Consider the following 144,179-nt stretch of genomic DNA (forward strand, 5'->3'; position numbering starts at 1 on the left):
CAAAGGGGGAGAAGATGTGAAGAGGAGAAGATATCTACAGTATTGGGGAGAAGATGTGAAGCAGAGAGATATCTTTGTATATTGCCATCAATTCCAAAGGGGGAGATTGTTGGCATATGTGCAGAGCTTGATGACATGATGATATTGTATGTTGTCATCGATGTCGATATGCTGAAGTATGAACCGGTATATTGAAGTAAGCAAACTGGCAAGAGAACCGGTATGATATTATGAACCGGTATATGTGAAATAGTGAAGCAGTATGTTGGAATGAGAATCGGTATATGGGAAGTTTTGTATCGGGGTTTCATTTGGCATGACTACCGGTTGGTAGTCTCAGCTTCAGGGTTTCTGGTTGATGCATTCCAAGCATATGTGATTCAACTGATGACATCTTGTGATGAAGTTAGCATTGTAATGAATATCAAATCGTGTTGCCATGTCAGCCTTGTGCGCGTGAAGTATTTCCTTGAGGATCTTGCATGGAGCTTGATCCTATCTACCTCAGGAATGTGCAAAGTCTCTGTAAATGGTGGAGAGTGTGTGATGGGTTATCAACTCCCTGAAGTGGAAAAGAATGAACGTTGGAGAATGTCTTGAGATCTGTTCAAGACTATTGTGTTCAATGTAGTATGATTAACGGTCAGGATTGAATCGACTGAATTGTTAAACCTAAATGTTTAGGGTTTAGGGTTGATACCTGCATAGTGTGATTGCAGAAGCAAAGGAGCTAAAGTGGATCTGCCTTGTCATAGTGTGTTGTTATCATATCAGTGTATTACCTATTGACTTCTAACCATTTCAGCAGTTGGAGAATCCCTTAATCGGGTAGCTTTAACAAGCTTCTGTGTAAATCCTTTAACAGGGTGACTCAATTCAATGAGTTCTTCAAATCCTCTTGTGAGGTAACCTTTAACAGGGTTCTAACCTTTAATCGGGTATTTAGCCATCCCTTAACTGGGTGATCCCTAGCAAGATCGGTTCCTAGCAGAACCTATTGTAAAAGTCTTTAACTAGACTAGGCTCCTAACAGAGCGGAATTCAAAAGAGTTCAAAGAACAGCTTGTGGGTATTCATCCCCATCGTGGTTTTTCTCAGTTGGGTTTACACGTGAAAAATCAATGTGTCATGTGTGATGCTTTTCATGTGATGCTTTAATATTTTATGTCAAGTGGTAAAGCATGTTGAACCGATAGTCATTATATTTCTAATGATATATTACTTGTTTAAGCATACGGGTGAAGTGGAAATGAGATATTAGATTGTGTGGAGATCTAAGTGTTTACCGGTTTATGTCTTTCATACTCTCATTGTGTTTTACCGGTAGTGCCCTGATTCAGACTGGTGTTACTATTTACCAGCTAAGTGCAGTCTTTGCAGTCAAACTGGTTCAGGGAAAGTTTTTGTCTGTACTGATTCACCCCCCCCCTCTCAGTACCGGTTTGGTACTAACTGTTCATCATTATTCATCATAGTATTGGTGTACACTTATACTCCTACTAAAGTGGGGGATAAATGTAGAATAATAAAAATGTGAGCCTTGCAATTTTTGATCGCATTTGGGTCTTTGCATTGGCAGACGAATCCCTAAGCCTGATCGGAGACCCAAAACATGCTCATGCCACCAGCAACTTGCATTTTCCATCATTTTGCATTGTTTATTAGTTGCTTCCTATCCTAAATTAGGGTAGGATAGGGGCGTGGTGCCCTTGTCCTAGCCCTATTTTGGGCCCCCTTTGGTCCTATCTTGCATTGGGCTTGTTAATTGATGAGTGGGAAAAGTTTCCCTATGTCGGCCTAAGGTGGGAAATTATCTAAACACCCCTACTTGGCAAGTATATAAGGAGCACTTCCTCTCCTATTTGCATAAGTTTGACAAGTGGATCATAATTTGATAAGCGAAGTCGATCATAAGCATTCAAGCGTTCAAGTATTCATTAAAACATTGAGCATTTCAAGTCTCCTTTCAAGGCTAGGTGTTGCATTCAAGTCAAGGATTCAACCATTGAAGAGGAGATTTCTATCAACACTCAAGACATCCTATTTCACATATTCATTCAAACAAATTCATCTACAAAGGTATCAACCTTTCAATTACATCCCCTCCTTGAGGTGGATTCACTTCAGACATTTCCTTTCATTTACTTGCAGTATTTTTCAACCACTTGGTTAATTCCAAAATGGGGTTTGACCTGAAGGTAAACTCTCAATCCCAACAATGTTTTCCTCTCTTTTCTATGTATAGGTTGCAGGTGTGCAGCTGTAATTGTAGGTTTGGGCTTCATTTCCAGAGATGAAAAAACCCTTTTCGACGCTCGGATTTTTTGAAGGACCATGTGCAACTTCAACCTGCTCCCTATAACTTTTGCTCAGATTTGCAGGGAAGCTTCATCTCGACATTCTACTGCTAATTCCAGGTGCACAACTTCATCGCGCATCTCTATCTCAAGATATAATTGCTTCTTTGTCATTCTACACTTAGTCTCAATTTTCTTAATTCAACTAGTCTATTATAAAAGAGGGCTAATTTACTTTCCTAATACATTCCAAATTTCCTTGAATTCACTTAGTATTCAATCTCTTTCCATTGGGATTGGATCTAGTGAATTCAACCCCTCTTTTAAATGTAACGTGCGTGAAAAATCGAAGGGAATCCTTTGTGAAACTTTCATCCCTCTTTTGAGGGGAGTAAATCTTTCCACTTGATCTCCCCTCATCGCTTTTCACCATATTACACTACCAATACATCTTATGGAGCCCCAAAGATTCTAGGAATACATATTTTGGATCATCAATGCCAAGAACATCAAAGACATCAATGAAAACCATTATGTTGACATCAATGGCCATCACTCAATATCGTCAGCACCATGTATGCAACAATCTCCCCCTTTGTCATTGATGGCAACATACATCAACAACAAACACATGACACTCTCTGCACAACTCTGCAATAACTCAACAATCTAAAACAACAATGTGAATCTCTCATAAACTCTCAAGATCTCTCCCCCTTTGACATCAAGGACAAAGGCGGGCATAACTCCCCCAAAGAAACTTACTCCTGCTCCCCTTATGAGGAAGCACCCGAGCATCAGTTCAGATAAAAATATTCAAGTTGTTCACTGGACTAATGCACATCCAAATGTACATAAGTTCATACTAGGAAGCGGTAATGCCCCTAGCTTCTTCTAGAGTTACTCAAAAGTATCTTTACACAATGCCTTCGTGAAGATATCTATAATCAGCTCTTTTGTAGGTACATACTCAAGCTTTACTTTATTATCCAACACCTTTTCCCTCAAGAAGTGATATCGAATGTATATGTGCTTTGTTCTAGAATGTTGTATCGAATTCTTAGAAATGTTTATTGCACTAGTGTTATCACACATAATAGAGATATGTTCATTGAATGTTACACCAATATCCTTCAAAATTTGCTTCATCCATAGAATCTGTGTGCAACATGAAGATACTACAATGTATTATGCTTCAACTATAGATAAAGAGACAAAATCCTTCTTCTTACTTGACTAAGCAACTAACCAAGAGCCGAGAAAGAGTGATCCACCATTGTACTTTTCTTGTCATCAACAATTTCGGCCCAATCTGCATTAGTATAAGTTGTCAATGTGAAATCTAAAATTCTAGGGTACCATAAACCAAACTCCTTTATTCCTTTTAGATATTTGAAAATTCTTTTCACTCCCACAACATGTGATTCTTTCAGTTCTTACTGAAATCTAGTGGCCAAACAAACTACATACATGACATCTGGTCTAGTAGCAATCAAATATAGCAGTCCTCCAATCATTCATCTATACTAACTTGCATTTGCTTTAGGGGACTTATCATCTTTTGTCAATTTGCATCTGATAGTCATAGGTGTATACACCGCTTTAGAGTTCTCTAACCCGAACTTCTTCAACAATTCCTTAATGTATTTAGACTGAGAAATGAAAATTCCTTTATCATTCTGATTTACTTGCAAATCAAGAAAGAAATTCAACTCACCAATCATATACATCTCAAATTCCTTATGCATCTCATTAACAATTTTTTTGCACATACCTTCATTTCCTCCAAAAATTATGTCATCAACATACCCTACAACAAATAAGATTTTACCTGAATCAGTTTTGAAATATAAGTTGTTGTTAGTCGAACCTTTATGAAATCCTTGATTAATTAAGTACTTCTCTAGCCTTCCATACCGATCTCTAGGGGATTGTTTCAATCCATATGGGGCCTTCTTTAATCTGCAAACAATGTTTGGATCATCTTTCAACTTAAATCCTTCTGATTGTTCAATGTAAACTTCTTCTTTCAGTTCTCCATTTAAAAATGTTGTTATCACATCCATCTAATAGACTTTGAAATCCTTAAAAGCTGCAAAACCTAAAAAACATTATGATTGTCTTCATCTGAGCAACCAGGACATATGTCTCCTCAAAATCAATGCCTTCAATTTGAGTATAACCCTTGCAAACCAACCTTTCTTTGTTTCTCACAACATTTCCATCTTCATCCAGCTTGTTTCAGAATACTCACTTTGTTCCAATCACATTCTTATATGTTAGTCTGTTAACTAATTCCCACGTCTAATTCTTCCCAATCTAATCTATCTCTTCTTTCATTGCCTTCATCCAATTATGATCATTTCAAGCTTCTTCTACTATTTTTGGTTCAATCTTTGAAAGTAAACATAACAGGACTTGTTCTTGAGTTGCTTTTCTTCTTGTGATGATACCTTTTTTCTTCTCTCCAATAATATAATCCCCTGAATGATTCTTCTGAACATATCTTGGTATCTTTGATGTAGATGTTGGAGCTTCTTGAGCTTCCTTTTCTTCTTCTCCTTCTCTGATCTTTTCTTCAATTTTTTTGTCATCCGATTCATTAGACTCACATCCTGCCAATTTGTCAAATTCTTTAAAAGTGTCTTCATCAACCTTCACATTTACACATTCAACAATCTTGTTCAGCCTTTCATTGTTACACTAGTATGCCTTTCTCCTTGTAGAGTATCCTAGTAAAATTCCTTCATCAACTTCGTTGTCAAATTTTCCAAGATTATCCTCATCTCTTCGGATGTAGCACTTGCTTCGAAATACCTTGAAATATTTCATTGTTGGAATTCTACCATGCCAGAGTTCATAAGATGTATTTTCATGTCTTTTTCGATATAGAATTATATTAAGAGATTAGACTGCAGTATGTATTGCTTCTCTCCAATATACTTTTGGGAGTTATGCTCCTTTGATCATTGTTATAGCTACCTCTTGAATTGTTCGGTTCATATTTTCCACTACACCATTTTGTTGAGTGGTTCTCGGGGCAGAAAATTGTCTTCTAATACCATGTTTTGCACAAAAGTTATTAAACTCATCAAAAATAAATTCTCCTCCTCTATCAAACCTCAAACACTTAATCTATCTATCAACTTCATTTTCAACTTTAGCCTTAAATATTTTGAGTTTTTCTAATGCTTATGACTTCTCTCTCAAAAATGCAACCCATGACATTCTAGAATAATCATCAATCAACAATATGAAATACTTCTCAACTTATATACTCCTTGTTCTATTCGGACCACATAGGTCAGTATGCACTAAATCCAACAATCTAGCGGACGAATGCTCCTTTCCTCTGTAAGTTCCTTTCGTCTGCTTCCCAACTTGACATTCTCTACAAATGCATGGAGGCTTCACTTACTGAACCTGGGTTATAGCACGTGCGTTCATGGCATACTAAAGAATCCCCCTTTTTCAAAAAATATTTCCCTAAGCTCCTTTTTTGTCACCCCCTCCCAATACACATCCTGAATTAAAAGCCCCCATATTTTCACCAAATATTGTATTTTTTCATAGCTGGAATTAAAAACACCCCTATTTTTTTCGATAGGTAATATATTGCACCCTCATTTTTGGGATATTAAACCCCCCAATATGAATGCATGTGATATAATATTACTTAGCCAGTGAATCCTCCATGTACAAATTTTGTTATCCGGTTTGGTCAACCTTGGTAAATTTCTTGATGCACTTGATGAACTAATCTTCACTAACACACATCCTCCTATGCCAGAGCCAACTATCACTGATCTAAGATAACAAACAATGATTTGTAGCTCCTTCCAACAGGTACATGTTTCCACCAGTCCTTTTCCCTATTGCAATAACAATTCTGGATCCTTTATGGATCTCACAACCATCATCCTATAAAACAACATTGTAACCATTTTTGCACATCTGTCCACTCAAAATATTATGATGCAAACCCTTCACATAGTAAACATTGTTAGTATTATACTTTTCATCAAAATAAATAGAAATAATTCCCACAATTTGTGATGTCTGTTGGGAAAAATGGTGTCTCAACCTTGCATTTATGCGAGGTTACTATTTATAGTAAGTTTTCATTTGAGCACGAAATGGTGCGAAACTCTCCCTGAAGCTTCTAGTTGGCTAGATAAGCATTCCGGTAAAGTTGTGTCGCAAGGTCACAGCTAGTTTTGAAGATATTAAAGTTTTCATCTTGGAGGGGTGTGATAAAATGTTTAAACTTAATTTTGGGGGCTTTAGAGGCTTTGAAACGCCTTGAAAAGTGGTCGTAACCGGCGCAGCCAAATACAAGGTGATAGAGCACTTCGCGATCTTTCCAGTGCTTCAAACGGTTCGTCAATCGGACACCCGGTTCTCAAGTTATGGCCTCCGGAAGTTTGTACTCCTGAAATAGGAAAAATAATTTGTATCAGATACATAAATGAGCTGTAAAAGGGAGTGGCACATGTTGATGTGTGCTTTAACATGTCATAGGGCATCTAGAAGGGAGATAAGGTTGGCTACACCTTATTGGGTGGTTTTAGCCCATGGTTTTGTAATACCGTTTGACGGTTTCTTGTATTGTATCTCCTATTTATGAGGTGTGTGAGATAGAGGTTGTGTGTAAGAGAGTCTTATGGCTATTGAGTTGCCTCTGAATCTCTGATTAGTGGTACTCCTGCGAAGAGCTTGCTCTGCAAGTATGTTGTAATCTGTTTTGATTGCTGAATAAAATATTGAGCTGCTTTTGAAGTGTGGGGTTTTTCTCTCGAAAGGGTTTTCCCCACGTAAATCACTGTGTTGTGGTATGAATGCTATTATATCTATTTCTATTTTTTGTAACTGTTGTAACGATCTAAAAAAGTTTTGCATTACCCTCCTCTCAAGGTTAGTGTAGGAAGTTGTTTCCGCTACTTAACTTCCTTACAATGTCTGAACATATTTGAACCTAATAGAACCACCATCATACATATCAATTTTCACAAACTTACTTTTCTTACCAACCGTATGATTTAAAAATCCACTATCAATCAGCCATTCATTTCTATCTCTTCTAGCATGTAAAGCAATAGCAATTATCTTAGGAATATCAATCCTAGGTATGAGAATACTAATTGGATTCAAGGGATGAGTTGATTTTCCCTCTTTTGTGAGTTGAATTGCTGAAATTAGGTTAAACTGCTGAAAATGAAGGTAAAAATGAGGAAACAATGAGCTACAGTCGTCAAATTGAGGCACGCACTTGGATCTGAGCAATATATGCAAATTCAGACCAGAACAAGGAGTATAATTAAAATGGAATTGCAATTGAATTTTAGTAGAATATATTTATTTTGAGGAAAATAATAGATTTGAATTTGAATGACTGTAATTGAAGTTGATACCTTGATGAAGCTTGCTTGAATCCTCATGCCAAGGGTTTGGGATGTTATGCAAAATGTCTTCATGCAAGGTTGATCATGGATGCCATCTTGAATGTTTGAACATGACTTGACCTCTCCTTCAATGCTTGATGAATGTTTGATTGCTTGTGTTGGCATAACTGATGGACATGATGATGGGATGAGAAGATGATTGGTAAAGTTGATATGATTAGGTATATGTTATCATTGATGTCAACTAGTTTGACCGAATGCAAAACTAGCAGAGGAGAGAAGGAGAAGCTGAATCATGCATATGACTTGGAAAATATGTGTTGATTCAGGTATTGTGGTTTAGAATATATGTTCATAACAATGGCATGAGTCTATGATTGAAATCGCATCAAGTTTGGTGAATCAGAAAGCACATTTATAATTGACTGTTATGAACTCTATGAAGAAGAATGAAGATCGGTATCATATCTTTAACAGGTAATGATTTAAGGTTTGGCAGTGGATCTTATCATGATCATAAATTAGTGATGATGTGTCATAATCTGTGTATAATGATAAGATGGTATTTGAGTGCATACAAGGATGGGATTTCTTGGGAAACAACAAAGTGCTTAGAAGAATGATACAAGGGTTTGATTGCTTATCAAATCAATGTGCGGTGATCATTCAATGACGAAATTCATCTAGAAATTTGTTGTAATGATCTGTAATATATTTTGGCTAAGTGTTTTGCCATGCTAAATGTAAATTCATTGTATCTTGTTGATGTAATTAGGGTTTGTAGCCGCCCTAACTAAAAAGTGTATTTAGGGCTAGTTGGAGAAGAGATTTAGTGTCGATGGTTTGAGAAGAAGGTATTGTCGAACTAGTTTGAAGTGTTTGCATGTGTGTAGCAGAGTTATGTTGAAAAGGATTTGTACTAGCAAGCAAGGAAGTGTTGTAATTAGATCATTTGCCTTGTTGTTCAACAACAGTTACAACAGTTTGAAATCCCTTAACTGGGTAGATCCTAATAGGTCTAATATTGTAAATCCCTTCACTGGGTAGCTCATTAACTTGAGTTTCAAATCCTCTAACAGGGTTACTCTTAATAGGGTAGAGCTCCTAACAGGGCTGAGGCAAAATCCCTTGACCAGGTGACTCCTAACAGGGTCTACTCTTAATCGGGCATATTGTAAGCTCTTAATCGGGCTAGGCCTTTAACCAGGCACATTCCAAAAGAGTACAAATACATATTGTGGGTGCTAATTCCCACCGTGGTTTTCCCAGTTGGGTTTCCATGTCAAAAATCCATGTGTTCATATGGTGGATCCATTGTTGATTTGTGCATTTGATATCTTTACTTTGTTTGCATATTGATGAACACTTGAGTGAATGGTTTGTTAAACCAGGTTAGAAGATTGTTTGAGTACTTACCAATACAGTTTTGTGAAGTGTTGTTGATTTGTTTTATTACTGATTCACCCCCTCCCCCTTAGTAATAACCAGATCACCATAATAACAATTGGTATCAGAGCACTAGGTCCTCTTTGTGCAGAAGCTTAACTGCTTGAGGTAAAGATCCAAGATGATGAAGAAGGAGGGTCCTACGTTCACAAAGGATAACTACAGAATCTGGAGCGACAGAATGAAGATCTACATCAAAGGCATGGGGCCATGGTTCTGGTAGCATGCGGTTAATAAGTACACACCTCCTACCGGTACTCTAACTACAGATCAACTCAAGGAGCAGCAGGAGAATATTCAAGCATTAGAAGCCATTGTAAGTACTCTTTCTGATTCTGAGTGTATTGATGTTCATAGTATAGAAACTGCTTATGAAGTTTGGGAAAAGTTGGAGTTGATTTATGGTGGAGATGAGCATGTGCAAAAAGCTAAAGAAGAAAGCCTAAGAGGCAAGTTTGATGACACAAGGATGATGGAAGGTGAGAACATCACCCAGTACAAACAAAGAATAAAAGAAGTAGTTGGAGGAATCAAAAGTGTAGGTGGAACCATAGTAGAAGACACAGTAGTAAGTAAAATGATTAGAACCTTACTGTCTGCTTATGCTATTAGAGTATCTGCTATCCAAGAAATAAGGTCAGTCAGCAAAGATAAAGTTATAGTTGATTCATTGATAGGCAAGCTTACTACTTTTGAATTGAATAGCTTTGACAATAGTGTACCTAAAGTAGAATATGCTTTCAAAGCATCAATATCTAATGCACAGGTAAGAAAAGAAAAGGATGTCTATCTTAACCATGAATATAGGTCAAGTCATCATGGCGGTGGTAATGAAGAAGTGGATGATGAACATAACTTGATGAAAATTGAGGCTTTATTGGCAAAGAAACTTCCTAGAGGCACCGGTAAGTACAAAGGCAAGCTTCCTCTTAAGTGCTTCTCATGTAACAAAATAGGACATATTGCTACCAATTGTCCTAATAGTGATCAGAAGGAAAAGTTCAGAAAGTTTAAGGGAAAAGGTAAGAAACAATGCTATGTTGCAATAGATGAAGGTGTTACCGATGAGGAATTAGAGGATGAAGATAATGAGGAAATTGTTTTTGTAGCAGTTAAGGAAGATCTCTCTGACAAGAAAGCTTTAGTGTCTCATATTGACAACAGTGATGAGTGGGTCATTGATAATGGTTGCTCACACCACATGACCGGTGACAAGAACAAGTTCACCTCACTTGAATAATTTGATGGTGGAGTAGTGAGATTTGGCAACAATACAACATGCATGGTAAAAGGTAAAGGTTCAATTTCCTTAAATGGAAGAAGTAATGTTGATGATGTGTATTGGGTTGAAGGATTGAAGCATAACTTGTTGAGTGTTGAAGCATAACTTATTGAGTGTTGGTCAGCTAAATGATAAAGGTTATCATCTTGAGTTCAAGAATGAAGTGTGCAAGATTTTAGTAAGCAAAGGAGAACTGATTGTTGTCAATAGATAGACAAAAGGTAACTTATTCCATCTAAACACTAATGTTAACAGTTGTTTGGTTGCAAAAGTTGAGGATAGTTGGTTATGGTATAGAATATTTTGTCATGTAAATTTTGATAATTTGGTCAAGGTCAGAAAGTCAAGTATGGTAGAGGTATGCCACAACTAGTCAAACCAGACAATGTGATTTGTAAGGAGTTTCAATTGAGTAAGATGACTACTTCCTCTTTCAAAAGCAAATCATTTTCTTCTAAAAATATTTTAGATTTGGTGCACACTGATTTACGTGGTCTTATGAGGACTAGGAGTTTTTAAGGTGATAAATATTTCATGATATTTACTGACGATTATTCAAGAATGATGTGGGTTATATTTTTGAAGGAGAAGTTTGATGCTTTCGGCAAGTTTAAGGCATTCAAAACCTTAGTGGAGAAAGAAACCGGTAAGAACCTAAAGTGCCTCAGATCTGACTGGGGTGGAGAATTCACATCAGCTGAATTTGTGAAATACTGTGATGAGAATGGAATCAAGAGACAACTATCTGCACCAAGGACACCACAACAGAATGGGATTGCAAAAAGGAGGAATCGGACCATAGTTGAAGCAACAAGAACAATGTTGATACAAGGGGATGTACCTAAAATATTTTGGAGAGAAGCAGTCAGCACTGTAGTATACATAATGAACCAGATATTGGTCAAGAAAGGTAGTGACAAAAATCCCTATAAATTATGGTATGGTCATACTCCTAATGTTAGTCATTTCAAAGTCTTTGGCAGCAGGTGTTACATAAAGAGAGATGAGTATACTGGAAAATTTTGATCCTAAAGTGATGAAGGAACTTTCCTTGATTACTCAACTAAGATCAAAGCATTTAAGTGCTTTAACAAAAGAACCAAGAAGATTGTGGAAAGTGTTAAAGTGAAAATTGATGAGTATTCTCACAAATCTGATGATACCAGCAACTCTGATGTAGTAGATGATCAGAAGCTAGTAATCATTGAACCAAAAGTTCAAAATGATGTTGAGCAGAACAGTGCGGAGGATGTTGTTTAACTAGTGGAAGAAGAGGAACAACAAGAAGAAGAGGCTTCTACACCAAAACCGGTTATACCTAGATATGTAAAGTTGAATCACTCTATAGATCAGATAATTGGAGACATGAATATTGGAGTACAAACAAGAAGAAAGATCAGAGAAAGTGCTTGTCTGATTTCCACAATTGAACCTAAGACAGTGCAGGAAGCTCTCAAGGATGATGATTGGATAAAGGCTATGAAGGAGGAGCTTGATGAAATAGAGAAGAACAACACTTGGTCACTTATCCCCAGACCAGCTGATAAAAATGTGATTGGTACTAAGTGGGTGTTTAGGAAAAAATTGAATGAAGATGGTGAAGTGGTTAGGAACAAGGCTAGATTAGTTTGCAAAGGATATGCACAAGATGAAGGTGAGGATTATGTCGAAACCTTTGTACCGGTTGCTAGACTTGAAGGAGTAAGAATGCTAATTGCATTTATAACATTCAAAGGATTCAAGGTATACCAAATGCATGTCAAGTCTGCATTTTTGAATGAAATTCTAGAAGACGAGGTTTACATTGAACAACCAGATGGGTTTGCATTGACTGAAGACAAGGACATGGTGTGAAAACTTCATAAAGCTTTATATGGATTAAAGCAAGCTCCAAGGGCATGGTATGAGAGACTGAGACTCCATTCACACCTGATAAAGATTGGATTTCAAAGAACTAGTGAGGACAACAACATTTACTTGAAGACAAAAGGAGACAAGTTATTGATTGCATAAGTGTTTGTAGATGATGTCATATTTGGAGGAGATGATGACATGAGTTTAAATTTTGCAGAAGAAATGAAAAAGGAATTTGAAATGTTTTTGATAGGTGAAATCAAAATTTTCATTGGTTTGTAGGTCCAACAGATGAAAGGAGGAATCTTTATTAGCCAATCCAAATATGTGAAGGAGGTATTGAAAACCTTTGGAATGGAAGACTCTAAACCGGTTGGAACTCCAATGGTTACTAGTTGCAGATTATCCAAGGACGATGATTCAGATCCAGTGGATGAAACTGAGTATAGATCAATGATTGGTAAACTACACTATGTTGTTCATAGCAAACCAGACATTTCTCAAGCAGATGGTATAGTGGCTAGTTATCAGAAAAGTCCTAAAGAGACTCATATGGTGGCAGTGAAGAGAATTTTGTAGGTATCTTAGAGGAACTATTGATTATGGATTATGGTATCCATACAAAGGAAACTTCTCTTTGAAGGTGTTCACAGATGCTGATTAGGTAGGTAATGTAGATGGCCAGAAGAGCACAACTGGTGGTGCATTATTTCTAGGAGGAAGACTGGTATCTTGGACTAGTAAGAAACAAAGTTGCATTTCTTAGTCTACAATAGAAGCAGAGTATGTGGCTACATCTATGAATTGTACTCAAGCAATATGGAGGAGACATGTATTATAAGGATTCAAGGAGAATATGACAGAACTAGTGGTCATATATTGTGATAATACAAGTGCAATAAACATTTCAAATAATCTTGTATTGCATGCTAGAACAAAGCATATTAAACTGAAGCATCATTATCTGAGAGAAAGAGTGCAGGAAAAGAAAGTTAGGATAGATCACGTGTCAAGCAAGGAGCAGTTGGCTAACATCTTCACTAAGCCATTTCTTAAAGCAACCTTTGAGTATCTCAAAAGCAAGATAGGAGTTATACCCCTACAAAAGGTCAACTAAGATGTTGCTGTAACATCAATCCAGTGAACTAATTGAAGATCTTTCACTATGGATTTATGAGAAAAGGGCTACTCCTCAAGAGAGCAACAGAGATGAAGAAAACAATAGCAGCAAAAGATTAATTTGACACTTTGCACCTTTGTCATTATTGTCAAATGGGGAGAAGAACAATGAAGAGTAGAAAGAGAAGAATTGATGAAGGGAGAAGAACAAGTGAAATATAATAGAAGAAGAAAAGAATAGTACAACAGTCGTAACAGTTAGAGTTCCAGTTTTGCATGGTGAGCTTTTGGTGTTGCCATCAATGCCAAAGGGGGAGATTGTTGGCATAACTGATGGAGATGATGATGAGATGAGAAGGTGACCAGTAAAATTAATATGATCAAGTATATCTTGTCAATGATGTCAACTAGTTTGACCAGATGCAAAACTAGCAGAGGAGAGAAGGAGAAGCTGAATCATGCATATGACTTATAAAATCTATGTTGATTCAGGTGTTGCGGTTCAGAATATATGTTCATAATAATGGCATGAGTTTGTGATTTAAATTGCATCAAGTTTGGTGAACCCGAAAGCACATTTATAATTATTGTTATGAACTTTGTGAAGAAGAATGAAGATCGGTATCAGATGTTTAACCAGTAATGATTTAAGCTTTGGTCGTGAATCTTATCATCATCATAACTTAGTGATGACATGTCATAATCCATGTATAATGATAAGATGGTATTTGAGCACGTCCAAAGATCGGATTTCTTGGGAAATAACAAAGTTATTAGAAGAATGATACAAGGGTTTGATTGCTTTTCAAATCGATGTGCAACGATCATTCAACGATGAAAATCATCTAGAAATTTGTTGTAATGATCTGTAATGTATTTTGGCGAAGTGTTTTGTCGCACTCTAAATCTAAATTCATTGTATCTTGTTGATGTAATTAGGGTTTGTAGCTGCCCTAACTAAAAAGAGTATTTAGGGCTAGTTGGAGAAGAGATTTTGTCGGTGGTTTGAGAAAAAGGTATTGTCAAACTAGTTTGAAGTGTCTGCATGTGTGTAGTAGAGTTGTGCTGAAAAGGATTTGTACTAGCAAGCAAGGAAGTGATGTAATCAGATCATTTGCCCTAATATTCCCTAACAATTACAGCAGTTTGAAATCCCTTAACCAGGTAGATCCTAACAGGTTTGATATTGTAAATCCCTTCACCGGGTGGCTCCTTAACTTGAGTTCAAAATCCTCTAACAAGGTTATTCTTAATAGGGTAGAGCTCCTAATAGGGCTGAGGCAAAATCCCTTGACCGGGTGACTCCTAACAAGGTCTACTCTCAACTGGGCATATTGTAAGCTCTTAATCGGGCGCATTCCAAAAGAGTGCCAATTCCCACCGTAGTTTTCCCAGTTGAGTTTCCACGTCAAAAATATTTGCATTCATATGGTGGATACATTGTTGATTTGTGCATTTGATATCTTTACTTTGTTTGCATATTGATGAACACTTGAGTGAATGGTTTGTTAAATCATCTTAGAAGATTGTTTGAGTAGTTACCAGTATAGTTTTATGAAGTATTGTTGATTTGTTTTATTACTGATTCAGCGCCCCCGCCCCCCCCCTCTCAGTAATAACTGGAGCCTCATAATAACAACTTGCTCACTTGAATTGAATTTTTTAGAGTGTAATTAAGAGAGATCCATCCAACTTAGACTTCAAATAAGAGGGGTAGGCCTCCTTTTATACTTAACTGTCAAAAAATTATTTGAATTTCCAGAGTTGGCCGACATGGGACCTAAATTCCCACCCAATTGAAGTGACTATTGATGGGACCAAATTTGGGTCCTAATTAGGAGGACCAAGGTAGTGAGGTTGTCTTGGTCCTGAGCTAGAACCAGGGTGCCCCCAGTCTTCTAGTTTTGTTAATCAAGACTTAGATTTGAACAAGGATCAACAAGGGAAGTGAAAATGTAGATTTTTGGAAGGTTTGAGCAGAATCAAAGTAGACATCAGGAACTGAAAGACAAAATGCCAAGTGAGGTCTAGGTGAGGATGAAATTGTATGTCAATACAATTTATGATGCTACATTTAGCCCCCACTTTAGCGAGAGTATAAGACTACACCCATACTCAGGGTAAAGTACAAAGTTGCATTGAAAAACTTTCACCAAGATACTCGAGAGCAAGGCACACCAAACCCCCAAGGACTTTAGGATCTTACTACTCTAATATGACTATAATGCCCTAGTAAAGAGCATGAAGGGGAAAGAGCACACATGAAGGGGAAAGAGCATGATTATAATGCCCTAGTAAGATTTGTGCTTGCTATGAGTTATGAAAAAGAAAATTTTGAAATACAAAATTACAAAGCAAAAGGCTCAATTTGCAAAGTAACTTGAATATTGAATTGAATTGAAAAGATGTACATAAAGTGTAAAATTGAGTGGAGGGTTTAGTATGTTGCAAGGTTGATCAAAATGAGCTATTGATGTGAACATGCTTTGGTTGTCATTATTGATTGATTGGTCTAATTGATGTTGAGTTCTCTATGCAGTTGTGTTGAGACATTTGCTTCACATATCTTCTATATTGTATATCTATTCATGCAATTTGGATATGTTGTTAAGCAATGTTTAGAGATGTTATATTCTACAATTGGTGCTCCATGTTGTTGTGCTAAGGAAGTTTCATTTACCAGTATGTTTGACAATGTTTGATATTGTTTTCATATAAAATGCATGCTTTGCATTTCTCCGATGGTTTTTGGACATTGTGGTTTTGGAGTTAAGTTGATAGTGTACTTAGCTTCATTTTATTTAGTTGGCACATGTTCTTAGGCTTTGGAAGCACGATTTCAAAGTTCAATGGTGTTTACTCTAGGTTTGGGTGACCTCGAGTGTTTACATTTCATATTATTGCTCTGGTGATTATGGATCATTGTATAACATGTTTGATGTTTATTTTGATCTCAGTTAAAATGTGTTGTGGTCCACTTTACATTGTTTTCCATTGTGGTATTGTTTAGTGCCAACCTAATTTGAGTTATGCTCAATTGAGATTCTTAGCCAACCTTGGGAGACTTTGCATATGTGACGATAATATAAATAGATGTGTTGTGAAAGAAAGTGAAATGCAATTAAGGTGTAAAATAAGATCTATCTCCCTAATTTTTTGATGACTAGTGTTTGAGTTGGTGAAAAGTGTTGAGCAGTGTGAACTTTCATGTGTTAGCTACCAAAATCAATGAGTTGAAGGTATCTACAGATCTTACAGTTGTAGAGGTGCATCAATGGTGGATTCTTTCTCTTTTATTCTTCATCATTTTGGCAACGAGTCTTTCTTTCTTTCAAGCAATGAGCCTCTGGTTGCGAGCCTTTCTTTGTAAAAAATCAACCTTGATGTCACCCTAACATGTGTTTATATATTGAGAATAACATTCTCCATGGTTTTTCCCTAACAGGCTTTTCCATATAAAATCCAATGTTTTATTGTGTATGGTGTGCTCTAGTTTTCATGTTCTTTCATGCTTATATCTTTCTATGGATTAAGTGTTAAAGTTAAGTTGTTGTGGATCTTATTTTAAGGAATAGATTTAAGATTTTATACAACTGATTCACCCCCCTCTTAGTTGTCTTGTGTGTTAGAATATTCAACAATTGGTATCAGAGCATCGATTCCTTGGAGAAGAGCTTAACCACTTGAGGAGATCTTGATGGCACACAAACTGACAATCCCTATGTTTTATGGATCAGACTATGCTTTTTGGAAAGTGAAGATACAAGGTTATATGATTTCTCTTGGCTATGAGGTATGGAAGTCTGTTGTACAAAAGTACATTAAACTGCAGACTCGGGTGAATACTCTGGATGAGATCAAGGAACATGAAGACAATGAAAAGGCAATCTTTTCTATTTTTAGTGGTCTTTCTAAGACTGAATTGACAAAAGTTGTATCTTTGGAATTTACTTATGAGGTTTGGGATAAATTAGAAGACTCATTGTTATCACTAAGGTTTGCACCCTAGCTAGACTCAGCTAACCTGTGACACATGGGACTACTTTCAGGTTGTGGGTGCCCTGTGATGAAAGTAGACCTCCTGAGAGGGCTGGTTCCCTTTGAAATTTACTACAATTACTGATTTTTTGACAGGGGAAAAGGGAAGAAAAATGCTTTGTAAACGTAAACCTATGCTAATTTGAGGTGATGCACCAAAGTATTTTATTTTTATGGAAAATCACTTCAATTTCACCTACAATTTGACTTAATGCAGAGTCTTTTATGTTCACAACCTAGTTTATATTATGTTGATCATAAGTTCATTTCATGTGAAGGTTTTGACCTTTTCAGTTTGCATGAAGGTGAATGAGATTACACATCTACAATTGACTAAAAATGCAAGAAAACACAATACATAACCTGATCAAAGCATAACATTGATTGCTAAATATCATGTAGATGAAGGAGAAAAATATAGGATTTATATAAAATCACAATGTATTCTCGAAATTACATGCAATCACAATGAAATAGCAAGAACGTGTGAAGGAACAATAGATCTTTATTAATTTTTCAAAAGAGGCTAATTACAATACATAGAGACGACTCTGATTTTCATATATAGAAGGTTACAAGAAATAACACAGCTGGATACATAGAAAATTCAGAGAACTCAAAATATTTGAGTTACAAGAGTGATCTCACTGTTGTAAAATACAGGGAAAAGCAAGAACTGGAGAGAAGAATAGCAAGAAGTTTGACTTATAGTCAAAATTGGCTCCAACATTTAAAATTTAAACTATTGGTTGTCTTTGGCTCATGATGATTGAGTTGAGATGATGTTGACTGCTCCTTGTGCTCCAAATCAAATCCACTTGCTCTTTAGTCATCACTTTCAGTTGTTGGGCGGATGGCCTTGGAAATCCCACAAAATCAGGATCAAAACTGAAAGTTACTGGCTGCCTTGATGAGTCACCCTTGGGGGCCCTCAAAATAGGGATTGAACTGTTGATTATGTCTCAAAAACTCCCTTAAATCATGGGATTTGCTTTTAGATGACCCTTCTTGACCTATTTTAAAATTTAAATTAAAGTTTGCTTTGATGATTGATTTGAATTTTGAAATTCAAATCTTGCTACCTCCTTTACAAACTTGCTTTGATGACCATGTCCTTAATATTTGGCTTGTGACTCTTTATGAAGACCATATTATTACTATTTCTGAGGGTGCACTATCTTTCTAGAACATTGCTCACATGTTCAACATCATTTATAAGCTCAATCTACTATTGATTGCTCATATCCAAAAGAATAGTACTATCTTTGGACTACTCCTTGCATAGTTGGGACTGTAATCCTCATTCCTTTACTGTTTGAACAGTGAATGCCACTCACTGCTATTGTTCATTGACCCTGTGTGCACATTGTTGCTCTATATATTATGCTATCATTACTAAATATCTCTACCACGACTGGCATTGTTACATTCTATTGTCTAATCTTCTATAACAACCTTTGTGACTCTTCCTTACTATCTTGATAAGTGCATTAGGAATGCTACCAAACATTCTTTTTACCATTGTGACCTTTTCACTGCCACTGTGATTGACTTCTTCTTCTTGACACTGCCTCTGTTGTTTGAGATTTTACCTTGAGGGTTTATGTTTGTCATGACTACTCCATAAAGGAATGTTAACTTGACTGTTATCAACATCTTATATCAATTGACTGTAACCTTTTTTTTTGTTCACTGTACTGAAACAACTTGATAATGATATAAATATTTGGATGGCCCAGAGACTGCATTATACCACTCCTAACTATCAAAAGCATTGTCATTTCTGAGACCACTATCCTTGGCACTATATCTATGTGTAATCTTTATTCCTTAACTATTGTAGCCTTCCACTATCTTGTCATTCATACATGTGCGAAGTCAGTGTTGATTGAATTATCTTTGAGAAACTTCTCTCTAGATCATTGTATCATAGAACATTATGATAGTGGATGGTACTTCTTATTGCTTTTAATCTACTTGCAATGGGACTATGATCACTATTATAATATGAGCTGGTAAGATTTCCATTCTTTGTACCCCCATTTGACTTATCTATGCATTCCAAAAACCCTAAGGGTTGATCTTTTCTTTAATCTTGCTTTTATAACAGAGCCATTGTCTTTTAGCTTTTGAATGCCAAAAGATGATTGCAAAAATCTTCTATGTTTGGACCCTTTCAAACTGGTGAAGAGCTCTCAAAATCTGTGAACTGGGGTTGCATTGATTTTTTTGGGTTTTTTCATTTAAATATTTTCTAATTTTTGTGGAAAAATTAGAAAAACCCAATTTGTCATATTTGAGATATGATTGAATCAATGTGACTGCATTATCATAAAGACTTGGTATGAATCTTTCTCTGCAAAATGACTACTACAATCTTGATCTATGAGGCTTCCTCTCTGTCAATGTGTCTCTAGTTGTTCTGAGTGTTTGTACTGCATTTGTAGCTCTTCTTCTCTTTATAGATTGCAAACTATATACTGTGCACATCTTACCCTTAACAAAGAATTCATTACTAATATTGCTATCCTCTGTTCTTTGAAGGACTATCTCTAAAGATCTATTTATTCTTTCACTGTAGGATTTTGCTTCCTTCTTGGATGTTCCTTACTCATTTCTATATCCATGTACTTGTCATTTGCTGCTTTATTTTGAACCCTCAATATCGGTGCCTTACCCCTTCAAACTCAACTTCTTTAAGAAAAACTAGGCTTTATTGCTTTGAAAGAACAAAAATAACCTCATGGCAATGCAAGCCAACAACCAAATAATGGAAGGACACCATTTGTTTTGCAATACTAGAGCTTTGTTGAGATTCAAAACCCTACCTCATTAGAGAACTTGAATGCAATTGCTCTTCAACTGTCTTTTGACATATTTCAATGCTCGTCACATATGCATCTTTGCATGCTCTCAAACACTTGTCTCTTCATGGTCTCTTTGGCAATTCAATATGTGTGTGAAAGCCTTGCATGCAGTTTGCTGGCAAAGAGAACTTCATTTCTATAGTGGAAGCATGAAACTAAAGACAAACTCAAAGAAAACCCCTAAAACCATGTTAGCCTTTGAATGAACATTAAACTCCAACTTTTTCATTTCCCTCCCATATGCCAAAGAACTTGACTTTGATTATTCTATGTAGAATCATTTATGAGAAGACTTTCAGACCCCTTTTCAACATAGGAAATAAAAGACATAATTTATCTTTTACTTTCATTGACAAAATAAAACTAAGGCATTTAGAGTAATTTTTCCCTCTAATTATTATTTGACCTTTTTACCCTCCACGTAGTCTTTGTAAGAGATAGATCTCATTATAAATTTATAAGGCCATTTTTTACCTTTGAAGGGAAAAATTGGCAACACTTATGAAGGAGATGATACTATTAAAAACAAGCTAAGTTGCAGAATGGTAAAACTAAATATGAATGCTTGCATATGAATGAAGAAGACAATATAACTAGCTAACAACAAAAGATAAATGTTGTTGTAAATGAGATCAGAAGTCTTGGAGGTAACTTACTGAAATATGAAGTTGTGAAAAAGGTACTCAAAACTCTCACTAAACCCTATAGCTCTAAGGTTTCAACAATAGTAGAATCACAAAATTAGAATAAGTATATGAGAGAATACTTGCATGGCTCCTTAATTGTTTTTGAAATGAGAGAATTTGGTACAACTAGTGCAAGAACAGTTCTAACCTACATTCAAGGTTATTGAAACAATGATGAGGAATCTGATGAAGATAACTTTGATGAGAATGAGGTGAACTACATGAGAAGGATGAAGAAAGGAATCAAAAAGTACAAAGGTAAATTTCCCTTCAAATGTTCTAGTTGTGGAAAGACATGTCATTATGCTTCTAAATGTCCTAACATAATTGCAAATCTAAAGAATAAGGATTTCAAAGGAAAGTTCAATAAGAAGGCTTATTATGTTAAAGAAGCTGCAAATATTTCTGATGATGAATCTAATTATGAAGAAAGCAATGAATGTTTATTCTTGGCGGTAAAGGAAGAATCTTGCTTTGTTGACCTTGGCAAAATTGTGAAGGAAAAAGCTCCAAAAAATGCTGCTAAAACATAAGGTACTGTTGTATCTATTTTTCATGCTAGAAGAGTTAAAGATGAATGGATTATTGATTGGTGACAAGAGTAATTTTGTAAAGCTTGAAATTTTTGATGGAGGTGTTGTTAGATTTGGAGATGATCAAACGGCTAGGATAGTTGGAATTGGTTCAATCAATTTTGATGGCATACATAATAATGACAATGTTTTCTATGTTAAAGGATTAAAGCATAACCTTTTGATTGTTGGTCAAATGTGTGAAAATGAATATAATCTTGCTTTCCAAGATGATGGATGTGAGATCAGAAAAATGTTCGAAACTGTGATTGTAGAAGGAAAGAGGACATATGGAAATATTTATTAGTTGAGGATTGCTGACGGATACTACCTAATGGTCCGGATTAATGAGAGTTGGTTATGGCATCGAAGAACGTGTTGAACATTAATTTTGATAATTTGGTGAGTATTAGTTCAATTCAAGCTATGAGAGATTTATCGAAGATTACAAAGCCAGCTAATGTTATTTGCAAAGAATATCAAGTTGGAAAACAAACAAGGGGAACTTTCAAAGTTAAGGAACAATCTTCTATTGGAATGTTGGAATTAGTGCATACTGGTCTTTGTGGTCTAACTAGATCAATAAGTCAACAAGGTGACAAGTATTTCATGCTTTTAATTGATGATTACTCTAGAATGACTTGGGTTGCTTTCTTAAGAAAAAAATATGAAGCTCTAGAAAAGTTTAAAAAATTCAAGGTCATGGTTGAAAATGAGATCGATAGAAAAATAAAATTCTTAAGGTTTGATAGAGGTGGAGAATTTAATTCTGATGAAATCAATAACTTTTGTGAGAATAATGGGATAAGAAAACATTTGTTTTCTCCTAGGATGCCACAACACAATGGTGTAGTTGAAAGCACAAATAGAACATGTAAAGGGGAAAATTAGGTGACTTGGAAATTTGCAAAAATGAAGGAGAAATCACCAAATTCAAAAGAGGGGGTAAATCCAGTGGATTCAGTCACTAATCAGATTAGGACTTAATATTAAGTAGATTGATTGAAATGGAATATGTTTGACCCTCTTTTGTAAGTTGACTAGTTGGATTAAGACTAAGTGTTGGAAATGAAGACAAATATGAGAAAACAGTGAGCTACAGATTTGGGATTTTGTCGTGCACCTGGATCTAAGAAGTTTGAGATGATTTGAAGCTGCTATGTGAAATCTGCGAAAAGTAGCAAGGACTGTGTGTTTGGACCAGGACGCCCACCCTCTTGGTCCTTCGAACTTTCCACATGTCAAAAAGGGTTTCTTCGTCTCTACAAATAAAGCTAAATTCCAGAGGTACAACTGTGCACCTGCTTCTTGCACACATAAGGAAAGGGGAATGTTTTGGGAATAGGGGTTTGCCTTTAAGTCAAACCCCGATTTTGGAATTAACCAAGTGGTTGAAATAATGTAATTGAAATGATTGAAAGTAGAAATCCTCCTCTTTGATGGGATGTCGAATTGACTGAAAATGAAATGCTTATACCTCCTTGTGAAGTTTTGCTTGCCTCCACATGGAATTATGACTTCATGAATTAGAATGACGATCTTCTTTTCAATACTTGGAATCTTTGACTCTATTGTTGCTCCAAAGCTTCAAGGAAGACTGAAAATGCTCAATTGCTCTTGAATGCTTGAATGTTTGATCTCTTGAATGCTCAGATGCTTGATAATGATTATGGATGATCATGGATGTTTAAATGAGAGGGGAAATCCCTCTTATATACTTGCCCGGGGGAAAACTGAATTAATTTTTCGACTTGAGTCGACATGGAGGGGTTTTCTCGCTTCAAATTTGAGATGGGGGAGGGGCCCAAAAATATGTACCCATTAAGGAGGACCAGAACACCATGCCTTGGTCCTGCCCTAATTTGGGGCAATATCAAGGTGGCGGCAGGGTGCATCATTGAGCAGAATGAAGTTTTTGACAAGTGTGAGCATAATCAGGTCTCTAATCAGGCCGAGGGGTGCAAACACTAAGGAAAAGACCCAAATGTGATTGAAAATTGTGAAGAGGTAGGAGGCTACAAAACAATTCAAGAAGTTGCTAGAACAATGATGAATGAAGAAAGTCTACTGAAAATCTACTAGAAAAAATCAATACATATTGTTGTATACACACTTAATAAAGAACAAATTAGAAGAAATCATGGGAAGACATCTTATGAACTTTGGTATGGAAGGACTTTGTCTGTGAAATATCTCATAGTATTTGGAAGTAAATGGTATATCTGAAGAAATGTTGGGAAAGTTTGATATAAGAGCTGATAAAGGTATATTCCTTGGCTACTCTACTAAAAGAAAAGTTTATGAGATATTATAACAAAAGACTAAGAAGGATTGTTGAATGCACAAATGTGAAGGTTGATGAAGACACTTTGAGGAATATAGTTGTAGAGATGGGATATGAATCTGATGAGCCTACTGGTAAACTAGAAGAAGAAAGGCTAAAAAAATAGAAGTACAGGATGATAATGAAGATGCTCCAGAAATTGCTCCTATGACTCTAAGGTATGTGCAAAAGAATCATTCAAAGAAACAGATTATTGGAGACAAGAACAAAGGTGATATCACAAGAAGAAAATTTATCGAAGAATAGGTAAACATATGCTTAATTTCAGAGACAGAGTCGGAAATAGTAAAGGATGCTTGCAGTGATCAACATTGGATGAAAGTTATGAAAGAAGAATTGGAACAGATTAAGAAGAATTAGACTTGAGAACTTGTCCCAAGACAGTTGACAAAAATGTGATAGGAACTAAATGGGTATTTCGAAACAACCTGGATGAAGATGGTCGCATAGCGAGGAATAAGGCAAGACTTGTATGTTAAGGCTACTCACAGGTAGAAGGTATAGAATTTGAGGAAACCTATGCTCCTATAGCAATAATGGAAGCTATCAAAATGTTTATCAAATGGATGTGAAGTATGCATTCCCGAATGGATAACTGAAAGAGGAAGTGTATATAGAACAACCAGAAGGATTCAAGCTATCAGACACTCCGGATATGGTCTAAAATTTGAAGAAGGCACTGTATTGATTGAAGCAAGCTCCAAGAACTTGGTATGCAAGGCTTGACAGGTATTTTATAAATCAAGGATTTAAAAAAGGTACTACTAACAACAATCTCTATTTTAAGGTTGAAGAAAATGACATCTTGATTGTAGTTGTTTATGTGGATGATATAATCTTTGGGGGAAATGATGGTATGTGCAAGAAGTTTTCTAATAAGATGCAAGAAGAGTTTGAAATATCTATGATTGGGGAAATGAATTTCATTCTTGGTTTACAAGTTAGTCAGAATGATGACGATGTATTTATTTCATAATCAAAGTATGTTAAAGAAATGTTGAAGAAGTTTGGAATGAAAAATGCTAGACTTGTGTGTATTCATATGGCCACTAGTTGTAAGTTGAGCAAAGATGTTGAATCATCAAAGACTGATTAGAGCATATACAGATCAATGTTTGGAGGATTATTATACTTGACTGCTACTAGACCGAATATCATGCATGTTGATTGTCTTGTAGCTAGATTCCAACAAGATACCAGAGAGACACATGTTGTTGTTGTAAAATGAATTTTTAGATACTTAAAAGGAATAGAAGACTATGGTCTATGGTATCCTAGAAGATCTAATTTCACACTCATTACCTATACCAATGAAGATTGGGTTGGTTGTGTGGATAATGGGAAAAGTACAAGTGGGGGTGCATTTTTCCTTAGACCCTAGTTGGTTTCTTAGTCAAGTAAGAAACAAGATTTAGTATCTTTGTCTACTATTGAAGCTAAATATAAATTAATGTTGCTACTTGTTGTACTTAGGTATTATGGGTGAAATAAACTTTGGAGGACATTGGAATATTGTTTGATGAACCTATTTCTATCTTTTTGCGACAATACTAGTGCAATAAATATTTCTAAGAATCTAGTATTACATTCAAGAATGAAACACATTTCAATTCAGTACCACTTCTTAAGGGAGAAAGTTTTAGAGAAGGAAGGATTAAAGCTTGATTATGTTCCTACAAAGAAAGAGATTGTTGATGTCTTTACTAAAGCACTTGCTAGATATGCTTTTGAATATCTTCGGGAGAAATTAGGGATTAATTCCCCTCCTTTTTTGAACTAAACACATATAGAGGTGCATTAGTCCAGTGAACTTCTTAAATATTACTATTCCAGACTAATGATTTGGGGCTACTTCTTAGGGGGAGCTAGGTGGAGTTGTAAGTTTTTGAAGAATTAAACAAAATGAGATAACAATATTTATGCTTAGGCCTTTGTACTTGATGGCAAAGGTAGAGAGAATGAGAAGCTCGAAGAGTAAGTAGAAAGGGGGAGAGATAGTGTATTTGAAAAAATTAGTATTGATAACTATTGATATTGTTGTTGTTGTTGATGTGTTGCCATCAATGACAAATGGGGAGATTATTGCAAGGTTGATAAGAATGAGCTATTGATGTGTTGGCATTGATGTCAACATGCTTTGGTTGTCATTTGTGACTGTTTGGTCTAATTTATGTTGATTTCTTTGTGTAGTTATGTTAAGAGATTTTCTCTGCATATCTTCTATATTGTACATCTATTTATATAGTTTGGATACGTTGTTAAGTAGTGTTTAGAGATGTTATATTCTAGAATTGGTGCTCTGGATTGTGTTAGTATTTCCAACTAATGGTTCCAATAATCCTCTATGAGTAGCCAATCTCAAACTCCAAGGTGTTGGATCAGTGGACCAATTAATGGAAGAGTAACCAGGGATAAGGAACTAATCACTTTCTCTACACTTTAGGCTATGTTGGACCTAGGTGGGTATCCCTTCTATAGTATTCTTATGATAATTTCAATCTTATTTTAGTACTATTACAAATATATTCTCAACCTAATGAGCAAATCAGAAAAAACCTTTTAACTTATTGAATATGGCTTTTATCCTTGCATATATATTCTGAATCAATGTGAGAATCAATATTTCCTCCTACTTTTAAACTAAAATTCACAAAACAAAAAATGAATGTAAAGATTACTAAATTTTCTTGATTTTATTTTCCATAGTTAGCAACATAATTTTGTGACCAATGCCTAGTCCATTGGTCTAGATGAACCATTATTACAATATAAAATATGCAAGCTTTGCAACATCCTTTGCCTGGTACAACTAATATCTGATAGTAGTCATACATAATGAATTTTCCAACTACAAATCAACTAATTTTGTTCTTTACTAAATCCCTTTGAATGAACAAAAGAAATTTAATCTTCTACTTTAGAAGAAGCTTAAATCAACACAAATTCAGCAACACAGTGCAAAAGTAAAACCAAAAATCCTTGATTTATTGATTTAAACAAGAACTTAGGAGCACAAATAGATAGAACAACTTGGAAATCATTGAAATTGATTTCAAGATGCTTTTAAAATACAAAGTACTTATGCACATCCTTTGCAAAAAGACTGCAAATAGGACATGAAATTGGTTATAGTATTATCTTGAAAAATTATGGACTTTCTCTATATGTTTTCACCCTTGGTGAAAAAGTTCTCTTACAATATTCAAATAAAATTTCTATATGGATCTCAAGAATCAGCACAAGGCCTTGATTATCCTCTTATAGAAAAGTTTGAGGATGCAAAAATATTTGGGCCTTTTACAATCTCAAAAAGTTAGGTGACTGCCTGACAGAAAGAGACAAAATAACTTTTTAGGTTCTCTGACAGGGACATACATTCTCCTTCCTTGTTCAGCAAGTGGTAGTTGTTGTAGTTGATTTTGAGTTCTCATTTTCTTCCCATGATCTCTCCTATCAAACTAGAAGATCAGATAATCCTGCAGACCTAGTAAATGTAGATGGACAAAGAGAAGCTTACCAAATATTTACAAAAAATATGCATTAAACAGAGAAGATGAAAGTCAATATTCTCTGAAAATGACATGAGTGAGTCACCTAATCAAAATATAATATCATCTTTCATCTATGCATGTTTAGAAAGAGATAAAGAGCAAAAATTTTAAAAAGGTGGGAAAATTGGAAATTCAAAATTGCAAAAATAGAGGGAAAAGAAGATCAAAAGAGTCTAAATCTATTTTGCTTGTAATCCTGAAGTCTCTTGATGTGTTGCTGGTAATTTTCATCATCTATCTCTATCTTGGCCACCTCCATCCTTGTCATGTCAATGTCAAACCTTGACAGTGCATCCATATAGGACTCCAATTTCTTCAACATCTGCACTTCATTTGCAAAGATGTCTAACAAAATCGGGTCCAAGGCCATCCTAATGTCTTCCATCCAATCCGATTTAGCCCTCAACACCTTTTTCCCTTCCAAACTGCTCCTTTCTTTATCAAACAGGACTAACATGTGACATGTAACCAAGCACCAAAATTTTGAGCTTGGCCCTTATTCTTCGTGTACATCTTGTGGATGATGAAGACTTATTTCATCACCTTAAACTCTAACCTGAATTATACCATATCATCATATAAAATGGGGAGGAAGGGGCTTAATCAGAGCAATCTCAAGCACTGCAATTACCTTGCTCATATGGGATAAAGAGTAGGCAAGGAACCTTTGCCATCTTAAGTGCTCTTCCATGAACCCTGATAATTCTTTATGCTCATCCCAAGTTGCATCTGCATCATCCAAGATTATGTTAAACCTTGACTCAAGCAAAGATTGAGTCATCTATATAATTGCTTACTTCTGCATCCTTGAAGCATCCATCTTCAACCTATCAATCTCATTGTTCATCCTTGACATGTCTATCCTAGCCTGAGCTAGGTCCCTTCCTTAGATGAATACTCTTTCAAAGCAGGAGGCTTGTATGTCGGCCTTGAATATAGTTATTCCTCCAATGACTTCACCCTTGTCCTTAGGATATGGACCTCTTCGTCAGCTTTCATTGCAACCTTATGGGCGAACTTTGCCACTTGCATGGTCATTCTTGTGGCCTATGTAGCAGTAGTATCAACCACCCTCTTGACAAGTAAAATCTCAAATAGTTGATCCATTTCATGACTCAATGTTAGCCTCCTTGTAACTGGGTGCAAACACCATATAACTAGTTGATCCAAGTGGTTATCAAAGATAGCTCTGGAGAGCACCTTGTTCCTTTCCTCTGGATCCATGGTCTCTAAATCAATATCATGCCTTCTTCTCAAGGCATCAAATGCCATTGCAAAGGAGATGTACCACCCCTCAATGAGAAGCATGCCACTCTTCTTCACAATCTGCCTTCCCATTTCAGGAGTCATGATAGCTAATTGTGATTTAACATCCCTTAAAATCTCATCCGTCATCCTCTCTCAAGTTGTCAAGATTGATAAATCTCATTCTCTCCAGCTCATCTACCATGCTTCTTATCATGAATTGTTGAAACTCCTTTATATTTATGAACTCATCATCACCCATAAATTGTTCACAAGCATTTAATCTTATATCCTCGCTAAGATCTCCTCCAAGCATAAAAACATCAAGGGCACATTCCTGAGGGGGGTCCTGAATTGTAAAACCCAACTTGGTGTCAAACCTATGTGGAGGCAAGGGCGCCTCCCCTTGAAATTCAAAGTCCTCATAGGACTAGAATGGAATGCCCCTACATGGAGATAATGTATATAGAGGAGTCACAACCCTAAAACTCTCTAGGATTTGATAAGGTTGCCCACTTGAAGAGGAGGAAACAACTATTGGTTTCTTCATTGCAGCTTCTGTGATCAATCTTGGTTGTGGAAGGAGCTCTTGGGATGATGGCAATGGTGTCTCGATAGTATCAGGAGTGGATGGTGGAGGGGAAGCATGACCAATTAGGGAACCAATAGAGTGAGGAGAACCAAGCTCTTCCTCTTCCTCTTGTAAAATTTGGGGCTCAACCACCAATCTAGGCCTCTCATGAGGAAAAGGAATTCTATCCACATTTGGATAAGCACTAGAAATAGCTCTCGTTCTTGCTTTAGGTATCATTAACATTTCCCATGCATGAGAGTAGAAGCTATATGCCCTTTTCTTCTTGTGTTAGTCATATTGTATCTTATACCATCTCTCCTTAATCTTTAGAACATCACTATAGTCTGCACCATTTCAGATGAGGTCCTCCTCATCCTCCCATTTATGATGTTGGGGTTTAACCTTCCCAAGCCCTTGTATGAACCACTCAAAGTAATAGTATTTGTATTTGGCCTGGGAAAGATTATATCTATTCAACATTGAGTCCAAAATATCATAAGCCTTCATGTTTGTAAAGTGATACATCCCTACCACAACTTGTGATGGGAGCAATGAGCCTTTTTAATGTGCTCCCCCAACCAAATACTTCTTTTCTTTGGCCAATTGATGCATAACCTCTAAAAAAATAACTTTATATTGCACAATAATAAGCAACATCCTAGGAGTAACAGGGCTACCAAAAACCCTAATGATAGTATGATCCTTAAAATAAAACCATGATCCCCAATTGTGGGTGATTCCCAATTAAGGTACAAGGTCTTTGGGCCTTAAAAAGTTATTTACTTCCTTGCTCAAGCCCCATCTTAATTCCCCTTGGAGAATACTCAGGAGCTTTCTAACAAAATGATTTTCAAAAGTGAGATAACTAGACTCATTCATATACATATCCCAAATATAAGTCCACTCCTAGACTGGGAGTATCTCTCCTCCCAAGATAGAATTAACATGAAGGTCAAAATGCCACACCTTAAGGCCTTTGTACAAGAAAACATGCATTAACAGAGAATAGGACCTGAAAATCATTGACTTCCCCCTTTTGAATTCACAGAGGGCATTGTGGAGACCCTTAACCACCAAAGTAGCATAATCAAATGGCCTATTGATGCCTTTATTTTGGATGTCCATACACTACACCAACTTCCATTTGGGAATCATGCTTCGGGCATCAACAACACATTCCTGGCACAAAGCATAATAGGTGTTCGTGAATTATCCAACAAATAGATTAGTGTGGTAGGGAGTAATCTCTTTTGAAGTTAATAGTCTTTGACCCCTTTTCAAGCCTGCAGGCCTGAATGATGCAACCTTATCCCTATACAAATTCTCATTATTCCTATACTTTCTCTTCAATTCTTCCAGATTGATGGCCCAATCCAAATTAGGATCAAGCATGAACACCTCATCGATGACCTCCTTTGTAATAGTTGTCAATCTACCCCCTCCTTGGCTACAATCTCCCTAGTGTCTAGCCTATAGTTATTGGCAATAGCTACAACCAATTCAATATTTACATAAACATTTGGAACTACCAACCTTGCAAGATTGCAATTCCACCATTATTAGAATTAGGGTTTACATAGATAGAATAAACACTAGCTAGGGTTTGAAAATAAAGCTTTGAATGAGCCTCTCTGCAACTCTAGATAATCAAATTAAGTTATCAAACTAAAATTCACATAGCGAGAGCACAAGAATTAATATGACAAATGCAACCACAACTTGTGCGAAAAACCTTAGAACATAAACCCTGACAATGGCGGAAACGAATTGCAAATAATGTACAGAGCGTTTTAGAACATGGCAAATGTGAAAAGAACCTAGAATGAAGATAATATAATAAAAAATTCTGAGTTGCAATAGGAAATTGAGCACATTTACTATAGGCATGTTTGTACGTTTGATGGCGGGGAGTAGTCGTTGAAATTTGTATTCGAACGTTGGGGTCCCAACTGCTAGAATTTGTGAAATGCGAATCTCACAAGCCCCATTGTCTTCTGCAAGAATACCTGTCACACATAAAGAGAGAATTGAACAACAAAGAGAATTGAAGACAATTAACAATAATTGAATGTATTGCTTAATTACAATGAAGGATATGACATCCTTATAAAGAAATCTAACTCTAAAGATAGAAACCCTAAATGGTGGAGTTTACAAGATAGACTGAGAGTTAAAACAAAATACATGAATAAGTCATGTATACACAAATAGCATAATAGACTAATTAATGCATGAAACTCTCAAAAATCTAAACATAGTTTGTTTTTCCTAGTTTGCATTATGCATGGAGAAAATATTAATTAATTATTCGTAATTAATTAATTAACTAACTAATAAATGCCAATAATTAATTACTAACTAAGGCATCGATTATTTAGTGAATTAATATAATTAAGTGAATAATTAATATATGAATTATTTATTCCAACACCAACAACAAATTCTTTGTCAGGCAACGACAAATGGGAGGTGAGCACATTGACATTTTTATTATTTTTTATTTTCTACCATTTATAAAGCTCTTTGAGACTACAGAGTTAGCTTCATTGAGCACCTTTGGCTAATCGCGCAATCGCGCGAAGATCTTGTTCATCGATCTCAAGGAAAGTAGCCACATGTTATCATACTCGAGAGGTGGGCAAAGTAGACCCACTTCATCACCATGTTGTGTGGAATCCTTTATGTATTACACTCATTGGTCCATGTGTTATTTGTCATTCTTAGTGGGGCCTACATGCCACATCTGCATGTTGAGTTGCAAAGTTAGACCAGGTGAGCAACTTTAGTTAATCGTGCAACTGCGTGATGATCTGGTCCATTGGATACACAAGATATGGGTGTTCAATATTGTGGCTTATGAGGTGGATAGATTGGGTCCACATATATGATATGTCATATAGCCTTGAATGTGCCAAAATATTATTGGTCCACACGAGTGAAGTCAGACTTCAGTGGGGTCCATGTGCCATGTGTGTAGGCGGGGTTACAGAGTTAAGGTGAACGAGTATCTTGGACTAAGTGCACAATCACGCAGTGATCTCAGTCGTAGATCTTAGAGAAGTTGCATGACAAGGTAAAAGAAGCTTAAAACCACAACAAATGGATGACTAACACACAAGGCCGATCACAATGATGGTAAGATAGGCTTAAGTTGTAACTTAGGTGACTGGAAACCAGCTACAAGGAGTCAATGGTGAATTAAAACAAAAAGAAAGGAACCTACAATAATCCCTAGGGTTTAGTGTTTAAGGCCTTTGGTTTTAAGCTTAATAGGACATAAAAACCTAAAGCCTGGTTATTTCAGCATACAAGATAGAAATTTTGGGCACATCCCAATAGATTGTTTTGCTAAGGAAGTTGTGATTACTAGTATGTTTGACAGTGTTTTTGTATGAAATGCATGCTTCACATTTCTCCGCATTATGGTTTCTAATGTTGTGGTTTTGGAGTTAAGTTGATAATGTCCTTAGCTTCATTCTATTTAGTTGACATGTGTTCTTGGGCTTCAGAAGCACAGTTTCAAAGTTTAATGGTGTTTACTCTAGGTTTGGCCGACCTTGGGTGTTTACACTTCATATTATTGCTTCGATGATTATAAATCATTGTATAATGTGTTTGATGTTCATTTTGATATCAGTTAAGATGTGTTGTGGTCCACTTTACATTCTTTTCCACCATGGGAATGTTTAGTGCTGACCTAATTTGAGTTATGCTCAGTTGAGATGCTTAGAAAACCTTGGGAGACTTTGCATATGTGAGGATGATATAAATATGTGTTGTAAAAGAAAGTGGAATGCGATGAAGGTGTGTCAAAGAGGATCTATCTCCCTGATTATTTGATGACTAGTGTTTGAGTTAGTGAAAAGTGTTGAGCGGTGTGAACTTTCATGTGTTAGCTACTAGAAGCAGTAAGCCCTTTGGCAGTTAGTCTTTCTTTCTTTCCTTCTTTTGGGTAGTGAACCTTTCTTTATAAAAAAACACCTTAACCAGTATCACCCTAACATGTGTTTATATATTGAGAATAACATTCTGTGTGTGTTTTTTTTTCCTAATAGGGTTTTCCATGTAAAATCTAGTGTTTCATTGTGTATGGTGTTCTCTGGTTTTCATGTTCTTTCATGCTTATATCTTTATGTGGATTAAGTGTTAAAGTTAAGTAGTTACGGATCTGATTTTAGGAAATAGATTTAAGATTTTATACAACTGATTCACCCCCCCTTCTTAGTTGTCTTGCACATTAGAATATTCAACATAGTAAAGTGGTTAAATTAGGGTTTCATCAATTAAAATAGTAAAACCACCAATTACACAAGAACACCCTTACATTTAAAAGATGAATGCAAACCCAATAGACTTAGCCATAATTCAATTAGAGAAAAGACCTGAGATGTTGATTAGATTTACTTGAAATTAGATTTGAAGTTGTACGAGTTTCAGGGAAAATAATGAAGAATTGAAGCAAAATAGTGATAACCGAATGTTCCAGACTTCACATAGAGCCACAAAAAGAGATATGAGAAGGGAAAATGGATCAAAACTTGTAGCTAAATATCCGAGCCAAATTGTTAGGACCAAGAGGGCAGGGCGACCTAGTCCTACAACTTCTGAACAAAAAAGTAGGGAGATGCATAAAATCCATTGTCAGAAGATCGGGCAAAATTCTCAGGACCAAGGCGGTGGGAGCTACTTGGTCATTTGCTTTTTGCTATTGTAAAATTTGAACCTCTTCATTATCGTTTCTTCTATTGGAATCTTTGATTGCAACACCTGAATCAATTTCCTGCATACAAAGAGAGAGAAAAGGGTTGTGGATAGGGGTTTTCCTTAGGTCAAACCACAGTTTATGAATTAAATTTGAAATTGAAATGGAAATGGAATTGAATTGCAACAAAATAGTTCCCTTTTGAGGGAAAGGCTAGATCTAAATTTAAATGCTTGTAATTGAAGTTGATACCTTGATGAAGCTTTCTTGAATCCTCATGCCAAGGGTTTAGAATGTTATGTAGAATTTATTCATGGAAGGTTGATCATGGATGCCATCTTGAATGATTGAACTTGACTTGATCTCTCCTTCAGTGCTCAATGAATGCTTGATTGCTTTCTCACTTAAATTGAATTTGCTAGAGTGTAAGCGAGAGAGATCCATCCATATTAGGCTTCAAATGAGAGGGGTAGACCTCCTTCTATACTTAACTATCAAAAAATTATTTGAATTTTTGGACCAGGCCGACATGAAACCTAAATTTTTTCCCAATTGAAGTGACCAAATTTGGGTTCTGATTAGGAGGACTAGGGTAGTGGGGCAAGGCACCCCCAATGTCTTGGTCATGTTAATCAAGACTCAAATTATAAAATGGGTCAAAAAGGGAGTTGAAAATGCATATTTTTGGAAGGTGTGAGTAGAACCAAATTATAATTTAGGCACTAAAAGACAAAACACCAAGGTGAGGTCTAGGTGAGGGAGAAATTGTATGCGAATATAATTTACAACACTGCACTTTCCATCACTTGAGTTAATTATAAGCACCACAATATTTTTTTAATGAATGATGGTATGGTATATAAATAGTTAAATTTTGTGAAATGTGATGGATTTATGTAATTGGTATCATATTGAATGTTCTTGTATAATAACATCATGTGCAACATTCAAACTAGACTTCTTGAAGCAATTCTTATAGTTGAAGACAAAATCTATGCAATTTCTATAATAAGGGGCATAACACATTCTAAACAAGTTAATGATGATTTATTTATCCAAATTCGAAGGAAGAAGTCCTACTATTTGAAAACCTATTCAACACATGACCACCTACCTTAAACACTACTATTTAAGATTCTGTTGTGTCATTGCAATATGGGTATTTATATTTTGAAAGTGGTTATGTTGTACAATCCTATTAGGACTCTAAAATTGTTTATGATTTTTGGAGTTATTAATAAGCCTCTAACTAGATGAAAGGAATGCATGACAAATAACAATAGATTATATGGATTAAAATCCTTAGCCTCCCTTTGAGCCCTTTCTCTTGTTTAATTTTTTTGCCCCAACTTATTGAAGGCCTTTCTTTTGCTTTCACCATGTGTCAGTAGGGCACATTTTTTAGATCGACACCCTTGCCTTAGCCTCACAAGCTCCACCAGGCCACCACGTGTCCCTTCCCTGCATGCTCGCTCGGGCCCTTGAGCAAATTGAATCCTTTAGGCCGAGTCCCCCACATGTCACGTCGATGGGGTTTTCTTGAGGAAGGAAAGCAAGATGCACCAAAATGTTTTGCCAACTTGTCACGTGTCTCGCTCGCGAGTCTTTCAAGAGAACGGGAAATAAAGGTGAGAAGAGTCTCTGCCCTGTCGCCACGCGTACATACAACCAAACAATCAACCATGCATTGGCAAAAAAAATACTGATGAATCATCATGGCTCACAAATTATTCATAAGCATGATCTGGTACCAAGCATCTACTTGGGAATTTATGCAGGTAGATACAAAGAGCTAGTCCGTTGGAGCAGATAGGATGAAGTGATGATCTAGGATGATAGGGTAATTCCTGTGAAGAAAATATGATGGCATCCTGAAGATGTATTGCCACATGGCCATAGGGGAATCTTTTTTATTTCCTTGGGTATTCTTTACTGCTTGACCCACCTTGGCTGCTTGCCTGTAGACCTACAACCAATCCAATCGACGAGTCTCCTTTGGAACCCTTGCCATCTCCTCTTCTTTTTCTTCTCTTGAGCTCACTTTCAAACTTGTAAATGTGAAAATGAGCTCAAGTGAACCATTTTTTCCTATTTATAGCCCCATCTTGCTTAGTCTATTTTTTTCCATCAAGAGTTCGACTCAAACTTGTTTTCTTGTTAATCTCTCAAGGGGACATCCATCTCAAGTCCACCCTATCACTAGGGCATATTATGAGTATCCTTTTCATCTTTGAAACAACGCCATACAAAAAACATTATCTCAAGGAGGGGCAAAATGTAGATATCTAAATTCGACTATGCTTTTTGTCGTGTAATTTTCATCATTATTTGTCTATCCATATTAATTAAATAATAAGTTAATTTCCCTCTATTAATTAAATAATTTTTAAAATTATTCATTTAATTCATTATCCTTTTTCTATCTGCAATTAGTTAAATATTTTATATTTAATTAATTTTACCATTTTTATCCCAACATTAATTATGTAATTTATTATATAATTTTGCTCTCATAATCAAATATATATTTTTTAAACAATTAATTAGCTAATGTAGATGCTTAAATTTGATTAATTAATTTAATTGGATTTAATCTTTTTTGTCCGCATGTATTAATTAAATAATTAACATGATTAATTATTGCTTTTCCTCTTCTACTTAATTAATTAATGCTCCATGTGAACATTTAATTAATTAATCCCTTTTGCATTTCCTTTATTAAATAAGATAAGTATTTTATTTATCTTATTTAATTCACATTCTTATTTTCTTCCAAACGTCTTTTATTTGAATTTAAATTCTTCAAATAATTTAATTGGAGCACATGGCTCCTAATCCTAACCTCTTATCTAGCCTAACCCACCATCTAACCCAAGGGTTTTAACCAACTGTATCCTCTCAACCGACCTTATCCAAATCATGTGCACATTCCTTGTTTTAACAAATTTGAAAAAGAATCATTTTGTTTGGGTGTTTCTCTCCCAAACCGACATGCGGCTTACTTTCCACTTGTCATTTCTTGCCATGACACTTGCCCTCTTAGAGGACACTTGTCACTCCTTGCATTGACAGTTGTCTTCAATGAAGACAAGTGACACTCTCTTAGGTCTTCTCTCATTTCCATCAATTCTTATTGAAGCTCTCCATTTTCCTTCCTTATCCATCCACTTTCATGCTATCGTAATGTCATAATGCCATTTTGTTTTCTCACATCAATCTATCTTGCATACATTTTAGCTTAGTTTTTGCATATCCAATCATCATGGAGTGTTTTCAAGCATCTTTGGAGGCATAACATCGAGCACACATTCAAATCAAAAGACAATCAAATCACGGAGACTTAAGTTTGTGCTTTCTAATTGCATTTATAATTTGCATAATTTGGTTTCCTTTTTAACATCCTAATCATGTGTGTAGGTTTGATAATTGTGTAGTTCTAGGTTGTCACTTACATTTCAATCTTTTTATTTTGCATAATTTTCTACTCACAACTAACACTCCTCTCAAAATTAAATAAATCAAATAATTTATTTAAGTTTTTCACCTTAAATAAATAAAAATAATGTTTTATTTATTTTCTCTATGCATTTTATACCCTTTCTCATCCTTCCACCCCATCAATCCATGTGCATTATAGGTCTTACCTTCTCTCAAATTTTCTCATTCGTTGATCTTGTCATATGATCTAGGTACCATTAATCAAATGTAATGCATGACATATAAATAAGACCTTCATTCACTCATTTTTCCCCTAAGGACTTTTGAGCACCTACATTATAATCAAATTATCACTCTCATTAATATTATCAATGAAGAGCTAACAACTATCAAGCATCCATTATCAATCATCTATCCATCATTATCTTATCATTGTACAATCATGATTATTCTACTTTAAAAAGCAATTCACATATCAAGGCATTAAAGCAAATCTCAAGTAACAATGAGTGTCCTAAGGTCTTTGTGTTTGTATTATTTCTTATCATTTAATTCATGCATAGGTCTTAGGCTTCATTTTGTGATTGTATGGATTGTAAGTTTGGTTCTTGCATTGCATTGGTTTCCTTATTGTGATTCACATTTATGTAAATTCACCTTAATATAACAACAAAGAGAAAACAAAACAAAACATTGTTTGCTAATAACTACATGTTTTTTTTATTGGAGTAAGAAGAATTACATTAAAAGTTACACCGTGAGTTGCACAACACAACAAAGATTACATTTAAAATAACATATAAAGCATAAGTTGCACAAAAATAACAAAAACTAAACTAGATTATAATAGATAGCACAAAGTTGCCATTACAAACTTCAACATCTCCTACTACAATTGAAACTCCAAACAAGCTTTACATTAGCATAAATGTCCATCCAGTTCAAATATATAATATGTTTTTCAGATGTAAGATGGTATGCTAATATGCAAATCATTATAATGCCTCAATGTTGTTACTTTCAAACATTATTTGCTCTTCTATAATGTTTCTCTCAAAGAAGATCTCCTTTGTATATTTTTTATTTTATTAATAAATATATTTTTCCCATACAATTTATATATGTTTTTCATCCTACATCCACTTACGACACCCATATTACTATTACTCTCTAATTCATCTAACCCACTTCAAATACAATTCCAATTACCAAACCACTAAAAACAACCAATTAAAATCTCTTACTTAACCTAAATTAACTTAGGAAAAAGATGAGTTTCCTTTCCAAGAAGGTCAAGGCCAAATACTTTTCCTCCAATCCAATCTTTAGAATCTCAACCCACCCATCACATTCCTTAAATTCCTCTCGGAAACACTACGAAAGTTGAGCATTACCGGTGGTTTATATACAAATTTAAACGGACATGCTATAGCATATTCGACGCTCATAATTTGGGGCTAAGAATCATTTGTCCTTTCGAACTATGTTCACGTACCATACGAAATTCTATAAATTCGTTCCCCGGGGCGGTGCTTTTTCATTTCGTTATTCCTGCAACAAAGGAGTGTTTTCTATCTGACCAGTGCGTGCGTTTTTGTTAATTTCTCGGGGAAATTTGGCTCAATTCAAGCCTCAAATTGTAACTAACTGAGGAGAGAAAAACGCCGAATCAATGGGGGATTGGGTGGAGCTCGCGCAGTCCGCGTTCATTGCTCTGATCTTTGCCTTCATGCTCGCGAAATTGATTTCCATCGTTATTTCTTTCAGAGACGACAATCTGCGGATTACCCGTGACGTGGATCGCAGTTTCGTGCCGGAAGTTGCAGGAGAGGCGGAAACAATGTCAGAGGTTGAATATGTAGAAGAGGAGCGAGTACCTGGAAGAAATGTGCCCGAAACGATAGAAACACATGATAAAATTGTTAGAAACGAGGGGTTTGAGCTGCAAACCCTAGGAAGCGAAGGTTTGCGAATTGAAACTCCAATAGATAAGTATTCAGAAATTCAAATTCAGGAAGAGGGCGAGAAAATCGAGGGTCTGGAGGCGCAAAACCCAGGAAAAGAAATTATCACCATGATAAGTGAGGGCTTGGATGTTGAAACCCGAGGAAAAGACGGTAAAACTCTAGTAAGCGAGGGTTTGGAGCTTCAAACTCAGGGAGAAGATGTTAAAACCCTAAGAGGCAAGGGTTTGGAGGTTCATACCCTGGAGAGCAATTGCGCAGAGGGGAAAATCCTCGGAACGGGAAGTAAAGCCGTAGCAAGTGAGGGCTTTAGGGAGGAAATTGGAGCTGGGAGCCTGCATGGTGAAAGCGATTTAGGCGATGAGGAAGACGATGATTGGGAGGGTGTCGAGAGCACGGAATTAGATGAAGCTTTTGGCGCTGCTGCTTCATATATTGCAACAATGGCTGGTCAATCTGCAGAGAGAATTTCGAATGATGTGCAGTTGCAGTTTTATGGGCTTTATAAGCTCGCTACAGAGGGGCCGTGTACTGTTCCTCAGCCTTCAGCTCTTAAGATGACTGCCAGAGCGAAATGGTATTGCCCATTTACTTAATTGTGGTTTACGAATGTCTGTGATTGGCAACTATTTTAATTTTTGTTTTGAAAGATGTTTGTAGAAATTTGTTTCTTCCTTTGAATAGTTTCCTAGCTATGTTTTTTTTTTCTATTTTGAAGTTGACATTAGATGGATACACAAGTCTAGTAGTTATGGTAAGTTTTAACAGAAGTAATATAGAGCGCTCCTCCAATAGTGTCCACTCACATTTATTGTCAAGTGTTGGATTTGAAAAATATTGGATCTCTTATCCACAATAGGTAACCAAACTCTCAATTAACAGAACATTGAGCTGTAAAATGACAAGTAAAACTGGCAATTGATGCCAAACTGAAAATAAATTTGCAAAATGCATTATTTGAACTTGTCTTCAACTGGCAAAGATAGTCTACCAACTTCAACATTTTGTAGATCATCTATGCCAATGTGGTAGATATCCTATTACTAACCTGCCCTGGCAATAATTTAGACTATGTTTGCTAGTGTGGTATCATCTGAACTTGATCTGGGCAATGTTGAACACAATGTTTGCTTGGTCTTAGTGGGATAGGCATTGCTTGGAACGAGTAGTTTTAGGGGTAACCTAGTAAATTATGTAAGTACAATTACAGGACGTGAGGGCTGGGATGGCTGAGTGATGGCAGGAAGCATTTTTGGTTACGTGTGCAAGGAATGCTTGGCAAAGATTGGGAACCATGTCTCCGGAGGTGGCTATGCAGAAGTACATTTCTCTTCTTACTGAGATAAAACCCAGCTGGGCTGATGGTATTAAGCAAGTGAGTATTAAATAGTATATATAGGTAGAAGAATTTGTCAACTCCATGCTGTTTCTTATTAACCCACTAGTTTATTATTCCTTGCGAATCTCTTGATTGTGCTTTGTATAATTGTTCTTTTTTCTCAGAAGAGCAGAAAGCAAGATGAGGAGAGCTCTCATCAATCTGGAACAAGAGGTGCGATTGGGCCTGTCTTTAGCTCATTTGTAAGCTACGAGGGATCTGATGATGAAACGTAAGCATCTTTATTCAAGTTAGAGGTACAGGACTGCTAATAGTGGGTATGCAGCCTGGATTTTGTTTTGTAACTTTACATTTTATCAATAGAAATTTTCAGGTTGAAATTCACAAATTGACAGGACAAAATTAATAAGATGGTTTTCATTTTTGCATTGCATTGTTATTTCCATGCTTGCTTGTGTCCTCGGTTTTGGTGTAACATTTCAAGTCTTTTGGTTTGCAGAAAGTTGGAAATTATACATTCATATGCCAGTGAAGGTGATACAACAGGACTCCTTCAAGTTCTTGAACATGGAACCCCTGTTGATATGAAAGGTAGATTATTTCTCCATTCATCTGAATTTGCTATTATCTGTTTATATTATTGGTTATCACATTCAATTTTTGATCTTCCTTTATTATCTTTGATTTTCTTGTATTAATCTTCTCAAGCCATTGGACCTTTCAGTTCGAGTTTGAGCAAACACTCATTAATCCACTGTACTCATTCCTTGAATGTGATCATGTTGTTCATAGTGTAATATTTTAGGGCGAAGCTGATTTGTTTTGACAAAACTGCATAGAATTTATGTATTACAGGAACCATTAGAAGTGATGTGTAGGGTTATTTAGAAACAAGAAATATGAAAAGTTGTCCATTCATTTAAATCAGTAAATGCTAGTTCAAGAAGTACAGCAAGCATCTTGCTGGCATGCAGGAGATTTTGGTGAACAAAAAAAATCGTAGGAAGTAAATGTTGAACCTTTCAAAATGGCCATATTCTAGTTCAAGTTTCAGATCTGATTTCTTTTTGTTATTATGAATTAAGAGAGATTTCCCAATGCAATCGTAAGTCTCTCCTTCTTTTCTTTAGAAAAAAATTGGAGTTTCAAGAGGGGATTGGAAGTTTTAGGTTCCTTGAGCAGATAAAATTGGGTAGCCATTTTAGCCATTTAATATTTTTCTTTTCCTCTCAAGCAGAATCATATTTTAGTATTTTATTATTTTCCTCTGAAAACAATTGGCATCGACTATAATAGTTCTTAGTTTCTGAAGTCTTTAACAACTCTACTCATAGCATGATCTAGGAATAAATGTTAAATTTTCATAATCAATTGTTTCTCATTAAGTTCTAGTAGAAAACCTTTGATGCCTTTTTTCTATTAATCCCTTACCTATGTCTACCGTAATTTATAGGTCACAACAGGTAGCTTACTTTAAAAAATGTTTCTTCATTCTGAAATGCAATGGAAACTTAGGTAACTTGGCTTGCATGGCACACATGGCAAGACTTTCAAAAATCAATGAATTTTGGGCAATCATCTTTTTCAGTATTCCAGAGAGTTTTGGAATGGAGGAATGGTGGGACATAGGGATGAGATTTAGGAAGGGGGACTAGTTTTTAAAATTTAGGGATGGTAGGGGGACTGCAGTATATATATATATATATATATATATATATAGTCTAAAGTATTTAATATTTATTCAATAAATAATAATCATAAAATATTATTATATAATACTGCTATATATATATATATATAATACTTTAGACTAGATATGTTTAGTTATGTTACTGGTTTGTTTATGGGGATCAGGCTCATTGTTGTGTTTATTTTTTGCTTTCCTTTAGGATTGCTGGGTATAACCATACAATATATGTTTATTCAAATTAATGGCTCCGGGTTATTTTTTTTTGAACCAACAATGGCGATCAACCCCTCTTGATGAACAGCTTGGTGGGAGGAGATAGAAATTGGCAGCAGGGTTGGCCTTAATTATTCTGCAGGGTTCATACATATATAAACATATTAATGCATGAATAGATATAGTATAATTTTAAAAATATAAAAAAAATCCATAATTTGCGAAAAAAGAAGAAAAGAGTCGAAAACATAGTTGATAATGATAAAGATAATTGGTAATTCAATGGTAAATGTCAAATCAATACACAATAAGATCAATAATCTTCATCTCACGCTCAAACCACAAGCAACCGCATTGCCACTCCCACTCACTACATCATGTGTAGGAGCCTCCTCAACATAAAAAAGAGTTTGTGGAAAGTCATCACTCTTTGTTTGTGGTCCAAGTTGGAATGTGTGGGAATCAACATTTCTGTTTTTTTGCAGCCAACAACGTATGCTTAATTGAGTGTATAAAGTAGTATGTACTCTAGTTCCATTCATTTGAGTAACTTCCAGTATATTGAAATTGGAGACAAGGTCAATACATTCTTTGTTATTAGAAAACATAATATAAAGATGTGAAAGAATAATGAGGATGTTAAAATATTGAAATTGCTTATTTGTAATAGGCTTTGGTTGCAACGATTACAAAGTACATAGAATCTTGCCTATAGGGATACAACCATGTATGAGCGTCCTTCTTGTACTTGTCTTGAAGAGCACTAAGGTTGTGATTCTTTAATGATATGAAGTTGACAAAATCACCTATAGCAATATTCTCCGTAGTTGGCTTGGGGAAGATTATTCAAAATGTAGTTTTGAACCCATTAATAAAATTTGACTCTATATATGGTGCCACTCTCCTAGCCAAAGAAAGTACATCCTTCCTGTAATATATGGGAGACTTTGCAAGTGCAAGGAGATGCTAATGGCGTGGTCATCTTGTTCCAACAATCAATGCTTTTGTGTGATCATTTTTCTTGGTTGCATTATGTACTAAATTTTGTTAGTTATGGATTCCAAGCCATCATATATTTCTCCCAAACATGGATGATTTGTATCAACAAAATTGATCATACTCATGATGGGATTGGTGAAACTCAAGAGTAATCCACATGAGTCCATAAATCATCATCCAATGTTTGATGATTTAACCTTTTTTGGGCTTTCTATGAATTTGCCCACCTCCACATGCTTTGAAGGTTGCTAATGACCATGGCATTCGATGCTTCTTGCTCCTTGACAAGTTGTCTCTAGATGATTGTGTGCAATGTGAATCAAGTCTCAACAATCTTGCTGTTATCGTGTTGTTTTATGTATTTGGCTGAATGGTTGGACAATTCTTCTTTGAATCCTTTGCCCATGATTACATTTTCCTTGCAACAATCGCCTACACAAACATTGCCTGTTTAGGGCACATTACAATTACATTATTAAAGGCTGGTTTTTACAATCCTTCCATCCATCATAAATTGTATATACTCTTGTTTGGCCCATGAATCATTGATTGGTTGTAGTGGTGTCTTACAAAATGTTATTCGTTTGCAAATAATTCTCATACCAAGGACTTGTGTCAACTAAGCGTGTTTGACTATCGTCACCATTTCTTGCCAATATGTTGATCTCACTAGGTTGAAAGGATGCCCATTGGTGTAAATGCAATGTATAATGTGGTTATTATAATGATACTCACCTCATTTTGAAATGCCTCATCTAATTGGGCTCTTTTGTGTTAAAGAGAGTTATTGTTTTCTTGGGAAGATGGTGTCAAAAAGAGAGGATGTGGGCTACCACCATTGCAGTTGCTCCTATGGTTTGCATGACAATTTTTGAAATACACTCACACATACATTATTAGTTTCTTCTTGCGCTTTGATATATGAGAGAATTTGCTCCTTTGGCAACTCCTTTTTGTTTGGCTTTGTACAATTTTGATTACATGGTTGGTCACAGAACATAGGCAAGCTTTCACTTGACTATACAAGCTCTGATATTTGTTATGACATTGACTATAATGTGAAAGAAAAACCTCCACCTCTAGAGAGTTGCTCACACATCGTAACATGTTGTTAAAGAGGTGGTATTTGATCAAATTTGAATGACCTATCCATGCATGGGCCCACTAAACTAGAACTAGTAGCAAACATTCTAAATGTATTCCTAATTTCCTATTATAAGGCAAAAATAAAAATTTAACCCTGGGGTACATTAACATAGAAAAATAAAACAAAACAAAAAAACAAATAACAACACAACTGTACAATACATTTAAAAGGAATAAAAATGATTCATGAATAACAATTAAAAAATAAAAATGTTTTTTAAAACTAGAAACCCTGAAGTTTTTTTACAAAAACGCCCAAAATAAATGTACCATTAAATTGATAAATTTCCTTGGTGCAAGTTAGTTTTTTCTTGTACCACTGAGCAAACACACTTTACAGCCTCTCATGAATAGCTTATATACTTTTTTTGACAATGCTGAGTTCCTGTGATAATTAACCTGGGGTCTGTACCCTGCTTTCTGATGAACTTTTTAAATGAAAGGACATGGGAAAATGTTTTTATATCCAATAATTAAGTACATGCAAACCTCTACTACAAGAATTTCTTATTGTAGGCGGGGATGCATTAACTACATCCAAGCCAATGCCATCCCTCATTTTTTTCCATGTTAGATTTAGATTAAAAACATTGGCTCTGGCCTTACAACACCATGTGGGAAGAGTTTTATCTTTGATTCTTGGAGATGCATATACTGGCTGTAGAAGTTCTTTCCTTGATAAAACCAAACAGAAGTTTCTCCTTCAAACCTGCCTTCTGAAAGATCAAGCCTCCTTCTCAGCAAAGTGTTAATGCAGGACAGCTTCAAAGGTCTTATGGGGGAGATTTTAAGAAATATTTTGGAGAGACATACTTTTGCATCTCTCCTATTGCGACCCAGGAAATAGCTGTGTGTGAGAGTGAGTGTGCAGGTGTGTGTGTGTGTGTGAGTGTGTTATTGTCTCAGAGAATGTAAAAGTGACCTTTCATAAGTGCTGCCAGATATGTACTTTTGCCTAGCTCTAGTCTAGTTGCTTTCTGAATGATTAGCAATGATTCATGTTCCTGTTTATTCCATGTTGTTCCTGGGACAGGGACATCAGATGCATTTTTGAGGGCACTGGTCCAAGAGTCCATTTTTTTGAGATGGCAGTGTGCGTGTATGTATGTATGTATATTTATATATCTATATATATGTATGTATATATACATATACATATATACACATATATGTATGTGTGTGTGTGTGTGTGCGTGTCATATATAGCACACATTTATATATGTGTGTATATATATATATGTATATATGTGTGTGTTTATGTGTATGTACATATATGTGTGTGTATAATTACATGCACACACACACACATGTGTGCTATACTTCATTCTCCTCAAGAGGTTGCTTAGCATGGATTGGAGAAATGGTGAATTATAGACCAGTGAATTTTCTAGTGTCCAACCAGCTAGAATCATGCTTGGGAGATGGTGAATGGGAAGGTTGAGACCATCCTCCATGAGCAGCAGAGTCCTTGGGTTTTTTAGGGAAGGGGCGACATAAACGAGAACCACAATCTCCACGGCTAACATGATCACAGTTGGCCAAATGATTGCGCCCACGGTGACATCTCTTTGGGAGGTGGAGTCGAGAGGAACCTAGGCAACAACGCAAGAGGCATTGCATTAGTGGTCTAGCAACCGCTGGAAATGGGCAACTTCAAGTGCAACTTTGTTAGCTTGCACTTGAATTTGCATGAGAATGTTAGAGCCAATGATTGCTTTAATGTACAAGGAATAATGCTTATTGACAACATAGTGAGTAAAAAGAGCAGCATTCCTATCTTTCCAAATACCGGAGCCGAGAGGAACCTAGGCAACAATGTAGGGGGTGCATTGCTCTAGTGGTCCAACAACTCCTAGAGATGGGCATTTTCGAGTGCAACTTTTTTACCTTCAACTTGAATCTGTATGAGAATGTTAGAGCAAGGAAAAATGCTAATCAGCAACATAGTGAGTAAAAAGAGAAACATTCCTATCTTTCCAAATATCGAAAACTATTCCCACCTTGAAAGCATGCAAGATTTGGGTATACTAATGCAAGAGATAAGGCCAATTTCCAAGCAAAACCATGTGTTATGAAAAAGGGGTAAGTCTAAAAGGTTTGGAGAAATCATGAATCAAGTTCCACACTTCTTGTGCTCAGAGGTAGAAACAAAAGATATGTTTAAGGGATTTGAGCTGATCGCAAAAAGGATAATGGGGATTGGGAATGCCTTGTGAGCAAGACACATTCTTAAAGGAAGGCATTGTACAATAAACACCAAGCAAAATAAGCCAATTTGGGTTCCGACATTGCAGACGAAATATGCTGAAATTTCTTTTGTCATCTCCCTTGAGAGGATTGAAGTTGCCAATGTAGATTGAGCTGAACCATCAAATGCAAGTGTGGAAACCACTAGCAAGGCTTGTAATTCTAAAAGGGTGTGTCTAGATACCACCTCCAATCCTTCCAACTTTGTCAATCATTTGAGGAGGTATAGCATCAAAAATTGATTGATCAGTCTTTTGGTCGTGATTTGTAAGTGACGAGACCTCAAATTGTCTCCTATTTGACCCATTAAAAGCATCTATTTCTTCTTAGTGTATTGTTGTAAAAGTGGATTTGAGTAATAATTGGAAGTTCTTTAGCTTGTTTAAGGTAGAATATAAAGTAGATATTTGATTTATTTTTAGTAAATAAATGTAATCCAAATTGCTTTTAATATGTCTCCATGAGTGTGCAAGATATTAAAATACAATTGAATGAGTTATTAAATAACTCGTGACAAGAAGAAGCTTCAAAAATAGTTGCAACAGAGAGCTCCAGACATCAACTCCAAACAAGGCTTTGAAGACATTTAAGGTAAAGAAAACTCCTCTAAGCTCCTAGCACACACCAACATTCATGCAAAATCATGGAGCATCAATCATTCCTAAATCAATGGGCAAAGTATTTGTTTCATGCAAGTTGCAGTTGCATACTTCACTATGTTATCTTTCTCCAACAAAGATAACTCAAGTTACTAAAGCACTCTAGTGTAATTGCATGATTGTAGCATCTTCTTCACGATGATCAACAATGATTTGATCAACTGAACTGAAGAATAATTCCTTCATTCATGTTGAGAATTTGAGACTTCCTAAAAATCAGGCTCCTAGAAATTGTGAAAAACGTAGTCTCAATAAAACAACAATATCTCCCTTGTTTCTTAACGAAATTTAAAACTTCAAAATGATTTGGAAACAACTAAAACCCCTTTTGAGCATTTGGCAAGATTCACAATAGGGAAGTGTTGTGACCATTTCACACATCGCCCCATTAGAATGGGGACCCCCTCTCTCTCGCTTTTGTTTTGCCTGTTCTTCTCTCTGCTTTTAGGGTTTTGGTGAGTGAGTTGTTTGTCTGGGCTAGGGCTAAACCTTAGGGGTTTCTTCTGATGTTAGTCAAGCTGAGTCCAGTCGAATTTTGAAAATTATTAGGCATCCTCCCAAGGGTTGAGATGATTGAAGTGAAGTAAGCCTGTTAGGAGAGTCAAATAGGTCTCAGGTTAGGTCTAACTAGGGTTTTTAGGGTAAAATCCAAATTTTGTCTAAGTGTTAGCATTTTGAAGGTGAAATTGTGTGTTCTTGCCTAGGTAAATTTTGATCAAATTTTGGAGGTAAGATGATGCCTGAAACAGAGAAATCGCTCCTATCCCCCTCCAAGGGTCCAGGGTGAAATTCATTCTAAGTGCAATTTCTTGTTTTGAGAAGGCTTGCTAACTGGTTCCTGGCCTTGAAAATGACCTAACTCTGCCTTGTGAAGTGATTGGAGACTTAAATTTTGGATGGATTAGCCAGAAAGGATAAAATCGCTCCTGTCCCTTGCTGAGGGTCCAGGGCGAAAATGTTATTTAATGCATATTTGTCACTGACTTTTCTATTTTGTTTGGTGCAGGGTCTCTAGGAGAGATGATTGGACGTGACTTGATGCTTTTGAAGATTTTAAGGCATAGAAAATGATGAATTTTGTAGGTTAAAAAAAAAATCGCTCTTGTCCCTCTCCAAGGGCCCAGGGAGAAATCTTGATTTCCCTCATCTTGCAGTGAAAAAGGACCAAGTGTTGAGCGTGAATGGAAAACAAGTGACTTTCTCCACCCGTCTGAAGGAGTTTTAGCTCGAGATGATGAAGGATTTTGTTGGAATCATCGAAGTCGCTCCTGTCCCTCTCCAAGGGTCCAGGGCGAAAAAGCTTATTTGAGTCATTCCTGACCTTGTTTGGTCAAATTGAAACATCAAAGGCATGGTGGAGGGCGAAATGCACGTGATTGAGACATCCAGATTTGATTGAAGACAATGAAATGATGGAGTTTTGCCTAGAAGGGTAAATTCGCTCCTGTCCCTCACCAAGGGTCCAGGGCGAAATTCTTTATATACACATTTTTAGACCTTTCTTGGACTTGAACTCTTATTCATAGCGCGTAACAAGATGAAATCTTCCCTAGCAAAGACATTTCATGATGAAAGACGAAGCATTTTGGCCAAGAAGGCAAAATTCGCTCCTGTCCCTCACTGAAGGTCCGGAGCTTGATTTTCGAATTTGCACTGTTCTTGCAAGATCAAAGTGATTTTATGATTGGAAGAGATCAAGGAAAGCATGTTTTGTCCATTGAATATAATTTGAGTAGTCGGCAAAGGAGAAAATCAACCCAAATGACAAAAGGCGCTCCTGTCCCTTGCTGAAGGTCCAGAGCGATCTTCTAAAAAGTGCAATTTTCTTGCAAGGACAGGGCAAGTTTTGTGAAATGAATGGAAGAAGGTGTGTTTCACCTGTTGAAAATAATTTGGAGGGCTAGCCAAGGACGGATAAGCTTGAATTTGCAAAATCGCTCCTGTCCCTCTCTGAAGGACCAGGGTGAAAAACCTAATATCCAGCCCTTCTCTCCAAGTTTGGACAAATCTAAGCCAAGGCGCAAGTTTGAAATAATGTTTAAAATGCCTTGAGGTGGAATTAAGATGCTGTCCCTCTCCAAGGGTCCAGGGCGAAATTTCCAAGTATGCCCATTTACCTTGCATTTCGGGGTGATATTTTTGTTTCCAAGATTCAAAAGGGAGTGGAGAATGATGTTTTACGCCTTAAAGGTAGTTTGAAGATTGAAGTGATCAAGAATTTGAACAAAGGACTCAAAAGCGCTCCTGTCCCTCTCCAAGGATCCAGGGCGATTTTTACAAAACCAATAACTTCCCTCCAAGATTACGTTAAGGCAAGGTTGTGCAAGGGTGGAAAGGGTCTTCTAAAGCATGGTGAACAAAGATTTGACTTCAAAATTTGATAATCCTAGGCTAAAATGCAAAAGTTGCTCCTGTCCTTCACTGGAGGACCAAGGCGAAAATCTTTAAAACACCTATTTTGCCTTGCAAAAAGCAAAGTAAACATATGGAATGGATGAAAGAGATCTTTACTTACCCCACAATGAAATTTGACAAATAAAAGGTGAAGGATTAAGAGCAAAAGTGAAAAGGCGCTCCTGTCCCTCTCCAAGGGTCCAGGGGCGAAAAAGGTCCTAATGCACTTTCCTCCTAGAGATCAAGTGAAATTAAACTCAAGACTCCAATTAGAAATGCCATTTTAAATGCCTAGATGAAGTTTTGAAGGTGAAAATGAGGAATGCAAGGCCAAAATTGGAAGTTCGCTCCTGTCCCTCTCCAAGGGTCCAGAGCGAAGTTGGTAGCATTTTTTTATTTTCACCATTTTTGAGCGTTGATATCCTCCAAATTGCATTAGATGCCAAATTGCTAAATTCAAAATATTTGAAAAAATTAAATTAAATTGGCATTTAATAAAAGACACATTGGCATTTAATAAATTAATTTTGAGCCTCAAAAAAATCGAATTTTTTATTATAAAGGCATTTAAAATTAATTTTTGTGAAATCAAAATTAAAAAATGGAGCGCTTGAAATTTTTTTTATTTTTATTTTACTAAGTCGGCCTCTCCTTTTTGCAATTTTATTTATTTTTTGGCCTTTTTTTTTTCAAGTCGGCCTATGGGGAAGCAAAGTGGTGAGCACCCTATATAATAGGGGTGCTTTGATCAAGTTAATCAATCATTTACTCATCACTTCAAGTGCGAATTGGGAAAGCAAGAAGAAGGTGCGAAATCTGGTATATTTGGAGCGAATTTATCTCAAGTGTTGGAGGCTAAAAGGAGGTGGAGTTGATTTTTTGTGAAGAGATAGGAGACGCATTTTGCTCAAGGAAGAACTTTGATCTACATTTTGCCTAGCGAATTCTCCTATTTTTGCATCATTTCTTAGAGTTAGTACTCAAGTGGAGGTATGGCGTAATCACCTTAACACCATTGTTGAAGATTTGAATTTTACGCTTTGTTTTGAAAATTCTAAATTTGATGTAGTTAATTAGGAAATGATAACTCAAAATTTATCATGAAGTTTCCTAATTAAAATCTTAAATCTTCCTTTCCTTTATATATCTACATTTCAAAATATATCACTCATTATGAAATGTTGTGTAGGTGTCAAGATGGCGACTCCAAAGGCAGGAGCATCTACGAGTCGTCCAGCTCTCATGAAGGAAGATCAGAGGAATGAAGAATTGGAGACCAGGATCGTGTCCAAATGGAGCAATATCGGAGATACCAACTTGGGAAACTTCAGTATGAAGAAGTTTCGAGAGGTCCCCTACATTGGCAAGCCATCACTTGTCGCAAAGAGAATAATTGAAAGTGGCATCATCAAGGCGGCCGGTTTCCCTCCAGCAGTCCAGTGTCATGAGCTGATGATCGAGTGTGCCCGCCATTATGACTCACAATCAAGGTTGATCGTATCCAAGGAAGGGAACACTTTGGCTTACCTTTCAGAGGAGGCTATAAGTGAAGGTCTCCATCTTCCAGAGCATAAAGATATGATTTACAAAAGCCTAGAAGGAGCTAGGTTAATGTATGAGGATGATCCCGACACTTGCTTGAATATCATCAATAAGAATTGGTTACTCAAAAGTCGTCCTCGCCTGAGCAAGATTCCCAACACACCACATAGGATCGACTTCCAGGAGCAGTACAGAGATTTGATAACTTTGCTCAATCGAGTTACAGGGGCTCCTTAGGCCTTCTACTTTGAAAAGTGGATGTTCTACTTCATTCAAGTGATTGTCCAAGGGAAAGGAACGATTCATTGGGCTAGAATTATTAGCCATTGTCTGGATGTGCAGTTGAGAAGACTAAAGCCTACCAAATCATTCCACATGACCTCATACGTCATATATGCCTTGATCAGGAGTTTCGAATATGCAGGGCTACCTCACAGAGGAGTGATCGGAAGAGGACCCGAAGAAGTGAGAGTTTGTGATTCCTATGTTCATTTGCATCATCCTCCTAGAGGTGACTACAAGTTAGTCAATGACACCTTCACGATGAACATCACTAGGATATTGCAAGGTGGGATTCACAATCGACTATCTCTGGATGCACAGGAGCTTGTGAAGAGGTATGGTGCTTGGTTCATCTAGTTTCAAAAGTTTACGTATATCAGAGTTCATGGGTGTCCTTCACCTCCCTATATGTTGCCAAGGTATCCGACAGACAGGATAGTGCTACTTGAGGTGACTAGGCAGCTGGCAGCTTATGCGAAGACATTTAGACACAGGCATGGAAATGGAATTCCCGTGCCCATCATATTGGGGAATTCAGTTGAGGTACGTCCTAATGCTCAAGCCTTGGATGATGCAGAGAAGGAATCAGCTTTATATTCATTCACGTTCTTTGCCTCAAGGGAGAATTTTGATCCTCATGGTTATATGGAAGAGATAGCCGGTAGGAAATACAAGCACGAATTTCAGGTAGAGGACTTTTGGATGAATCTCTCAAGTGATTTAGAAGTGAAAAGAAAGATGCATTCCAGATTACCTCTAGATTTCATCCGGAAATGCAAAGTTTACAGAGTGGCCAATCAAGCTCAGGACAGTGGCAGACATCTCCAGTCATCCTATGATAGAGAGGACAAAGCAGTGAAGATAGATTGGAGCGAGCCTGAGATTTCGGACTTGAGAGCTTTGATGGCTCCAGTTTTGTCATGTACTCGTAGATGGGTGGATGTACAACATCAAAAGTTAAGAGAATAGAACATATCAATGACTTTTACTTTGGAGGAAAGACCAGAAGGAGGAGGAGCAAGCGCAAGTGAAGGCAATTCTCATCCTAGAGGCGCGAAGAGGAAAGAAAGACCTGAGAAAAGGGAACGCTCCAAGAAGAAACAAGAAGCCAATCGAGATCGCTCGTTAGGTACATCTTCTCAACATGAAAAAAGGACAAGTCAAGTTGAAGGACAAGAGAAGACGGTGCCTGAGGTTGATGAATCTATGGAGTCCATGGTACAAAATGATAAACCTGAAAAGGGGCAGGCACCTCAGCATTCATCAAGTTAATCTCCCCAAGTCGATGAGCTACATGAAGAGAAGAATGATGATGAAGTGACATCTCCTCTCCGAGAAGACGAACCATTGCTTAAAGAAATACAAGTTAGAGAGACAAGATCCGCCATTCCAGATTGGTTGAAGGAGAGACTGACGAGGGTGATTGTGATTGAGGATGAAGACGATGTGATTGACTTAGAGAGTCTTATAGGAAATTCTCAAGGAGCAATGGAGAAGAAGAAGGACACCAAGATGTCCAAGATGATCACAGATGAGGCAGGATCTAGGAAGTTGCAGATAGCTACGCCAGTAGTGGACAAGTATGAAGGTGAAATTCTTGCGGAAGAGTATGATGTAGAAACATTCGAGCTTGGTCCACTCACTGCTGAACAGGCACTGGATGAGGCAACCAATTCGTTTCAAGCACTTAAAGACAAGCTTAAAGAAGAAGTGGAAAAGAATAGAAAGCTTGAGAGAGAAGTTGGTGCTTGGAGAGGTTACTTTAGCCATCTCCATCAGCCCCTGGGACATCAGGATCCAGCAGTGTCTCCTGTGCAAGCACTTCCCCTCGAATCAGTTGGCGAGGCAGAAAGAGTCAAGAGCTTGGTTCAGCTTATGAGCTCTTGGATTGACAAATCCCACACAGTAGCCGTTGAATTTACAACAAGAATGATGTAGACAATCCACCGAGCTATCCAGGGCCTTGAGATCGTCCACAACCTAATGATAACTGTAGTCGCTTTCGCTCACACTAGAGATGTTATCATTCTTGTTCTGCAAGTAATCAGGCAAACACCAAGGAAGATCCTAGCACAAGAAAAGATAATGGATGGAGGAGCTCATAATTTACTTCAGTGGTCAACTCTAGTCCAAATGAAAGAGGTTCTTTTCGAGGACGTCAACACCAAATGCAATCAAGTTGAAGGCGTCATCCATCGAATTCAGGATAAGGTGTTTGAAGTGTTGTGTACCATTCTTGGCAGGAGGATCGAAGTTGAGACAGACGTGGACCTTCAAGAGTTGGAAGAAAGAGTCAAGGTCATCTTTTGCAAAGATGAGAATGTCATCACAGATGAGCAACGGGATCTAATGTTCACTACTATGCTCCTGATTGAGAAGAACAAAGAACTCGAACCTGGATGGGAAGCTGCTCTTCTCAAGGCCTTTGATCAGGTTATCCACTTGGAGGAGCGAATGAGGAATCTTCCCGAGATTCCTATTGCTGAGATTGAAGGAATTGTGTCCAGATTCGTTGCATATGCTAAGAAAGAACATTAGAAGGGGAATAAGGTTCTAGAAGAACGGTTGTTATAAAGTGATGTGGCATCTTAATTATCCTTGGTCTATGTTTCCTCAATTTTTGTGCCAATTAAATATTTGGCTATGCATTTAATAATGTTCAACTAAAAAGGGAACTTTTTGTAACAAACCCTAATTAGGGTTTAGGTGTCAAAATCTCAGCCGTTGATCTTCTTTTGATCTGGGCCGTTCATTGTAATTGAGGATGCTATATATACCCTCACTCAGTTTCATTTTGTGAATTAGAAATTAGAAGATTAGAGATTAGATATTAAGGAGATAGATAGTTAGAGCTTTGGAGAGAAGAAAGTTATTTTGTAGCAAGATTGAGTATTGAAGAAAGAAGTTCAAACAATTGTTGTCTATTTTGGCTTTGAGATCAATAAAATATTGAAGTTATGGTGTTTTATTGCAATTCTTGTGGCTATCTTCATGGTTGTTTACTTTCTTGAATCATTCTCAGTCGAAGTAGTATTTAAGTTTGAAGGACTAAGTGTTGTGCTTGATCTTTGGTGAGATTCATGTTCCAAACCACTAGCTTCTTACTGATTGTAAGGATGCCTTGTGTGGTCAACTGGAGATATTTGGATTGCTTAAACCTTCAATCATTATTGAACTATTGATATGTATCTTTATGGTAGTATCTATAATTCTCGATGATTTGAAAATCATTAATCACCTTAGAAGATCACATCAATTCCAGTAGAGTTGTAATTCCTTGGCAATCCTGAAATTGGTAGAATCTTACCAAGTCTAGGCTACATTGAGTCATTCTTAGGATTAGATTAGAATTCATCTCTTGCAAACCCTATCTTTTGATCTTTTTGAGAACCTGTTAGCTTTAGGAGAATCCTGTTCCTGCAAATCAAAAACGTAAGGCCCCTTGAAGAAACAACATTTACAACGACCACTGGTGCTTATCCACACGTAGAGATCTGTTGTGACGTTTTCACACATCGCCCCATTGCAAATGGGGACCCATGTTTCTTTTGCTCATTTTGTTCGTTTTCGCTTTGCTTTTTTAGGGTTTGGTTAGTTTGTTAGTTGTCTGGATTTAGGGTCAAGCCTTAGGGTTTTAATTACCGTCTTTTCGGACCAAAATCCAGTCAGTTTTGGGAGCTTTTTGAATTTCCTTTTCTAGAATGCAAATTTTGAATGAAATGAATTCGCCAGAATGGTCTAATTTTCAATTGGAATGTTAATGCAGAGCTTAAATTTGTCTAAGTGTTGAAGATGAAATGTGAATTTTTGTCCAATTGAATATTTTTGACCAAATTTTGACATTTTTGATTTTTGATCCTAGGCATCTCAAATGATTTGTTTTCGCCTTGTGAAGTGTTAAAATGTGTAAAATCATGATATTTTGGCCTGTAGGAGCAAAATCGCTCCTGTCCCTCAGTGAAGGACGGGAGCTCGTTTTCAAATATCTTACTATTCTTGCAGGGTCAAGATGAATTACGAATTGGAAGTGATGGAGAACGGCGAGATCTTTCCATTGAATATAAATTGAAGATTTTCATGAGCACAGAAATGCCTCAAGGAGGAAAATCGCTCCTGTCCCTCAGTGAAGGACCGGAGCTACAATTCAAATTTCGTCTTGTCCTTGCAAGATTTCGACAACTTAATGATTTGAGGACGTCCAAGGGAAGATGCTTTGCCAAATGAATATAATTTGAGATGCAAAAAACGAAGGAGAATGACCTATATTGACCAAATCGCTCCTGTCCCTCTCCAAGGGACCAGGGCGAGGTACCTTGTAGCTCTCGTCCCTCTCCCAGGGACCAGAGCGATTTCCTTCATTATGCAAAATCCAGACAAAGGTCAAGGCAAGTTTACGTTCAAAAACAAGGAAAAACATGAGATAAATGCGTTGAATATAAATTGAAGATTTTTGGGACGTCCATAACAGTGCTAATTGCCTAAATCGCTCCTGTCCCTCAGTGAAGGACCGGAGCTACAAATCCAATTTTGCTTTGTCCTTGCAAGATTTTAACGTCTTGATGATGTGAGAAGGTCCAAAGAGGTACATTTTATCAAATGAATATAACTTGAAGTGCTGTCGGGGAGATCAACAGGGTAGCAAGTCCGGCTTGAGTGAGGTCCTGATCCTGAAATTTGGCTAAGTCTGGAATGTCCTGATCCTGAAATTTGACTAAGTCTGGAAACTGAAAAACCTCCAAAAACTAGATTTTGCAATATAACTCCTGGAGGTCTGAAACCACTCTCAAACATCCTGAAAGTATATATGGAATATAACTTAAAGTATAAGAAAGAAGAAACATAGAAGGAAATGTCACTTATACTTAAATGTTATATTCCATTAAAATTGACCTGATCGAGAGTGCGAAAAGTCAAATTTCGCTCGTGTCCTTCTCCAAGGGTCCAGAACGAAATGCGCTCGTGTCCCTCTCCAAGGGACCAAGGCGAATCGCTCGTGTCCCTCACCAAGGGACCAGAGCGAAAATGCTTAGTTAGGCCATTCCTGACCTTGTTTGGACGAATCGAGACATCAAAGGCATGGTGAAGGACGAAATGAGCATGATAGAGCATCCAGACTTGATCAAAAACAATGAAATGATGAAGTTTTGCCTAGAGGGTCAAATTCGCTCCTGTCCCTCACTGAAGGACCAGAGCGAAATTCTTCATAAGGTACGATCTGGGCAAAGATCAAGCAAACTTTATGTTCGAAGGCAAGAAAGGAGGTCAATCGAACCCGTTGAAGACAAATTAAAGATTATCAAACGTCAACAAAGGACCAAAATGCTTAAGTTCGCTCCTGTCCCTCAGGAAGGGACCAGAGCGATTTTTGTTGTAGATGATTTTCTCGCCAAATTTCAACCGATCTCAAGGCATGAATGAATGAAAGGAGGCATTGCGAATCCGTTGAATATAATTTTCGAAGGTGATGAAGTGAAATGAGGCCCACAAGAGCAAAATCGCTCCTGTCCCTCAGTCAGGGACCAGGGCGATGAGGTACGTATCTTCCCACTTTTTCATTTTTGGGCGCTAAACAAACATTTTTTAAATTTATTTAAATGCTAGAAAAAAATCGATATTTAATTAAAAGCATTTAAATAGCGCATGGTATGTATTTATTAATTATTTTTTGCCTTTGTAAAAAATCGAAATTTATTAATTAAAAATAAAGGCATTTAATAATTAATTATTAATTTAATAAAAATCAAAAGGGAGCGCTTGGGTTTATTTTGTCAAGGTCGGCCTTTATTATTTATTTAAAAATCGTTTTAATTGCTATATTTTGCAAAAAGTCGGCCTAAGGTCAATATGAAGGTGAGCGCCTATAAAGGAAGGTGTTTATTTCATTTTCACATCATCATTTATCATCTCTCATATGCAACTTGGAGAAGGCAAAAGAGGAGCGAATTTCATACAAAGGAAGGGCGAAATTATCATTCAAGAAGAGGAGCGAATTCAATCAAAGGTAGTGCGAAACTACTATCCAAAGGAGAGGCGAACTTGAAGTTTCCATTTGAGCGAAGTTGCCTAGGACGTCAAAGACATATCAAAGATGGCGAAATTGCTAACTTGAAGAGGAAATCACGTCCAAGATTCCAAGGGTGGCGAATTAATAAAGAGGAACGTTCTTTTGAAGATCACATCAAGACCATCTTATTTCAAATTTTGCCTAGGCGATTTTATTCATTTTGCATTTTAGAGTTAAGCTCTCAAGTAAGGTATGGCAAGATCTCTTGTTTTAATTTCGAATTTTGATTGTCATTGCCTTAATTTTGAAATTTTGTTTTTCAATAAGCTCAGTCTTTTTTAGGAAATGATTAATAAAGGACTTATCATTAAGTTTCCTAAAAAATTGCTCTCTAATTTATGTTATGTATTGCAAAATCATGTTACTAATTTTGAAATGTTGTGTAGGCATCAAATGGAGGTCTCTTCAAGGAAAATCAAGCCGGATCAAGGACGGTCTTCGCCAGGACGATCAAGCCAAGACAAGGGCGACCTCTTCCAATCCAGCGTTCCAAGGCGAGGTACATCATCCTGCACATCAAGGACAAAAGGAGTTAGAACAAGAGTTAATTAAAGATAGCCTCTCAACGACATCAAATTGAATATCTAGCAAGCTTCAAGTGTCAGATGAGGTGGCATCCCAGTCATCACTCCTCCAGTCAGTGAAGTCCACCTCAGCATGTCCAGATTCAATGTACTTAACTCATGGAAGGTGGCACAAACTTCGATGTACCTACCCCGGCTATCCATTGGTCGATTTTTCTAGAAGGGACATGTGTCCAAGCAATACAATTTTATCATTGGTCAAGCATTAAATGTTATGTAATGGTTGTAACAAACCCTAATTAGGGTTTTCATTGTAAAATCTTGGCCATTGATCTTGAATTGATCTAAGCCATCAAATTGTATTGTGGGCACTATATAAGCCCAAACATTTCATTTGTAAAAAATAATTAGCAATTAGAGAGAATTGTAAATAGTTAGAATAGTTAGAGAATAGTTGGAAGCAATTAGAGTAGAATAGGAGGACAAGGCAAGAAATTGTTGCCATTGATTGTAAACAAACTCCATTTTCATTGAAGTAATGGTGAAATATGTCGTTTTCTTGCAATTTGCATGGTTTCTTGTTGAGTCTTCAATCTTAGATGGTAGATGATTAAATGAATGGAGGAAATGTGATTGATTGATGGTGGAATTCGTATGTCCATACTACTAGCAGTTTGTTGATTGCAGACTTGCCTTGTGTAGTCAACTGGAATCATTCAGCCTAAGCTCAATTTCAATTTGTCGCTTCTTCATTGATATGCATCAACTTGGATGGTATCTATGCCTGCGGTGATGATTTGAACATCATAAAGCTCCCCTAGAAGATCGCACTAGCCTTGTGTAGATGTTCCATTGATGTCAAAACAAGATCTAGTTAGAGTTTCATCAAAAATCAAATCATTGTTCCTACATTCTTAGTATTAGGATTAGATCCTCTCTTCGCCCTTATCCTTTTTCCATTTTTTTTTAAATCCAAGTTAGTAAGAGCCTGTGTCCAGCAAAGCAGATCGGAAGTTCAATGTAAGTCCCCTTGTGATTCCAGCAAATCACATCATACCACTGGAGCTTGTCCACACGTGGAGACCCCACTAAAAGAACCTTGGAGTCTACCTAACTGATCCTTTACGCGAATCTTCAGCAGTTAGAGACTATTTTCTCAAGAGAGGATAAGATACCCTTAGGTATTTTATTCTGTGTATGATGGTGTACAAAATACACGTCAACAAGATCCTACATCAAAGAACCTTGAAGTCACCCTGATTGATCCTTTTTTGCGATATCTTCAGCATTCAGAGGCTTATTCTGTGTTTGATAGTGTACAAAATACATGTCAACAGGAAGGAGCAGTTCTTAATAGAAAATGACTAAGACAAATTGGCGGGATGAAGCATAGCAAATTCAGTTTTCTTAAAGTTTTGTAAAGTCCCCCTTAAAAATAGGATCTTGGATCCAAATTCTTAGTGGATTGGTTAGGTAGATATGGAATATCAATTCTAGAAATCCATTGTAATCATTTGAGTAAAGGGGGGATTAGAAAGACTTGTTTCAGCTTGAGGAAATAGGATAGATTTAGTTTCATTTCTAGCAAGTGTGAATTAGTTTAGCCTTTTCAACTCCTGCAAGTGCGAGATACATTAGCATTTCCTTTCATGCAAGTGTGCTTTAGACTAGCTTTTATTTCCTGCAAGTTAGAAGAGATTGTCAAACTAGTTTTATTCATTCTCTTTTGCATACAGCCATGGACACCGCCCTAGATTGATAAATTAAATGATGAAGATTACAATGACCTCATCAGTAAGCTTGAATTTTTGATTGAATTTTGGCCAAGGAAGAAAAATCTTGGTAGCCTAGTGAATGAAAGTCTATAAAACTTGCTTTCCTTGTTTGAAGAACTCCACAATATGAATCTAATGTAAGTGAGCAAGTGGTATCCCTAGAAAGCTGAGAATCAGAGACCACCAAATGGAGTATTGGTTAATGGATTGAAAATTATCTATATCACAACGAAGTTAGAGCTTGATGGTTTCCCAAGCCTTCCAAATACTTTTGATAACAAAAGTGCCTTTAATTGAAACAAGTCTTTTATGGATAAAGGGTTCTTAAGTCCAAACCTTCCTAGGCTAGACAACCTTGAGATGTGCCAATACAAATTTAATGGCGAACAAGAATTTTCCAAGCTTCATTACCTTGTAGAGCTCTGATGAAAAAAATCGTTGGTGTTTTTTTTTTTTTGTGGGTTTCTTTGTTTTTCAAGGGTTTTTCTTTGCAAATCATTGGGTTTTAGTTCAAAGATTTTGTGTGCATCCTTTTAGATGCGTTGTTTTTTCCACAAGTAGTTTTTTTTTTTTTGGAATTTTGTGCCCACAAAATGTGTCGTTTCATCTGTTCAGCGCCATTTTAAGAAGCTGCACATGACATTTTCGGGTTGTTTTTTCTTGCGTGAAGGTTTATTTTTGCCGATGCGACAATATAGATTTGTAATTTTATGGGTTTTCAAGTTTTTGCACAATTTTTTCAGGAAAATCGTGGGTCTCTTTGCGGCCTAAGGCTTTGATCTTGTTTTTTGTAGTTTTTTTTTTCACGATTTTTGACGAAATCATCTAAAATTCTTTTTGACCTAGGGTTTTCAAAAGACGTAGGGTTGGAAACAAGTTTGTGGGTTCTTTTTAGATTTTGACTAGGGTTTTGGCATTTTCCCCCTTTTTTTTGAAAAAAATGTGGTGTTTGTGCTTGATTTTCTCCTAAAAATTATTTGTGTTTTTCATTTTTTTTTGCATGATTTTTTCACACAAAAATCGTGGGATCTTTCTCTACAAGAGGGTTTAATGATTTTTTCCACAAAAAATCATGATTGATGTTTTTGTGTCTGGGTTTTGTTCGATTTTTTCCTTAAAAATTGTTTTTGGGTTTTATAATTTTTTTTTCTCAGAATTACTGTTTGGTTTTATAATTTTTTCCTCAAAAAACTAATGTTGGGTTTTATGATTTTTCAGGTAGTTCGGGTTTTGCAATTTTCTCCTAAAATTCATGGTTTCAATTTGAGAAGTTGTTCTGGTATCTCTCGCTATAGGGAGGGGTAGCTTTGTTTCCCAAACATTAGGTTGGAAGGATTTTGGTTATCTTGGTGATTTCCAGAAATTTTGCAGCATCAGGGAAGGTCTCAACAGTAGATTCATGTCGCAAAGTGTTCTGAAGAGAAGGGGGCAACCTTCTATGCATTTGTGACCAAAAGACTTGCAAATTGTCTTATGTCGGGTAGTTAGATCGACGACCATTAAGGGAGGATATTAAAATAATGTAATGTTTCTTTAATTGTCATCTTAGTTATTAGGTAGTTTCTAATTATGGCCTTTGTTTACGTTTGTTTCGTTTAGAATACATCGTAATGTAATTGCCTACATATGTAAACTCTGTTTTCATTATTGAATATACAATTACCATTACAAATCTAGTAGTGCAATTTCTTCTCAATTCTCGCAATCATGATATGCCAAAGCTTTGAAGGAGTGGCATGGAAAGCAAAGGGGATTCTTAGAAATTGAAATACCTCCCCATTATCAATCCATTTCCAATCAAAATGGTTAAGTCGACCTAGCTTGGGAAGGAAGTATTATTTATGATACAAGATCTTGTGCCATCTTGTGCCTAGCAAAAAATGTCTAGGTAGTGGAGAGATTGTTTGATATTATTTTCCTCCTCAAAAAGAGAGAAAAGAGTTATTTACAAAATGTCCATTAACTAGTCGTTGGGAAGTAGTAGGAAGATAAATCCTCTTAACACATGATTGAGAGACAACTTGAGCTAACAAATATCCAAAATCTTTAGAAGCCAAAACATAGAGAGCCAAAGCAAGAGGGCGACCTTGCCTAATGGACATAAAGAGCCCAAAAGAGGTGGATTGTTGGCGTGAGATGGTAATACAAACATGAGTGTTAGCGAAAAGCATTTTAATGAATCAACGACCAAAACCAAGAGCTTGTAACATAGCTGATATGAAGGGTTACTCAATGTGATCATAAGCTTTAGTGAAATCGATCTTGATCAACATGACATGTTGTTGAGAGTGGCAAGCCCATTCCATTCCTTCCCATACAAAATTATATTATTCAGAATGAATCTATATTTAATGAAACTTGTTTGCTTTGGCCAAACAATTAAAGGCAACATGGAAAAGCCCAAGAGCTAGTGTTTTAGATATGATCTTGTAGGACACATTCAATATTGTGAAAGGCTACCAATTATTGATATCGACTAGATCTCTTTCTTTAGGTATGATTTAATATTTCCTTTATTAATGAGATTGCCTAATGAACCAGTTTGCATGGCTTCAAGGTCACTACACAAGTCATTCCCCAGGTAATCCCAATTTTTTTTGGGATAATAAACATCGTGCAAGTCATTGCCCAAAATATTCCAATTTTTTTGTAAAATTCACAAGGGAAGCCATCTAAGATAGGGGTTATGTTATTGGACACAAACACCTTAGGTGAGAAGCTGGTCGCAAAGAATGCATTGGGCATTTGAAAGTTGGCAAGGAATAGCCACAAAACATTGTTGCAAGAAAAGTTGTCTGAGACTATTGTAATCTTGGGCTGCAAAAGCTTGCTCATAGTGTTGAACAAAGCCTTGGAAAATATTAGGAAGCTCTTGTAGTTGTTGTTGTCCTCCTTGAATTTGCTTAATAGCTTGGGAAATATGGTGAGCTTTTAGGGCTTGAAAGAATACTTTGGAGAACTTATCCATGAGATGCCATGTAGAGGACGTGGTTTCAAATCCTAGACATTTGAATGTGCACTGCCATCGCTTTGTGATTGAGAAGAGACATGTTGAGGAAAAACTAACTCTTCAAGACTTTGGGATTGGATATCTGCCATTCAATACAAAACCGTATTCGAAAATGGTCAAACAAGACAATATTTGCTAATGGGTCAACTAGCAATAGTAACAATTGGCAAATGTAAAGAAGGATTGAGCAGAATTTATAGCCTGATCTAGCCACTTTAAGACCACAAAACATTGTTGCAAGAAAAGTTGTCTGAGACTATTGTAATCTTGGGCTGCAAAAGCTTGCTCATAGTGTTGAACAAAGCCTTGGAAAATATTAGGAAGCTCTTGTAGTTGTTGTTGTCCTCCTTGAATTTGCTTAATAGCTTGGGAAATATGGTGAGCTTTTAGGGCTTGAAAGAATACTTTGGAGAACTTATCCATGAGATGCCATGTAGAGGACGTGGTTTCAAATCCTAGACATTTGAATGTGCACTGCCATCGCTTTGTGATTGAGAAGAGACATGTTGAGGAAAAACTAACTCTTCAAGACTTTGGGATTGGATATCTGCCATTCAATACAAAACCGTATTCAAAAATGGTCAAACAAGACAATATTTGCTAATGGGTCAACTAGCAATAGTAACAATTGGCAAATGTAAAGAAGGATTGAGCAGAATTTATAGCCTGATCTAGCCACTTTAAGACCATGTTGATTGCTCCAAGTGTAACATGTTGTATTATCATGACAGCGACCAATGCAACTATTTTTCAAAGCCTACTACTAGAAATACTGCATAACACGACATTCATAAAATAATACACATTTTTTTAGCAAGTTGCTACCATAGCAGTAGGTCTTGTTTATTATACATAAAAAAATGAATATAGAACCTCATAGAGGAGATATGTGCGTACATTCTGTTTGTATTCCCTAATGCACATAGTGCAAGAGAAATGTAAGTCACGAAGCTAGTTCTTGCATCTCTCTAATCTGAATATGGAGCAGGAGGTCTGGATGATTACTTCTATAGAAGGCATAGGTCTCCATATTATTGCATTCAATTCCATTCGGAAACAATGCAATCAGTTGCTTCATAGGATCACACTCCAAGGCAACCTCTTTGCTTATCATAAACTAGACTTACAGGTTGGGGACTTGTTGAATGCAGATATGGCATGCACAACATTTACTTTATCTTGGGTTCTAGAACTCGTTTTCCACCTTCTTCCCAAATTTCATCCTTTCCCAGCATAAGGACATAGTTTGTTCAAAAAATTTCAATGAGCAGCTCATTATGCCAGTATTTGTTCTCCTATAATTGCTCTTATTGTTTTTTCCACATCATCATCCACAATATGAAAAACCCACTGCAATTGAGAGGAAAGCTACATGCATAGCATGAGAGATAGATTCAGTTAGCCTTTATAGATGAGCCATGCTTGCATTGTGATTTATAGAGCCTTTATAGGTGATTATTCGCTGTCACTTAGTTCCATTTAGTTCAACACATCTGCTAAGAACAAATAATAAACTATAAAAATTTAAATAATTAGCTAATTATAAATATTAAATAATATTAAATTTAATAAATTAATATAAGTAATATCAATATGTATTTAAGCTTAATAAACCATAAACTTTATTAAAACTTATGGTAAGACTAATCAATTATTAAACTATATTAAATTAAATAAAATTTTAATCGTTAAAAAACTTAAAATTAAAGTTAAACAATCCTGCAGCCTAAGTTTGGTTTAAGAAAAAACAAAACTCTAAACACAAATGAAGCATTCTGCCTATTATCCCAACTGGAAGCTATTCAAATGGCTGGAAGTAATAGATAATATTTATACATGGCTGGAAGCTATATGAATGGTTGGAATACTTCAACAGCCAGCAGGGAGCATAAGGGTGGGAGAGATGGTGTGAATGCAACCTGAAGACAAATATATATTTGCTTGTGACACTAATGCAACCTGAAAAAAGGGTTAACAATGCTGGCAAAGCCTTGATCAAATGACCCTTTAGCAAAAATGTAGTGAAAAATGGTCATTTAGTGTTTTGGTCATATGTTTTAATGATAAAAAAGTTAAACAAAATGTATTGAAATTTTCCTATGCCATTGGAATCGCTGTGGAAATACCTTGTATAAGTTAATATTGCCTAGGTATTCTTGTCGACAACTGTAAACAAATCCACCTCAAAGAAAGAGAACGTTGCCCGATTCCACCTGTTTTTAACCCAAATCTGATTTGGAAATAAATCATACCCAGGTATGCAGGGTTTTATTGCTAATTTGGTAACATAGCCTAATTGGGATCTACATGGACATTCATCATGTTTTTTTGAGCTGAGCTTAAAAATGGATGTTGTATATGAGCATTTGGATTTTATATGTAAGATGGAATAGGTTCTCTGTATGTGCAAGGAACATGAGTTAGCATTTTGTGTATAGTTTGAACTTCAAACTTGAGCTTTGATTTTTCAGTATGAAGAGTGTGATCTGAGAAGCACACAGCAAATACTGAGAGGGGGAGTGGATGAATCAGTATTTGAGGACTTTTAAAAACTCGTGAAATTGTATAGAACAGAGATATTGCAAAGAAAGCAAAACATAAGAATATGGACACAAGATTTTCTCGTGAAAAAGCCCTTTCGGGTAAAAAACCACGGCATTAGAAAACTTTCATTTACTTCAATTGGGCTCCAACCCAGTTTACAAAGCAACAACCAAAAGAGAGCACCAACTGAGAATAGCTGGGGCTCCAACCCCCATCCAAAAGAGAGCACCAACTCTGAATGAATAAGACAAAAAACTCTTACTACTGAAACACTTACTTTCAAATCCAGAATATGCTATGAACAGCCTTCTTCAATAATAAACATAGAACACTGTTATGGTTCCCACTAATGTTTTTGAGCAGCTTCACAAACCTTCGAATATATATGTTCTCAACACTCAAAATTTTTAAAAGATTCTTTACACCTGTTAAATTTAGCACTTTCAGATTAATCTAAACTCAGAAAATCAGAATTTAATTACTAATTAAATTGATTAGATGAAGGGTTTGTTATTTTCTAGATTTAAGCATAACAAAGAAAGGAACAAAATAAACACAAGACAAGGTTACCCTGGGAAAATCTCCTAGGAGGAAAAACCCAGCCAAAAGATCCTCAGATTTGATTATGAATTATGTTCATATGAGGGTTACAACACTTATCTCAAGTACTTCAAGCTGTTTGATAATGTCTTCCACAAGACTGCACTTTCACAAGCATCAAGTAGTCACATTTGCACCTTTAACCCTTCCAACAACAATCAGGTCCAAACCTGGGTTGGTAATGTATGAAGTCTGTTCTTTGATTGACTGCAACTTCAGTTTGCTCTCCTTCACACCAGTTCGCTCTTCACATGAATGAATTTCACACGTTAATTGGCAGAAGTAGTTCGCTGATGTAATTGAGGTATTTTGCTGTGATGGCAGATCTAATATACTTCCTTTAGCTGGCAATGGCAGACATATGTTTATTCCTCCTTTTAACTCGCAATGGCAGACATATATTTATTCCTCCTTAACTCGCAACTGGCAGACATATGTTTCACATAGGATCAAATGAATAATGAATGTGTGTTTTGTGTTTGGCAATTGATCTTTATTTATATGAGCGTTTAACTCATATAACCCCAAGTCGGCCTTGATAGAATATATGCATTTTGGCGCCAAGTTAATTTAGTGTGGCGTGGTAAATATAAGGCTGGTCCTGTTTTAGGGGCATGTTACCCTTTTAGGAAAGGCCCCAGTCCGATAGGGGTTCGGATGTTGCCTTAAGGCAATCCGAACCCTCTTTCTTAGTTACAAACAACACTCCCTCTTAACTAGGGAAGAAGAGAATACATAATCTGAACCTTTAGAGTTCCATCTAGCACACAAGCATAGAATGGATCTAGCACACAAGCATAGAATTACATCTTCCACCTAGCACACAAGCATAGGATGGTTCTAGCACACAAGCATAGAAAGTGTAATACACAAGTGGGTCTTTACATAATTACAATTCTCCATCTAGCACACAAGCATAGAGTGGATCCTTTCATTCTTGCACACAAGCAAAGAATGATCAAAACGTTGCAGATAGAGTCACTGAGATTGAAACTCCCTCTCAACCAGGGTTTCATTTTCCACAATACCAAGTTTGTTTCTGAAGTATTCGAACTTCACTCTGGATAAGGGTTTGGTAAGAATATCTGCAACTTGTTCATCTGTGCTAATATACTTTAGCTGAATGGTGCCTCTTTGCACCTCTTTGCACCATATCCCATAGTATCCATCTTGTAATGCCTGTGGAGGATGACTTCAAACTTTAACATGCACACTTGCAAGTCATGAATACATACACAATTATTCATGCACATCATGGAGTCTTTCCATGCCATCGATCACACATATCCATCATTCATGGTCTTTACCTCAATCTTCTCCCAAAGAAGAATGTAACATCATAATCTTCCATCTTGCACACAAGCAAGAAATGGAATAGACATAATCAGAATATTGTTGCTAGAAAGCAGTTCAACTTTGGTTGAGTATGTGTGAATTTTTCGAACATGCATCATTTACCGTATTGAAGGGGTGTGGAAGGCAGTTCAACTTTGGTTGAGTATGTGTGAATTTTTCAAACAGGCATCATTTACCGTATTGAAGGGGTGTGGCTTGGAACTGAAAATTTTTGGCTGAAAGTGCAGGTTACTGATTTTTGAATTTATATCAACAGCATTTGTCTATCAATGTTTTTTTTTTTAAAGGAGGAGAAAAAGTGTGGTCTGTGGTATGCTGGTGTTGTTGTTTGTAACTAGGAAAGAGGGTTCGGATTGCCTTAAGGCAACATCCGAACCCCTATCGGACTGGGGCCTTTCCTAAAATGGTAACATGCCCCTAAAACAGGACCAGCCCTATATTTACCACGCCACACTAAATTAACTTGGCGCCAAAATGCATATATTCTATCAAGGCCGACTTGGGGTTATATGGGTTAAATGCTCATATAAATAAAGATCAATTGCCAAACACAAAACACACATTCATTATTCATTTGATCCTATGCGAGCTAAAGGAAGTATATTAGATCTGCAATGTATTCCGCTTCAGCTGTAGATAGAGAAACAAATGCTTGCTTTTTACTGTGCTATGAAACCAAACACTTCCCAAGGAAGAAAGCACCTCCACTTGTGCTCTTCCTGTCATCAACTGAGCCACCCCAATTTGCATCTATATATGCTGTAAGTAAGAAATCATTTCCACTAGGATACCAAATCCCATACTCCATAGTACCTTTGAGGTATTTGAAAATTCTTTTAACTGCATGAATTTTTTTTTTAGGGGCAGCTTGGAATCTAGCAACATATCCTACAACCTACATTATATCAGGTCTAGTGGCTGTAACATACAATAAACTTCCTATCATAGACCTGCAAAGAGTTTGATTAGCATTTGAGGACTCATCATGGTTACTCATTTTGCAACTAGTCACCATAAGAGTGCTAACAGGAGTACAATCTTCCATAACATTTCTCTAATGTATTTAGTTTGGGAAATAAAGTTACCTTCCTTAGATTGATGGATTTGTAGCCCTAGGAAGAAAGATAGCTCTCCCAACATTGACATTTCAAACTCCATCTTTATGTTGGTAGCAAGAACTTAACACTTTTGTTCACAGTCACTACCAAATATTAAATTATTAACATAAACAACTACGATCATTGCTGCTGCAAATAACAATCCAGCCTATCATACCAAGCACATGGTGCTTGTTTGAGGCCATAAAGAGCCTTCTTCAGTTTGCATACATAATCTTTATTTTACGATAAAACAAATCCATCAAGCTGTTCTATATAAACGTCTTCATTCAAATTTCCATTCAAGAAAGCAGATTTAACATCCATTTGAAAAACTCTAAAACCTTTAAAGGAGGCAAAAGCTAAAAACATTCTAATTGCCTCTAAACAAGCAACAGGTGCAAAGGTTTGATCGAAATCTATACCTTCAACTTGGGCATAACGCTTACACACTAACCTTGCTTTGTTTCTCACCACTTGACCATCCTCATTCAACTTGTTTCTGAAAACTCACTTTGTGCCAATCACGTTCTTGTTCTTAGACCTTGGGACAAGTTTCCAAGTTTCACTTTTTTGGATCTGATCTAACTCTTCTTTCATAGTTGCAAGTTTTGCAACCCAAGATTTGTCTTGTGCTGCTTCTTCAAAAGTTTTAGGTTCAATCATAGAGAGCAATGAAATATCATCATCTTCATAATAGTTTACCTTTCTCCTTGTTTCTCTAGGTCTGTCCTCTTGTAAGATTTGATTGATGGGATGGTTCTTTTCAAGAAATTTTGAAGTGGTCTTAAGAGAAGTTCTGAATGTAGATCTATTTCCATCAAGTGAAGGTGTAGGACCAGCTGATGCATCTGCTGTACTCAATTGATTGTCTGCTGTTCCACCTTCAAAATGCGTACCAGCACCTTCATTTTTGTTGGTTGTAATTAGGGCTAGCGGATTCCAATTGCCTTGGGCAACATTGGAATCCGCCCCCTTCATATAGGGCTAGGCCCATTACCTCACGACACTAAGGATTGCACGCCACACTCAACTAAACTCGCCTCCTTGATAGGGCCGACCCTATCAAAGTAAATTAAAAGGAAATCAATAAGTAATATGGATTAAATTATAAAGGAGGCTGACATGTTTGGGAAACATATGTCTCCTATAAATGCAACATTTTCTTTCATTAGCACAATCAAGTTTTTCAAGTTGATGAAATAATCTTCGGTGAAAAGCGAATCTCTTACTTATGCATTTAGCAATACCAAAATCTTCTATATGGTGGCAGCGAACTTCATAAGGATTGCAGTAGATCCCAAACAGCAAACAACGAACCTCATATGTTGCAGCAGACCCGAAATAGGGGAGTGCGAACTTGATCAAACAGCAGCAGACTTCAAATTGAGGGCAGCGAACTCCTTTAGAGACTGCAGATCATCATCAAAATATCGAAGACTCCATTAAAGGATTGTGATCAGATAAGGAGGACTGTAAACTAATTATTCCTTCCTCATAGTGGCTGCAATTCCAGATAAGTGTGTAATGTTCAGTTGAATTCTAAATCATAAATTAGATCTGAGGATCCTTTGGCTGAGTTTTTCCTCCTAGGAGGTTTTCCCAGGGCAATTGTGCATTGTCTTTAGCATTTCATTTCCTTTATTATGCTTAAAGTCTGGAAAACTATAAATTAATTAACCTAATTCTAATTTTCTGAGTTTTATTCAATCTGAAAGTACTAAAATTAACAATTTTGATTGTTTTCAGGGGTATTAACAACATTGTTACTTGCTGTCCTAACTTGCACACAAGTAGAAGTTGAGTGATCAGCACTTTCAACCTCTCAATTCTGTAAATCATCATCACAAGTGTTAGCAATTTCTCAGAAGTGTTAGCAATTTCATGAATTTACACATTAGTGCTCTTAACTATCTTATGCAATCTCTTGTTAAAACACTTTAGGCTTTACTTTTTAAAGAATATCCTAGAAAAATACCCTCATCAGCTCTAGGATCAAATTTGCCTAAGTTATCCTCATCTCTCCTAATGTAACAAGGGCTACCAAAGATAAAAAAATACTTAATAGATGCTGTCTTACCATTCCACAATTCATATGGTGACTTGTTGTGCTTTGTTCGGATCAAACCTCTATACTGAATGTAGACAGTTGTATGAACAACCTCCTTCCAAAAACAATCACTCACGTTCGATTCATTCATTATGCTTCTTGCCATCTCTTGAATTGATATGTTCTTCCTCTCAACTACCCCATTTTGTTGAGGTGTCCTAGCAGTTTAATATTGTTTTTTGATACCAAACTTTTCACAAAAGCTCACAAAATCATTTGAGGTAAATTCACCTCCATTGTCTGATCGTAGGCACTTAATTTTCATATTCTTTTAATTTTCAACCAAAGATTTAAAAGCTTTGAACTTCTCCAAAGCTTCTAATTTTTCCTTCAAAAAGGCCACCCAATTCATACTTGAAAAATCATCAATTAAAAGCATAAAATATCTCTCACCTTGCATACTTGCTATTCTTGTAGTCCACACAAATCAGTGTGTATCAGTTCTAAAGGCATTTTGCTGAAGTACTCCTTTGATTTGAAACTCCTACGAGTCTGTTTGCCCAATTGACAATCCTTGCATACAGTGTCAAATGGTTTAGTGAGCATAGGCAAGTCTCTAACAACTCCCTTCCTGTTGACCCGAATGAGATTATCAAAATTTATATGATCAAATCTTCTGTGCCACAATCAAGATTCATCAAGTAAATTCAAACAACAAGTTTCACTCTTAACATCATCTAGAATATATATGTTGTTCGCTGCCCTACTTGCATCAACAATATGAACACCATCTTTACTAATTTTGTAACAATCAGAATTGAAAGTTAAGCTATGTTCCTGATCACACAATTGATTGACACTAAGCAAATTGTGTTTTAAGCCTTCTACAAACAAAACATTTTCAACTTTAGTCTTCCCATCATTCAACATAAGAGTCGAGAATTTATTTTCATCTCCGGTTATGTGTTTGGAGCAACCACTATCCACATACCAAATATCTTTCTCATTTTGTGCAAGACTAGTTGTTTGCACAATCAGAGACTGTGTTTCAGCCTCTTTCTTTTTCTTCCTCCACACTTTGGTCTTGTTAGCATTGTTTTTAACATATTTTTTTTTGAAAATCTACCCTGCCATTCTTACAAAACTTTGCACTGTCCAATGTTATTGCATTTGTAACAAATATAATTATAACTCCTCGAAGGGGCAAAAGAGTTATAATTCACAAATCTAAAATCATTTCTAAAGGACATTCTACAATTTATTGCCTTATGCCCAAAGTAATTACAAGCATAACAATATCAATTGAAAAAAGAATTGATTAAACCCATAGTTGTTGGAAACTCCTTTGTCCCTCCTCGGGAACATGTTTCCCCGTATCTGTTCCCATTTCTGAAACGGATACGTATCCGATACAGCCCAGATATACGTCGAATATCGTACCCACACATGCCCAAAAATACTTGATTTCCAACCATGCTAAATACTAAGGTGATTTGATTTTTAAACAAAATTGACGTAAATCTTCCTAAATTTAATTTTAAAAAACTTCATTAACGCATTTAAAAAAAATGGTATTAACAAAACCTACACCAAATGAGAAAGACAAATGAAATGTTTTTCTATTTCAGTGACCCATTTTTTGGGTTATCTTCCAATACAACTCTTCTATTTTTGCATATTGTAAAATGTTAAATCTACTTATCGTTATTTATGTAGCAATTATGTGTCTATATTGCTTTTGAAGTAATGAAAATCTCCTCGAATAACTTAGAAAATTGTGTTAAATATATGTGTATGTGTTTTTTATGAATGATGTGTCCAGCCGTATCCATATTGGGGGTCTTAAAAAATAGCTGTATCCGTGTCCATGCAACTTTGATTAAACCTGACTAAGAGTGCTTGTCTAGTACTGAAAGGCTGCTTGAAACCATGCTTCTGTTCTTCCTTTGAAGTCTTAGAGCTTGGACCTTCTTCAAGGCCAACTCCACATTTGTCTTAAGATTGTTTTTGAGAGGCTAGAAGATCATCCAAAGATAATGAACTTTTCTGATTTATCTCTTCTTGATTCAGCAGTGTTGATGATTTGTCCAACTTCCTAAGAGACAATTTCAGCCTCCAATCTATCACAACTTTCTTTTTTCAACTTAATCTGACTTTTCAGATCCTCTTGAACCTTCTTATCTTCTTCAATTTGAGCTTGTGACTTTCTGATTTTTTCTTCAATTTCTTCTTTGAGTAGCAGCTTCAAATTTAGATTTTTCTTCTTAAGACTTTTAATCTCACTAAGAGCACTCAACAATTCTTTTTCAATATCCACATCTCTATCTTCTTCATCAAAGACAACATCTTCATCTTCTTGATTTTCAGCGTGAGTTTCTTCTAAAGCCATAAACAAAATCTCATCATTTTGAGATTCTTCATCATTTCTTTAAGATGAATTACTTTCCTCTTTTGAATATGGTCTCTTTTTGGATTTCCATGTTTTCTTGTCCTTTCCTCTGAACTTCTTTTTATTAAACTTGGCTTCTTTTCATAACTGCTGTCTTCATTATTCTCATACGGACATTTGGCTGCAAAATGTCCAACCTTTCCGTCACTTGAAACTTGTTGCTTTTGTTTTCCTTTCTTTGAGGCTTTGAAAGCGGTTTCCCTTTTTGATAATTCTGTTTTTGTCCTCATCTCACATGCAATCAATATACCATGGAGCTTGTCAATGGACAATTTATCAAGGTCAACCATCTCCTCTATGGCAGAGATCTTTGCGTCAAATCTTAAAGGTAAAGACCTTAAGATCTTTTGAATAACCAAACTGTCATCAACCTTCTCACCAAGACCTTTTAAGAGAATTCACCACTTCATCAACTCTTAGAAAATAGGCTGCAACATTGTCATCATCTTTCATTTTTAGACTTTCAAATTGCATCCTGTGAGTTTGAAGCTTGACTTTCTTCACCTTCTCATCTCCTTCAAAGGCATTCTTTAGTTTATTACACATGGTTTGAGGCTTTTTGAAAACTTTTAAAAACTCATGAAATCATATAGAACATAGATATTGCAAAGAAAGCAAAACATAAGAATAGGGACACAAGATTTTCTCTTGGAAAATCCTTTCGTGTAAAAAATTCCGGCATTAGAAAACTTTCATTAACTTCAATTGGGCTCCAACCCATTTTACAAAGCAACAACCAAAAGAGAGTACCAACTGAGAACAGCAGGGGCTCCAACCCCCATCCAAAAGAGAGCAGCATCTCTGAATGAATAAGACACAAAATTCTTACTACTGAAACGCTAACTTTCAAATCCCGAATATGCTATGAACAGCCTTGTTCGATAATAAACATAGAACACTGTTATGGTTCTCACTAACTTTTTTGAGCAGCTTCATAAACCTTTGAATATATATGTTCTCAACACTCAGAAATTTTAGAAGACACTTCACACCAGCATACCACAGACAACACTTTTCCTCCTTTTAAAAAAAAGAAAACATTGATAGGCAAATGCTGTTGATATAAATTCAAAAACCAGTGACCCACATTTTCAGCCAAAATTTTTTCAGTTCCAAGCCCCCTTCAATATGGTAAATGATGCCTGTTTGAAAAACTCACACATACTCAACCAAAGCCAACATTTTTTCATCTCACAAGTCATCACTAAAATAGCATTTAATTTTTATACTCCTTTATAAAAAAAACGCAAGACATAAATACGCCCAGCCAGGTCGATAGCTCCACGCACACGCACGTCTTTCACAACTGCCAATGCTTCAAAAAAATTGCGATACATCTATTAATCAATATTTCTTTTTGTCAATGAATCCATTTCTCAACATGACCTCTGCCAAAGAATCGTTACCCACTATTTTCTGTCATCGCTAGAATAAAACCACTCCTTCTGCAGCTCATTAAAATAAATACGAATTCTGCTGAAGAATGTTTTAGCCAATAAAAAAGCTTCTTATATTTGTCGCCTTCCTATATAAAGAAATTTTTGAAGGCTCGACACATGAAAGGCGATGACAAAGCCATAAATCCCAGTAAAAAATATATCGCTCAGCCCAGAAATTTTACTTCTATTGAGAAATTTCATATTCACAGGTATAAGAAACTGATGCCTTAGATATTGGTCTCTCTGCAAGAACATGACTTAAGAAAAATTTGATAAATTCACGACGACTCCATTAAATACAAACAGAAATGGCTCCACATAAATTCGCTCCAGCTAAATCACGTAGACCAAAAATTTTAATTCTTTGATTTCCAAACAGCCTGGGCATAATGAAGTCAACACCATTAAAAAAAGCATTTTTCTGGACAGCTGAACACCCACAACATAAGGTAAAATCGTGCCAAGAGAATAGTATATACATCATATATACATCATGTGGCCACTCCTCACGATAGCAAAAAATTAGGCTCCAGAAATATTTGAAACAGCCTTAAACAAAAAAGGTGTTACAAAGCTGCCAACATACTAAAGCAAGGTAAGGAAATAAAAGCATTTCCTTTCGAATAGAAAGAAACACCAGCCTTTAAATATAAATTTGTGTTGCCATCTCATAAAGACTTATGAAGAAATCGATTCTTTGACTATTCAATGCTGACATGGCATAAAACTGATGTAGCAGCTGACTGAAGGACATGTAGGCACACACCTTGCTCAAGCTGACAACCGAGCAAGCAGCTCAAGCAGCCAGGCACACAAGGAGCTCAACCAAAATTCATAATCAAGCTCAATTAAGCCTTTGTCAAGATTGGCTGCTATAAATGAATTTGGCATGCACACTATTGGAGAGGGTAATACTTTGGTTCTCTACCGCATGTTCATACTCCTTATCACCACTCTATGCCTATGCTAAAATATGATTGAATATGATCAACCGAGTCAGGTAACATAGAGGTGAAGGAGTATGAACATGATCAGTAGACTCTGGTAGAGATGGAGGGGTATGGACATGAGTGTTTTTATGTACCCTCATTACATCCAAAGAAGGTTACAATCTTCAGGATATATTTTATCAAAGAGGAGAACAATATCTTGATGGTGTCATCAAGATCTCAAAGATGAGATTCTACAAACAGACTGGAGATGTCAGGTAAGTATATATCATAACGAAGTGAATCACTTGCAATTGAAAGGTTGTAGTTTTGTTTCTCTCTTGCTTAGTTCAGTTAGCTGTATCATCTCCAGCCTATCTTTGATACAGTGTAAATTATTATCCATTTTAGAAAAACCAAAGGTGTTTGTTATTGAAAGAATTTGCTAAATAACCATAATGTATTTCAGTGCTAACCAATAAGTGGAGGCTATGTGTGATTAATCCAATCCATTATCATTTCATTGATTTGTTGACTTGAGAGAATTCATATTATACTCTCCCTAAGTTGTGTTCTATTGTGAAACATAAGCTTGGCTAATAAAATAGCTGCAATAGGTGCAGACTGATGTAGATATGTATGAACCTACTAAATAGAGTTGTCAGAAGCATTGGGAGGAAGTAGAATCTCTGTAGAAGCAGGATAAAGAGAATTCTTCGCAGTAATGTTTTGCAACTTCAGATGAGAAAGAGTCAACAAAGGATTCACCATAATTAGATGGAGTTAAAGGTGGATCTCCACATTTTGACTAGTCATTGCAACGAGATGGAGGTTCAAATAAATCTCAACACAAGTTATCACAAATAAATGGATGTCCTAATGGATCTTCACAGAAGTGCCAAATAGTTGACTGTAAAAGGGGACTGTAAGTGGCCTATGTTATGATGTAAGAACTTCTTAGAAACAGTGAGACAGAGATAATCATAGACTCTGTCATTATTGCTGAATTATTCATTCTTCTCCCAAATATCATTGGGTCAAGAATGAGACAAAGGAGATATGGTAGAAGAGACTTCCTAGTGCCTATAATCTTATAAATCATTATTGAAGTTATACAAAATTTGTAGAACTTTAATTCATTTTGAGCTGCACTATCCTTTTAATATTAATTTGGAGTTTGTACAATCAGAAAGGTACCAAATATTAAATTCACTATACTGAGTCAGAATAGGAACAAACAAAGAGTATGTATGAGACCCAATGGATCTCTGTAAATTCCAAAAAAGAGAACTGCATAGCAAGAATCTGATGAACCTTTAAATTCTCAAAATTTGGGTCACAAATCCCCCAAAATAATAATCAATGCCACCATCATGTAGCCATAAAAAATAGCTCGTCACAAAAATTTGTTGCCGATCAAAGTCTAGATGACATGATTTCCAAATTTGAGGTGTTAAATTTAAAATCCGAACTCCATACATCAAGCAAATGCTGATGTCATCATGACATCATGTTGGTGTCAGCAGGCTATTTGGCAGCACAGATGACATATTTGCTGTATGGTGCTGCTGACTGTGAAGGGAATATTTTGTTGATTGTGAGAGATGATGTGGCAGGCTGACTGTACAAGCTGTGGACAGAGTGCACTGAGGAAATCAATGTCATGATTGTGCAGATGTCAAAAAATTGCTCTTAAAAAGGCTAATCCCAACAAAGTCCAAATTACTAAGAACCTGCCTTCAGAAGTTAAGGTGTTAAATTAAAAATCCAAACACCACAGCCAAGAAGTCCTCAAGCAGATGCTGTCACCATCATGAATCATGCTAATGCCAACAGCCAATATGGCAATACATAATATTCTGATGTGGTGTTGACTGAGTGGAGACAAGAATATTCTAGTGATGTGTTAGACTGACTGTACAAGTATTTGGCAGGGTGCACTGACATTCACAAGATGACTACTTGATAGGTGCTGATGCAACCGCTTTGATTTTTTTTATTTCCAAAAACTCTTTTGCCTTGTGTTTTGGTGCCAGTACTTATACCTGCAAACTAAATTGGGGTTCATGGTCAAATTGACTTATTAGGACGAGTTTATTGGAATTTCACTGCTGCTGTTCATTTTTCTTCTGGAGGTTTTCTGTAAGGGGTGAGTTGAAGACAAATGAAAAGCCAAGAATTGAGGCTCATTGCCAAATTTACCGATTTGGATGAATTTGTTGGAATTTCAATGGTTTTTGTACCTCTGGAACACATTGCTGCTGTCCATTGCCCTTCTGGAGGCTTTCTGCAAGGGGTGAGTTGAAGACAAATGGGAAGTGAAGAATACAAACCTTAAGAAAAGAAACTTTATTTTGCACAAAATAGAGTTTAACTTGACATGATCTAATAATATGTAAGATTATGTCCCAAGGCTCTTTCTGGATGGTTGCAAAGATGCCCTGATATCATGTAATATCTAATCATATGTTGAATTAAATTTAAGGAACTTGAATAGAATTATAGCAAACCACATACTGCATAAATCAAAACTTACAGACATGAAAGTATGAACAAAAGCACGTCATATTCATCAAACTAAATCTAAAGTGAGCCTACAAACTGTGTTTCTTATGCAAATGGCGTGAGTGTGTTAACAATAACTCAAAACTATTAAGGAACTGACATACAGAAATTAAAAAGTAAAATTTAAATTTGCAAACAATTTTTTAGTAAGTAAAAGAAAATAATTTCTTTAGTAACTAAAATAAAATAGTTCTTAAATAGATCAAGTAAATTAAAAAATAATCTAAGTTGCCGCTATAAAATTTAAATAAACTTTATATTGTTAAAGACTTTAAGATTAAAAAAAAATGCTATATTCATAAAGGAATTGATGAAGGAATTTGAAACCTAATAAAAAAGATTTAAATTTTCTGCCAAATAAAAAAATACTGCTGATAAATGCGATAATTGTGAATTGAAGGAAGTCTGCCAGAGTTTTGCAAGACCTAAACCAATGATTTCCAATGATTGGTGATTAGAACGTAATTTCTGGCAATTTCCAGCGACTTCCAGCGATCTCCTTGTGTCCCAAACCCCGGTACGAACCCAGGGCTGAACCTGGCTCGCACTCGGTCCGGGCTCAAACCTAGCCCCACATCCAGAGGCTAAGCCATGATTCTGGTATCACAGAAAATAACTCTTTGGTAAACAAATATAAAGTCAACATCTCTTAAATAAATAAAAAGTAAATTAAATCGAACAATGTAAATAATTCTTAATTAGTTCTAATGTAAAAATAATAATTTTTAAGTAAATAACTGCAGACTGGTATCCCTTGGCATTTTTTAAATAACATAGGAGGATGTGAGGAGAAGAATTTAGTCTCCTGAATAACAAGAAGCATGATTTTCCCAAAAGCCTATGTAGAGAAAAATTGAAAATAAAACAAACTAATCCTAGAGGCTAGAATGTGAGGAGAAGAATTTAGTCTCCTGAATAACAAGAAGCATGATTTTCCCAAAAGCCTATGTAGAGAAAAATTGAAAATAAAACAAACTAATCCTAGAGGCTAGAATTATCTAAAAGAATATCTATAAATAAAATGCTTAGCATCTATAATATGCACCTAAGCAAGATGTTTATAAACGAACATGTAATAATTTGTGATTTACATTAACCGTCCAACATACCAAGGACATCCCATAATACCATTCTAGAAAATTTGCATGCTCCAGTATACTATGATTTTACAGTCAAGATCCCCCCTCGATAATCTTACTTGGACTTTGTATAATTTGGGTGTGTTAAAATGCTAGAATGCTGAATGCGTTTGAATTGAATGTATGTTTCCAGCAATTCAAGTAATTGAAAAGTCCTTAAAGGTTTCTTATGATCTGTATATCGTTTTGTACTTTTTACGAAGATTTACTTCTTTTTCATGAGAAAATCACTCATAAATTATAGGTGCACCTTGCTTCCCGATCTTCTGGGCAAGTTTGATAATCTTGTTTTTACAACAATGAGCTGGATGATCCATTTGGATACAGTCTTCCACCATTAATAAGGCTTGTATTATCGGTAGTTGAGTCTAACTATTCTTGTATTTAAGCTTTACTAGTGATTGTGTTTGCTTTCTTGGCAAACACATAGAGGGAAGTATTCTACTTTTCTTAAATTTGTTATTCTTCTTGTTTTTGCTTTGTGTGTATTGTGTGATAGACAACTTACGATTTTGATAAACTTGATTGGCAAAAAAGTGTCCAAACAATAAAAACTAGGAAATTTGTAAATCAAGAAATTGTTAGTCTGTTGAAATTTGGAAATATTTAGTTCTTTTTTTTGTAAAATACACATCTTTTGGGAAATTGTGTTTTTTCTCAACATTTGAAAAGATACGATCTTTAGAAGTAAACCAGATAATTGAAGATTCTGGTAATGTTGCTTTTTACTGTAGAGCTTTCTACAAAAGTGTTTTAGAGAGATTTCTCATGTCTGCTAGTATAAATAATCATCTTGTGTAAATGTTATGGATAAACACCTTTTGTAGTACTAATTCAAATATGTTTTTGCCTGTATATATTCTAGTTTGTTCTTGATGTCAAGGTTGTACATGTTGCGACCTTTTCACACATCGCTCCATTGCAAATGGGGACCCCCTATTTTTTAGGCTTTTGCCTTGGTGTCGCAACTGCTAAGTCCAGTCTTTTTGCAATGAGGAGTTAGAGTTTTTGAGAAGTCATCTAGGTCAAATAGGGAATTCATGCTCAGAATAGTGTCTGGACGTCATCAAAGTGCTCAAAAGGCCCAGGGGACGAAAATCACAATTGCTTAGGGTACACCTTCCTATTTTTAAGGAATTTTGCTTTTTTGCTTTTTTTGCCTTTTTATTTTATTTTTGGCACTTTGGGACCAATCCGGGAAGCAACCTTTTTTGGCTTGCTTTTTGCTTTTTTGAAAGTAGACCTAGGGTTGGGTCCTGTTGATGTGTATTTTGTACACGACCAAACACAGAATAAAATACCTAGAGGTATCTTATCCTCTCTTGAGTAAAGTCTTCGAATGCTGAAGATATCGCAAAAAAGGATCAATCGGAAGGACTTCAAGGTTTTGCTTTGTAGGATCTCTACTTGCGGATAAGCACCGGTGGTCGTTGTGTTTGCTGTTTCTTCAAGGGGCCTTACGTACTTTCAAAGAAAGCTTGTTCGTGCTACTATCTTTTCAAATGAGGAAACAGGATTTTCCTAATACTAACAGATTTTCAAAAAAGATCAAAAGATAAGGGTTTCGAGGAAGAGATACTTAAACTAATCCTAAGAGAATGACTTAATGAGAACTGGTCTTGATAAGATTCTACCAATTTCAGTATCGCCAAAGGATTACAACTCCACTGGAATTGGTGCGATCTTCTAAGGGTATTCAACGATTTTCAAATCACCAAGGAGATGGATACTATCAGGGAGATACATATCAATACTTCTAATGATGATTGAACTCTTAACCAATCTTAATGTTTCCAGTTGACCACACAAGGCGTTCTTACAATTAGTAAGAGGCTAGTGGTTTGGAATGTGAGTCTTATCGAAGATTAGGCACAACATTCGTCCTTCAAACTTAAAATTTAAATGCTATCTCTACTAAGAGTGATTGAAGAAGATAAACAATCATGAAAGTAGCCACAAGGATTGCAACAAAACACCATAACTTCAATATTTCATTGATCTCATAGCCAAATAAACAACAATTGTTCAACTTTCTCTCTTCACTACTCAATTCTTTGCTACTAACAAAATTAAACTTGCTTCTCTCCAACTTTCTAACTTTTCTAACCCCTTTTTCAAATGAAATGAGTGAGGGCTTATATAGCACTCTCAAATACAATGAACGACCCGGATCAAAAGACGATCGATGGCTGAGATTTTGACACCTAAGTCCCCATTTAGATAAACATTAGTAATCCATAGCCAATAAAAATTGGCAGAAATAACGAGGAGACATAGACCAATAGGAATTAAGCTGCCACATCATCTTATAACAACTTTTCATCTAGAACTTTGTTCCCTTTCCTACGCTCTTTTCTAGCATATTCAATGAATCTGGACACAATTCCCTCAATCTCAGCAATGGGAATTTCAGGAAGATTCTTCATTCGTTCTTCCAAGTGAAGGACTTGATTGAAAGCAGTGAGAAGAGTTGTCTCCCACCCAGGCTCAAGTTCTTTGGTCTTCTCAATCAGGAACATAGTAGCATACATTTGATCTCGCTGCCTTTCTGTAACGATGTTCTCTCCTTTGCAAAAGATGATCTTGATTCTGTCTTCCAACTCCTGGATGTCCACATCTGTCTCGATCTCAATCCGTTTGTCAAGGATGGTACACAACACCTCAAACACCTTGTCTTGAGCTGGATGGATAGTGCCTTCAACTCGGTTGCATCTGGTGTTGACGTCTTCAAAAAGAACTTCCTTCATCTGGAGCAGAGCTGACCACTGCAGGAGCCTATGGGTTCCTCCATCCTTTATATTTTCTTGTGCTAGAATCCGTCTTGGTGTTTCTCTTATCACTTGTAAGACTGGGATGATAACATCTCTAGTGTGAGTGAATGCAGCTACAGTTATCATTAGATTATGGATAATCTCAAGGACTTGGATAGCTCGATGAACTGTCTTCATCATTCTTGTTGCAAATTCAATGGCTACCTTGTAAGATTCATCAATCCAAGAACTCATGAGTTGAACTAGGCTCTTCACCCTCTCTGCCTCACTTATTGATTCAAGAGGAAGTGCATGTAAAGGCGATATTGCTGGATCCTATCGTCTCAAAGGCTGGTTAAGATGGCTAAAATAATTCCTCCAAGCACTGACCTCCTTTTCAAGCTTCTTATTCCTTTCCACTTCCTCTTTGAGTTTGTCTTTGAGTGCTTTCAGTGAATCTGTTGCTTCTTCCATAGCCTGCTCGGTGGTAAGTGGACCAAGATCAAATGTTTCTAGATCATATTCTTCCGCTAGAATCTCATCCTCATACTTGTCCACCACTGGTGTAGCTATTTGCAGTTTTCTGGATCCGGTCTCATCTCCAATTACCTTCGACATCTTTGTGGCCTTCTTCTTTTCTATTACTTCATGAGAATTTCCTATAAGGCTTTCCAAGTCAAATACATGTTCTTCCTCTTCAACCATAACTACCCTTGTCAACCTCTCTTTTAGCCAATCCGGAATGGCAGATCTCCTTTCCCTTACTTGAATTTCTTTAGGCAGAGGTCTATCTCCTCTAAAAAGAGATGTTGCCTCATCATCATTCTTTTCTTCTCGTTGCTCATTAGCACCAACCTGGGGAGATTGACTTGATGAATGCTGATGTGTCTGTCCTTTTCCTTGTTTATCATTCTGTACCATGGATTCCATAGACTCGTCAATTTCATATACTATCTGCTTCTGATCTTCTCCTTGACTTGCTTCCTTTTCATGCCTAGAAGATGTGCTTGGTGGGCGATCAGGATTCATTTTCTGCTTCTTTTTGGAAGGTTCTCTTTTCTCAGGTCCTTTCCTCTTTGAACCTTTGGAATGAGAAGTATTCTCAGTCACACTTGCCTCTCCTTCTTCTGGTCTTGTTTCCAAGGTGAATGTCATAGATACATTCTGCTCCTTCAACTTTTGATGCTGTACATCCACCTATCTGCGAGTGCAAGATAAAACGGGAGCCATCAAAGCTCTTAGGTCTAAAACCTCGGGCTCATTCCTGGACATTTATCCAAAAGTCTTCCACTTGAAACTCATGTTTGTACTTCTTCCCGACTGTCTCTTCTATATAACCACGAGGATCAAAATTCTCCCTTGAGGCAAAGGATGTGAATGAATATAGAGACAATTCCTTCTCCGCATCTTCCGCGGCCTGAGTGTTAGGACACACTTCAACTGAGTTCCCTAGTATGATGGGTACGGGAATCCCATTTCCATGCTTGTGTCTTGATGCCTTTGCATAAGCTGCCAACTGTCTAGTCACCTCAAGTAGTATTATCCTGTCTGTAGGATATCTTGGCAACATGTAGGGAGGCGAAGGACATCCATGAACTTTGATGTATGTGAATTTTGGAAACTGAATGAACCATGTACCATGCTTCTTCACGAGCTCCTATGCATCCAGAGACAGTCGATTGTGAATCCCTCCTTGCAATGTCTTGGTGATATACATCGTGAAGGTGTCATTGACTAGCTTGTAGTCACTCCTGGGCAGATGATGCAGTTGAACATAAGAATCACAAACTCTTATTTCTCTGGGTCCTCTTCCAACAACTCCTCTGTGAGGTAGTCTTGCATAATCAAAACCTCTGATCAAGGCATATATAACATGTGAACTCGTGAAATGACTTGGTAGGCCTTAGTCTTCTCAACTGCACGTCCATGCTGTTGCTAATGATTCTAGCCCAATTGAGCATTTCTTTTCCTTGGACGATCAGTTGTATGAAGAAGAACATCCACTTGTCGAAGAAGAAAGCTTGAGAGGCACCCGTGACTCGATTGAGCATGGTTATCAAGTCCTTGAATTCTTCTTGGAAGTCGATTCTATGTGGCGTATTGGGAATCTTGTTCAAGCGAGGTCTGCTCTTGAGTAGCCAATTCTTGTTAATGAAGTTCAAGCAGGAATCAGGATCATCCTCATAGATAGACCTAGCTCCTTCTAGACTTTTGTAGATCATGTCTCTATGTTCCGGGAGATGAAAAGCTTCATTGATAGCTTCCTCTGAAAGGTAGGCTAAGATAGTTCCATCCTCGGCTACGATCGTCCTTGAATGTGAATCATAATGCCGAGCACACTCGATCATCAACTCATGGCACTTGATTGCGGGAGGGAAACTTGCAGCCTTGATGATGCCACTCTCAATTATCTTCTTTGCAACAGGTGACAGCTTGCTGATGTAGGGCACTTCTCGAAACTTCTTCACATTGAAGTTTCCTAGATTGGTGTCTCCGATATTGCTCCACTTGGACACGATCCTGGTCTCCAATTCGTCATTCCTCTGATCCTCCTTGATGAGAGCCTGTCGAGTAGTGGATCCTCCGGCCTTGGGGGTCGTCATTTGATACCTACACAAAAGCTTAAAGTTAGGGTTTGAGCATAATATCTTAAGGTATAGGATTTAAGACCTTTCAAGAAAATAACTAAATATTAATTTGAAAATGATATGATAAATCCTAGATTTATGAATTTTCAAATTAATATTAATTATGAATGGAAATCAGATTGCACAAGACTTAAATTTTCAAAGGATTGCAATGGAAATCAAACTAAAATCTTGAACAAACTTTCAAAATTCTGATTATTCATACCTCTTCCTTGGATTTTAGCTATCAACCTTGAAAAATGAAAGAAGGAAGATGAGGATTTGCTGGACAAGGATGTTTGATTTGAATTTCTGGTCCTCTCTTTGATGGCTTCAATCCTCAATTAACCTTCAAGCTTCCTCCAAAATCTGGAAATTAACCTCCAACCAGCTCTTCAATCAAAATTCGCTTTCAATCAACCTTCAAGATCTGGAAATTTGTCTTGAACCTGCTCAATTTCGCACCACTAGGTCTACTCCTCAAATTCGCACAAGGGAAAATAAATGAATGATTTAAAATTTCAAAACACACCTCTCTTTATATAGGGCGCTCACCTTGATTTCCCTTAAGGCGGACTTGGCAAATAGGGAATAAAATAAAATAAAATTCCTCTTAAAGGATGACCGACTTGCTTGTAAAGGCAAAATAATGAATATTGAGCGCTCAAGCATAATTTTTTAATTTTTTAAATTAATTTCCAAGCCAAGGGTGGATTTTTTCATTTATTTCAAGGCTTAGAAATTAATTAATTAAGTTATAAATGTCCTTATTCATGCGAATTTGTCTTAGTCTCCCAAATGTGTTGTAATAGGCAAATTTAGTGAAAGACTATAGGCTAGCTTAGGGAATGTTAAAGCTTGATTAAGGCTTGATGAATCTTCATTCCTTAGGCATTAAAATATTCAAAGTTTAGGTCTCTCCAAGGAGGCTTGCTTGAATTTTTATCTAGGCTTGTTTGCTTCATTAATCAACATCCTTACAACCTAGATTTGCCATCTCCCATGCTCTTGCCATCATAATTTTGCAACTTGCCTTCAACTTAGCTCAAACAAGGTGAATAATAGGAGTTCTCAAGAATTTCGCCCTGGACCCTTTGGAAGGGTCAGGAGTGATTTTCTTGACTAGGCCTTGAATACCTCATTTTCTTCACTTCAAAATCCTCCGGAAGGCGAGCATATGCTTGTTTTGGTCTGACAAAGCCTAGGATTTCCATTTTTAGCCTTTCACATGGGTAAATTAGGTGCAAATGGGAATTTCGCTCTGGACCCTTTGGAAGGGTCAGGAGTGAAATTTCCTTTCCTGGCTAAAATTCACCTTTGCTTGATCATCAACCTTCTCTAAGGCATTCTCCAAGGTCCATTCATCTCAACCACTGACTTGGTTCAACAATATTTTGAAGGAAACACTGCATTTTGGGAATTTCGCTCTAGACCCTTTGGAAGGGTCAGGAGCGAAATTCACCTTTCAGGCCAAATTTCCAATCTCCTTCACTTCAATTCATCAAAATTCCTTCAGTTTGAATCCACTTCTCAACATGCTAGCATTGGTTTGATCCTCACAAGGCGAAAAAGGTCAATTTTGCTCAACAACCTATCCAGGGACAAGACCTATCCAGAATTTCGCTCTGGACCCTTTAGAAGGGTTAGGAGCGAATTCCTCATCTGAGCTCAAAATCCACATTTTTGAAAGTAAAACATCTTTCCAAGGCACTCTAAATAGCTTGTTTCACTGTAGTCCAGGCCTGGTTTCACTCAAGTCTTGAAGGAAAAAGTGTTTGTAGGGTTTTTCGCTCTGGACCCTTTGGAAGGGTCAGGAGCGAATTTCTTTGCTTGTAGCCCATTTTTCATCATTTCAACTTCAATCCACCTCACAAGGCTAGGAAATAGTTCTCTCCTTTCATTTAATCCAAGTTTGACTTGATTTTGCAAGGCAAAATAGGTGATTGAAGGATTTTCGCCTTGGACCCTTTGGAAGGGTCAGGAACGATTTTCCTCCTCTGGCCTAAAATCATCATTTTTGGAGACAACCATCAACTCAAGGGCAATCTCAAGGGCATCTTTTACCTTGGTCTAGGCATAGCTTAGCATAAATTTGAAAGGAATAGTTTGATTTTAGAATTTTCGCTCTGGACCCTTTGGAAGGGTCAGGAGCGAAAATCTTATTTTAGGGCAATTTTGCCGTCCTTTCAACTTCAAATTACCTCCAAGACTTGGAACATCTTGCCTCACTCCTCTCCAGGGTATAAAAACCAGAATCTTGACTTGATTTGCAAGGAAAAAGGGTGATCTTAAGAATTTCACGAAAAATGTATCAACTTTCTCAATTACGCCTCAAAAGTCAACAATCTTGATCATTTCCTTCCAAAACTCCTTAATTCATCATCTAGTGCATTCGTTCATCAATTTTTGAAATCACCACTTTCATCCCTCTCTGACCACTGACTCTGCTCAATCGACTCAGACCTGGAAGAAAACAGGACTCTAACAAGAAAACCATCAAATTAGACCTACCCTGACCTTAGACCTATTCACCTTGCTCTTCAATCTCACCATCCTGATTCTCCTGAAAGGAAATACTTCATTAAGGCAAACTTAAGGTTCCAGGCAGACAACTAACGACCCCTCAAAACTAGGCTAGACTCAGCTTGAAAGGAACCCTAAAACGAGCTTTTAGAGATTAGCCCTAATCTAGCCAGCCCAGGCAACCACTCACTCACTCAAAGCCAAGCAAGCAGAGAGAAAAACTAAGGGAAAGCAAAACCCTAAGAAAAAAGAGGGGGTCCCCATTCTGATGGGGCGATGTGTGAAATGGTCACAACATCTGGCGACACCACTAAAAATGTTCGCGAACATTTGAGAATCAATCCATCTTTGAAGAATACTCAGAGAATCTTCCTCAATAAATCAAGGAGTTAAACAACACTTACAAGAAGAGACTTTCATATTGAGACAGAGTACTAAGTCCGTAGTTATCCATGTGTGTGCAATGAGTTAATTCCCCTCAACAAGACGATCATGATCTCCAAGTTCCCCTGTGATTAGCTACGTAGTTTATCTGAACCTCAAAAGAATCCTGGATAGAGCCTTGCTGCTAGTCAGACATCCATAGTCCCGACGAGGTTAGCACCGCAAGCTCACGAACATTGCTCCATTGCCAGCCGGGCGTCCATAGCCTCGATGGAGTTATCCGTATATTCCCGTTAGCCAATTTTGGTATTTCCTTTTATTTCATCTTTTCTTGATTTTTCTCTTTCATTTTCTCATATTGCCTTTTCATTCCATCAATTCTTTTGGCTCATAAGCAGTGAAGCTTACTAGGGTTTGAGGATTGCGGTGGTGCTGAAGCCAGATTTTAGATTTTTCACTAATCACAGCTTAGCCTGAAAACCATAATGACTCGGAGATTATAAGTGTGAAAAGATATAATAACTGAAGGACACTAATATCTGAGTCCAATAAGCCAATCTTACTTTATTGCAAATACAGCCTGACTCAAAATTTTATCAAGAAAAACTTCTTCGTGCTTCTAAAAAAAGGACTTCATGATTGACCAAATGAAACAGACAATCCAGCGGGAAGTTAGAGTGCTTCATCACAAAATCGCCCTTTTCAAATGGATACCCCTCAAAACAAACAAACCAACCTAACCTAAGACACCAAAACCACCTAAACTAAGGCCCAAAACAAAACTAAGGAAAGAAAACAAAACACACCACACACCAAACTAAACAAACCGAACTGAAAAGAAACAAGGCTAACTGTATACAAAGGCAGACCCTCTGAACTTTAGGACTGGAAGTAATGCTTGAGATACCTCCCATTGACAGGTAATGGGACGTCTTCCCTAGTTAAGGTCTTCAATTTGGATGCATTTTCTCCTAGAATCTCAGAGATTTGGTAAGGGCCCTTCCATAGCTTGTCAAATTTATCATGTTCGCCCTTCTTTTCATGTGCTTTATCCCAGTATAAGGCAAGATCCGAGATCCGGAACGCCTTGACTCTAGCCTGCCTATTGAACCATCTTTTGACAACTCCCTGATGCTTTGCAAAATTTTCCAAGGCTTGATCTCTCTTTTCCTCAAGATTCAGCAGTTGCGTTAATCGAGCTTGGACAACGTCGGTGTCCTCCATGTATTCTTGGATAAACCTTAAGGTTGGGATCCTAAGTTGCATAGGGAATACTGGGTCTTGACCATAAACTAGGAAGTAAGGTGAAATCCCTAACGCGTTCTTGGTCTTGATCCGATCTGCCCAAAGGGCAAATCTTAGTTGGGTATGCCGTTCTCTTGGACTTCTCTCTAGCAATTTCTTGATTACACTGAGTAGGTTTTTGTTTGTCGACTTAGCTAACCCATTACCCTGAGGGTAATAATTGGATGAAAATTTAAGGGTTATACCGTACTCAAAAGCCCAATTTGAAAATCTCAATGATGTGAAAGCCGAGTGAGCCATTGTCGCAAACCAATGCATAAGGACACCCAAACCTCATTAATCACCCAAACCAATGTTTTCTTCAAGGAATTTAATCACGGCCTCATTAGTGCATACCTTGAGAGCTTGAGCCTCCGACCATCTGGTACAATAGTCAGTAGCAGTGATGATATACCTGTGCTGTGCCGAGGATGCGGGGTTGATGACACCAATAAAATCCATTCCCCATTTTGCAAATGGTCTTGCTTCGATCACTGGATTGAGCAGCATGGCAGGATTCTTCTCTCTGAAAGCGGCTACTTGGCAAGTGTGACAAGTCTTGACATGATCAAATGTATCTTTGAATAGAGTGGGCCAGTAATATCCGGCTCTCAGAATTTGATGGGCTGTGGCCAGGTTAGCACCATGTCCTGTACCAAACTTGGAGTGAAAATGTTCAATTATTTGTTTGGCTTCTTCATTGCCAACACATCTTAGATATATTCCTTCGTGATTCCTGCGATATAGGATGGATCCTTGAAGTATATAATGCTGACACTTTAACCTCCATGCTCTCTTCTGAGTGGGTGTCATATGAGCAGGGCATTTGTGGTTGAGCAGGTAGGTCACAATTTCCTTGTACCATTCATTTGGGGTGACATCATCCAATTCATAAACTTGCTGGACTAACCCGGGCCTGTCAACTGCCAGTGTCTGAGCTAAAGCCTGCCCTCAAACAAGTTTCATAGGCTGGATTTCAATATCAAATTCTTGAATAATGGCGACCCACTTGCCTCTTCTCTCGCCCAATTCATTTTGCATAAGGAGGGCTTTTACTGCTGCGTCGGGCACAATTGCATGAACTTTGGCCCTCAAGAGGTAATGTCTGAACTTTTTGATGGCTTTGACCAATGCATAGGCCTGTTTTTCAATATTAGGATATTTGAGTTCTGCATCCTTCAATGGGGTGCTCATGAATGCAATCGGGTTTTCATCTCTTTCTTCACTCCTTTGTGTGAGGATAGCTGCACAAGTATATTCAGAGGCAAATGAATACAGATAGAAAGGTTTCATATAGTCAGGACTGATCAGTACTGGAGCCTTTGCAATTGTTGACTTTATCTCCTCGAATGCTCTCTTGGCCTGTGCCGTCCATTCTATTTTGCGTCCTTCTTCAACATCTCGTTCAATGGTCTGACTATTTCGGCAAACCCTGTGATAAATTTTCTGACAAAATTGATTTTGCCAAAGAATGATTTGAGTTCCTTCTTACTGGCTGGTAGGTTGATGGTTGATATAGCTTTTACTCTATCAGGATCAATAGAGATACCCTTCTCTGAAATGACATGTCCTAGCAACTTTCCTTCTGTCACCCCAAATATGCATTTTTTAGGATTGAGGGAAACACCATATCTTCTACACCTTTGGAAACACCATATCTTCTACACCTTTGGAAGACTTTTCTTAAATCATCCACATGATCTTCCCTTTTCCTGGAGAATACAGTGATATCGTCCATGTATATGATGATGCATTTCCCAATCAAATCTCTGAAAGCGATATCCATGGCTCTCTGAAAGGTTGCCCCGGCATTGATAAGTCCAAAAGGCATTCTTTTGTATGCAAATGTTCCCCACTTGGTAGTGAAAGCGGTCTTTAATCGATCTTCAGGTGCTACCAATACTTGATTAAAACCTGAATATCCATCCAGAAATGACATCATTTGTGATCCGTTGACAATTTGCAATACTTCGTCCAGCGATGGCAGTGGATAATTATCCTTCTCTGAAGCTCGATTGAGATTTCTGAAATCGACACACAATCTGATCTCTCCATTCTTTTTCTTGACAGGGACCAGGTTGGCTACCCACATCGAATGTCTTACTGGAAAGATGATTTTAGCTGAGAGCAACTTCTTAACCTCTTGATATATTAAAGGTTCTAGTAAAGGATTGACTGGCCTTTGTCTTTGTCTGAAAGGTTTGCTTCGTGGTTTCAGAGGGATTGTATGAGTGATGATTGCAGTGTCATAAGTTTTGACACTGCCCAAGCATATTGGCTGATCAAAGGCAAAGTCTGCCCTAGCTGGGAAGTTGGCTAGATAGATATGAAGTCCGCCCAAGAGGAAGGTTGTTCAATCAGCCTTCAAGTCTGCTCAAGGTAGGGACTTCCAATGTCCAAGCCATCATGAACTCCGCTCAATCTAGGAATTTCCAATGTCCAAGCCATCATGAAGTCCTCCAAGAAAAATATTTAGAAAATTGGCCGAGTGTTGATACCAAGGGGAGAAAAAATTCAGAAAATTGGCCAAGTGCTGATACCGTGGAGAATAAAATTTCAAAATTTGTTTTAAGTGTCAAAGAAATTCCCTAAGCAAGAAGCAAATCCGCCCAAGGAAGATGAAGGAAAATTTGGCTAAAGTGTTGGTGGATTGAAAGAAAAGTTGAAAATGTCGAACCAATTATGAATTTCGCTCAAGAAATGTCCAATCCAAAGTCCGCCCACCTATGTAAGAAGTGGCAAGACATCTACAAAGTCCGCCCCAAGCTTGTCAAGGCTATGATAAAGTCTGCCAAGGAAAAGAGTCAAGAAAAATGTCCAAACACTTGTCAAATCCGCCCCATCCAAGGAGAGAGAGTAAGGTTGGATGGTGAGACAAGCCTAAAGTCCGCCCATATAAGGAAGGTGTCTAAATATTCATGAGGTTTGCCTATGGTTGAAAGACTATGAAATTTGGCATAGACACGAAGATGATCAAGTTCGCCAAAGAGAAGGAAAAGATGGCTTGAAGAGGTTAAAGTCCGTCCAACACCTAGAGAAGTTGGCCAATCAACCTACACATGACTAGACATCTACGAAGTTTGCCTAGGGGAAGTTGAAGGTAGAAAGGTAAAATGGCACAAAGTTAGGATGTCCAAACATGTGCAAAGTCTGCCATGACTAGAGAATGATGGCAAGATTACCAATTCGGCGTAGCAAGAGACCAAATTCACCATGAAAGAGGAAAATGGCTATATGAAACAGACAAATTGGACAAGAAGCATGAGATCCACCATTGAAAGATCAATCAAGATTGAAAGGGTTGGAAAATAAAGCTTGACACCTAAATTTTTTTTATATTTGTTCCAACATAGAGAATTATTTTCAAGGGGAAAATAAATTCAGCACTTAGAGAATTTTTGAACACACGAAAATTTTTGAACAAATGAATTTCTAAAGACTCTTTGCCAACACATACACCTACCTAAGGAAGGAAAGAAATTTCCAAAGTTCAACCCAAGTGTTGGAATTTGCCAAGAGAAAAAAAAATAAAAATGGCTTAGTATGGAATTTTTCCACAACAAAAGAATCAACTTTTGACTAAGTGTTGGAGAGGAAATAGGAAGAAAGAAGAAGAAAAAAGAGGAAAAGTAAAGAAGAAATGAATAAAAAAATGGTTATGGAATTTTTCCACAACAAAACAATCAACTTTTGACTAAGTGTTGGAGAGGAAACAGGAAGAAAGAAGAAGAAAAAAGAAGGAAAGTAAAGAGTAAATGAATAAATTCCTTGTTCGAGAGTGGAGTTCATCCTAGTTATCACAAGCCAAATTCAAAATTGAGGGCAGATCCACAAACAGAGTGCGTCCGAGCATAGAGATGGCTAAAATCTTGGCTAAGTGTTAGAGGGTTTGCATGAAGGTGTCGCAAAATGAAATTGAATAGCCAAAATTTGGCGAAGTATGGGAAATACCTCATAGAGAAAATTCCAAATTCCTTCATTGTGGCGAAGACAGAAGAATTTTTCTCCAAATTCAGGGCAAATGAAAGAATTTTGTCTTCAAACTTGGCAAAAATATAGAAAGGATATTTGGACTTCTTGAAGGATTTCATCTCCCCAAGAATTAAAAACAAGCTCCCAATCAGAATCAGATAGTTGCAAGAAAAGTATTCCAAACAGATTTCCATTCTTAGACAATTTCTTGACACAAATTGGAGAATTCAAGGACCAATCAGATTGTTCCAGGTCAACATGTCCAGGTTCAATGAACCTGACTTATCCAAAAGCTTCTAGAAGGCACACTTCACAATGCAACAACCTTCTATTTTATTATTGGTTTTTATTTAGCAAGAAGGACAAGTGTCCTCAAATGTAATTTTCTCATTGGTCGAGGGGTAGCTAGTTGTAGCAAACCCTAATTAGGGTTATTTTTGTAATCTCGGTTGTTGATTCAAAATCAATCTTGGCCATTGAATTGTAATTGAGGAGCCTATAAATTGAGCTCGCCCCTCATTTGTAAAACATGGGAGCATGTTGCAAAACATGTTAAGATAAGTAAATTGTTGTTTATGACTGCCAAAGTAATAAGTAATGCATTGTTCAAATTGATGGTGATTACTTCTATTATTTTGGAGTTTACATGGTTCTTATCCCCCATCATAGTTTAGATTTTATTTCATGTATGTTAGACGAATGCAAGATTTGATAAGTATTGATTTACGATGAATCTTCCTCTCATACTTTTGATGAACAAATGATTTTTGTTCATTGTGTAAAGTTAGTCTGAGCTTACTTTGTGGATGCTTAACTTCTGTCTTGATAAATATTGTTCGATTTGATGGTATTTATTCATGACATGAAAATCTTAAGCACATCCCTTGAAGATTGGACCCACTTTGTATAGTTGTCCTAGCGTGACGAAGCGAAGCGTTGTTATTGGGTTCACCTAGTCAATACCGTCTCTTGAATTCTTAGGAATAGATTAGAACCTCTTAACCCTTATCTCATTTTCAATTTTCTTAAAGTCCATGATTCAAAACCCAAACGATGGATCTTCATTGTGATTTGAATAAGCCAAGCGTAAGTCTCCCTTGTATTTCAGCATACATAACCTAGGTAGCTATCCAACACAAAGTTGCTCGTTTGCACATATAAACCTTGGAGTTGCCGTGTGGTCTTTTTCGCAATCTTGGCACACGTAGTGATTTTGTTCAAGAGAGGGTAGAGTATCCTTGGATATTTAATTCTAATGTTCGATAGATGATAAAACGTGAACCAACAGTACGCTAGACTGGGAAACTATGGGTGGGAAACCATCTTTAGTCTATTTAATAAGAGTTATATTCTGACTTGTATCTTGCTATGACTTTAGTATAGTTTTGCAATTTATTTATTGATCCTTATCCCATTGTATATTATCTTTTGTGATGCAGCCTTTGACAAAAGTAGCGCGTGTTAATATCCCTTGAAGTGTACTGTAACTCAATAAATGGCCAGTATTCCATTAGGTGATACTTTATGAGACAATGAGTGATAAAAACATTGTAATAATTTAATTTGTGTCAGATGCTAAGGACCAGTTGAGTTTTAAAAATTAATAATATTTGAGTAAACTTTATAGTAAACTATCCCTATTTATTTTTTTAAGCTAAATATTTAAATTGATTGTAGGAATGATTGAATTAGATGTATGTTTCAAATTGTTAATGTTATTAGTTTCATTGCTATTGTTTTTTTATTCAAATTGTTTTGCAGATAGTCAAGGTAGGACTGCTTTGCACTGGGCTGCAGATCGTGGTCAGTTGAAGACTCTTGAAATTCTTGTTTCAAAAGGAGCAGATATTAATGCTAAGGTGTGTTTTAGCATAGCCATTGCGCTTGTTTATTATCAGATTTTTTAAACTTTTTTATTAATCTCTAAGGTATTTTGTATAATAATTCTAGTATCTTATCTGAAAATGATGCAATTTGAGTTTGACATGGCTAGAAAATAGAATTCAGATAAACTACCTGCCTTGCTAGTTACATGATGCTATGCTACCATAATATAATGCATTATATTCTAACAAATGTTAAGATCTTCACAAATGTAAATATGATGCACATTTCTGATTGGAATTAGTTCAAATTGGACAAATGAAACTTTGAAGTTTGAAGTGAACATTAACAATTTGACTTGAACAATGAAAATCAATTGTCGAATTCAAAATTTATATTAATTCAACATTTCATAATGATTATAATGAGTACAATGATGTCAATATAAAAATGGAGTGAAGTGAGGCCTCTAAGCTTCCCCAAGCTCCTCATCAACAAAATTGCTAAAGTGGACATGGTCAAGTTTGCCAAACTAATAATAACAACCAGCCCTGTGAGTAACTGTAGCATCCTCATCAGTCTGTGTTGGCTCCTCTTGGCAGTCAATGAGATGCAAAACACTATGTACAGCCACAGGCTTCTCTCTTCTCCTAGAGGTAAGTTTGTTCCTCTTTAGAGAGTGGATGAAGCTATAAGTAGACTCGTTCCTCTTAGCAACAAAAGAACTAGAAACCTCAGACAGCAATGAAATGGCTAGAGGTGGTAGTCAAAGAAATCGGTCCGTGGCAATTCTACTACAAACTGAGTCTTCTTGTGCCATAGTTGCCAGATCCATCTTGGCCACCTAAGAATGACCCATAAGAGGTGCGAATTTTGCCCACTCAATAAAAATGTTGTTGGCCTCTATAGGATCATCATCATACATCTTTTCAATGGCCCTAAAGAACCTTGCCTTCACTTACATCTTGTATGTGTGTAACTTTACAATGAAATTAGGCTGAATGTGCTCATTGTAGAATGCTAATGTGCAGTCCTTTTCTTGCATGACAACTGACATCTGGTTAAGCATAGTATCAATGCACTCATACACCTCTCCAAGGCTAGGTGCACTGGAATCCCCATATCTAATTATCGCGTGGCTGGTTCTGATGACCCAGTGACCAATGAGAAGAGGAAAATACAAGTGCAATTGCATCATCTTCACACCATCGACACCCCATAGCTTACATATCTCAGCCCCGAATTTGAGGTTTTGCTAGGCTTCCTAAAAACTTACATCCTTCCACACCTTTTCCAAGGATATTAAAGAGGTGGGCATTAACTTTAGTAATGCCACCCTAAAATTCTCAAGGCCACAAAAGTGGCACTTCCACAACATTGTGCCCCCAAGATGTGCCTTGTAAAGTTGTTACAAATTGTTTCAAAGGAGACTTAGGATCAAACGGACCCTTAGCAAAATCTGCGAGTAATATGGAGGGGAAATTCATACTTGTAGCTACACTTGCAATGGAACTGGTGGTTTGGGTTTCACCATTATGGTCACCCCTCTGAGCCTCAACCTTAGATGCATTATTGGATTCAGTACTTTCACTCTCTCAACCTCATTCTCACTCATGCTATGAGAACTCGTAATGACATTGCAATAAACAATATAAATTTAACGAGTTTATAATTTTAAAATTAGAATTCAGACTATGCATGCAACATAATGCAAAGGATTAAGACAGATTTTTTTTTTTTTTTTTTCAATTAACACAAAGTGCAAAAGCATACACAAATAAACAACTTTATCAACCAAGGATTTCACTTTTGTTTTTCTTATTTCAGGTTGCACGAAGTGCAGAAGCAGAGGATACATAAAAGTTCCATCCTAGTTTGACAAAACAATAAATTTGAATATATGAAGTTTAAATTGCCATTTTCAATTTCCAAAATGGTAAAATTAAATAAAAAAAAGTAAAAAATGACAACCATGTCTATTGTAACATGCCACTAATTCTATACTTGAAAAAAATAAATTACTATCTATATTAAGATAAAACTTGAACATTTCAAAATAAAACATAACTACTTCAGCTGAAATTGAAAACTAACTAACTAACTGCTCTTCAACATAATAAGAATCTAAATGATTCACCTGAAAGGAAGTTAATCTTTTATTGAGCGTTAACATGGAACATATATCATTATACTATTCAATATGGAAAAGAATTTAATATGATAACTTTCATTTTCAAAGGAAGTATAAAAGTTCAAAGATTACAATTCATTTAGCTTTCCAACTGGAACTTTCTGTATCAAGCCTCGACATAGTCTGGAAGAGGGAGAGCATCATCAAGTGGCCCTACCCTTCACGAGGGTGTAGACTAAGGACTAGATTTAGTTGCCATCTGAGTCTGGTGTTTAGAATCTATATGTATGTAGTTAATCACACACTATATGTACCTCTTGACTAGTATGACCATTCTGACTAGAAGGTGTATCCAATTCATGTGAACCGATGGTCGCATGCTTAATGCAACACTACCCTGGCTAAGGTTTTTACATTGCAAGCATGTTCAACACGCTGTCAGTATTCAGCACCCTTGCTTGACTTGTATATTCAAATTCTTGAGTTCAATTGACTCACTGGTTGCCAATCCACTAGACAACCAATTGATTAGTGTCCACTGATACTAGCTGTTTTAACCAATGAAGCAATAGTCTGCAAAATATCGCGATTATATCCGATTAATCTTGAATCCTGGAGCTAGCTGATTTATTCCCCGAAAAAATCCCAATTCATGAAAAAATCGTTTTCCAAGCGTTGACCCAATTTTCAAAGATTTTTTGTTTTTAAATTACATTAAAATCATGTTAAAAACCCCCAAAATGACAAAAAAGTGAAAAAAAATCATTGTAAAATCTTGCAAAACCCTAGAAGAAAGAGTGAAATTACTGAATTGGTTAGAAATAGGGTTGGTCTGAGACAAAATCAGAGTCAATGTGGAAATCAATGTTAAAAAAGTTTGTTAATTTGGCCGTTTTCGGGGAATTCATCATTCCCCACACTTGTTCAAACCAACGAGCTCAACAACCCAACAAAGGTAGAAAGCCCATGAGCTCAATGACCCAGTAGGGGTTTGAAACTTGGTGGCTACCTCACCAATGGAGTTTTTCTACCACAACACTAAACATTCAAAGACATGTTTAATATATGTAGATATAGATATATGATTTTTAATTTATAATTGATATAGTTAATTTTTGCTCAATCAAAGACATACAATTCATTATGTGAGCAATATATCTAAAGTGCTCCACGGAATAAATCTGAATGACAACAAACAAGATGACATTGTTGTAATAAAAGAGCCTCTAACACAATAATTAAAATTTGTCTCTACCTAAAATAGTAGTTGCAAGCTAGGTATTGCCAAAACCAGTGGCTTGCTAATCTTTTACTTCAGCTAAACAAATGCCTTTTGTTGAATTCTACCCCATATAAAAGACTTACCAATTGTCATCAGGGAATATAAAGCTTTGCAGCTATGGAATATGATTTGATAAGCTTTCTCAAATATTGAACTACCCCTGGAAAACTCCTTGCCTCAATCACAACGAAAGTCTTGGATCACTTCAAAATGGCTTCCACTTTTACTAAATTCCTAACTATTGTTGGATCTCTGTCTAATAAATTTTGATCTCAGCTACTTCATAGACTTAGTTAATCTTTGATCTCAGACTTAGACAACTATTTGGTGACTGCCCTTTTAAAAAGTTAAATGAATATTTGCCTATGTAATCAGCAATTTGAATATAAACAACAAAAATCTATTTTCTACAATTCATGGGTTAAACTCTTTGTCTCAATCACAATGAAAGTCTTGGATCACTTCAAAATGGCTTCCAATTTTACTAAAATCCTAACAATAGTTGGATCTCTGTCTGATAAATTTTGATCTCAGCTACTTCATAAACTTATCTAATACCCCTAGAAAACTCCTTGCCTCAATCACAATGAAAGTCTTGGATCACTTCAAAATGGCTTCCACTTTTACTAAATTCCTAACAATAGTTGGATCTCAGTCTGATAAATTTTGGTCTTAGCTACTTCATAGTCTTAGACTCTGACAACTATTTGGTGTATATGGTGACTGCCCTTTTAAAAAGTTAGATGAATATTTGCCTATGTAATCAGCAATATGAATATAAACAACAAAATCTATTTTCTATAATTCAAGGGTTAAAACTCTATTTTCTTTACTCTATATCTCTATGCTATGGAAATGCCCTTAAGATTTAAAATAAAATTAGTTTGTGCCTATTTTTCTACAAATTTTTACAATTTTTTAAAATCCAATTTCTTACCCATTTTTTCAAAAAATCTTATACTTTTGGTTACTATGATATAAAGCATTGCAATTGTGGAATATATGATTTGATAAGCTTTCTAAAATATTGAATTAACCCTACAAAACTCCTTGCCTCAATCACAATGAAATCCTTGGATCACTTCAAAATGGCTTTCACTTTTACTATTTGTCTGTTAACTTTTGATGTATGTTACATCATAGACTTAGTTAATATTTGATCTGACTTAGACAACTATTTGGTGTATTTGGTGACTGCCCTCTTAAAAAGTTAACTGATTATTTGCCTATGTAATCAGTAATATGAATATAAACAACAAAAAAATATTTTCTACAATTCACGGGTTAAACTCTATTTTATTTGCTCTTTATATCTCTATGCTATGGAAATGCCCTGAAGTTATTTAAAAATATAGTCTCTCTCTTTTTCTACTATTTTTTTTGTTTTTTTAAAATCTGATTTTTCCCGATTTTTTCAAAAAATCTTGTACTTTTGGTTTGCCAATTTTTTCCCAAAGCGATTTTTGCTACTATGGTTTTAACGACATTCAGAGGGTAATACCCCACTAGACAAGCCATTTGCTTAATGTCTACTGTCACTAATGCTCATAAACGACTTTTAGAAAATGTTCTCTACAGATTGTTAGCAGATTTCTTTGACTCTTGGTAGTTTCCTTTTCAGGTGAACATGGATAACCTACCTCCAGACTTCTCAAGCATAATCTCTCATCTCTGATTTTCTTTTAACCATAGATCATTACTTATTTAACAGTTCCCAACATTTATTTTTTTGATCAAGACACCTAGCCTTATTGGTCAACTGAAAGAATGCTACACCTACTGAGCCGGGTCCTTGACCCTGTTAATCTTCTTGGTATTTTCATGTGTATGATGTCTACTGACATATGGCAGTCGAGAACAACCTTCATGAGATGGTGATAATTCAGGACAAGCTAACTGCTTTCTATCCCTTGATCTTAACGGTCTTACTATCCACCTGGGTGATGTCTCTTTGGTTAGTACCTACTACTTCAGCTAACTTAGACATACTTCCAAGGCCGGACTATAAATTTTGTTCTTAATAACAATATTAGATGCATGCGAATTGAAAAGTATTTAAAAGATATAGCGAACTCTTCTATCTGGTCTTGCGGCAGCCAGAGTACAATGTTAAGCATTGATTTGAGAGGTTTCAAATCTCGGATCAGCAAAATATAAATGCAATGTACAGACAGATTACTATCACACGGATCTATTTTTCTTGTTCTGGTTAATGATGATCAAACTCTCATTTTGCTTTGAGATTCCTTCTCGCAAACATCAATCGGATTCATAATTTGTAAATGCATTTCAAGTGCAATGACCCATATTCCGGGTTCTTAATGCATAGTATTTATTGATCGATAATGGACTGACATCTATGTGTCATCTTAATGACTACAACAATGTAACATATGCCTATTGATAACATTCATCTTCTTTTAACATATAATAGCAAGCATTCTAAGGCACAATGTATGCAATATGCCATGACAGTATCAACTCCTAAGCAAACAAAACAAAAGAACATGTCTGTATTTCAACGACGTCTGATGATGGAATGCTTCAGTCTATGATACAGTTCACAACAATGCTCCTTGCGAACCTACACATTTTATTTGGCAGAGCAACTTAATGCAATCATATGCTTAGCAGAGTATGCAGGCGTTTCTCTGCTGAGAGAGGAAGAGTATTGTAATGATGAGTGCGAATGAGAGCCGTGTGAAAGAAGAACTCCTTCGAACTGAAACTCCCATCTAGGATATGTTGGAGGAAAAGAAAACCGCTGCAAGAAAAAGGCGACAACTATCTCGAACGATGGTTATATGCAAGAAAGACTCACAAAGTGTCGGAAGAGAAGTAATGACCCCCACCTCTAATACATTAAAAATGCAAGGCTTCGACTAGTAGCCGTTAACTTAATTCCCCTAAATGCATAAAATATAATATATCAATATATTCCCACTTATGAGATATACTTAATACATATATTTATATGTTTTTACGTATGTATATGTTATATACCCTCATATTTGAGTATATATTTATATTTTAAATTAGTGAGATTAATTGATTAATGATTTTAATTATGATCAAATATATATCATTACTTAGAATATTAGGACAAGGAAAATAGCATACACTAAACTCCAATAAGGGTGATACAAGGATTAGACCAACTATCTAACTGATTGACAGGTTAAGACGACAACCCAAGACACTAAGGTGACGACTAACTCCAAAGTCAACTTTTTTCAAGGCTCAAGGCTCAAGGCTCAAGGCTCGAGGCTCTATGGCAATTTTAATCAGTTTTCACCGGATCTATAAACTTAACCACAAAAATAGATCTGATAAATTGCAGCAACAACAAAGATAAGTAGATAAATAGCACAACACACAACACCAAGGTTTTGACATGAAAAATCCGGTTAAGGGAAAGACCACAGTGGGAACCTACCCACAATAAGATGATACTCTGTAGTAGTATGTGAAAATATTACAATGGGGAATGCACATGTATTTAGGCACATTGCTTAGAGCTCATTGCTCAAAAGATAATGACTTGGAAGGCTACAACCCTCAGGGAAGTCTCACTGACTTACAACAAGATTCAAACTACAATCCGAAAGGAATGAATTGAAAGAATAGCATCTCTAAATGCTTGATCACAGTTCTGGCTAAGCACAATTGTCTGCTCTGCAACACCAATCTCTGCTCAATACAACACACTGAAAGATGAATCCTTATTCGCACATATACCACTCTCCGATAATGTAGACACAACCTCCATTCTTAAATTACATGACAATATCACCTATTTATACAATTCATCAACCTTGACAACAAGGTTGGCTAAACCCTCCACTCACAATTACAAAATTACAACACATGATACAAAGATCGACCACCGGATCAATATAATGATTTAAATGGACCTAATTCAAATTCCCAAACATTCAACACCATCGTTAATCATGCCAATTTCAACTGCAACACATTACACCACCAGGAAAACCGCATAACACGAAGAATATCACCAGTTCAACAAAATCACCAAAAACTCGCACAACGATAAATATGGATCATCAAAACAAATAGGACATACTTAGGAAGCACCAACAAGCACGATAGAAACATCAGCAACAGCTGCACCAACACCCCTTATCAAATCTTCATCGATCAACATATGAAACTCAAGAATATTCAAACAGCAGCAATTGTCACAAAGAAAAGATAACTTGCGGAGCCCCAAATCACGAACCATCTGAAATGAAGATACACAAGACTATCCCAAACAATCTCCCAAAATCTCTGTTCAAGATATGATCACACCGGAATGTACCGGAGGAAATACTGAACTTTGCAAAGCACTGATCAGATAAATAAATTGCAAAACCGGATCATCTGATATGATCAATTAAGCTTCCCGGAACACCAAAACCAATACAAAAGAATATAATGATACTAGAAATACTCCATACACCAAATGATAATCCCAATGAACCAATCTACAATCACCGGAGCAGGAATATGTTGACATCAATGGCAAAAACACATCCTAGCAGCAGCAATATCCAACATTATCAAGGCACAGGAAACAAGGCACCCAGAAAAATCTGAGACCAACCCATAAAAGCTCTCGAAAAACCCACCAAGGATCTGAATACAGAATGCATATCCAATGACTCAAAAATTGAGGCACAAAAAACAATGCACCTAGAAAAATCTGACGACGACCCAGTTGAGGTCTCGAAAAACCCACCAAGAATTTGCAACTAGAATAAAATTTCGACTTGAACTGAAGGGTCAAAACCCTAGTCGAAAATTGCAGAAACCCTAGGAAAATTTTCAACCTGCAAAAAAAAATCCGCCCAGGAAGAGAAAAAGACTCTGCTCTTTCAAAAAAAAAACAGTTTTAAAAAAAATCTCTTCAATAAAAACTTCAAAAAATTTTAATAACGAAAACTTTCGAAATTTTTAATTTCCATGCTCTGATACCATGAAAAATAAATTGAATGAATGATTCAATAATTGGATAATTACATTGAACGATATATAGAGGTTACAAGACGATGTTCTATAATTAGAACATAACGTTAAAGTAAAAGAGTAAAAGCTAAATTAAGCTTAAAAGCTAATTACATAAAAAAAAAAAAGAGTAAATGACCATTAACCAAGGAACTAAAAATAGGTGACTAACATAGAATTAAATATTCTAATAATATCTCCTTCAATTCTATCTTGAAATCTGCTTCTTTTATTTCTCACATATTTCTTATTTCTTCTTCATCCAAAATCTGCTTGAAGGATACATTACCTTTCTCTCTTTTTGTTTGTTGTTTGTCACAATTAAAACTCATATTTAATAAATTGTCACAGCCGCTGAGCTGCCAATAGGGCCACAACTCCCATAGGTTCTAAATGACTTCGCTTTGGGGTCTTTATGGGAGGGTAAAGCTTAGACATGAACACATGTAGTCTGTTGACTGTTCTACTCTTGGGAGTTGGGACATTCTTGGCACATTTCCATGTCACACATTGACTCTTTACCACTCGTTGTGTTAGCCAATTAACAATGGGAAAATACCTGGAAGTAAAACATAGTTATTGTTAAGAAAAAATCTTTGTAGCGAAAATTTTGTATGCTAAATCAGGAAATTAATATCTACTAATTAATGAGCTAAATTCTAGGCGTGAGGAGGATCTCTTCATAGGTCAACTAAAACAGATAGACCATGGAATATAACAGAAATTGTATATTTTGACTCCATTATTGATTAATTTTGAGAGGCATTCTAAAATGGCAGCATGGGATGAAGGGTAATTTACAAAAACTCATTTTTTTATGAAAAATATTATATTCATCTATATATGAAAATATTAATATATAATAATAAACATGTTATTTTCAAAATAAACAAGATACAAAAACTATGTCTCCATGTATGTATTAAATAAATAGTTTCAAAGAAAAATAATTAACTATAAAATAGCTCCAAGTTGATATCCTTAGGATTTTTTAAAATTTAAGATATCTATAATTGTCTTATCTAATCTTAGCAATTCAATTAGCTTGAGCTTGATCATACAGCATTGGGTTATAAGAACTGTGATTTGAACAGTAAAATGAAATTGTGTGTTGCAGTTGACATTCTTTAGCAAGATTTGCTTGGGATCTCGCTTCTTCATATCGATCTAAGTCAAATAATATCAATCGAGTTTTTTCAAGACTAATAAAAAGCCTTGCTTGCAATATCATTACTTGCATCTAAATTAGTTTCTTGAAAATTTAAACGGATCATCAATACAGTTCATGTGAAATTTATTTGAGAGATCTTTGGGTCATTTAAAATATATTTTGCCTATATATGAAAATATTAATATATAATAATAAACATGTTATTTTCAAAATAAACAAGATACAAAAACTATGTCTCCATGTATGTATTAAATAAATAGTTTCAAAGAAAAATAATTAACTATAAAATAGCTCCAAGTTGATATCCTTAGGATTTTTTAAAATTTAAGATATCTATAATTGTCTTATCTAATCTTAGCAATTCAATTAGCTAGAGCTTGATCATACAGCATTGGGTTATAAGAACTGTGATTTGAACAGTAAAATGAAATTGTGTGTTGCAGTTGACATTCTTTAGCAAGATTTGCTTGGGATCTCGCTTCTTCATATCGATCTAAGTCAAATAATATCAATCTAGTTTTTTCAAGACTAATAAAAAGCCTTGCTTGCAATATCATTACTTGCATCTAAATTAGTTTCTTGAAAATTTAAACGGATCATCAATACAGCTCATGTGAAATTTATTTGAGAGATCTTTGGGTCATTTAAAATATATTTTGCCTATATATGAAAATATTAATATATAATAATAAACATGTTATTTTCAAAATAAACAAGATACAAAAACTATGTCTCCATGTATGTATTAAATAAATAGTTTCAAAGAAAAATAATTAACTATAAAATAGCTCCAAGTTGATATCCTTAGGATTTTTTAAAATTTAAGATATCTATAATTGTCTTATCTAATCTTAGCAATTCAATTAGCTAGAGCTTGATCATACAGCATTGGGTTATAAGAACTGTGATTTGAACAGTAAAATGAAATTGTGTGTTGCAGTTGACATTCTTTAGCAAGATTTGCTTGGGATCTCGCTTCTTCATATCGATCTAAGTCAAATAATATCAATCGAGTTTGTTCAAGACTAATAAAAAGCCTTGCTTGCAATATCATTACTTGCATCTAAATTAGTTTCTTGAAAATTTAAACGGATCATCAATACAGCTCATGTGAAATGTATTTGAGAGATCTTTGGGTCATTTAAAATATATTTTGCCTATATATGAAAATATTAATATATAATAATAAACATGTTATTCTCAAAATAAACAAGATACAAAAACTATGTCTCCATGTATGTATTAAATAAATAGTTTCAAAGAAAAATAATTAACTATAAAATAGCTCCAAGTTGATATCCTTAGGATTTTTTAAAATTTGAGATATCTATAATTGTCTTATCTAATCTTAGCAATTCAATTAGCTAGAGCTTGATCATACAGCATTGGGTTATAAGAACTGTGATTTGAACAGTAAAATGAAATTGTGTGTTGCAGTTGACATTCTTTAGCAAGATTTGCTTGGGATCTCGCTTCTTCATATCGATCTAAGTCAAATAATATCAATCGAGTTTTTTCAAGACTAATAAAAAGCCTTGCTTGCAATATCATTACTTGCATCTAAATTAGTTTCTTGAAAATTTAAACGGATCATCAATACAGCTCATGTGAAATTTATTTGAGAGATCTTTGGGTCATTTAAAATATATTTGCCTATCTACAGCAAATGACTTTTATCCCACCTGTTGTATCAGGACATGGAAGGGCAAACACCTCTTCATTATGCCTTTGTTTGTGAACTGGAGGATATTGCCAAGTACCTTATTGACCATGGTGCAGATGTTTCCATCAAGGACAATGATGGTGATGCTCCATGCAATATTTGTCCCACAAAATGGACATGGATGTCTGGCAATGCGTGATTGGTGTATTTCCTCCTATGAACTGTGGAATACGAGACAGATGGTGCATTTATTATAAATGAATGGGATGATTGATTTGTGATGTATGTAATGCCTCTAAACTATTATAAATGCAATAGCATTTGTAGGATTTGATTTTATGTAAATACCTGCCAGAACGAAGACTGGCATAGTGTTTGATGTCAAATATGATCCATCCTTTTGTTCATCCTTGATTATTCATCTTTGGAAAGCATAATGTACATGATTTTATTGTAATGTGATGGGTGATATTGTTAGTATTATAAATCATTCTGACATCCATATATGCTTTACAAAGGTTTATTCTACAGCAATAAATGCACTTTGGGCTTTCCTTTTGTACCTTTCTTTCTAGTTATATCCTTTAGCTAAGTTGCGATTAGGACTCGAAAACCTTGGATTTTTTTGCATTGTGTTGATTATAGAATGGAGCGAATCCACAAAAAGTGCCTGCTTATAAGAGTAATTACTATACAACAACATTCGCCATTAAGGTTGTTGGTAGTAATTTTGAAAATTAGTGCTGGGCTGATATTATCTTAAAGAAATTGCTATATTCAATTTTTGTAACGAAGTGCTGAGCTGATATTATGGTCAAATTTCCAAACACTTGCAGTTAAGGAATCAAATGACCAATTGGTATAATTAGATTTAATTAAAAGCTGTTCCTCATGAACAGATACTAGGCGATCTTTATTATATTGTAAGATGTTGAATATTATCTCTTTTATTGCTCCTGTTACAAGATTTAAATGATCTATATGAATTGGTTTCTACAAGAGGCATGCTTTGTTATCACGCCGCGTTTCCTTGGTACACTATGCAATGGAAGTAAATTGCTACCCAAAGTGGCATGCGTTGTATATCAACATTATATCTCCATCAACTTTTTGCCTTCCTTGAAGCCTTTTGGATTGCAATTAGGATTACCATCATTGAGGCCTTCTGGATTGCACCTCTTATTATTGAAGTGGGCATTCTCTTTCGAGATATTATTTGGAATCATGGGTAAGAAAGAGTCTGTTTGCTCTAGATTCATACTGCAAATTCTTATTCCTTCTATGCCATGTGGACTTTTTTGTTTTCTTTTTCCAGCTTTTGAGGAAGGATGACAAGCTCCTCTTTTGAGTTACAGGGTGTGGGTTTGTCCTGCCTGCCTATTAAATTTAGTGGTAGATAACATTTTTCTTTCCATGTTTTGCCTATGTTACATGCCCTCTTGAAACTTAACCCAACTATTGAAACGATTTTTCTTGATAGAGGATATGGTTATCTAGATGTTTGAAATGGTATAGCAGATGTTGAATTAAAATCAAAATAACAAATGACGGAGAGAGCCAAAAGTTTCGCATGAACTAAACAAACTAAATTGAGGGAGTGCTTACATTGAAAACAACCAAACCATTTCAATATTTGTGTCTTCGATGTTTATTAGCTTGACTCAAACAAAATCGTTATTTTTTTTAATAAGTTTTGTAAGTCTGTTAAAATTGCATATGGCGACTTTGTGGTACGATAAATTATTCTATTTTATTATGCAAAATATTGTAACTTTTAACACCTTTAAGAGCAAATTGATCTATAAATACAGATAGCAATGTCACTTGGGTTTGTTTCCAATACGTTATTGAAACCACTCTTTTTGTTGATACCATTACCTAAAATTTTCCTCAAACTCTTGGTTGGGGCAAATGTCAACTTTGTATTTGTTCTTGATATTACAACCCCCAACATATTACTTTTTCATTACTACCATTATACTTTAACAATTGTAGTTATGAGAATTCAGTGTATATAGATAGGATACTAGGAGTTTGGGGACAAATGTCAACTTTGTATTTGTTTTTTATATTACCATCCTCAACATATTACTTTTTCATTACTACCATTATACTATTACATTTGTTGCCATGAAAATTCATCGATAGAATGCTAGGAGGTTGGGTTAAAATTGGAATGGTCATGGTTATGCTAGTTTTCTATATAAGATTAGTCAAGGTTATAGTGTAAATTTGTAGAGATTCTGTCACCCCATTGTTTTGCAGACCTTTGATTATGACTTTGCTTGATTTTAGATTAGTTGGTATGAATCAATATTTTGATATGTGGGTTAGGGTTTTGACACCTCAACATAAACAATTGTGTGCACACCTATTGAAATGTTCACTTGCTTAGACATTAATCTCTTAACTTTGTTTTGTCAATAATTTCCTTGAAATTGAATGGGTCCTACAAAAGTGGAAATTCCTTTTAAAAGGCCGACTCCTACATCACAAATTTTTATCAATCTTGCAAACTTTTATTGCAAATTTATCCTTGGTTATTTAGTCATTGATTTACTTTGCACTAGTTGATGAAGACAATGTTGTGTTGCAATGGATGGTGGACCTTTTGACTTTGAGACAAGTGCTTCACAATTTATACATAAGCCATTTTGAATAAGAATGGTCATCATGTAGCCTATCATTTAGAAACCCTTTTTTTCAGCTAAACAAAACTACCCCACTTATGATAAGGACTTCAATTAGAGACACTATCTTCTTGGCAATAAAACAAAAATGTTCATGTTGATCATTTATCTCTACAACTTTATCAATTCCAAAGCAAAATTTAAAAACAACAATTCACTTAGTCATCAAATCCAAAAGGGTGCAACTAAACTATTCAAATTAGTCAATTTCCCACACAACTTATGTTTTTATTGTTTTAACCACTTCACATCTAGGTGTTTTTTTTTTTTTGACTTGGGCTTCTTCCTATGCTAATGATCCCAATTTTGGGCAAAGCCTATATATGTATACTATTTAATTAGGAAAGCAATGCTCCCAAGATTGATAACTTTTTGTGCCTCATAATCACCTAGCTTTTCTTCTCAAGGATATGTTGTTATGTTAGCAAGTAGAAAACACTTCATCATTTACAATGTTTCTTTTACTTGTTTGATATGTAGTGTAATATCTTGTACTTCTTGAGGCACTGTCCAATATGGATTTGCTCCAAACCAACAAATAGAAAGTTGGCTCCAAGTATGATGCAGAGTAGGGTGGTGTAAGTGAATACAATCACAAATGAACACCTTTGCAAGTTTTAAAACCCCAAATTTGGTGGTTTCTCACACAAACCTTTATTTCTCCTTGTAGGTATCCACACCTAATTTATTCAACATATCTTTTAGCTTTTAGAGAAGGCCTCAAACTCAGAAGCCAAACACCATCTCAGATACCCATTAGATTGTTTTTCAACATATTTGATTTGTGACTAGGGTTGTTTTAGAACAAAGACCTCAAAATAGGTCTGCTACATTTGAACTAGGCCAAATTAGGCCTCTTTTTAAAAGCAAGTATGTGCAATTCAATCGCCAAACTTCTAATCTCCACTCCAGGGGTTCTAACACATCAATTGGATCCCTTTATGCAGGTTCCATCACCACAATTCATCACAAATTTGCTGCTTTATAAAATTACAAACCTACCCAGTCTCCTAAGCCTAATACATGGAGATATTAGGCTAGGGCTTGCACAAATAGGGCCCTAACTCCATCCCCTGCATCTACAATCACTACCAAATCGAAAAACATTCTAACTAAAGCCATTCTACTGATTTGCAGAGGTTTTCATTGGTGGAATGGTTTAATATGCCATTTTCTTATTCAAACCCTCTTGCCTTAGGGTTTTCAGACCGTTCTTAGTAAATTGGCTTGAAAAACCTTCAAACTTTATGAAATCAACTCAAATCAAAACCAAAACACTCATGATTCATACCACCATCAAATCCAATTCACATTATATCATTTACTGACTGTACGGAACCGTATCGACGCCTGTAGGAGCAAATCTTAATGAAAACACAGAAAAATGAAGTTTTCTTATTGCTTGTGCATCAAAACAACTCTTGCACCTTGCCTTGAAGTTTGTAAGGCATATTTAAACATATCCAATAGAAAACCAACAGTCTCCAACCACCATTTGAACTTATGACCGTTCACCTTCTAAGAATGACCAAAATGCGAAGTTTCACAAGCAACTTTTGCAACATTTACAATATTTGACTCCTTTTGAAAAACATGACACTGTGACTTCAAAACACCAAAAAATGGTCATTTGTGTTATAAGGTTTGTCTTAGTTTGAGCTTTTAGCTCCTAGTTATCCTTATCTTTGTCACATCTTTGTACTTTTCATACTAAAAAGGAGCAAGATAAGGTCCACTTCATCCATTCTTTGTAATATGTCTAATATAAAGTGGTTTAAATTCTTCAAAAAGATGAGAAATATAAGAAACTTAGGGATTTATTGTTATGCCCATGACTTTCAAGTAGCAAACAAAGTATGAGTATAGTCGGACAAACACCATTTCCAATCAAAAGCACATAGTGAGGTTAAAACTCTTTGCTATGGACCTTATTGTTCTCTAGTAGGTGTTTGAGAGCACTTTTTCAATTTTATCTTTTTGGCATAGTTGTTAATTCCTTATATCTTTGATGTTGATCTTCTCAAACAATGACATGAGTTAGTAGTGGAGTTTGAGCTTCCAGTCAACTATCTTACAAATAATAATCTTGATTTTTAGCTTCAACTAGATGTAGATAAAAATTTCAAAACAAAGTCTCACTAGACTCCTTGAGGTTTAAGCACTTCATACATCATGCCAAGCAAGGTCAATTTTTTCCTCGTAACAAATAGATTTCTCATCATTATATTTATCAATGTTTTTCCTTGTACAAAAGAACAACCAACTAGTAGATAAAACAAGTAACTTAGTCGCAACACATAACTTTGACAAAAAAAACATAGACCCCTAGGGCCCACTTAAACAATGCTAGAATTGGATGTCTACTCTCACTAATAGTCCAAGAGATATTATCATTTAAATATATAATAGGAATCCCCCACTAAAGGCTCATTAGTGCAAACATAATGAACATTGGAATGGAAAGGTGTAGAAGGTAATTCATGATACTCATCTCCATGAGTACGTTGGTGTTAAACTAAAGCTGAAGGCACTACACACTGAATGATTGGTGAATTGTGGTTAGAACTTTCTAATGGAAGTTGATTACTTAGTAGGGTTAGGACATGTTAGAGGCACACTAAGTGCATGACACGAGTCATCCTTTTTGGAGTTTGAGGCATGAATAGTAAGATGATCGTTATTGGTATTTTTCCACCAAGTTGTAATGTCCTTGAAGTAGGAGAGTAGACAATTTGTTGCTAGGTGCCTACAATAAGTCATCATCTGCATCTAAAGGGGGAGACCCTCATAATCAATCAGTTAAGTCCAAGGCCCATCATCCACCATCAAAACATCATCTCCATGAAGAATCTTGGAGATATAAACCCCAGAGAAGAATGAGCAAATGTAGAATGAACCATGAAAGAGTTGGTAGAAACTACCTTCAAGAACTATCTAGTAGAATTGTTGATAACCTTCTTGTGAGAATCTTCTTAAAATTAGAGAAGGGGATTTGAAAGACGAACCCACATAGGAATGATATTTAGAGGTTCCATAATGGTGTTGAAAGAAGTCTACGGCTTGATGAAGAGGGAATGCTCATCCACTACCACACCACCATCTAACAAAATCTCCATCTTTCAAGGATTCAAATGACATGATTAAAACACCCATAATAGAAATGGAGAGTTCAATCTTACCCTTTGCAATTAGCATTCACAAAGCCAAAACCCAATTATGAAGATTTAGATGTAAAGGCAAAAGATTATTGAATCTACAAAACAAACCCCTTTGTGTATAACAATCTTCATTTTCTAGCACATCTTGGCCATGAATCACCATCAAGGAAAGATTAAATGGCATAGGGATGGAGCCTTTAATTCACCCAAGGAGGGTGACTAACAACACCAACACTTGTAACCTTAATAAAAGACCTTTTGTGACCAACGTTGGTATTTGCACCCCTAGTGGGCAAGGCATCAACACCCTGTAGCGGAGGGGTGAAGAAAGCCCTCATATCACTCCTGTCCCCAAGAGATGTTTGGGCAAAAAGAACCTAGCGATAACTTGTGAGGAGGTTGGATGAGCCATCACCACCCTCAACACCATAGTTGGTGACATGATGCATATGAACAGGTGATGACAAAACGTCAATATGAGGCAAAGAGATGTCAATGTCTCTAGTCCTCAAATAAGGACGATCAAAGCTACAAGAATTGAAAGTTCCTTTACAATCCTGTCACATGTTGAAAATGAAGGTACAATGACAAGAATATAAGGCGGGAATGTTGATTTTGAACTTACAATTGAAATGGGTGGGAGAGAAGACATGGAAATGGTAAAGAAAAATCATTGAGATTTGCTGAAGGAAATTTGCTTTTAAGATAAGTTATATTCTATTTTGTCTTCATACTATGTTTAAAAGAAAAATAGGTAAACCTTAGTTAGGAAGTTATTCTAGTAGTTCCAACATGTTCAAATTTATTTTTCATTGAACTTTTGAGGATTTTTCTCAATCTTGTAAATTTGACTTGTTTATGGTTATATGCATCTATAGGTTTTTTATTCAATTTTAATTATTCAACTTTGTAGTGCAAATTTTTACATATATTTTTTATATTCATGGTGCGTAGTCTTAGGGCTACTACTTTGTTTGATTCCATGTCAATAAGAATTTTTTATATGCATATGAATGAAATAGGGTAGAAGTATTCATACAAATGAAAAATAAACACAACATGAAATTAATAATTTTCCACCATAATTAATTACTAATTAATAAAATGAATGACATTCAAAATAGATCTAATTACAACTCTTTTTGTAATCAAATAAACGAATTAAGTATCTCTCAAATTAAGCATCTGTCCACAAGAGTACATTCATAACATGGAACTAATTTTCCATTTCAAGTCCAATAAATTAAATGATAATTACATGATAACATATGACCTTCAATCACCATACCCACTTGGCCTTTCGTAGATCAAGGGCTGAAAATATAGTTGAAGTGCTTTTCTGCCCAACCACAAAGCCCTACCTTCCTCAGAGTTCTTCCTAACACGAACAAGCGTCGACCATACTCAGGGCATCTACAAACCATGAGACAAGTAGCAAGAGGAAATCCCACTGCAAGCCTAATCTACATGCATATTCCTAACTCGAATGTACTATATTAAATAGGATGTGGTAGAGAATGGTAGAATAATTTTGATAGGCAATGTTCATCTTTTGCAATGAAGTCCTGACTTTGGCTAAAATACTTGCAAATAAAGAATGTGAACTTGAAAATATATTCATATTCTCTATGACTCCACATTCAACACCCTATCTCAGAAGATAAGTTTTACCAAACATAAGCATGCATAGAAAAGTAACACATCTTGCATAATTGGGCAATCACATTACACGACTTAACTATCCTTCTATGCAATAATGATTAAGAAATGCATGTTTCTTAATAATGACTAAGAAATATATATGATACGTAGCAATATAAATTAAAATGTTTATCTATCTCAGATTTGAAATTCATTTCAATCATCACATGCAAAATACTGGTTTTCTCGTCATTTATATATATGATATACATTTATAACTACATGTATGTAAATATTTTCACAAATTTATAATCAAATATGACAACAATAATGGATTTTCAAAATGCATAGTTCTAGTATCAAAATTGAAGAATCAGTTTATTAAATGCAATGTAAGCACGTAGGAAAACCTAAATATCAGCGAAGTGAGAACACAACACGTCGTGCTTACTACAACTACTTCTATGCTGGATTTTGACTTATTTTTGTAGAGAATCAATGCAACAATTCCTCCTACACCTAGGCGCCTCTATTGCAGGAAAGAAACTGAAGACAATTTACTTACATGTGTGTGTGTGTGTGTGTGTGTGTGTAGCACTTGTTACACACACATGCATATTAGATACAAAACAACTATATACATTACATATTTATCACATCATAGTTAGTGTAGACACCCAAATCTGTCCACTTAATTAAATAAATACTCAGTATAATTTGATTATTTAACCATCGTTCAAATTATTGCTTAAATTAATATTTAATTAATTCACTCCAACCCTCTTCTCCTATTAATTAAATAAATTGTTAATTCACTTAACCATATTCTGACAATTAATTAATTAAATAAAACATATTTGTTTAATTAACCCCCCTCTCACATTTAAATAAATTAACATTTATTTAAAATCCCATCTCTCACATTTAAATAAATTAATATTTATTTAAATCCCTAAAATCTCATCTCTCACAGTTAAATAAATAAATATTTATTTAAATTCTTAAAATCCCTCACCTACTCGCACTTTCTAGAAAATGCAAGTTGCAAGTTTACCTCATTCTTATCATGTCTAACCCCTATTATTAGCCTAATCACCCTTTACTGGTTTCCACATTCCTAAAACAATGGTTAACCCAAAACCCATCAACTCAAGCCTTTAATGGTTTCCTTCTAGAGTCTTCAAGCCTTTAATGGCTTCCTTTAAAGTCTTCAAGCCTTTAATGGCTTCCTTCTAGAGTCCTCTTGAGCCTTTAATATCTTCCTTCAAGTCTTCAAGCATTTAATTCTGTCTCCCTCTCCTCTCAAACCTTCCCTTGTTGACACTTCTCAACATGTGATTAGCTTGAAGGAGAGCACATGGATTGAGGATCAACACCTCCTCAAGCAATCCTAACCCTTCCTCAATCAGCTCGATCTCAACCCTTCATTTGCCCATTTTGCCTATAAATAGAGCTCATTCCTTTATTGATAGGAGAGAAAAGAGTTATTCATGCATTGTTATTTTGCTTAGATTTTGAATGATTTGCATGATGTTTTAGCTCTTCCACTAGTTGGAGTTGCTAGTTTACATTAACACTTCATTTGCATCCCCATCCACACTTGACATAATCAACCATCTCTCATCCTTCATTTGACACCCTTTTGTGCTAGTGCTCAAGCTGAGGGCATACTTTACATAGCAACAAGATCTTGAAGAGGAGGAGGACAAGGATGTTGGCATTGAGTTGTCATTGATGTCAACTAGTATTGCAGGCAGGTTACCGGTTGAGTGATAACTGGTAGAGCATAAATTGGTCTGCAGGTTGGTTGCCTGTTTATGATGAAGAGGCATAATGTTAAACTAATCACAAACCATTGGAGGTGAAGATGTGCTACCGGTGTAGTGTGCACTACTGGTTAGCAAGAGGAGAAGGTCTCACCGATAAAGGCGTGTGCCGGTATGAGTGTGTTGAATTTTCAAGTGTAAACCGACCTTGTGTCGGTGAGTTAAGTGTATGATCATTGTGATGCCATGTGGAGTTGAGGTGGCAAATATGCAGAGGTCAGTGAAGCCTCCATCGACATGGTTGTTGAAATAGCTAGTCGACATCAACGAAACAACCAAAAATCACGGGATGGTAACTGATTGATGCAGTTCGAGGAAGAAAGAATGACAGAGAGAGAATAGGGAGTAGTTGGCGCTTGGATCAAAGCAAAGAAATCAGACTACAAGATGACTTCGAGAAGGAAAAAACCGGACTGTAAATGAGTCGACATATTTCAAGGCAGAAAATCATAGATGAGATTGCTATCTTTAGCAAATATGCATTGGATAATGGAAAATGCGTACAGATGCATTCCTCGAGTACAGGTGATTGATCCAGGGCAGATTGGATCAGATCTCATGCAAATTTTGTCGGGTGAAGGAAATCCTAACCGCCCTAAGTTTGAATTGATTGTTGGTGGGAAAGCTCAAGTTTAAATATGATGACTTAAGACTGTGATTACTGCTGTTGTAGAGTGAAGACAAGTGTGAAATTGCTGTTTGAGAGCCGAAGAGATAAGCACTTGAAGTGTTTATGAGTGAAGAATAGAGTGATAAGGAGAAGTAGAGTAAACTGGTGTAAGGAACAACCGGTGGAGTGTGCATTGAACACTGAGGTGACAAACCGACATAAGCTATACCTGATTAAGAGTGATCGAGTGTGAGTTGAAAGAGGGAAGACATTGTGAGAGGGGATTTAGAAAAGTTATCAACAAAGTCAAGTTGTAGAGTGGGTGGAGAGAATACAGATTGGTAAGGTTGAAACCGACATAGGAGAATATTGTAAGGTTGCAAAACTTCATTTGCAACAGTGATTTCATTTGTATAACTGAGTTTTATATTGTTTTCACTAAGTTGAAGCTTAGTGCAGGGGTTGTAGCTCCTTTAGGTTGTAGCCTATAAATTGTGCAGGGGTTGGTGCTCCTTGGGTTGGTGCCCTAAATATTGTAATCAGAGATTTATTGTGGGGCTGGATTGGAGCAGAAGATCTCCAACAACTATTCTCACCAAGGTTTTTCCCACATTGGGTTTTCCTCGTATACATCTGGTGTTGTGTGATGCATTCATGTGCATGTGTTATGTTAATATTTTAGCAAGTCCATTCACACACCTTGTTTGCATTGTTTGAGCTACCGATTAGCACTCGGTCTGTTTTATATACTGCCGGTGTCTTCTTGTTGAGGAAAAAGTGTTTAAATCATTGATTCACCCCCCTCTCAATGATCCATTGTGTCCAACAATTGGTATCAGAGCCTAGGTACCCTGTTTTGTCAAAAGCGTTCTCTTGCTTGGGTAGATCATGTCAAGAGTTCACAATGGCAAGAAATGAATCCGCCTCCTCGAAAGCTCCTATGTTTGATGGTGTCAACTATGCCTTTTGGAGTAGAAGAATGGAAACCTATTTGTCCTCTCTAGGTTGTGATGTATGGATGTCGGTTGTGAATGGGTATACAATCCTTAATAATCTCCCTAGTGATCCAGATGCTAAAAGGGAATATGAGAACAATGCTAAAGCTAAGAATGCCATTCTTAGTGGGTTGTCTAATAATGAGTTTGTTAAAGTCATGCACTGCTCCTTTGCTAAAGAAACTTGGGATAAGTTGGAGAAGATATTTGAAGGCAATGCTAAAGTCAAGGAAGCCAAGCTGCAAATATTGAGAGCACAACTTGATGGTTTGAAGATGAGAGAAGAAGAGAAGATTGCTGACTATCTCCAAAGGGTTGATGAAACAACAAACACCATTAGAGGGCTTGGAGAAGAAATTAAAGATGAGGTGGTAGTGAAGAAAGTACTTAGATCTCTTACATCTAAGTATGATACAAGGTCTCAGCAATAGAAGAAGCAAAAGATTTGATTCAAGTCTTTACAATGGATGAGTTGCATGGCTCCCTAACTGCTTATGAGATGAGAACTGTCGACATTGATGCTGTGAATAAAGAAGCTGCATTCAAGACATCAAGAAAAGGAAAAGAAGAATCTTCTCATGATGCAACTGGTGAAGACTCTGATGGCATCATGGAGAACTTTGTCAGAAGACTCAAGACAGGTTTAAGCAAATACAAAGGCAAGCTGCCTTTGAAATCTTTCAACTGTGGAAAGATTGGACATTTTGTTGTTAAATGTCCTTATGGTGATACAAATGAAGATGATCAATCAAGTGGTAGTGGATCATATAGTAAGGATAGGAAGAAGAATGCCTATCGACATGGTAGAAGAGGCTACCAGAAGCAGAGCAGTCTTTACACACTTGAAAATGATACCACAAATGAGGAAAGTGCCTCAGATTACTGCTACAGTGGAGATGAAGTTAGAGCAAACCTTTTCATGGCACAAGAGGTTCTGGTACCTGAAGAAGTAGAAGAAGAAGAGTAGGAGGAAGAAGTAGACCTTGAAGCAGAACTCATTAGTGCCTTAGATAAGCTAAAGAAAACAAGAAGAGATTTGAAGAAAGTAAAAAGGGATGCAACTGAAGAACAAAAGTTGTTGGAACAATCTCTTGAAGAGTCCAAGAAAACTATTGCAGATCTAAAACTCTAGTTGGAAGAGGCCAAGAGGATGTGTGAAGTCACTAGTACCAGTCTGAGTGAAAAAGAAAAGGAACATCAAAATCTGGAAGCAGAAATAGTGAAACTCCGGAAGGACTTAGAGAAAAGTCAGAAGAAATAAAAGTGAGAAGCAAATATGAAGGCAACACTGAAGCCCTAGACAAGATGCTGAACAAACAAAAGCAATCCAAAGATACTAGTGGCTTAGGTTTTTAAGAAGGTCAAAGTTCAAACAACAAAGACACATCCGATAAGGAAATACAATTCACTTCTTCAAATGAAGGTGAAGAGAAGAAGACATTCACGGTAAGCAAGGATACCGACAAAAAGACATATGCAAATGTTGCTAGAAACCGCTACACAAACTGGTATACTCAATCAATGAACCGGAGACCATACTCAATGCACTGACATGCAGATCCAAGGAGAAATGCAAGTATTGATCATGAAGGATTCAGAAGAGTTAGCAACATGAAAGGAAGACCATCAGTGAGACAACCGTTTGCAGGTTCAAGAGAACCTAACCGGTATGTTCCAAATTTTCATGGTTATTGTCACCTGTGTAATAAGTTCAGTTATAGAATGGCAGATTGTAGGAAAATGAATATCAACCCTAGTTTTGAGAGTAGAAACTCTTTTGCTGCACTACAAAGTACAAATGTCACATGTTATAATTTCAATGAGTTTGGTCACAAGAGTTATGAATGTAGGAGTAATATGAAAATGTCCTACAAGAATGCATTGAGTACATCTTACAATGCTAATGTGAAATGTTATAAGTGTCAAAATTTTGGTCACATAACAAGGTATTGTAAGCTGAGAACCAACAAGCAAAAGAAAATAGTACCAGATGAGAAGTTAGAAACAAAACCGGAACACAAAGTAACATAAGAGGGAAAGAAAGAAGAGAAACCGGTTTGGGTAGAGAAGGAGAAAAACAAGATAGAGTCCAGCTTGATTGTGCAGATTGCTCTACATGTTGAAAGGAGGAATTTATGGGTAGTTGATAGTGGTTGCTGAAATCACATGACCAAAGATAAGAAAAAGTTCATCAAGCTTGATGATTGGAATGGTGGTTTAGTTCGGTTTGGTGACAACTCCTCCATCAAGATCAAAGGCCGGGGGTATACTGAATATTGATGGAAAGATCAAGGCTCATGATGTGTACTATGTGGAAGGTTTGAAGCATAACCTGCTGAGTGTAAGTCAGATGTGTGACAAAGGGTACAAGTTCTCATTTGACTCTACCAGTTGTTAGATAAGAAAGTAGAGTACCGATCAGGTGGTAGCAGAAGGAAAGAGAACAAAGGGTAATGTCTACAATCTGAAGGAATGCTATGAGTCCCAATGCATGGTGGGATAGGTTGATGAAAGCTGGTTGTGGCACCAGAGATTAGGCCATGTGAATTTTGATAATCTGGTTAAGATAAGCAAGAACCGATATGTGAGAAACATACCTGAGATCATAAAACCGGCAAGCACATTCTGTGATGAATGTGTCAGAGGTAAGCAAGCAAAGGTCAGCTTCAAAAGAAAAGAATATAACATCTCAAGACCTTTGGAGTTGATACATACAGACTTATGTGGGCCAACAAGGACAAGAGCATTGGTCGGAGAAAGGTATTTCATGCTGTTCATAGATGATTACTCAAGAATGACTTGGGTAACCTTTTTGCATGATAAGTCACAAGCATTTGAGAGATTCAAGATTTTTAGGAAGATGGTAGAAAATGAAAGTGGATACCGGGTAAAATGCTTAAGATTCGACTGAGGTGGAGAATTTTCATCCAATGAGTTTGTCGACTATTGTGAGAAACATGGAATCCGAAGACAATATTCAACTGCAAGGACATCTTAGCAAAATGGGGTGGTAGAGAGGAAAAATAGGATAGTAAAGGAGATGGCTAGGACTATGTTGAATGAGACCAACATACCAGATATGTACTGGAAGGAAGCAGTTCATAGTGCGGTTTACAAATTAAACCAGGTACAATTAAGAGTGAACAATAGAATGAGTCCTTATGAGTTATGGTATGAAATGAAACCATCACTCAAGCACTTCAGAGTGTTTGGAAGTAAGTGTTTCATCAAGAGAGATGCTGATGGATTAGGAAGTTTTGATTCCTGGAGTGATGAAGGAGTGTTCTTGGGATACTCAACCAACAGTAAAGCCTACAAATGCTACAACAAGAGATTGAGAAGGGTGATTGAGAGTGTAAATGTGAGAATAGATGAAGACTCACATAGAGGAAAATCTGCACCAACACCTTACATTGATGAATCAGATATTGAATATGAAGAACAATCTGAAAATGGACTGGAAGAAGATGCACCAAACAAAATCCCCAACCGGTATTTGCAGACGAATCATCCAGAAGAACAGATCATAGGAGATAGAAATGAAGGTTTGCAGACCAAAAGGAGATTAGCCAGGGAAAGCGAGCAGGTAAATTTCTGCCTCATGACTGAAGTAGAGCCCAAAACTTTTGATGATGCTAGCAAAAGTGAGAAGTGGGTAGATGCCATGGATGAAGAATTGAGACAAATTGAGAAAAATCAGACTTGGGAACTTGTTCCTAGACCAGTAGACAAGAATGTCATAGGTACCAAATGGGTCTACCGGAACAAGATGAATGAAGAAGGTAAGATAGTCCAACATAAAGAAAGGTTAGTTTGCAAAGGGTATGCTCAAGTGGAAGGTATTGATTTTGAAGAAACCTTTAAACCGGCTGCAAGGTTAGAGGCAATAAGAATGTTTTTTAGCTTTCTCAACCTATAAGGGATATAAAGTGTATCAGATGGATGTAAAATCCGCTTTTCTCAACGGTAATCTTGAAGAAGAGGTGTATATGGAACAACCGAAAGGGTACTTGTTGCATGAAGATGAGAGTTTTGTATGCTGGTTGAAGAAAGCCCTGTATGGTTTGAAACAGGTTCCCAGAGCATGGTATTCCCAGTTAGACAAATACTCTGGAAAGGGAATGCAGACAACAACTTGTATGTCAAGGTAAATGTAGATCACATGATTATAGTTGTTGTATATGTGGATGATATTATCTTTGGGGGAGACAAGGACATCACGTGCAAAGAATTTGCAGATCAGATGGAGACAAAATTTGAGATGTCCATGCTAGGTGAGTTATCCTATTTTCTTGGTTTGCAGATCTCACAGCAGGAGAAAGGAATTTTCATCTCCCAAACTAAGTATGCGAAAGATATGCTGAAGAAATTTCAAATGGAGGATAACAAACCGGTAAGTACTCCCTTGGTTAACGGTTGTAAGTTGAGAAAACTAGATGAGTCCCTGAAAGTTGAGCAAACACTATATAGGTCTATGATTGGTAGTTTGTTATATTTAACAACATCTAGAACAGATATTGTACAAGCTGTTTGCATGGTAGCAAGATTCCAAGCTGCTCCTAAACAGTCTCACATAAAATGCAGTCAGAAGAATCTTTAGGTATTTGCAAGGAACTATCAGCTATGGTCTGTGGTATCCAAGGAAAGGAGACTTCTCTTTGCAGGCTTATACTGATGCAAATTGGGCAGGAAGTATTGATGACCAAAAAAGTACAAGTGGAGGTGCTTTCTACTTAGGAGATTGGTTACTATCATGGCACAATAAGAAGCAATATTCAGTGTCATTATCTACTGCTGAGGCAAAGTATATAGCAGCTGCTACATGTTGTTCACAAGTTTTATGGATGAAGAAGACACTGAAAGACATACATGTGGAGATACCAGAACCTGTTCCAATCTGGTGTGTTAATTCAAGTGCAATCAACATCTCCAAGAATCCAGTATTGCACTCAAGAACAAAACACATTGCAATCAACTATCACTTCTTGAGAGAGAAGGTAGCAGACAGGGAGGTCATTGTAGAATATGTTCTAACAGGTGAACAAATTGCTGACATATTTACCAAGCCACTTCCTTTGGGTCCATTTGAGTACTTGAGACAAAAGATGGGAGTTGTCCCACCTTCCAACATCACTTAAATGCATATGAGGATGTATGATTTAGGGGGAGTCAACAACTGCAACTATCTTCTGACTCTTGATTCATGAAGCATGAACACAGGGGGAGAATGTGTCCTACTGGTTGAAGAAAAGGGAGATACTTTGGTAGTACATTTGGTGTCTGTCTAAGGTTCCCTTTGCCATTGCTATCAAAGGGGGACAAAATCCGGAAAAGACAATGTTGACATCAATGCCAAAGGGGGAGATTGTTGGCATTGAGTTGTCATTGATGTCAACCGGTATTATAGACCGACTACCAGTAGAGGTATATCATCCGATATAAAGAAGTGTCAATCGGTATGGTGGAAGACAAGTAGTTATTGAGACTATCAGTGACTTCACCGATATGAGGTGAGATGCATTTGTGTGTTAGCATGTTGAGTAATAATCAGTAGAGCGTAAACTGGTCTGGAGGTTGGCTGCTTGTTTATGATAAAGAGGAAAAATGTTAAAGTAATCACAAACCACCAGAGGTGAAGATGTGCTACCAGTGTAGCGTGCACTACCGGTTAGCAAGAGGAGGTCTCACCAGTAAAGGCTTGTGCTAGTATGAGTGTGTTGGATTTTCAAGTGTAAACCAACCTTGTGTCAGTGAGCTGAGTGTATGACCGTTGTGATGCCATGTGGAGCTGAGGTGGCAAACATGCAGAGGTCGGTGAAACCTCCATCAACATGGTTGTTGAAACAACTAGTCGACATTAATGAAACAACCAAAAATCACGGGATGGTAACTGACTGATGCAACTCGAGGAAGAAAGAATGATAGAGAAAGATCAGGGAGTAGTTGGCGCCTGGATCGAAGAAAAGAAATCAGACTACAAGATGACCTCGAGAAGGAAACAACTAGACTGTAAATGAGTCGACAAATTTCAAGGCATAAAATCATGGACGAGATTGCTATCTTTAGCAAATTTGCATTGGATAATGGAAAACGTGTACAAATGCATTCCTCGAGTACAGGTGATCGATCCAAGGTACATTGGATCAGATCTCATGCAGATTTTGTTGGGTGAAGGAAACCCTAAGCGCCCTACGTTTGAATTGATTCTTGGCAGGAAAGCTCAAGTTTAAATATGATGACTTGATACTGTGACTGCTGCTGGTGCAGAGTGAAGACAAGTGTGAAATTGTTGTTTGAGAGCCGTAGAGATAAACACTTGAAGTGTTTATGAGTGAAGAATAGACCGATAAGGAGAAGCAGAGTAAACTAGTGTAAGGAACAACCATTGGAGTGTGCATTGAACACTGAGGTGACAAACCGACATTAGTTGTGCCTGATTAAGAGTGATCAAGTGTTAGTTGAAAGAGGGTGTGTGGGAGAAAAAGTGACACTAAGCAAACATGCCCTAATCTCACTTTCAACCACACACTTGTGGAATACGAAAGAGCCTAGAGGTATCACACAATTGGCTACTTCTTTTTGTGGAAGAGAGAGCCACGGGCTACCTATTAGGATTTCTATTCCTTTGTTGTAATTGAAAGATAAAATAATGCAAGTTCAATCCCTAACCCCAAAGTGCAAGTATGAACTAATAACAAGATTGCAGAATTGAACTTAAACAATGGAAAGCAGAAAGCTGTAAACACAAGGACAAGACAAGAATGTAAATGCGTACCCGGTGTTAAAATCCGAGTGAAAATGTTCGGGACGGGGGCGCGGGCGCCACTGTCCTGATTCTGCCCCTGAAACTGCTCCGAAAACTGCTGTTTTTGCACTCTGGAAAAGCTGTCAAAAATGCTGAAAATGCTGTCTGAAGGACCAGGGCGCCCAGCGCCCCTGTTCCAGGGACCAGGGCGCCCAGCGCCCCTGTCCTGGCAGGACCAGGGCGCCCCACGCCCCTGTCCTGGTCTTTTGCTCTGAGATTTGGTGTGAAGTTCGGTCTCCGTCTGCTTCTTCTGGATCTGTAACTTGCGGCGTCGTCCGAATTCCGAAACCTACACTTATATCTGAAAAGGTGTGGTGGGCAGCTATATAGGGTTTTGCCTTAGTCAAACCCCCGCTTCGGTGATTTCCACCTCCACGAATAGCCAAGTTGTATTGTAAAATGTATTGTGTGTGCAGACCTAGTGTGTGTGCAAGGTCCTTAAATGCAAGAAAGCAAACTAGAGCAACCTAGAAAGTAAACCCTAATTGCTTGTAAATGATAATGTAAATGCTCTAAATCAAGATGCAAAGTGATCTAAAGCATGAATAAAGGATATATTGAAGCTTATGCAATGACATGAAAACAACATGAAATCATACCCAACCCTCAAGGGAGGAGTACAAGCCAATCTTCAGTCGGTAATCTCCTATTGTTCTTCAATGTCTCCCAAGCCCTAAATGAATGAAACTGATGAATGCTTGATGGATGGATGTTGAATGTTATTGAAGTCTTCAAAGATCTGCTCTTTCGCTACATAGAAGGTCCTCCAAAGCCAAAATTCCAATCCTTTCCAATGAAGAAAGAGAGCTCTTATATATGAAACCCTAGGTCTTAATTTCGACTTTTGGCCGACCTAGAGATTGAATATCCCGCCAATTTCTTGGGGTTAAGCTTTATTTTATGATTGGATCGCGCTCCTAAAATTTTGGGAAAAATGTCCGGGACCATGTTGCACTCCGGGCGCCATGGTCCCAACAACTTTTCACCAAATTTTCAGGACCGTCGGATATGATGATTTTAGAGAGAATCCCGAAGTTACAGGTGATTTCGAGATGTTTTGACCCCCGAAATCAAGCCCCCAAGTTCAAAATAGGACCTAATTAGGGTTTTTGATTAAATGATGTATTGGAAGAATAAAATGAAAGGGGCACACTTTAATGAAAAGGGCCCAACTTTATGATATGGGAGATGATAAAATAGAACCCTAGACCTAATTAATTTAATTAATTAAGTGCTAAAGGGGAAATGCAATGCAAAATGCAAAATGCGCCAAGGCGGGTGCTAAACTAGGTGTGAAATTGTACCACCCTAGCAAGTGCGTACAATTTACGACGCTACAGAGGGAAGACATTGTGAGAGGGGATTTAGAAAAGTTATCAGCAAAGTCAAGTTGCAGAGTGGGTGGAGAGAATACAAACCGGTAAGGTGGAAACTGACAGAGGAGAATATTGTAAGGTTGCAAAACTTCATTTGCAACAGTGATTTCATTTGTATAATTGAGTTTTATATTGTTTTCACTAAGTTGAAGCTTAGTGCAGGGATTGTAGCTCTTTTAGGTTGTAGCCTATTAATTGTGCAGGGGTTGGTGGTCCTTTGAGTTGGTGCTCATAAATAAGGGGTTGGTGCCCTAAATATTGTAATCAAAGATTTATTGTGAGGCTGGATTGGAGCAGAAGATCTCCAACAACTATTCTCATCGAGGTTTTTCCCACATTGGGTTTTCCTCGTATACATCTGGTGTTGTGTGATGCATTCATGTGCATGTGTTATGTTAATGTTTTAGCAAGTCCATTCACACGCCTTGTTTGCACTGTTTGAGCTACCAGTTAGCACTCAGCCTGTTTTATATACTACCAGTATCTTCTCGTTGAGGAAAAAGTGTTTAAATCATTGATTCACCCCCCTCTCAATGATCCATTGTGTCCAACAAAGGAAGAGTCATGGCATAGGGAGCATCATGGGGAAGTTCATTTTGTTTTGTTTATTTCCTAACTAACCCTTTGTGCTAATATTCTTTTATAATGCTTCGAATGGATTTGTCTTCATGTTTTGCTTATGGTTGAAAGTTTGTTACTAATATGAATTTCGATTGGTTTATACTAACTTCTTTTTTCACAGTGTTTCATTTGGTGAACCCGACATGTATTTACAAAACCTGGCCTTCATCTTGTATTGATTGGTATCTGTACTCTGTTACAACGCTCTGCTTTGGCACAGGCTAACATATGCAGGCAAACGGTCGTGAAAGTTAGCTTTCCACCTGCGAAATTGCATTTACTTGAAAGCTTCTAAAGCTTTTTCACAACTCCATTTTTAGTGTTTAATTTTATGTTTATTTTTAGGATGAGTGTTTTTTATTTAGATTTTTTTTTTTTTTTTTAAGTTTCATTTTTTTTAAAAATTATTTATTTGTTATTTTAGTTTTTTGTTTGTTTTTTATTTTTTTATTTTTATTTTTTTATTTTATCTACTTATTTATTTATTTTATTTTTATTTTAGTTTTTAATTTTTTTTAGTTTTGTTTGTTTTGTTTATTTTAATTTTTTATTTTTTTTGTTAGTTTAGTTTTTAAATATGTTTTATTTTTGGTTTAGTTTTAAAATTTGTCTTGTTTAATTTTATTTGCTAACGAATTGTCTAATCAGGGTACAGTTGCAGGATCTAAAAGAGGAGCGTTAACAAATTATTTTCTCACATTTTGCAATGATGGCTTAAAAAGAACCTTTATTGGTACTGCGTAAAATCTTGCAAATTCACATTTTGCTATCTTGGTTAAAAAGAACCATCATTTTTCTATCTTGGTTAAAAAGAACCATCATTTTGCTATCTTGGTTACAAAGAGAAATCACTTTGCTATCTTGGTTAAAATGAACAAACACATTTTGCGATGTTGGCATAAAATGAACCTTCACGAGTGATTGACAAAGAACAAATTCACATTTTTTCTATCTTGGTTTAAACAGAACAATCAATTTTTCATTTTCAGGGTTTAAAAAGAACAAACAATTTGTCATTTTGGGATTAAGAACTCACGCTTTTATCTTGCAAGTGGTAAAAAGAACATGACGCTTTTTGTTCTTTATTTCAACCAAACGACGTTATCGATTTTATGCTTTCTTATAAATGGTAAAAAGAACAACTCATTTTGCAATATTGGCATAAATTTTTTTTTTATGTGTGATTGTCAACTACAAGCTCATATTTTTCAATGAAGGACTAAAATGAACAAGTGTTCTTTGTGTTTGGTGGGCTTGTACATCTGTAGGGTGGACCCACCATTACACCAAGTATCCTCTCCCCTTGCCTTCATGGACCTTAGGTGAAGAGAAAGGTGATTAACAACGCCCGCTTTTTTAATTTTTGAGTAGCGAATCACCTCTTAGGGGCCTCATCACCTCAGGGGAGTGTTTCAAAATAGAGGTATGTCGGAGATATCGTCTCTCCCAACGAGATCTCGAGCATTGTCTTTTGAGTCGCTATACAAAAAACCTAGTCAAATGACCAGAGTGTTGAGTGAATTCAATGTATGCGCAGGCTTTATCTACACCAATAAGCTCAAATAGAGACTTGAATGGCCTGCTTTGCGAATTCGTTGTTGGACTGGACCTGTCGAAAACTTACTAGACACTTTGTTATAGTGGCCTAAAACCCTATTGCTTGTTGGTGCAAGAGGTCGAACCTTCGAAAGCCCCAATTCGTACCATTCAAAGTCAAGATAGATATCCCTCGGTTCATAAGATCTCCAGATCATCAAGGTATGAGATTTTGGTATGCCCGAGAAGTGTGTCTTGTGGAGTGAAGCCAGTGCTATCGAATCTCTATCTATCGGCTTTGTATAGGTATTTGGAGAAATCCAAGTGGGGGGATCCAACAAGTAGAATCATCTTTTCGGCCTAAGTTGTATGTTTTCAAGTGTCTGCAATTGTTAAACCTGTTATGTTCAAATTTGGGCTAATCTAGCCCCCCCCCCATTTATCTCACGCTTACTCAAAGCATTGAAACTTGGTCAATGTGGTTTATTGTTTAATTTCTTCTTGTCAAAATTAAAACATTCAAAACAAATATGTATCATCAACTGATCAAAACAAAATCCTCAACCAAGAATAATTTTACACAAACATCAATGCTTAGGGTTTCCAAGTCTCTCAAATAATTCAAGAAATCTATCTACCTTCATTTTAAGAAGTAGCCTAGTGACAAGAAAGTCAAGAAAAAGATGTTTTGTGTACAAAAATTGTAAGCTCTTGTTGAAACATCAAACATTCATACACCATTATCAAGACTTTGAAAATGGTTTTACGACAGATTTCGAGCTAGAACCTTTGAGATCACAAGATTTTTTCTAGAGAAGAGCCCTATCACAATCACACAATAGAAGTCAACACATTCCACCATCCTACATTCCACAACCAAAAATATCCTACTAGAAACTCCAAAGTTTGCGCTTATAGTGAGAATCCATCACCAAACCACAATCTATTCAACTTTCAACATTAACAAGTTTTGTCCTTAGTCTCTTTTAGATCTTTCACATCTTATCAACAGATCAAATCACTATTATATCTCTAATATCTAGGATCAATCATTTTAAGAGGCCATACTCGTCATCCATGGTAGGTAAACCTAAATCATGAGTGCATCCTCTCATAGTTAGATAGCTTGTGGTTGTTAATCACAACACTCGCTATACCTTACCTCAAAACTGTTGCACCCCAAACTAAAGATCTGAAGAGTATTTTATTGATGAACTTGTAATCTTGAGAATCATTCACTCACACCAACGAATTCATCGAACCATTTTAGTCAAACATTGGAGCTATAGAAAGAGTTAGACTATCACATTTGTCGTAATCCCACTTTCATACAATAGATTTTCACATGACTGAGACTAGATCCATGAGGCATAAGCAAGTAGAATCACAACATGACTCAGAGGATGATGAAACTATCAATCCTTTTCACCATAAAGAATTCTACGAGGAGAATATTCACAAACTCCTACATGAGGAAATAGAAGAAGCAACTAGTGATCCTCGGTTCACCAAGATCTTTGACATAATAGTCAAAGGGAATGGAAACACTCATTTTCTCAAATTCACACAAGAAGGTGCAAAACTCCCCCCTTACTATGACATTTCCCAAGTTGTAGAAACAATTGATCAAACAAAAACTAGTCATCATCACAACAAGGATCAAAACGATCGCAAGCAACTAATTACCCATAACTATGACCTCTATCAATACCAACATGATGACCATGGTTATATCCTACACCCAACACAAAGATGGATATGTTACGCCAACAAATAAATGATCTCTCACAATAGATAAAAAATTCAGGGAGATCACAAAAAAGGTATTCTCTAGAGGACACATGTCCTCATCCATTTGACAGGAACATAATCATGCCACCTTTTCCTAGGAACTTTGAGGCTCCCAAGTTTGACAAATACAAACGAAGGGTGATCCTATGGATCATGTTTGAGAATTTTACACAACTTTCTTAGAGGTTTCTCATGATGAAACATACTTAATGTACGTCTTTCCTCAAAGTCTAGGAGGATCAACTACGCAATGGTTTTCATGGTTGCCAGGTGGAATCTGGACATTTGTTGACTTACTTCAAAAATTTGTTACTCATCATGCACATAACATAGAACAAGATGTCTCCATGGGTGATTTATGCAACACTAAACAAAAAATGGAGAGTTATTCTTGACATTCTTGCAAAGGTGGAGACACCTTTCTAGCAAACATTGCTTCCACTTTCCCGAGGAACAATTAGTTGAAATCTTCATTTCAAATTTAAATGAAGAGATGGAATTCTACTTGGAAGTCAAATGTTCAGACTCTTTTGAGGAGATGATAGCCCAAGGATTCAAATTTGAGAAAGCTCTTATCAAAAAGGGTTTGGTGAAAATCCTCAAAGACAACAAAGACGGTCATCACCTGACTTACAACAATGATAAACCAAAGTTGTGGTCTAAAAACTAGAATATTGTCAATGATGGCATTGTTGATGCTAGAACCATGAAAATGACACAACCTGTCGTGAAATTGTTAGGACTAATCATGAATGCCAACAATAACCCCACAAACAACCAAGTGAGCAACACTCAACAAGATGTACCTAAGGGCAGGTACACTACATATAAGCCAAATCAGACTTACAAATCTTTTAAGGAACCCATCGAAACAATGTTAAGGAAGCTAGTATCATCCAATCTTATCGTGCTTTCAACAACATCCAACTATGAGCCTCAAGTAAAACCTCCCTGGTGGAAAGATAACGAATATTGTGAATTTCACAAAGGAAAAGGCCATAGAACGAACAATTGTCACTGCTTGAAGAACATCATCCAAGATCTTGTTGATCGATGAGAAGTAGAAATTGATGACATCAACCATAAAAGCTCAAATGTTGACCATACAATGTTAAAAAATCCACTCCCATCATATGAAAAGGGAAGTACCTCCCATCAAGGAAAGAACAATGACATAAATGCCAATTATACACAAGCATCCTATGATTATATTGTCAATAATATAACTGAAGATACTGAACACCTTGCAATGATAACTATCAAAACCAAGAATCCTGAATGCAATGTTGTTACCCATTGTAGCAAGGTCACACTACAAGGTGTGCCATAAATACCAAACATATGGCCAAAAGAAGTATAACCTTGTTGACCAACTGGAAAAGACACATGCACTAATTTCCATCCTTGAGCTTTTGGGGTTGTCACCATCGCATAAAATATCTTAGCCAAATCTCTCCAAGAAGCGTTGGTCCCATTCAATATTAATATTGATCAATTTCAAGCCATGGTTGATAATCTTAAATCATCTCATTGCCTCACTTTCACTGAAAATGATGATTCATAAATGCAACAACTGCATAATGCTCCACTTCACATTGAAGGCTTCATTAACAAACACCGAGTCAAGCAAGTTGTAGTGTCGTAAATTGCATATCCCTTTGTAATTTGACCTGCATCTTTTGTAACCACTTTGGTGTCCATTCCCCTAGCACCTGAGTAGGCTCACTTCAGCCCTTGCATCAGCCTTTTCCCTCTCAAGATGCTCAAGACACTCTTCCTAGCAGCTCCCTAGTGGCGTCAATTTGGTTAGCTGCGTGTATCCCTTGTCACGTGTCGTTTTTGACCATGATTCATTTAGACACTAGCGCATCACGTAGACGTCCATGCGTCGCACATTCATCCCGCGATATTTGAATGTTCGAATGTCGGTTCTTGGCACGCCTTTCTACTTGTTACCCGCATATGTCAGTGGAAACGACTTAGAATCTTCTAGACGACTCATGACCCTCTCTTTCCCTCATCTTCTCTCTTTTAAATCTATCTTTTTCATTGAATCTCTCTTGTTTATTCAACCTCTCTTAGACTCTCTCTATCTAGGCTCTCACAATTAGCTCTTTCTCTCTCACTCACTTGCTACAACACTCTCAAGATCTCAAGATATCTCTTGCAACTCTCTTGGCTTTTGTTAAGCCTATTTGGTAATATCTATCTATTTATCCTATCTTTAAGCATCTTGGGATTTATCTGTTGGCAATTGACACTCATCTGGGTTATAGGTGTTGTCATTGTTGGCAACACATTTCATGGGCGATCCGACAATCAAGGTAATTGACATTCGGGGAAACGACATACACGTAACCAACAAACTTAGAACCGGTATTCTAAGGTTGACATAGGAGATTGATTCGACAAGCGTGGAAGCGACAACAATCATATTGTTTCATGTTTAAATTTTGTTTGGGCCGACATGTGTCTTATCATTTGTAATATGGTTGTAAGCTGACATAAGACATTTGTGTTTATTCATGTAATTGGGTATATAAGTCAACCTGGATTAGGTCATTTTGGGGATATGACAGATAAGAGATGCGATAGGTTATGTGATGGTATATGAGCAAGATCTTCATCGATAGAATGCGAATGTAAAGATCTGCAATCAGTCTTGATTATTTATCTAGAGGTTTGGGAAGCGATCTAAGCTACCGGTAAGGAAGGTTACAGTATAGCCAATACAAACAATGCTTTAACCGGAACTCATCCAACATAGCAGATGCTCATTTTGAGTTTAATTTTTGTTTGTAATCTAATACTTTAGATCTGTAGTCGGTGAGGCTCCTTTTGTGATGAGCAGTGTGCCTTCCTGCATGTGTAGGCCCCTCTTGTAATATTTATTTAGTTCGCCAGTGGATAGATATTGTGGGTCTCCAATCCCACCGTGGTTTTTCCTCATTGAGGTTTTCCATGTATAAATCTCTGTGTTATGGTGTTGATTCATGTGGTTACATTGATAGTACTTGTTGTTACTTTCTTTTATGCATACTGGTTATTAAGTGGATTTGTTAATAAGGTTAAAATTTTTGTATCCGACGAAACACTGATTCACCCCCCTCTCAGTGTTCTTGGATTCCAACAATTGGTATCAGAGCTTGGTGCCTCAGAATAAGTCTAATAGCTTAAGGAAGATCCTGTATCTGGAATCCATGGAGATGAGTCTATAGAATGAACTTGAAGCAGCACTTGAAGACTATGATGTTGAAAGGTTGAAGAACTTGAAGCTACAAGATTAGTTGAATTCTGCAAAGGAATTCATCCTTACCCTACAAGAGAGGTTATCATCTTCTCAAGCTAAAAGAAATGAACTTTTACAAAATCCGGATGATGAAGAGAACAATGCCCTTACGAAATATGTCAGGAGTTGATTCAGGAGAATAATTTCATAAAGAATGAGATGCAAACCATGGCCATGGGGATGTCTAAGGAAATTGAAGACCAAAAGAAGAATGAAGAAAATCTTGCTATATCTCTGAAAGACAGATCTGAGGAATGCATTAGGCTGGTGCATGATGTAAGGTCCACCCTCAACTTGACTTGTTTTGACTAGAGTTGACTTTTAATTCATGCGTGATAGACATTATTGGGCATATGCTATTTCAGATGATTTATATGATTTTGATACTATCATTATCGATCGTGTGATTTATTAGACACTATATACTTATTATGTGATTGACTATCGAAATATTATATTGATCATGTGATTTGACGAGCATAAGTGTTGATGGATTTTACATGTGGTACTATAATCATGAATTAGACTGATCATGCACTTGATGATGTTTTATGTATTGACCATATTTAGTGATTATCTATGACGAGTTGATCTTATGGTGTGTTTGATTGTTGAATGACTGTCTTCGGGATAGAGACAATTCCACATCACTCATTGTGAGTGGGATGTGTCGTTGCGATTCTCTAACCCTTGCCTGTTGTAATATATATATATATATATATATATATATATATATATATATATATATATATATATGTTGTATCGTTGCTTTGTGGATGCAGGATTTGCAGGTACTAGACACCAACTCCACCTGGCTCCACAGGTCTGAGCGTGTCTTTAAATCCCAATGGTATGTGGTTCGGAGGTAGCACAATTTCCCCTCACATACTCTAGGTTTAAGTTGTTCATTGTGAGTCGTCAGTGTCTTGGCGCAAGTCACCATGTCAGTTGGTAAGCTGGGTTCCTTCTGTGTTGTGAGTATGTTAGTATTGGCTGGTTAATCCTTTTATGTTGAGGCTGATTGGTTATTGATGTTGTAGTGTCCTAAAATTGCGACACTTGCAGTTTCGACTGCATTTGGGTCTTCACGATGGCGATGCAACACGGAACCTGAATGGAGACCCCGAAACTTGTTCATGACATCAAAAACTGCATTTTTCAGCACCCTGGCTTGATCCTCCTTGCACCCTGCTGTCCCTGGAGGTGGGACCATGGCGCCCAGCGCCCTGGTCCCTGACCCTATTTTGGGCCCGGTCTCTTTTGGGGCTTCGGGTCTTTAAGTTTGCAAATTGGAAAATAATGTTTCCCGGTCGGCCTAAGGTCGGGAAAATCAGTCTATCAGCCCTAATTGACAAGTATATAAACTACATTTCCTCTCCCATTTGAGGAGGGAGGACAGATGTGAGCAAAAGGCGAAAGCGATATTCAAACATTCAAGCATTCAAGCATTCAAGCATTCCTTCAAGCAATTGAGCATTCTAAGTCTCCATTCAAGGCTAAGTGTTGCATTCAAGACAAGGATTCAACCATTGAAGAGGAGATCACATACAACATACAACATACTACATACATTACACCTTCGCATGTAAGAATACAAACATTCTTACAACAAGGTATCAGTACTTGTTTACATTACAAACATTTACATTTACAACATTCTCATTTCTTGGTTAATTCCAAAATTGGGGTTTGACCTAAAGGCAAACCCCTCATCCCTAACCCCCCAATCGTCCTCTCTTTTCTGTGTGTAGGTTGCAGGTACGTGGCTGTAATTGAAGATCTGGAGTCCTTGTGTAGAGACGAACAGATCCCCCTTCGTTTCGCGGATTTTTCGGAGGACCGTGTGCACGCCGGGCGCCATTGTCCCGTCAACTTTCGCTCAAATTTGTAGAACACCACCGTCTTGACATTTTACTGCTAATTCCAGGTCTGCAGCTTCATCCCATATCCCTATCTCTGTTTATAAGCGAATCTTTCCTACTTTACATGCATTCCTAGTTCAATCTTTCTTTCTACATTCTTTACAAAAGAGGGTATCCTTGATGTCTTAACCCTTGAAACTCATATAGAATCCAATCTTGCATTGCATGGGATTGGATCTTGTGGGTTTCAACCCCTCTTTTGAATGTAAAGTCTCTCCTAAGTGAAAACCATCAACCCTAGTGACTCTCCCTTCTCTCTCCTTGGAGTTGGGGAGGGGAGAACGACTAGGGTTCGATTTTTCCGCTTTATAGATGCGAGATTAAATAGTTAATAATGTTTATTTTAATTATTTTGATTAATAGCAATTTGATTATTTGATTATCTAATGTTTAATTTAAATTATTAGATTTAATTATTTGATATTTGAATATTTATTTATTTTAATAATGATTTAATATTTTATTTAATATTTATTGTTTAAGCTTATGTTGTGGTTTTATATTTATTTGGGATTTGACCTTTTATTTGGTATTTAATTGTTTATTTATTTAATCGCCTATGGTTTAATATTTATTTGGTATTTAATGTTTATTTGCTTCTTTAATTCATTTATGAGCCTTTGGTTTATTTAATTTAAATTCCCCATTTGATTTATTTAATTGTGACTCATGTTTTATTTATTAGTTGACTTTTATATTAAGTGGGTTGTATAAATATACTTTATAATAAAATGTTAAAATTTTCCCACCTTATTGTAAAAGCATGATTTATATTTACCTTACCTACCCTCTTCTCTTATTGGTTGAATTTGAAAAAAGAGGTATAATCATATTATATGTTGGGGTTGTTAAAATATATTATAGATTCAAATATTTTGATTGGCCGAGGTTGAGGCTAGGGTTTTGGTTATTGTTTGACTTTTTATTTTCTTTCTCGTAAAGTTTTTGGGTTGGCTTCTTCTTTTACGAAAAAAAAATTTCTCTGCAAGAGTTTTCTTTGGGTTTTGACTTTGGATTGTTGCTGGAGTTTCTTGGTTTGGCTTTGGATTTGGATGGAGCTCTTCCTCAACTCTCGTCCATCACTCAGGGTGCAAGTTGGGTTCCTTGTCTTTGTTTATTTTCAGCTTTGAAATCTCTTTGTGTATGCTCTGTGTTTGAAAATGTCTTCCGAGAGCTGGGGATAAAATATCTGGTTTATTATAGTTTTCAGATTTTTATTTGGTGGAGAAAACTTTATATTATTTGGGTGTTTGTATAGTTGTATTGGAGAAATATTTGGTCTCTTGTATGATGCTGTTCACGACATTCAAAATTATGGATTCATGGCTGCTTGTAGTGAGATCCTATATCATTGCCTGGATCATGTGTTTGGTGTAGTATTGGTTGTATCTGTTGTTGATAGAGTTACCTGTGTATTTCAAACTCAAAAGAGCTCTGTGAATGAGTTCCAAGTCTCCCAGCTGTGGATATGTTTTGGAATTTCTCCCTCTATAATTTATTAAACTTTATTCTATATATTTCTTCTTACTTGTTGGTTTTGGGCGACTCAATGCATATGTTTTTCGAGGCATTATGTTTTAAATTTGTTTTTTAAATCTCTGCTGAAAGTTGTGTGTTTTTCTGTCTATTTTATGCAAAAGTGTTGATTCTGCATATGTGTTGTCCTTTGTTGCATATGCGTTGTCCTTTCATTCATTTGCGCTTTCCTTTTATGCATTTGCGTTGTCCTTCATTGCATATGCGTTGTCTTTTCGTTCTTATGCGTTGTCCTTTGTGCAAAAGCATTGTCCTTATCTGCACAAGCGCTGATCTATTTATCACAGGTGCTAACTTGTAATGCATAAGTGCTAACCTGTAATGCAAAAGCGCTAAACTGTTTGTGTCTTGTATTTTCTTAGTTTTGGTCACTTCTAAGGTATTTCTTCAAATTAATTTTGTACTAGAGGTTTTTCTTGCGGTTTGTTGATATTTTCTAGATCGTCTTATATCAGTTTCGATGCATTTTGATGGTTTTATGTATATTTGCTCCTTTGCACCATTGTGGACATTATAGACTCTCTTCCATGTAAATAGGCCATGGATGATTGAGATGAATATCTATGTTGTTTTGTACCAGCAACTAAGCAGGCGTTGCTATGATGTTATCTTTTATTTGATGGCAGCATTTGATGGCTTGATATTCCTTTGTTTATTGCTAGCCAAGAGACTCATTTTGTTATATCAATGTTGTTGTAGCCTTGCATATGTTGTGAGAGTATGTGTGGAAGTTTTTGGCTGCATTGAGTATTATTTTCATATATTTATGTTGGTAGAGTCTGTTGTGATGTGTTGTTGGGCCATGTTAGGAGGAGTGGGATTCCTTGTGATGATCGAGGTCACGAGAGATAGGCTTGCATGAGGTTCCTTGTAAGGATGCATGAAGTCTAGACCACTAGGGCACATTGAAGTTTTCCATGATTTGTAAACAAATGATAACATTTATAATGAATTAATTGGGATGGGAAAATTATATCTCATTTAAACAAGATAATGAATAGTTTTGAGCCTCATGGCTTATGTCCTAGGGAGGATGTTTTAGGATAAGCATGAGAAGGGCGTGAAGATGGTAAGCTGATCTCCCTTGGTCTCTCATAGGTTGAGATGGCTCCACATGTCCATCAGGCTAGTGCCTTGTGTTATTATGTTATTATGTTATGAGGATGGCATGTGATGACACTCCACTCCTACATGTGTTCCCCCTTTATGATTTATGATTATGCTTATTGGAGCATTTATGTCTTGATGAGTTTTACGCCTCTGGGAATTCATTCTTGTTATCTCGTGATTGATTCTTGCTTGAGTGTCCTTGTGTTGGTTAGTCTCTTTGGTTTTAAGTGTCATCCTAGATGTAGAGTGTGTGTTGGGACCTTGTGTCATCTCCTAGCACGGGCGGTGGTTCCTTTGGTTCCACATGGTCGGGTGGTTGGTGCTTTTAAACCATTGGGATATTCCTGTGTTTGGATTCTTCTTGCGTGGATGAGGATGCTTCTTCAGATTGTTCATGGATAATAATTGCAACAAGAATGTAAATGATAATGTGATTTATGTAATGAAATTCTTATGTAATGGCTGTAAAAGAAATCATGTTTATGAGAAATGACTATGTTGTTCTAGTTGTAGTGATAACTTTGGTTATGGTAGATGATTGTAATGATGAACCTTGAGTTGTATTGTAATGTATTTATATTAAATGAAACAGATGTATGAGATGTGAATAAGTATCATGGCTTGGAATTAAACGATGCATTTTGTATTCTTGATGAGCCATGTTAAAAGGAAATAGTATAAATGTTATGATAATGGTATTAGACTTAAATGATGTCTTAAACTAATGTTTGACTAGAGGAAATGTTATGCCTTGGTAAGATGTATGAGTATGAGTAATATTGGAAGGTATCTTAGGACATGTTTATGAGTTGCGATTAATGAATTTGAAATTGTAGTGTCATAATTCATAGACAGTGATCTAATGGTTGGATTGAAATCTTATAATTGTTTGGGATGTGATTGAATATTCCTTATGAAAGTATTGTATGGAGTTTCTTAACGAATGGATTACTAATCTTATTAATGGAAATATCTAGTAAGTGTATGGGTAGATGGTAAAATGAATGCTTGTCTTTTAGAAAAAGGATTAGAATGTATCATATGTCGTGGTTGAAGATTATGTCTCCATTTGGTGGATGCTATTAGTTGTTATGGAATTAGGATATTATATCTTAGTTTGTGTTGACATGAATTTGTGTAGTTAATTGATTTGTAATAAAATGATTGTTGATTAATTGATATAGTGTAAGAGAATTTATGAGAATTAAATGGGCTATGAATTAAATGTTTAGGAAGTCTTTGTGAGTATTGCCTTATGTACTTTACAAATCATGCTAGAAGCATAGGATCATAAACGATTATGTGGAAGTTAATCGTAAATGGGAATTATGTTAATGCAATGTAAGGGTTAATCTTGGTATATGAATGATGATGTTCATAGTCGAAGGTTGGTTAAAGGTAATAAGAACATTTGGACTTCGTGTATAAAATGAATCTAAGATGAAAAAGGAATTAGTTATGCATTGAAAGATAGAATCTCATATTAAATGAAAGATTAAGTAGATTGGGTATCATGAGTGTTAAGTATTGCTATGATGTACCTAGGTTAGTATAATGATTAAGATTATGTGGTTTTGATCTAGAAGAAAGTAAATGCTTATTGCTTATGTAGGCAGATTAAGTAATGGCGTTGAGATACCCTAGGGAGTTAGTAGTAATGATTTATTGTATTCCGCTTGCGTAATTGTTTGAATAGCTTGAGTGATTTACTCTATATTCATAATACTTAAATATTGTTGTGTTCTCGCTGCATTGCTTATGAGATGTTATGTGTTGTATAGTAAAAATAAATAAATAAAATTAGTGTGTATTTAGCTATATTTTTCTGGGGTATTTTGGCAGGCATTACACATGAGAATTATGTGTTGAGAACTGAGTTGGTGCAATCACGAAACAATGAGCAAGAGTTGGAAAGAATGGTGACAGTCCTAAGAAGTGATCTAGATGCTCGAAATGAATACAAAGAAAAGTTTAGGGTTAGTTCTGCAAGGCTTGATGAATTATTGAAGGATCAAAGAGACACTAGAGACACTAGAGGTCTTGGATTTGAGCATGGAGAAAGCTCCGATACTGCAAATTAGGGGAATCTACCAAACAACCAAAATCTGAAATCACCGATAAGGCAATCCGATGCACACAAATTTAATGGTAGATGCTTTGTTTGTAATAAGTTTGGTCATAGAGCAAGTCAATGCATGAATAGAGCAAAACATAATCATAATACAGTTCCCGATCAGTGTTCAAATTGTAAATAGTATGGTCATAGGATAGAAGATTGTAGAATGAATGTGAGATGTCATGCATGTAGAAAGTTTGGACACATGGCTAATCAATTTAGGTCAAAGAACGATCAAGGACTCAACAAGGCAATTTAGAAGAACAATGTTACTTGCTATGCATGCAACAAAATAGGACACATTGCTAAATATTGCAGAAGCAAGAATACACCAGAAGGGAACGACACATCTAATGAGAAGGGAAAGCAAAAGGTTGATGAAATCCAACAAGCTTATGCTAAACAATGTGTTAGGAAATCTGATGATCAACCGACATAGGCAAATTCACCGGTTACTCAATCGACATAGCAGAATGTTCCTGCACCGGTAGGAAACATATTCGACAACTAAGGCATTAGCCTTAGGGGGAGGCAAATGAACGAGAAATTCTGCATCACCCCCGGTAGTGGTCTAAAAGCTTGTTTTAGATCTTGGTGAAGTCAGTTTGGAGGATAACCGACACTGAGATAATGGATTTTTGAATCCGGTATGATATGCCGACATGCAATAATGTCAATAAGGAATTAGGGTTTTGCAGGATAAAAAGGATAAGTTGCTTCATTTATGATCACACAACACTCAGAGTGAAGTAGAGCGAGTTTAAGGTGATCAAGGCGATTAAGAGAATTTTCCAGCAATTTCCAGTATTTTCTGAGTGAATTTTCAAAGGTTTTCACTGGCTTATGTTGAGAGGTATTTTCTCTTTTTTTCACGCTACTTTTTTGTATCGTGATGGCTTCTGGATCTTCTCCCGCTCCGACAGATGTGGCTACCCCTGTTGTGGTGGACATTAAGGATCGTCCACATCCAAAATTTAAGCAATGCCCTCAAATTGCAAAGGTCGATGACTCAATCAACGCATTTTCTAGGGTTCCTGACGGAGTTCTTTATGTGGAACATGTGAGAGCATATATTCACTGCACTTTGGAGGATCTGGGATCATCAGAGATTAAATCAATTTACTTGTCCACTTTGTTGAACAAGGATGGATTGATCAAACCAAAAATTATGAATGATTAGGGTTTCATCGATATTCTGGAGATGCCCGAGTTCGAGGATGAGATAATTTGGTACGCGCTGAGCCAAGTCCATGGCGAGTTCATATGGCTTGACCAACCCTACAAAATCACCAATGAGGTGATTCATGCTATCACCAGTTTACCCCAGGTCAGATAGAGACCAGGCAAGAGGAAGGTTCCTAACAATGAAGTGAACAAGCTAACCGGTGCCACCTTTGACAATCGGTCGATGCGGATTAGCACCATCAGGGATAAAGATGTTCAATTTGCAAGCATGGTAATTGGATACAAGGCAACTCAATCAAACCAGTTGAACTCTATTTCTAGTTCCTGTATCTACTGTGCACACAAGATGGTAGAAGAAAATGTGAAATATGATCTTTGTCAGTGGATGTGTGATGAGTTGATTTCAAATTTAGGAAAGATTAAGGAAAAAGTGAAAGGTACATTCCGGTATGGGAATCTCATTGTCTGTTTAATGCTTTTCTTTTTGAATGAGATACTGAGATTTGGTAAGAGGCAATGGGCCTTTGATATACCAGTAGGAAAACATATTAAGGATGTCTTGAGGAATTTGGGACAGGAAAGAGACTCCATTATGTGGGGTTATTTCAAAGCATTTTAGAAAGCAATGAAAAAGAGGGAAAGGATATCTAAGCATATAGTTGACAAATACTCTGCCGACATATGCTTCATGGTGAAAAAGGATGAAACTTTAATAGAAGTAGTGCAACTTAAAACTCTCTGGGTTACTGAAATCGGCTATGAGGTTGATGCACAGATCTTGGATCTCTATGCCAAGATGCTTATAGATGCCCCAGTTGATGAGAAAGAAAAAACTTTTGGTACTGCATAGCAGAAGGAATTTGAAGTAATGATAGGTTTCAGTAAGAAGAAAAGGGAAGGAAAAATAAAGAAGGTTGGACAAGTTGTCCAGAAGATGACCTCTGAGATCAAACGAATCATTAGTTTGGCAGAGACATCTCCTCCGATAGCTTTACAAGCTTCTCCGGAAGCAGGAACCAAAGACCTTTATTTCTCCTATTGAATCTGGTTCTGAGACTGAGGAAGAAACCCCGAAGATTCCAAAGATCTACATGAGGATTCAGAGGAAAAATCTCGAGGAAGGGAAACTGCAGAAAACCAAAGTCACTCCTTCGGTAGCACAAAAGAAAATTTTGAAGGAGAGGAAACCTACTGAGAAAAGGAAACGGGCCAAGGAGTCTGCTCCCACCCCCGGTAAGAAGAAGAAATCAGATTTAGATATTGGTCTTGAATCTGGTAAAAGTGTTAAGGTTATTGCTCCTCTTTATGTTGCTGAACTAATTGATCAAATCACAAAAGATGGTATTTTGAGTAATATACATCACTATTATAGTGATATGGATGATAAGCAACAAAAGGAGATTGAAGAATCAATTTTGTTATACTTAGACATATATATGAAAGCCTTACTTGAGATTGAAAAACAAATACGCATATTTATATAACAAGTTAGATGCTAGGAGGTTATCGACTATTGAGGAGGATAAGCATATTAAGGTTCATGAATTGTTAATTGTTTGTGGTGCTATAACTGAGGAAGAGATGCAATCGTGTCTAGAGTTTGCAAACAAAACAAATTTCCAGAGTAGACACCGATATGCAAGTCTTATGGTAGGGAGAGTAAATGAAATTGTGAAGGAAACACATGAGGCCTGGGTTAAATTCCTTGTGGATAAGCCAATTTTCTTTACATCACTGGATATTCCACCTAAGTTTGACATTCTAGACATCCCGATTGATGCTAAAGATACAGGTATACTAGGTGGAGATCCACCTGTTTTGGAATGGAAAAGAACTGAGGATATTCCTCCAGCAGTAACACATGTACAGGATGCAGAGATCAACATACCGGAACAAGACAATCCTCCTCCGGTAATTGATGTTGATACAATTGAAATTCATGAGGTAGCGGCTGCAGAAATAAGTGCACCAAGTGGCGAAGCCACTGGTGCTGAGGAGATAAAGGATAAAATAGATCAGAAGGCAGAAGAGGATGATTAGACTAAGGTCAGGTACCTTCATCGGTTGTTGGAACTTCACTCATCCAGTCAAGAAGATTTTGGTCATTTTGGGAATAAGAACATTAAGTAGCTGAGCAGTTTTGAATTGATGTTTGTTGCAACTCAAAAATTAAAGAAGGAAGGTTCAAAAGATAAGGAGGTTATTGAGCAAGCTATTCCAATTTTGCAATAACTTGCACCAGAATGCAAGATTGATCGGGTAGCTAGTCCATCCGGTAAGTTGAAAGGTTTGACTGAGCATATTGCAAAAGAGTATAAAACTCTTCAACAAGTGTCAAACCAACAATTGGTGGAAAGGTATAATACAGATAGAAAGGTCACCTGTGATAATATGATCACATTTGACAAAGCTAAGCTGATAGAAGAGATGCCAAGGATTGATGAAGCTCTTTAGCAATGTAGCATATACTGATCTTGCATTAACACAAGAAAACTTACAACATATCTGGATAATAGAGTTAAAGCGGATAAGGACAAGTTGGAACAACTTGGTGTCAGTTTTGATGGTACTAAATCTTTGACCAGCTCTGTTGATGGTCAAATTTTTCTTTTAGAGTCTGAAATTTCAGCCCTGGAGAAGGAAAAGGACAAATTAATCCGGCGGGCTAGAGAATTGAGAGGTTTGGTATGTCCTCGACTTAATACTTTGTTTCTTCATAAGAAGGAATGTATGGACCAGATGAATATGCCCACACCGACAACCCTAATAGAAGAAGAACTGCATGCTTACATTCTAAACGAGTTTGTATCAATTTTGGGAACTCTAAAATCCGGCTGGGATACTTATTTGGCATTTTTGAAAGGTGCTTATCCAGATATTTTCAAGAACATTTTGATTCGGTATTCACAATTTTGCTTTGTACAAAATTTCATTTCTTATTTTTTGCCCCGGTCTTTGGCATTGCTGTCAAAGGGGGAGAGGTGGATGCGAAGAATGTCAAGGGACATAAGAAGTAATGTATAGCTTAGGGGGATCAGTCTTTGGAGATCAGTTTTGGGAGATTGGTTTTGGGATAGGAACCGTTACAACACTTCAACGATCGATTTTTCACATGATTGTTGCCATCAATGCCAAATGGGGAGATTGTTGGCAATTGACACTCATCCGGGTTATAGGTGTTGTCATTGCTGCCAACACACTTCATGGGAGATCCTACAATCAAGGTAATCGACATTCACTTCACCGACATCCAAGGAACCAACATGCATGTAGCCGACAAACTTAGAACTAGTATTCTAAGGCTGACATAGGAGATTGATTCGACAAGCGTGGAAGTGACAATGATCATATTGTTTCATGTTTATATTTTGTTTGGGACGACATGTGTCTTATCATTTGTAATATGGTTGTAAGCCGACATAAGGCATTTGTGTTTATTCATGTAATTGGGTATATAAGTCAATCTGGGTTAGGTCATTTTGAGGATATGACAGATAAGAGATGCGATAGGTTATGTGATGGTATATGAGCGAGATATTGATCGATAGATATCTAGAGGTTTGGGAAGTGATCTAAGCTATCAGTAAGGAAGGTTACAATATAACCGGTATAGAGTTCTTTAACCGGAACTCATCCAACATAGCAGATGCTCATTCTGGTTGAGTTTTTGTTTGTAATCCAGTACTTTGGATCTATAGTCAGTGACGCTCCTTTTGTGATGAGCAGTGTGTCTTCCTGCATGTGTAGGCCCCTCTTGTAATATTTATTTAGTTGGCCAGTGGATAGATATTGTGGGTCTCCAATCCCACCGTGGGTTTTCCTCATTGAGGTTTTCCATGTATAAATCTCTGTGTTATGGTGTTGATTCATGTGGTTTCATTGATATTACTTGTTGTTACTTTCTTTTATGCATACCGATTA

The 144,179-nt window shown here is 36.5% G+C and overlaps 1 protein-coding gene across 1 annotated transcript; it reads left to right on the forward strand.

Annotated features, from left to right (window-relative positions):
- Nucleotides 1-38,828: 38,828 nt before the first annotated feature.
- LOC131064742 (acyl-CoA-binding domain-containing protein 1) lies at nt 38,829-106,472 on the forward strand. The gene is made up of 6 exons (XM_057999013.2): nt 38,829-39,958; nt 40,651-40,756; nt 40,885-40,991; nt 41,220-41,311; nt 94,735-94,832; nt 106,083-106,472. The coding sequence occupies exons 1-6, from the start codon at nt 39,090-39,092 to the stop codon at nt 106,248-106,250; spliced, it is 1,440 nt and encodes a 479-aa protein (XP_057854996.2). The 5' UTR covers nt 38,829-39,089; the 3' UTR covers nt 106,251-106,472.
- The last annotated feature ends 37,707 nt before the right edge of the window (nt 106,473-144,179 follow it).

The sequence above is a fragment of the Cryptomeria japonica genome, chromosome 8 (genome assembly GCF_030272615.1).
Source record: "Cryptomeria japonica chromosome 8, Sugi_1.0, whole genome shotgun sequence".
Classification (NCBI taxonomy): Eukaryota; Viridiplantae; Streptophyta; class Pinopsida; order Cupressales; family Cupressaceae; genus Cryptomeria; species Cryptomeria japonica.

Bases quoted from the DNA above. Each gene is read 5' to 3' on its own strand.
- LOC131064742 (XM_057999013.2), top strand. From the start codon at position 39,090: ATGGGGGATTGGGTGGAGCTCGCGCAGTCCGCGTTCATTGCTCTGATC. The intron at 39,959-40,650 runs GTATTGCCCATT...TACGTGTGCAAG, and splicing joins ATGACTGCCAGAGCGAAATG to GAATGCTTGGCAAAGATTGG. The intron at 40,992-41,219 runs GTAAGCATCTTT...TTTGGTTTGCAG, and splicing joins GAGGGATCTGATGATGAAAC to AAAGTTGGAAATTATACATT.